Source organism: Larus michahellis, chromosome 1 (genome assembly GCF_964199755.1).
Source record: "Larus michahellis chromosome 1, bLarMic1.1, whole genome shotgun sequence".
NCBI classification, from domain to species: domain Eukaryota; kingdom Metazoa; phylum Chordata; class Aves; order Charadriiformes; family Laridae; genus Larus; species Larus michahellis.
Genome location: NC_133896.1, coordinates 84341630 through 84464762, shown reverse-complemented (window position 1 = coordinate 84464762; position 123133 = coordinate 84341630). Strand labels below are relative to the sequence as shown.

The window sequence follows — 123133 nt, the reverse complement described above, 5'->3', positions numbered from 1 at the left end:
TCAGAGAAATTGCAGGGAAGTTTCTTTGGGCATGAAACTAGAATATTCATCTGCAGTTGTAGCACTCTTCTAAGCAACTATATGAATAAGAGTCACTAGGAGAAAGTAATCTGAAATTATTACCCAAAACATTTTCTTTTCTGTTTCCTGAGCACCTTTTTGAAAGTGCTGTTGTCAAACCCCTCATTTGAAGGGAAGTGTCCGATTTGCCTTCAAACATGTGATGTAGGTACCTAAGTCATTAAGGTAGTCCTGATAATGTCACCCCAGGTCTAAAGCCGTCTCCACAGTTACCCACTGAATGATTTCTTCCCCTAGTTCAGCACATTTCCATTTATCTTTGCATGTAATTCATATTCCTTCCCCCAGCTCCCCATCCAGGTGACTGCATTCACATCCAAGTGTATTTGAATTACTTTTTCAAATAAGAATTTATGAAGTACTGCCAAATGCTTTACTGCACTCTAGATATTACTTTATCTGCTAATTTTGTTCTTTGATTTAAAAAAACAAATAATGAGTTTTATTTGGTGCGTTCTTTTCTTGATCCTATACATCCATGGCATTTTATTGATCATGGTTCAATTATTAAGCACATAATTCAAGACCCACTGGAAAAGTTATGGAGCTTTTTACAAACTTTCATGGACCTTGGATCAGGTCTTAAATGTTTACAGATTACCTGTTGTGCTTTTTTTCTCTAGGAATTTTGAGCAGAATTTATGGGATGGGAACTACTAGGTTTGCTCATATTCTTCTTCTGTTTGTTTTTTTTTTTTTTTTTTGGTTGGTTGGTTGGGGTTTTTTTTTAGTGAATTGCTATTATTTATAGTAATAAAATCACTAAGGAACCTTATTATTACCCTGGTCCATAAAAACATTTAACCATGTGTTTAACTTTAAGCACAGGATTAATCTTACCAGCTTCAAGACAGCTATTCTCTTTAAAATTGGGCATATGCTTAAGGGCTATTTTGGATCAAGACCTGTGCAAGCAGGTTGAGTGAACTATATCCACTTAAATGCAGCCTGAGCTATGGAACTGGCCCTCAGTAAATCCTGACTGTGTATTTTTTTGAAGAATGAATCAATAAACCACTCCCACAACCAGATGGACAGAGTGGGATTACAGGTTTAAGCAAGGAATTTGTTAGGAGTGGTCACCCTGATTATTAGCAGAGACCCAGTAGATGTTTTAAGCATGAAAATCTCCCTGACTGCAGAATTTCAGCTCAAGCTATTATATTTTACTTTCATGGGAAAGGAATGAATTTTACAAGGCAGTAATCAGAGAGGGATGAATCCTATAAGAAAAAAAAAAAGAATTATTGCTGTTATCAAAGGCCAGCTGATCTTTTTTTCTTAAGATTACAACCTTTCAGATTTTTTTTCTTAGCTTCTGCTTCTCTCTTCGCCTGTTGTCCTTCTTAAACTCCAGTTTTGGTTTTCCAGTGAATTTATTGGTATCAGCTTCTGTATTATTTGATGTATTCACACCTCCTGAGATGTAGTTCTTCACTTCTGGACCCTACACTGTTCCTACTGAATGGTTCATTGCTTGGGCCAATGGAATAGTTAGTAAACATTTCATGGAATAATGAATGACCTTAGGGCTGACAGAAGCGGACGCTTTAGATTATGTTTAGACACTGTAAAATCTTTGGCATTTATGAAGGCTTTAGGGAAAAGCATATGAAGAGAAAAATCTCAAAGTTTTACAAGCCCACAAAGTCAGGCTGTATACCCTAGTTTGCAAATCGAGTCACTACTGAAGGCTGGCAAAGGCTACAAAATTCAGTATGTGATGTTTACCCAGAATGAATCGTTTCAGTTTATTTCAGATTGTGGTTTTGGAACGCTTCTAATGTAGTAAAAGTTATGTTGATTATACTCAATATTCGTTTACTGGAAAATGCTTGGGAAAGCCAAAATGTGAAGTTTCCACTGAATTAAAAAGAAACTCATGTGGGCACCTGTGTTCAGCAGGACTGGGTTCTTTGTTTTAGCTGAGATTAGATCGCTGTTGTCTAAAACAGTTTTGTTTCTGAACAAAAGCAACTTCACCGAGCTTGTCACGTGCACATGATTTTTCCAGTGTTTCTTATGTTGAAAATAATTGCGGATTCTGGAATTTAATTCTGAATGTCAGTGCCTGCAAATCTAGCTTTTACTTCTTTCTCGTTTCTTCAAGCAAAACAAGGCCCAATGAAGTTACATCTGAAGAAAGAAGTAAAGTTAATTTTGAATGCTATGCATGGTGGTTGTTGGGGGGGACTATTTAGCTGGTGCCGTGGAAAGCCCCTGGTTTTATTTGGTGAGCTTCATTGAATCACTCTGAGATCTGACAACAATATCCCTCCATGCACGGCAAATGTAGTTTAAAGCTGTTACAGTATAGAAGTGTAGCACATTAAATAATTCGATTGGTATTCATCATGTAGCTACGCAGCCAGCAGCTACATGGTATACAGAAATTGAGTCTGGTCAAGTACAGAGCTCACCACCTGCTTTAAAATGTCACAGGCATAATTCCAAGCTTTATTTTATCAGTAAAAACTAGGACTTATCCTACTGAAGTCAGACATTAAACCTGCGTGAGATCAGAATAAAGTTATGTATTTATTTATTAGTTGTTTGTGTGGTGGTTCCCCCTAAATCTATATGGATAACTTAAACACTTTCCACTGTTCAGATTGGCTTTTTCTGTACGTTCTGGATGCAAGTGAAACTGTTCGAGAGTAAATATTGCTAAAAAAAAACCTACCCACTTTTGCCTTCCTCTTTAGTCTTTCTCTTTGTATGACCCAGTTCCAAACCATTGCAAGATTGCCTTGATATTTCTTAAACTTGATTTATGAAATGGCAGTGTGGATCCTTCAGAGATTCCATGGGAGAAGATGAAGGACCTGTCCCAGGATCAGCATGTGAGATAATGGAGTTGACCTCATGCTCTCTTTGCCTGGCAGTTGTGAATGGGGAAGTGTATTGTGCAGCTATACCGTTATTGCTCTCTGTTTTTCTGCCACTGACACATACCAGTCTCCACGACATTTAGAAAAAGAGGGGAAGAAGCCACAGAGACTGCTAAGCCCCTGCGTTCAATCCAGTCATGGTACTGTGGTGCTCTTCTTTTCCACTCATGTATAAATGCTTCCCGCAGCAGGATCTATGTCAGAAGACTTCACCACGTATTTTTGTAGTGAACCACCAACATGATAAGAGGAAACCTGAAGTGAAAATAGATCACTGAATGACTCTAATAAAGCAGAATTTCCCTCTTTCCGTCTGACTTCTATTCTCCAGCATCCTCATATTCCTCTGAGAGAACTACATGCAGCAGGCCTTTCTCAGGAATCTAATTTCTGTGGAAAAAAATGACGGCAAAAAGACATGGGAGTTCGAGACAAAACTTTTCCCATGAGAACTCCCTTTTGCGTAATTGTCGTTATCTGATTATGGTGGGAGAAGGGTTTTTTCACCTTTACCCTCGCCTAGGAAAAGTACCATGTCCTCATGCCAAGTCTCAGGAATCCAAGATGGTCAAGATTATTGACCTAGGGAATATGTGCCTCTGAGTCAGATCGAGATGAGGAGGATCATGATGGCTGTACAGTCTATTTTACGTGTTTGAGGGGTCTAATTTTCAAGGAACCAATGTGATAGTTATGGCCCCACCCATCCCACTCCCTTTACCCTTCAGCTCTCCAGTTGGACAGTTTTTACCTCCTCTAGACTTCAAACATAGGTCCTTGTGATATCATGACATAGACATTGTGACTGTGGCAGCTGAGCTCTCACTCTCTGAAGAATAGAAAAGTTTCCTTCCTCGAAGTTTTTTTCCTCAGGACATAAACTTGTGCTGTGACCTGTGATTTTGCTTATGTATTGGGGTTATGGTGTATGCTCTGTCAGCGGTGTGGAAATTAACAAATTTCTGTCCTCTGAACTTAATGGGAATCACATTTAGTAGCTTTATGCAATAACAAAGATTTTTAAAAAAGATGCACTCCATATGAGCAGTGGGTTGTGTCACATATGTATCTGACTCAAGGTATTTGTAATAACTTGACAAAAGCTGCCATTCAATATTTTAAAACATATTTAATCTCTGAGCCTGAGAACCAGATTCTGTCACTGTCACATGTTTGGTTTAACTATCTACTGTACAAATGTGAGACTTAAAATTTTTACATTGCCCAGCAACTTTAAAGACATATTTCTGCTCCATTATCCACAAAGATTGCACACTGCAAACATCTACAAGGAGTAAGTTGAGGTGCTTATTATACAAAATATCATGTGTAAAAAAAAATCAAGATTCGTATTAAAATTCCTTTCTCAGACACTGAGAACATAAATGGGAATCAACAGAAGTTATTTACAGTGCTAGACACAGTATTTTACTGCATACTTCCATTTACAGTTTTTTATTTTCCTTTTGTAAATTGCTACTAAATATATGTGCACTGGTCATATCAGACAGTTCAAAAGATTTTAAAACTTAAATCCCTGGAACTAGACAAAGTAGTGAGCAATTTTTATGCCACCAATGTTAAAACCTGGGATTGTTTTGTGTGGTGGATAATGCTTTCAACTTAGCCTCCCCCTGTGTGTTCAATTTGGATTTAATATCTTCTGAGTCAAATTCCGCCCTCACTTAACAGCTTCGTAGTCCCAAGTGCTGACAACAGAGGCTGCATAGGTCTAACCAAGAGCAAGACTTCATCATCTGTGCTCAGTGAGCATAGTTAATTCCTAATCAACTCAGTGGGATTGACCCCAGTTAACAGAGGTTCATTTTCCTTTTGAATTCCTGTTTCAGATGATCCAATGGTATTCCATTAACCCTTATCATAGCAGGAAAGAGTCTTTCATCTGAGGTTATAGTTGAACAATCTCTCTCCCTTGCTTTCCTAAATCTCTGTAAGACGTTTGCCACCCAACAGCTATGACTCTCTGGTTTTTTGCAGCACTTACTTTCCTTTTCTCGCACCCTCCATGGAAATATTTTTGCTTAGAGAAAAGGATTATCCTACCTTCTTCCTTAGTAACCTCCCTTGGACACATTACTGTTTTCTGTCAAATGGTCTCAAAGTAATTTACAAATAACGGAGCTGGTCTATCAATGATGGTCTCTCCTCCCTGTGACACAGATAAATAATAACAACATGCTGTGTTTTAGAGAGGGGACAATGGACATGCTGCAACCACAGCACCATTTTACAGAAGGTCCATCCAGATTCTCATAAGGCATGCTTCTGGGCAGGCAAAAAATGTGAACTGAGAAACTGTCCTTCTGAGAAAGGTCTACTTGGCATCTCAACCCTTGGACACGCAGGAAGCAGCCCTTGATTACGCAATCCTTGATCACCCAACTTGCAGCTCAAGACTAAAAGACTACCTTCCCAGGAGATGTGGGAAGGCAGACGTAAAGATGGCATAGGGCTGCCTCACTCTCTTTTTGCTCCTTGGCTGCCGTGCACACAGCCGCTTCTCAAGCCTGATTTACAGCAGCCTGGTCATGATCTCACCTAATTGCGTGGCTCACATCTCCAAAATAGGACCCTGTGATCAGAATGTTCGGAAACATGAGGTCATGGCATCAAAAGGCCAGTTTCGTACTGAACGTATGGCTTTCAGGTGCCTCTGTCTTCAAAGACCAGCAGTAAAACAAAGGATAAATCTATATTTGGGGACCTTCATGGAAAGCATTACCATTTGCTGTTCATCAGAGGTACAAAAGCAATTAACAATTACCAAAAAAACCCCAAAAAGATAATTATTCAGCTCATGAATGTAATAAGTTTCAGGAAAAAATACATTTTTTGACACAGAGGTTAGTTAAATAATTTAACTGGGAATGTCATTGATGAGCTCTGCAATAACCTGCAGAGAACTGCCTGGACCTACAGCGGTAGTGAATGGCCGACTGTCCCAGGAAAGGTTTTCTTATCCTTATATTGCTTGACTTTTTTACACCACATCTGTGCTTGCTTCGTCATTCTGCCATCTGCTGTAACAAAATACAGGCAAAGCGTTTCAGAAAACAACCCCTCCGCATTTCAAAATGCTCCAACCCGGAGCACAGCCCTTTACTTCTCACAAGATGTAGCGCTTATTATCCTCTCCTCCTCCTCCCTCGGCCCCCCCACCACATGCATGATGAATTACATACGCGTACCAGGCGTGGAGAACACAGGATCCCATTGATTTTGCCACAATGTTTCTATTAAACGAAATGAATGGTTATGCGCTTTACTTCGTTGTGCAAATGCATTTGCTGAAAGGTCAGAAATAGCAGATCATTGTCATTAAATTTTTAATTTTGGAACGCCCAATCAGACTTGTTTCCTGTTTGGTATTGTCTGCAGATACACAATGTATAGCCGAGCAAAAGCTCTGATGGCTAAAGCATCAAAATAGCAGAGTATGAGCGCAGTGTTTTCGAGCACACACTCTGCATAGTCCAGTCAAAGTTTCTTCCTGGTGCAGCCGCACAAATCTCTTGGTAGCAGTAAACTTGCTGCACAGACTTCATTCCTGAACACATGTTCAAAGGTGATAAAATAAATGCAGATGGTTTCCCAAAACCTCAGTGGAGCGTTTTTTACTGTTACTAAATGGACTGTAAAAAAACTAGGGAAAAAAATAGAGAAAATACAGTTTGACACAGACAGGCAATTTCAGAATAGCATTCGGTCGTTTGGGAGAAAAGCTAAATAAAATGTGTGTTTATAATGATCTATTGGCAAAACAATATTGACAGAGCATCTGAGCTGCCTAATGGGAATGAGTTTTAGAATACTGAAGCTAAACTAGCATTACGAGCTGAATATTTTGCTTAATTATATAACACACATACAAAAAGTTGGATAGGAACTTTGGATTCATTGTGCCATGACCAAAGGTGACAATAAAACCATTCCCAGCTACAGTGAAAACAGGATTAGGCCTTAACAAATTTATTACAGGCTTTGTTTACAAACTTGTTACAAAATTATACAGCATCTTTTGTGTACACAGGATTTACAAGAACGCGTAACTGATGTGTGCGATTGCTCTGCTCTCTGGTTGAGATCTGCAGGTTTTTCTTCGCTCGCGGCCTGATCCAGCTTCCACTGGAGAAGGTGAGAATTTTTCCATTGACTTTAGTGGAAACTGGATCAGATCCAGAGGGTAACACTTCCGTTCATTGTTATACTGGGGTGGGAAAGAGGCAGCCGATCTAATAACCTTACGCACCATGCTTCTTTCTCGTTTAATGTGTTTCAGATGACGGACGTTGCGTTTGCTCTGATACACTTTTGCTGGATGCTTGTGAAATACTTGTTGCATTGGTAAAGTTAAGAGTCAAAGACCAGTTCCTGTTACTGGATTTGCAGTGGAAAATGACAAATTTTTTTCTTGGAACCTATTAAGAATGAACCTCCCTTGATTTTCAGTGAGCAGAAATAAAGACATTAGGATTGACTCTGATGTTGTTTACATTGATATAAATCTACATTTTCTCTCCCATCTTCAGTAGAATTTCTCTGGATTTACAGTGATGTAAATTGGCAAGGCATCCAGCCTGTAGGAACAAGCTGGTCTCCAATTAATGGGATATAGGGGCTGTAAGCAACAGTGACTAACCAAGCTCAGTTACTTTTCTTACTTCCTCTTCTTGTATGGAGATAGACCTATCCAGCACACTGAAGCATGGAGATCTCTAACGTTAATGATCCATGACAATATTGGCTCTCAATTACTCACAGCATCTGAAAATGGTCTTTATTTGGGGAAATCAAGGGTATAAAATTAGGCTTTTAACTTGCAAAAAATTTCAGTGGGGCAGGACTCTGAAAAATATGTTTCTCCCTCCAAGCATAAAAATTTAGTTGAAACTTAAACTTTCCTACTAGTAAATCTTGCAAAAGCTCTGTAGAGGATATTTTTTTTTTTTTAATGTTTGCCAAAGAAGGAGAACACTGGAAAAATTCTATTCAGATCTATCAGATACCGAGTTCCTTGTTATATTATGTCCTCTCTTTCCTTTTAATGATTGCCTTGGAATTCAACCTCTGAAGTTATTATTTCTTGAAGCAAAGTTAGGATTTAGTACTGTGAGGTGATGATATTTCCTGTGAGGCAAATACCCTGGCCTCATGTTGAAAATTGAGATGGTTCTCAAAACCTTTGTTTATGGCCTCCCCTGCAGAATTATACCTATATGCTCCAACCTGGCTTTCAGAGGCACTGCTATTGCAGTGCTTGGCCTCAGGAGCGACCTGTCTGGTTCTCCGGTGGTTTTATGGTGCGTAACACTCTCTGTAAGGGATTAGGGGAGACCACACAATCTGCTGACCTGCTGCAGATTTGAAGTTGGTTCTGCAGTACTGAAAGCTGTATGAAAAAAGGCATCCTGCAACCTCGGTTTTGAGTGCTCTGATCTCATTTTCATGTGTGATGCAGAACACACTACAACAGTGAAAGCTGTAGTGTAAAAACCTAATACCACTACAGCTGTAATGCTTTTTGAACGGCTGGCATTTTTCAGCCCTGACTGGGTGTTAAGATCTAGCTAGACGCAGATAACATATGCAGTCCAATCTTAATTCTGCTGGTAGCCGTGACAAGACTCTCATTTACTTTTATGGGAGTGGGATCCCATCCAGGGATCCAAATACTAATGAATAATAGACCATCTCTTCAAGTAGCGTAATTATTACTGTCCCCCGTGGAGCTACATGGCAATACAAAGAAGAGTTTGAGGTATATATATGCTAGTACATTTACCTGCCCTAAGTAACAACTCAGCTGTATAATTGAAGAACTTCGTTATAACTGCGGACTACTTGTATTTTAGTCACCATACTGCTCAAAAAGATCTATTATTTCACATTCCTGTGAAAGGTACCAGATTTGTTGAGCATTTCTACATATTCTTCCCTCTGTGAAAAATGGAGACTGGATTGCTGAGGAGAAGAACTGCTTCGTACGGGTGTGTGGCTTTGATATCCATGCCAGCATATCATATCTTTCTTTACTAAAATTTGCAAGACACGGGCTCTTTTAAGGTTATGACACCACCAGCTTTGTTTCTAATGTAAAAACTCAGAGAGAGGAATGATCCAACAATGCAAGCAGAAGATAATTGACTCAGGCGAGGAGGAAGAGGCTAATCACAACAAATAGTGAATTCTGAAGAAATCATCTTTTATGTATTATATTAATGATCCATTTAGATTGGTTCTTGGCTTCAGTAAGCTTCCTCTGCAAATATTTTACATTTTTTTCATATTTTTTCTATGATGAACTGGCAGCACTAGAAACAGTTGCAGAACAAATGTGTTTCAAAAACATAAATGAAAGTCGCTAGATTATTAGCAGCCATTCTGAAATGCTAACAGAGGGAAAACGGTCATTTCACTGACAAAACTGGCATAATACACAGAAATGGCTGCTTGATGCCTGTAACGTTGACATAATCTTCAGGCTACAACACATATTTTGGTCCATTTTTGTTTTGGTGTTGAAGAGTCAATACTGCATCCAATTAAATGTGAATGTATAGAGCAGGGAATATAAATATGTACACAACTCTTGACATTGATCTGATTTTTAACAAGTTTACTAAATGACAGTCACTGGCTTGACAATACTGAATGAAAAATACTGATTTTACACAGATTTTACAGTAAGGTTACGGTATGCTGCCAACAAGCAGTGTCACAAACATAGTCTAAAAAAACCCGGAGTTGCCCACAGCAGAGGCACACACACTTTGCTCTTGTTTATTGAGAGAGAAAGCTTATATACTGTAGATTTGCTGAAGTTTAATAAATAAGGTCAACTTATAATATATAAAACAATATAAACATTTATATGCTACATGCATATCATATAATTTAAAGTAATAATTTATATAGCAAAGAGATGCAGATTTATGTTCTTCCTATTTTCCTTGACAGCGCACACACACAGGAGGTGTCTATTCTTATCCATCTCCAGCCTACCAGTTTATTGTTTTCTGAAGTCAGTGCTCTAACGTATGTTTGGGACGTCTTGCATTGGGAGTTCCAGTGCTTGTCATCTATGCCGCGGCAGCCATTTTTTACAGGCTTGGCTTCTTTACACCTTGTTTCATAAAAGTATTGCTTAACTGGAGAGTTGCCTGTTTTAATTTCTCCCAGAACAGTTACCTGGTGTCCTCTAATGTCGATCGCAGACGATTTGTCCGTGACCCATAAACTTTCACTGTCGCAAACAGAATATTCCCCTCGGTGACTCTTGTGCTCCGCGTACCTTTTCCGCCGGGAGGTTCTGTTCACCACCACTGAATTTCCAATATAATCCTCCATGAGGTACAGTGGCGGTGGTTCCAGTGGCGTGTTGTCACTCAAGAGGACTCGGGGTGAGTTGTAGCGTCTCTGCTGCCTTAAGAGGTCTGTATCCATTGAGATAACTGGCTGGAAGTCCGATTTCACATTTTCATCTCCATCCGTGTCTTGCTGAGTGTCTGCTTTCTGCACTGTGTTTTGATAGTTTTCCTTAATATCTACCATCTGCTTAGAAAGCTTGTTTTTCAAAATGTCTGCCTGAATGAGTTTAATAATAAGAGAATTTATTGAATCTTCTGGCAAACTCCTTTGATCCATGTTGGTAGACTGGATGCCACGAAGATAAGCGAGAAATATCACATAAAACAAGATGGACATCACCTTGTTCACCTGTAAGATCTGCAGGAAGAGAAAGTCAACATAAAAACAATTAAATAGGGAATTTTACTAGAGGCTGTGAATACGAAAATTTGGATTTGTTTTTATAACATCTGTACTTTATAGATAGAGGTAGGCTATGTGCTTATTTGAAGATAGTATTTTGTTATACTCTGTAATGAGTGCAACTGTTTTCTGATATTTTTTTTCAGTGTTTCATCTATATTTCATGCACTTTTCAGGATGACCTTACTTTTACTCTTTCCGTGCACATCACAAAACCACAGAACCACAGAATGATAGGGGTTGGAAGGGACCTTTGGAGATCATCTAGTCCAACCCCCCTGCCAGAGCAGGGTCACCTACAGCAGGTTGCACAGGAACGCATCCAGGAGGGTTTTGAATGTCTCCAGAGACGGAGACTCCACCACCTCTCTGGGCAGCCTGTTCCAGTGCTCTGCCACCCTCAAAGTAAAGAAGCTCCTCCTCATATTTACATGGAACTTCCTACGTTCAGGCTTGTGCCCATTACCTCTTGTCCTGTCCCTGGGCACCACTGAAAAGAGCCTGGCCCCATCCTCCTGACACCCACCCTTTAAGTATTTATAAGCATTTATAAGATTCCCTCTCAGTCTATATACCACCACCTCAGCGTAGTGATATCTATGTCAGTTAGGTCCTTTCTCTACAGAGATAGGTAGCGCTTGGTATGGTATGTCCAGGTCTTGGCAGTGGAGAGGCCAAGTTACTTTCACTGTCTATTCTACAGAGTGGTTTAGTTTCAAAATTGCCAGACTACGCAGAGCAGCAGGCTATCTAATGGTGTAAAATGAACAAGTTCTGACTTTTCTAAGTGTTGTCTGGTTTTGTGTGTTAAGATCTCTTGGATCCATCAAATCCTTATTCATCAAATGGTTTGTGTTTAACTTAACCCTAAGAGCATCATCATCATACACTGGCAAATAAATACCATATTTCAATAGCTCTTTCTTTCTCTTTCTCTCTCCAGTTCTGTAAGGGAAAGTATTCTTGAGAGAAAAGGATGCAGTCAAGCACCAAAGCGGGGTTTCTTATATTTTGAACTTCAGAAAACAGTGGTTAGGCTTGTGTAATACAAGTAGAAAATTCTAATGGATCCACAGGCTGTTTTGTACTGGTTGGTTGGTGAGTTGCAGTCCGTTTTTTTTTTGTGGCTTTTAATGAAGTTCCTTCATTACATTTGTAAAAAGTGTAACAAAACTGACAGTTCAATGAATTCCGACCCCACCCCCCCCAAAAAAAACAAAAAAAAAGAAGAATCCTGTTCGAAAAGATCAAAAAGAACTCAAGATCAAGATTTTGAAAACTGGACCTAAAAGGGTGCTTTGTCTCTATGCTGTACTTTGCCATGCACTGCTCTATATGGATTCCTGTAATGTCCTTGCAGTTTTAGCTTCTGAGCATCTTCTAGAGGGTCATTTGTCATTTCTTTTTAAATCTTTCTGTCTTTCTGTTTGTGTAGTTGAGAACTATGAGCCTCTGTCTAAGAAGGTGTTTTTTTCCTTGTGGATACCTGTATATTTTGTATTTGCACTTATATTTAAATTATATGATATTTAAAATAATTTTCAATGTAAAACACTAGATCATGGAAGGAAACCATTCACTTCAAAGCACACCTATTTGAGAAAATTGTTGCACGAGTAGTGGATTGAAGGAAAAAATATTGAACTCATGTTAGAGCACTCTTATACCATGTGATAAGTCCCGGCTGTAGTACTGCTTCAAGTGACTCAGAACAGTCTTGCACTTCATCCTCCTGCACTGAAAACATGTCAACCATGTGTCAGACTGCTAGCACTCTGGGATGAAGGCACAGAGTCACAGAACACGGAACAGATGGAGTTGGAAGGATCCCCAGGAGATCATCCAGTCCAATCTCACTGCTCAAAGCAGGGTCAGCTAGAGCAGCTTGCACAGGGCTGTGCCCAGTCAGGTTTTGAGTACCTCCATGGATGGAGACTCCACAACCCCTCTAGACAACCTGTTCCAGTGTTTGACCACCGTCACAGTAAAAAATAAATAAATAAAAATCTCATGTTTTGATAGTATTTCCTATATCTCAGTTTGTGACCATTGCCTCTTGTCTTTTCATGGGACACCCCTGAGAAGACCCTGTCTCCATCCTTTTACTCCCTCCAATCAGGTATTTCTACACTTTGATAAGATCTCCCTGAGAGTTGTTTTCTCCAGGTTGAACAGCCCCAGCTCTCTCAGCCTATCCTCATATGACAGATGCCCTAGTCCCTTAATCGTCTTCCTGGACTCACTCCTATATGTCTATGTCTCTCCTGTACTGGGGAGCCAGAACTGGACACAGCACTCCAGATATGGCCTCACCAGTGCTGAGTTGACTGAGGAAGGATCTGCTCCCTCAACCTGCTGGTGAGACTCTGGGTAGCCTGTGTTTTTCCCAGAAGAAATTTCAGAAATGTCAGACCTCTTGAACAGAAAATTTTCCACTTCAGAAAATCACCATTTGCTGTTTAAGAAGGCAAACGATTTTCTGTTTAAGAAAGCATAGTAAAAAAGAAAAAAGTTTTACTGGAGAATCCTCTATCCATTCTGAGTAAATCTCCTTTAGCAACAGTGAGTCCCCACTTCATAGTTTGGAACTGCAGCAAAATCAGAGCTACCCTCCGTGGATGTGTGATCTGTCCTTTTATGGACAAGAAATGTGTTTTCTCCATTCTCAGTTTGTCACAGTATGAGTTCACCTAAATCTAGACTGTTGCTTGCAGCAATGTTATGCTTTGGGAAAAAAAAAAAAATCTAAGATTTTCAGTTACCATACAATTAACTGTCATACCTAAATAAATACTAACTTAATGTAGATGGATCTCAGAGCCCAGACGGTGCTGTATAAAAAAATCTCTTCCTGTGCTATTTGGTCTTCCCTCAGTAAATTGTTTGGTTTTAAAAACAGTAAAAATATTATAAAACAGATGTCATTCAGCAGATTTCTCACAGTGCTCAGAAGAGCTAACCCACATGCAGTACGACACTCAAGTCCATAGGATGGTGAGCAAAGCTCTGACAACGCTCGAGCTCAAGAGCTGAAAGCATTATTCATGCCAACATGCAGCTGCATGTAATCACTGGTCTGCTTAGTTTCAAAACTAAGTGGCACTAGCAAAATACACAAGTTGGAGCAGGTGATGAGGTGGGAAAAGTAAGACTGGAGTTCCTGCAGACTCTCTTTAATGTCATCCTGCATACAGAAAGGAAGGGATAGGGGCCTCAGCATTACAGCAGTTCGAACAAGCTATTTTTCTTGTCCATGGAGGAACCCTGTTAATGGAAAAAAATGTTTTAAAGTATTTTTCTGAACCTAAAGTAAAATGTCTTGTGGATTTGGTGGGAGGGGTATTAAACTACTCTGAAATTTGACTTTTAGTTTGATTTGTGCCTGACAAATTATTTGCTGCGAAAGTAAAAATGTTTCGGAACCAGTCTTTACATTTTTCTGAAATGTTTTCAGGGTGCAAACTTTGGAAAGAAAATGCAAGCACTTGCCGAGATTACAGTTTTCAGGGAGTTCTTCCAAGACAGTTTACCTAGGATGTTCATAACTGGCATGTTCAGAAATTCCAGTCCATGGCTCGAAATTGCCAGGCTGTCCATGAAGTCCAGCACATCAGAACATGCCTAAGGCACTATTCTAGCTAGGAGAAATGGACGTTACTGGGAAACTGCAACTGGTTTATGGCCTCGGCTCTATTTTGAGTATAAGACACCTTAAAAGTGTATTGGCTTGTACAGCTGGTCAATATTGCTTTTGATAAATGGCTCTTTGCCCAAAATGGAACTTTGTGCCTGTATAAATTGAGGATGATTTGCAATTTGTACCTTTTTTTTCTGTGTGTTGTTATACTGATAAAAAGGAGAGGAAAATGTAAAACATAAAATGTTTATGTTTTCCTATTTTCAAAGCAAATCATTCTAGCGTTTCTGGACATGCGTCAAAAGTTGCACAATGGAATGCACAAAACAGAAAGAGTGCTTACTCAGTATAGCCCAGTGAGTAAGTTATCTATAGAGGAGACTGCCATTCAGAGGCAAGATTTCAACAGAGGCATCCTGTCTTAGGCCGACTTAACTTCCAGGCTCCTGGGGCACAGGCTTGTATGGACCTTAGCAGAAGCTACTCCAGCACAAGTAGCAATAGCTCCTTCTTCAGCCTTTTGGACAATGGTATAAAAATCCCCCAATAATTTAATTCTTCACATGAATTTTTCTGTTCTCTCATTAAAAATGCTTAAAATTAAAATTATTCATTTCAGGTAGACAGATTTTGTTCAGGACAAACTTTTTCCAGTTAGCTGATGATTGTGCGATATTTTTGTTGTTCTTCAAGGTTCTTTTTGAAATTTTCCACATGTAAATCCCTGAAAGGGTTCCTTTTAGCTGTCTTTGTGGACTGTTTGAAGTGAAGTAAGTGTGATGAATGGTCCTAGAAAGGGACACAGTACTGTTTACACTCCTACAGGAAGTACAGACTAGATTACTATATTTGGGGCCTGAGTCTGGGTCCCAAATAGGCATGGGCAAACATTCCCATGGTGACCTCAGAATAAGAGCACAGCCCAGCAGCATGCTCCCTAGTCCGGTATCAGCTGAAGTAATGTTATTAGATGCAAATAGAGAAGACCGTAATTGGTGACTGCTTCTACTTCATTCCTACCTGATATCTGCTTGTGCTAGAGTATTAACCCTGGTACTTGAGCTCAGTTTCTGTTTCCACAGGCTGTCAGGTCAGCTGTGACATACAGCCTAGTCATCATTAAGGTGTATGACAGCACATGACTTAAATGGATGTTCAGTATATATTGGATATAACGACACATCCATTTGAACCAGCATAATCATCTTACTGTGCAGTGCCTACTACATACCTCTCCTAGAAGCCACGTGGTTGCAGAACAATTACGTGGTTGCAGACAGTGTGAATCCAGAATTGATCCAGCACCTTCTCTGGATTCACATCAAAAGGTATCCCTTGTTGACCTATCAGTTTATGGTGAACTCATCATTTGACTGGGGGCTCAGTAGTGGCTGGACATAATGGTAGACTACTCGTCTCACTCTGCCCGTGCCACAAAGAGAGCAGGCAAGCTAGTGAGGGTGGGCATTTGCAGCCTGGCGTGGTCTTGCTGCTGCAATATCCACCCTGTTTTCTATCTCTCTCCTCCTGTATCACCCAATTCCTTTTCTATTCCATATCTTGGGAGTTCAGCAAGGGCTGCTGACATATTATGGAAAACTGTTTTTCCTGAGCCGCTGAGAAGCTTTGGACCAGCTCTGCTATTGTGCTGTGCTATACTGTGAGACCTTCCAGATGTCAGAACGTATCTTTGATGCTTTGAACTCTTGCTAGAGGTAATTAAAAAAGGGGTGGTGAACACATGGCTCTCAAATCAGTCTTTAAATGTACTTGGAAAACACTCTGCTTTGTGCGATTTGGAAAAGCACCGGACATCAAGGTAGGAAGACATATTAGTCTCTTTCAGTTGGTCCCTTGGCATAGTGCTAGTGCCCGCCTTATTCCGAGATACTACTCTGGCTTTCAAAAGGGATTACAAACATGAAAACAGAAGCAAAGAAGATCCTTAAAGGAACAAGGAGTAGAACTAAGTGACAATTAGGCATTACGAATGGTCCAGAGGTTTTGTGGGAGCACATATCACAGCATGGCAGGAAAAAATTTGTGGCACAGTTGGTAAAAGCAAAAAAAAAAGAAAGAAAAGCTCATGCATTGCAAAGTTGTTTGGTCTTTCAACTGTAGCTAAGTTTTACCCTATTTTAATGGTTTGTATTCCTGCCTGTCACTGTGGTCTTAGTAGGGCATTAATGCTGTTTAATACAGATGTCTCAGGGAAGGCCTAAATTTAGGAGAAGTAAATAAGATTACGTATTGTTTCCATCAATAAATTAAATCCCCAATAAACTCTGGTAAATCACTTCCTGCTCTTTTCAGTTTCAGCACTTTACATAGAGTTGGAAAACCTTGTTTAGCTTTGTTTTGTTTGTGTTGATTTAAAAAGAAGATCTGTATTGCTTTATTTTGATCAGTCTTTGAACAGTCTACACAGGTGAAGAGCGAAGTGTCATTTCATATGTTCTGTGAAAATAATGAAATCCTAGTACTGTGAGATACTGCCCAAGTATTTACTTTTAAGTCATTGCTAAGAGAAACTGGAATAGAAGGAAAAGTGACTGGTGAATTTTACATTCAGCGTTGTAATACCAGACTTGATTTATGTAAGTCAGCTTGAAATATTTGGCACTTTCTGAAAAATTTAGGAGCAGCTTTTGTTCTTCAGACCGAGCAACTAATGATCATTTGCGGTGGCTGACAGCTTATTCAGGCTTTTGCCAAAGACGACAGTGTAATTATTCTCATTGCTTGCTAAGCACTGTTTTCACAAACTCACAGAAACCAACAAGTAGCAGAATGCCCTGTTGATTCCCTCATACTAATAACTATGTTGAGAAGAAATGCAGCCCTTCTCCTGCTTAGGGGAGACAGCGAAAAGGTACATATCAAGAAAAATATCACTGCATCCTGAATATTCGGAAAGATGGGACTGTGAAATAATTGCATATGAAAATTTGCACTCTATTTCAGTATAGTAATCGACTATTTGTACAATATGTGCCTGCAGAAGCATTTATTAAAGTAGATTGCTGTAGAGTGCTGAATACCCCTAGAGATGCTATGACCCCCCTGAACATTTCCACTTCTCAAGGTATGGAAATTTCAACACATACAGATTGAAGTTAAAGCTTTCACAAGAGCCAGACCCACTAAGAAGTCGAAGAATTCAGAGACAAAATCAAGTGGGACTGAGTTATGGCAGATTTAAGCGTTAACCCTCCCATCCTCAGGGCCAACCAAAATGTAAGTTAGAGTGAAGGAATTTGAAACTTCTTGCAGATGGGCTGGGGAGCGTGTCTACACACTGTATCTGAGGATAAGGCCACCAAAGTTTCTAAATCTCTGCAGCAGGTCAGTTGCTTTTAATCATGCATTACTCAAGGTCATTTTCAAAAGAGAAGACACATCTGAGCACTGAGCTCCGATAGCCTCCAGTGAATCGTATATACCTAATCTCTTATGGAAATGGAGCTCAGCCTACTGAGTCACTGACATTTCCTTTTCCTCTTTAAATGACTGTCTGAGCAAAGCACAGCAAGACAGCTGTTCACCCAAGTATGAAAAACTCATCTGCACTTCGAACCAATCTACAATACTATTTATGATTACCATTGTGACCATGACCCTACTAGTCTTTGAGGAACGCTTTCCTGACTGGTGACATCTTTCTGAGGGACAGTTTTGTGATAACACATCTGCTGTGAGGAGCAATCTGTTTTCTGAGCAGTTAAATGCGCTGTGTAGAACCACAGTAATATTGGTTCATTTCAGACACAGCTGATTGCAACGGCATGTGTGTCTACATTTGATCTTTCCACAAATATATCTTTTTGTGATCGCCTTATGCATACCTGCCCGTTTCCAAGAGAAAGGTCAGGACCAGTTCCTCGGTGCTTACCTCACTACTTGGAACGGCAGCTGCTTCTCACACCTTGTGCAAAGTTAATTCTGTTAGGTTTTGGCCCTGCACCTTCCTCCCCCGCCACCGACATTGTCTGGCGTTCAGGGCACTCGAGACCCCCCTGGAGGCATTTGACACTCCCCAGCATCCTCTAGCAATCCCACCGAGAAACTTGACTATTAATAACGTCCGGTGCAATATCAACCATACTAGCTACATCCCCAGGTCTATAATCAACTACAGAAGTAGACAGGCTTTTCTCAGACACAACTAGGTCTTTTTCTGTTTTAATTCCTTCCTCACTGACATTTTTGTGACATGATATTTACATCTGTCTGTCTCTGTCCTGACTGTCATTTTGCATTAACCACTTGACTAATTAATCTGTGTATTGAGAAGGTCAGAACAAGGATTTGTGAGGCTGGGATCCTGACTTCTCTGAAGAGTTTGGTCAAGTGAAAATCTCTGTTCATTACTTTCGACGTCTGCAAAGTAAGGAACTTGATGGAATGGTGTTGGGGTTTTATTACCCTAGATATATACCCTCACTTCCTTAGCTTTCTCCCTCAAAGGACTGGCCGTTGTTGCCCTACTAAGAGAGCAAAAGTAAAAATTTCCTCTCTCCACACAAGGCACAATAGCATTGCAGTACGATGCCCTGCATGCTGCATGGGAGATGCCCATCTGTTTTGAGATTAATGAGGCATCTTAACAAATATATTTCCATAAATGTTCTCAGTGTAAATCATCCTCTGTTTTCTTTTACCATTCTCACATCACTGATGTTTGAGCACTCCGTAAGCATGTATCTTGGTTAATAGGAGGGCTGCCATTGTTCCCATTTTAAAGAGTAGAAACTGGAATATACAAAAGTCAGATGATGTTTGCAAGGTCATACAGGTATTCTGCTGCAAATTGGGTTTTTCATGTTGCACTGCCTGGATTAGGAAAGTCCATCTGTAATGCTGTGTGGAAGTTTGAATGATCAATGACAAGCATGCAAGGCAAGGAAATAAAACCAACGCCATCTGAGATGAGCAGTCAGCTGCATCTTAGTCACGACAAAGAATTAAAGCCACACTTGGATAAACAATTTCCACAAAAGCTGAAGTATTTCTGCATATTATTTACTGTGTGGCTCTGAAAACTGTCCAAAGTATCAAGAAATCTAAGGTTCATATGCTTAGCTAAATTAATAAACTCCAATGACTTGACTAGACCTGTGCTAAATTTACAAAACCCGAAGATTTGCTCAAAGATTTGCCCAAAGTTTTACACTTGCCTTTTTTTTTTCTTTTTTTTTTTTTTTGAGAAGTCGTTTGCAAACAGAATAATAGAAAGCACCAGAAATACATCATGGATATTTTAAGCTGATAAACTGTTTGTGTGTTGGTCAGTCTTTTCATTACTGTTTGTTAATAGCAGCAGGGCCAAGCAGCAAACAAATTAAATTTGCAGCTGAATTTGGAAAGGATGCAAACAGCAGTGAGCAAAGAGAAATACAATCTCTGCTGGGGAGATGGAGACATAAAATATTGGCAGAAAATTACAAAATGAAAGTCAAAGTAGAAATTACAAGCTAGCACGCTGGGGGAATAGTGGTATTGAGCAAGGATATGCAGAGGGGGAAAGAAATTTAGAAAGGAGCAGTACCTGATCAGACCCAGGAATGAACGAACACTTTGGAAAGGCACAGTATTTAAGAAATGCAAATACTGAGGCATTGCACTGCAGAGCTAGTAAGGAATTGCCACTTTTTGTAGCACAGCAGAAAAATCAGGAAAGCTGCTTGAAAGTTGGAAGGTATTGTTACATGAAAATAAAATTAGGAAAGAACAACAAAAATGACTCGAAGCGTTGTATAACTGACCTTTAAGGAAATTGCCTTGAACGTGCAAGCCTTTGCTATGAGCGAACAGAACGGGCATGACAGAAAACCCAGCGCAAAGATCTGGAAAGCGTAAGCATTGGTGAAAGAAAGCATTCACTTTAGGGTGGAGCAAAGAAGTGCAATCAGGAAAAATGGGATTAAACTAAGGAAAGGGAAGTTAAGCTGATCATCAAAAGTAGTTTTCAAGCTCTGCAAGATGTTTGTAACAAGCCCAAAGCCACACCAAAGAGGCCTGGTTTCATGTTTCGTTGCAGCCCTGAAACTCCATCTAAGTCTTTTTTTAAAACAGTTTGAAGATCCATTAACCTTTCAAGTCAACCTGGACCTACTTTGGCTCAACCAAGGCTGATTAATTGTTTTGTATTAAAGTCAGGCAATAGTTACAGTTCCTCTTATTTTTGTCAGAGAGAGATTTTGCGTGCTTAAGCTCTCCATAATTAAAGTTGAGGTCAGTCTTCCAGGTGAAACTCACTTCTTTTACCTCCCCACAGTTCTGGGGCATTCAAGCCTGGCCTCTGGATACATCAGAGGCGTGACTATATTTGGTGTATCCTTCTGGAAAGAGCAAGGGAAGCCATGGAAAGGGTTAAGGTGAAGTGATCCACATTTATAACAGATTGCTCTCGTTCTATTTTTAAATGCCAGAGGTGGGTTTTGACTAACTTGGTAACAGGAGGAGAAAGGGAAGCACCTCTCAGATTATCAGAATTTTTTCCCTCTCCTACTAGGCTATGAAAGAGAAGCCTTCTAGAGACCCTGTGATGTAGAATGGTCTGATGTGTTTTCATATTTACGTTTCCACTGGACAACTCATTTTGTAGGAAAAAAAAATTTGTAGAAACAAAAAATTTTTAAATGCTATTTTTTAGTTTTTCTGATGTTAGGAAACTCAAGAAGAAAACTGTTTCAAACTGTGAACTTCAGGATCATTATTTTGCTGTATTTTACATTGAAAACAAAAGGGTTTCTATTTTGTTTTTGTTTAGAAACTGAAAAAATCCGTATTTTTTAATACCTTCCAATTTCTTTTTTCTTTTATGAAGTAAAGAAAACAGTGAAATCAAGCAAGCAAACAGAAGAAAACAAGGGCTATAGCTTCAAAAATGTTAGAATCTCAGTATGAAAAATCTTGCATCCTTAAACCTAGTTTTAGGGTACAGACAGAACACACACCCACAAGGAAACTGAAATGCAGTACTAGGGAATGCTAGTTAGAAATGAAATGACCTTTGGTTTGGTTAGAATTTAAAAAATAAATAATCCTGAAGTTAACCTGGGATATTTCTGTTGGAAAAAAAAACCATTTCTTTGGTTTTCTGACAGCTCTACTCTAACCCTTGAATACAGACGTTTGCCTTGGGAGTAGGAGCAGTGTTAGGGCAACACTGCCTCTTACGAGGCCCAGTCAAATTTTTAAGGTACCATTTGCTTAGAAGGAACAGCCCTGCTGTACGAGAGTTTTGTCCAAGCACTAGGTATGAGCCTTGCTGTGCCTCCACACGCAATACACCTCCACCATGGTGTGCTCCATGGGGGTGGGATTGTGGCAAACCATGGTGCAAGAGGCTTGGTGGGGAAGCCCCACTTCATTTCATCCAAAACTGCACCTGTGTTTGCTTTGCAAAAAGCCCATGACTCTGTGTTTCTTCAAAGCGGTACAGAAATACATCCATGGCCACTTCGTGAATCAAAGTTTGCTTTCTGAATTGCCTCTCCCTGTTCCTCAGGGGTTCACAAACCTCCAAATAGAAGTGTCCTGTTAGACTTGCAGGTGCAAAATATCTGATGCAGAGTTCTCAAGAACAGGACTCCAGGCCTGATCCAAATACTTTAAACCACCAACAGGACCTCATTGAATTCAGCTTGAATTGGATAAAACTTTTGCACAGTAAGGAGTGTAGGGAAATGACAACGTGACTAGAGACAGTTGATGTTTGATCCATATTTTATCGTACATGTAGCATGGAACTGAATTGTTTGCATCAGGACCATAGTGAGAAATTAGCATTGCGGTATATAATTAATAACTTTTCCATGGTCTTTGCACAGGTGTAGTAGCTTGCTTCCAAGCAGCTTAAAAAGATATTTTTAAAGTCACTCTCAAAGAAAAGAAGTCTTGTATTTCTGATAAAATACAGGTGAGTGTTTTGGGGGACAAATGTAAGGTTAGAAGTTGGCTTCTTTGCAAAAAATGTAAGCCTTTAGGTTAAAAAGAGCCTGTATCCCTAAAACTTGTTTATTCGGACAAGCTAAATGAGCTGGCCAGATATGAGAGATCACCTCTCCCAACAGTCTTGCTCACTTTTACACTGTGAAATCATGACGGCTCTTCTAGAACTGCTCCCAGCTGCACAGTGAGACCCCTGAATCCTTCTTATGGAGTAGAGCTCACAAATATAATGTGTGCCCATGAAAGACTTGTGCTTTTTCCCATCGCATCTGAATCTTTAAAGAAGCCATTGCCCTTTTAGAGAAAAAAGTCATTCTACTAATTGGCATTACTTTATAGCAAATTGTTTACATGTAGGCCTGTCCTGAGGGTAAAGACTGTTCCGGTAAATCTTGCTACTCTGCATTTTTTTCCTTGTAAAAAATTGCCTGAAGTGGAGCTTTGCTTGTGAGTCCCCTAGTTCAACAATGTTCATGTGGATAAAATTTCCAGTATGCAGTTCTCCTTGAGACACGGAAGTTTTCTAATTTTAACTCTCAGTTAACACTTTGCTATGAGTTCTACTATATTTAGGGGTTAATGCTCAAGGATGGTGAGAGTATCCTAGTACCAGTCTAGCAGAGCTACAATTTTTAAGCTTGTGAGTTGCCCCACTGAAATGCAGATTGCTCACACGTTGAGCTCATGGTTGAATGCTCTGCTAAATTGCATCCAAAGTGTCTGCTAATTTGCAGAATTGAGCCCTCCCTTCCAAAGTCATAGCGTGATCTCTGTGTTCTCCTATTGCGCTAAATGCAGGCTGTGCACCTCTGCCAGGTCCAGAACTCATCTGAAAACTGCCTTGGGTTTTGGAAACCACAGTGCTTTTTCTTATCTTTTGATCCAGATGCCATTTTCCTGTTAATACACAATGCTTCCCGCCTCTTCCTTGCCAAAATTCTTTGAAAGAAGAATTTTAGAACTGGGAGTACTTTAACACATGCTGTCTCTTGCCAGGCATATGATCTCCAGATATTTGATAGAAAAGCAAGGTTTTATACCGGGCATGGGAAGGAGACAAATGAGATGTACAGCAGCTGGCCTTGCCTCTCCTTATACAGTCAATAACTAGTATGTCTTTTTAGAAACTTTCTTCTTACTGAAGAAATTTTGGTTATGAAAAATCTTATCTATAGAAGGGCAGGAATAAAGTAACTCTCAGGGTATGGGAACTAGGGATAGAAAGCAATTTTTTTAACAGTCTTTTTTTCACCTCTTGTTACGTGCACACTTTATACATTTCATGAAAGAATCCTACTGACATATGATCACCAGAAAGGTTAGTTTCCTTATTGGATAATTGACTCTCAGGTTAGAAACGAGCTAGATACGAGCTATGAAGATGCTGCTGCAGGAGTTTGCTCCCTTTGTAAGAGATCAGGTGTTCACTGCTGTTAGAGGCAAGAACTCATGCTTGAACACACAGCCCTCACTCCAAGAGCAGATGCTGTGAATGCACGAGAGCTAACAGAGGGTAAGAGAAGGCTACTGGCAGTCTTGCTACAGGCATGGCAATGCTGCAGCATGAAGCATTTTTTTTTGGAATTAAGAACAGCTTTGGTGACAAAGTGCTTTTGCTGTTGTTTTACAGTTTGGAAGCTGAAGCCCAGACAGGTTATGTGACTTTTCCATGGTTAAGCGAGCCCAGGGTCATATGAGAAGAAAATGGGAGAGTAGATATTCAGACCTTCCTCTTGTGAGGTCTAGGCTATGGTTGGTTTTACCCACTGGACCAGCCTCTTCCTTCAGGTTCTTCCCAACACTCCGCTGGGCCCAACCAAAGTCCATTGAGTCAGATGGCCAAAATCAAAAGTACTTCCATGCTATATTTCTTCCTATTGAAGTGATAGAAAAAGGAAACAGTCCTTACTTTAGTGAAGTCAGAAGTAACTAAGAAGCAAGCAGAGGGGGGAAAAGGATGTGGAAAACATTGCCAAAGGTGTACATGGCTGGCTCATGCAGAAGATCTCAGGTGCCTTGAGGAATTAAGAATAACTTGGAATCAGCCTTAAAAAAGGAGTAGGCCAATGTAAATCGGCTGCAACAGTTCAGTAGTTTTCCCCAGGAACCCACAAAGCAATCAAGGGAGAGATTTTTAATTCCGCACATAGGAAAAGCCTGGTCCTAGACTTCGATTTGCACAGTAGAAATCCCTGATTAAAAAGGAGCCAAATGCTGTTGTGCTTCAGGAAGTGGGAGAATTAGGGATGCTTACTTTGGACGACGGTGTAACTTTACAGTATAGCATATACAAGGGGAGATGCACAGCTGCATCTCCCCAGGAGCAGAGTACAGAATATATTGTGAGTCAAGAGTCACAGTTCCTCCCTATCTTCCCTCCACCACCACGCAGTCCCTTTGCTCTGCTACAAGAGTCAATTACTTCAACCTTCTTTTTTTTTCAAGTTTTTTTGTTTTGTTTTGTTTTGTTTTTCATGGAGAAGTTTACTCTCCCATGCTCCCAGCCAGCTACTTTGGCTAGCGAGGAAGCAGACTGGGGTGAAGCTTGGGCTCTCTGCACATTTGTCATCTTAACACCCGCTCTCCACCCCCTCCCTCTCAGCAGGGAGTATTGGGTGAGCAGCCCCTGTGGCTCCTTGCTGCAGGCAGAGTTGCACTGAGCAAACTGAACTTGAACAGTCATGGAGGGAAAGCCAGCGGGAGAGTGAGGGACACTCCGCCCTTCTTCTTATATTCCTGTCTAAGTAAGTACTGGCCCTGGCAATGTGTTGTGATTTTGAGCTAGCAAGTGCATTCTGTACGGATTCCAAGTTAAAGGCCCATGTTAAAATGACACACAATATTACCAGTGCTAGAAAATGGGGGAGCATGTTCACTGAAACCTGTGAAAAACCATCATCTTCCTAACCTGATCTCAGTCTGTTACTAGAAAATATGGAAGGGAGCCCATTACGAAAACAAAACAAAGCAGTCACATCCTTAGGAACTTTTGGGAGGCAAACATATGGGGAAACTCTTTACTAAAGGTGAGAGGTCAGCCAACATCTTGGGATAACTCAATGTAAAGGGGATAATAAGTTCTCAGGCCTTTTTGACAATGGGAACACAAAGAGCTTAGCTGAGCTACAAGCACGAGCAAGGGGCTTTTCCAGTGGAAGGCAACTTTTCCTGTGTCTGGCACTGATGGGAAGCCTACACATATCAGGAAATATCTCCTGTGCCCTCCCAGAAAAAGACGAATGCACACACATGCCTCTTTTCTGTCCCAGGCTCCCGTCATCTCATCCTAAACCTACATCTCTGGGTTGAACGCACATCAAGCCTCAGACATGTCTTCCTTGACCATGTCATGAAGGTCTCTTTCTTGTTAGCATACAAGCGAGCATTTGGGGGTAGAGTTTGTGATTTCAAACTTTCAGTATAGCTTTGATTAAGATATAGGTGAGTGGAAAGCAGAAGAGAACCTGGCAGGTCAAGACTGGGGGATTCAGATCATCTGGACTATGTGACTCAAGTGCATGTGCAGAGGCTGGATTTACAAGCAAAATACTGTGCTAGAGTTATTTCGAAAAGACAAGACATATTTTGGGACTGCTAGAAATTAAGGAAAATTGCAAAGAACATTTATTCCCATTTTAAATTCTTAAGTGGTATTATGCTTGGAGACAACTGTGTATATGCAACTCAAAAATTAAAGCTTGAGGCCAAATTCTGCTTTTGGTCACGCAGAAAGCAGGCGACTGTAGACTGAGTTGCATGTAACTGAGGTCATAATCTGGCATAGTGTCTGAGCTGGCTCAGTTTTCTGTTAAGCTAATGTCAGTACTGGTAAGCTGTTATGAGGAAATCCAATAGGGAACGGGTCAGGTGTTAATGCTCACAATCAACATGATTCCAAATAAATTGGAGGAATTTAAGAAACAATGCTGTGTCTTCTGATTAAGTTGCTTGTTTAGATTTAAAATAACTCTATTGGCTTGAGTGGTACTACTTCAGATTTACCTTGGTACAAGTTAGAAGAAACTGTGACTCTGTGTTTAGAAGATCTTTCTATGTCAGTTCTCTAACAAAAGTGAAGTAAGGAAGCATATGGAAATTTCTGAACAGCAAGGTGGTAAAACCAAACCTTGTCCTCTTTTCTGTGTTCTATGAACAAGATGAAACTAAGATAATATTTCTCCAAATTCTTTCCTTTCCCTTTCCCCTTAAATTTGGGGAAAATATGAGCCTATGCTGTGAAACTTGGAGTTCTCTGTTTTGCTGGTTCGGACGGTCTACAGCTATGTGAAAGGAAGAAAATAACATAACTGAAGAAAGGGGGCTAGTTTGTCTACATTCTAATGAAAGCAACACCTTAAAATGCAAGTATCTTTCCACAAAAAAAAAATAATTGTAGTTTCACTGCCTTCCTCCTAACCTGCAAATTTTGGCAGTGGAAAAGAAAGTTTTATTCACTGTATAAAGATGTCAGTCTCTCAAATTTCTTTTATTTGTTTCTAATTGAAGAGAGATTTTCATGCTACAATAAGATCTTAGGTTCAAGATTTGAAATTAAACTTCAGATTAATTTTCAATATTTTCCTTCCATTTCAGTTCAAAAACCCCACAGTTGCATTAAGGGATTTAAACCCTTCACATCACGGAGGGTTAACTTTAAATCCTTTCCAGTGAGCACACTGGAGGCAAATATCCATCCTGGCTATCTGTGCTGAGCTGTCTAAATGGTATGCTTTGTGTTAGGTGAGGTGAATTTGCACCACTGTGAATTAGCCATTCTGAGACTGTGACTGAAATCTGGTTTCTCCTACAGGCTGAAGGGGTTCAGATGAGAGGTTGTAATTTTGGCCTGTTTTTGGCTTTTCTCTTTTTCTACTTAGTTTAGTCCTTGCATCTATCTTAAAACATTACATTACAGTTTGGCGCTCCATATACAGTAACCAAAAAAGCACTGAACCTCTTTAGCCCAATGGGTAATGCAGGAGACAGTATCTGAGATATCTACCAGGGAGGTTGAGTAAGAAATTGTTCGAGGATCTCAAGTCCAGCATGACAAGACCAGCGGTACTATCACAAATTGTCCCATCGCTTGTTCTGGTGATTGTTGGCCAGTATCTACTTCTAGACAAACTAATGAGAACATTTTCAGGACATGAAGTTTTTATAGATATGTAAAAAGAAGTAAAGTGCCCATTTTGTACTAAAAAATGTTCACACTCATAAAGCTCCTAGTGAAAGCAAAAAAAGAAAACAAAAGAATGAAGATTTTAACTCATTACATAGTGGAAGAAAATACATAGCCATTAACATTTTATTAGGTCTTTTCCTTTGTGTTCTGGAAAGGCAAAATTGCAGCCCTTCTAATGAAAACAAAACAAACTAAATCCCACAAACACCACAGTTAGGAAGAGGGAAAGAAGAAGAAATAATGCTTATCATAATTTCCCTTCAGAACGCAGATAATGGTTGACTACCCTAAATAAATACATAAATAAATAGGAATTGTATTCCTTTTGAAGCTTCCATGGTTGGAAATTTCCTTATGCAGTTCCCTGTCGTTTTCTTTCTTGAAAACATTCATGCTTCTTGTTTAGTTACTTTTTAGGGTAACATGTTCCATATGTCACATAGCCTTTGTATGAAATAGTCTAGACTAAATTCTTCTTTCATCCCCATGACCTAATTTTAAGGTCTTACTGCTGTGGAGGACTAATCTGGATCAGTTTGATCAAACCCTCCTATTTTATAAATGTCATTTAACTCACCACAACTTTTTTCCCCTTTCCATAGCAATAAGCCCAATCAAGTCTGTCTTTCTAAGTGTCGCTATTATAAACTCCCTTAAATTCTACATCTAATTGAACAGTGCTCTCTGACTCAGTCCATTATTATACTACTTGCTTTCATTCAAGTGAATTTTTAAAGTAATGCAACACAGAATCTTATTATCTTCTTTTTTCTTGGTTGCTATTCTCTGGAGTAGATGCCAAACAGGATTATTTTTTTTTTTGTTAACAGTGGCTTTCCAAATATTTTTCTATGCTTTGTATACAACATAAATGTCTTCCTGGGCAAATAATTCTTTTGGTACTTTTTTCTTGGAATAAATTGCATTTAGCATCTTCACAAGCATTATTTTCTTTATGTCTTCCCATTTTCCCATCAGACTCCTGTGTAATAAATGTATGCACTTAAAAATTGTCCAGACTGTTCAGTTCACTGGCTAATTAAAAAATTTTTACTGTAGACTCTTGATGTTCCCTGTGCCTCACCTCTTTCCCTAACACTAGTTTAGACCGGGGCAAACTCCACTGCAGCTGATAAAATTAAATTTGTACAAACGAAGCACAAATCACTAAAGGGGGGCCCCCTCTCTTTCTGATTCTGTTCTCACAATATTCACATACTTCAAATATTCAAATCTATAATCCTGATGCAATGTCTTTTCAGCAGGTTAATCTGTTTGCTATCAATTTAGATTGTGTTTGTTCTGTTGGTGGAAAAAAGATCAAAGAAACTGTTTTAAAATGGACCGCAGAGAAAAGTTGCAGTTCAGCTATGAAATTTTGACCAAGCCTATGTAAAAGATGCACTGTTTTATAGCAGGATCAGTCAGGACTTCAGTCTTGCCTTCTGTCTACTTCTAGTCTACTTCTTCTTGCCTTCTATGTAACCATACGGGCAGAGGACTCTCTGAATCTGTGCTAGCAAAAATGTTTTTTTACTTCTTTAGCCTGCTTTCCTTGTGGAAGGTAGCTATATCTGTAAGTGATCATGCCTCTGGTGGCTGTTGCCCATGAGGAGTACTGGGCTGATGGAGTCAATCTAGCAAACACTCATCTGTAGGCCCAGGCCAGATCTACACTAGAGTTTTTCCTTTTGGTTTTTTTTTTTTTAAATAAAATTCTCTGTCAGACTAGTTCTGCTTGTACAGCACTGACACAGACGTGCTGCTGCAAAGTCCTTGTGTTGTATATCTTGTGCTTGGGAAAGGGCATGGTTCTGTTGGTAGCTAAATCCCTTTTCTTGTCATGTGCTGTCATCCCATTAGACAGCTTAGTTGGCAGAGGCAACTGGCAGAATTGTGGCTCTAGACAACCCCTTCTGTCCTCCTCAACTTGTGATTTGGTGTCTTTATAGTATTTACTTGCATGATATTCCCATGAAGCTGAACTGTGCTCCAATTATTCCTGTTTTGCAGGTGAATAACTGTCTGACAAAAAGAGACAAGTTGACCTGCCCAAGGCCCATGGAAGGACTATGGTGTGACAGAGAGTTGGACTGAAATGAGCCAATGTAGGCAGTAGCCAGAGCAGCTTCTGGGTTTGGGCCTGCTGAGATATTGCACATTGGTCTCTCGATGGCTAAAATCAGTCTGCAGTAGTACACTTGCTTGAGTAGTACCATTTTAATGTTAAACTGCAACTGAAATTCCTGCTGTGGTTTGGATGTTCTTAACCTTTCATCCTGTGTTGATTGTCTGGTACCAAGGTCTTCAAGTTTCTCTCTCTTGGTTGGACTTTCCTCAGTGGGAACACTAACATAGCACTCCCATCTTTTCTCTCTGGCCGTCTGTTTCCACGACCTTCATAAAAGACAAACACCTTAAGATCCTCTCTCAACAATGGCCAAGGTCAAAATTTATTGTGTGGGACTTGGGAACAGACACACAGATTGTATCACTACATAGGCCCCATGTATCACAAAGATTGCTGGAAATTGGGTGAGATGGGCTATATGTTGCTAAGACATGGAGAAACACTTCTGGTGTTTGCCCCATTATCATTGCTGTAGCCTCTGCACACAACTGTTATTTCATTCTTTCCACCACGGCATCAGCTCCTCCTGATGTCTACTCGACCAATAGTCCTGAGAAACAGTAGAAAATGTTCCTCTCTGTCATGCCTGCAGAACAGCTTCCAGAGGGAGGGATAGGAGCTGCAGAACATAGGCCCCTCTTCCCACGTGTTAAGAGGTACTTTCTGACTCTAGAGAAGTTCCTGAAAACTTTAGCCCAGGTGGGCAAAGGACGCCAGGCTTTGAATGCAGAAAATTAAGCAAATATCCAGGGAACAATCGAGGTTTATACCTCTACTGCAGTTCTTGAGCTGATGTATAGTCACTTAGACCTCTGGAAAGTTGATACGGTGTTATTCAAGGTGTACAGAAGAAACTGGTGTTAGGATTTAGTTACTTGTATTGGAATTTTTCTGGTACAGAGAGAGTGGCAATCTGATATCCCCTCAAACATGATTTCAGATCCACCACTTCTGTAATGTTCAGGAATAGTGCATATCTTGCATTTGAGAGCAAATTGTCTCTCTGGCATAAGTAAAGATCAAGAAGCCAAAGTTTGTGTCAGGATCTCAATTTTTGAACTGAGCATGCCATGGTACGGTGACCCTGTGATTTGGTTTAGCATTTTCATTTCAGCTTGAATTGTGTAATAATCAGAACCTGCACAAATTGCTTCTTGGGTATTTCTGTTCTTTATCATTATCTTAATTTGTTTCTATAGGACATTTGATTCCAAGACCTTCATGAAGGGCTGAGAAATCCTCTTGTCACACTCAAGAGAAATGTCTACTGCAATGCTAACTTTTCCGTGTAGATTGCAAGAGTCTGTCAGCCTGTTTAAGCCCAGAAAAAGGCTTACTTCACAGACCAGTCTTCTTAAAAATAAAGGAGACTAGAATATGGATTTGAAATACAAGAAAATTTTAAAAAATCCCACCAAATCAAAGTGCAGTCACATACTCTGCTGATGAGAAGAGTGTAGGAATCTATATTGAGTAGAGTTGTACATAGAGAAGGAAACAAGATTAAACACATAGTACAAATAAACAGCACAAGAGGCAACTTCTTCTTAAAGCTAAACCTTGGGATTGAAAAAGGTCAAAAATGCCTTAAATCACTGGAGCATGTTTCAGTTACAAAGTTGAAATGAAACAGGGTTTGAAGTAATCTTTAAAATTGAGAAGGGAATCCCAAAAGCTGAGGGAGTCTCATAGAGTTAAAAGTCATGATTTTGGCAAGAAAAAACATGAGTTAATGTCAAAAAGTTTACAAGATGACCATCTGAAAATATTTTGGGTTCAAGAGATCAAAACAGCTTGCTTGACTTGAACCTTGAAGGGAATAAACAAACAAAAAATATGTTTAGAAAAAAAAATTGTTTAATTGTTTGAAGTGAATAGGCTTTCCTTCCACACGGTTTGAATTTAATTGATTGGATTTTTCTGATTGAAAACCTTTTCAGGAGTTTGGGAAGACTGGGTTGTATGGTATGGTTGTTACAAAGTGAGAATCTCATCTGATTGCTAGATACTAGCAAGTCAGTGACCTGTAGGATAACATCATTCCAGTGGAATCATAAGAACTAATAATGTTGTCCAAAGGATGTGAGGGACAAGTATTTAAAAGACTTGGAAGTCCTTTTTGTTTGACAATACAGGCATCTGAATTTTGCCTAGATGGGCAGATCTTCTGTAGTATAGCACCATGGACTAGCGTTATTAGTCTGGTTTGCATCACCGTGAGGATCTGTTCCTTAACTGAAAATGTTCCAATGCTTTGTGAAATGATATCATTCAGTGAAAAAAACCAACAAAACTTGATTGTCAGCACGTGTCATGCAGGAACTGTTTAATGGTTTGATGCCAGTGCACTTTTTCACCCATTCTGAGATCGACAAATTTATTTCTTCATGAGAAATTTAAAAAAAATCTCTCCTCTCCTACCTCCTACCCATCTTTGCTCTTCTCCCAGCTGTCATCACTGTTTACAGTTTGAGTAAGCAAAAATATATATTTACAAGTACAGCTTACTGCTGTGTTTGCTGGTATAGACTGCCTGCGGGCACGTCTGTGAGTTGCGCACCCAGCTACATACATAAATATACCCCCTTCTCTTGTCAGCCTTTCCCCTCCCCTGCCTTGTTTTCTTAAGCCATGTGTTAAATCCTTTCTGTCGGATTCTGAGCTTTGTGGAATGGAGACTGACGTCTTACTTCATGCCTGTACGTGAGCTCTGACAGATCTCTAGCACTAAGCGTGAGGCTCCTATCACTCCTGAGCAGGAAAGGCCAAACCTCCTGTCTTTATCAAACACTGCTGTGGCCTCTCTCCTGCTCTGTGAACCTACACGCTGGATTAACTGAGGTCACAGAGCAGGAGAAATGTCATGTGCCTGCATTGCAGCTGACTATTTCACCTCATGGGGTTGCGTGTGAAAGCAGCTTTACGAGAAGATTTTATTTTCAGCTGCAGCCTCGTGCTATGGCCCTTCTCCTGACTGGACATGTGCCCATCGGACAATCCCAGAGCATCTTGGTTGCCTGCCAGCCCCAGATGCCAGAAGCATGTCCCCACTTCCTCTCTCCTTACATGATTAAGTCTGCGGGGTCTCATTCACTATAACTCAGAAAAGTTGCGTCTTACACAGTCTTGGGGCAGTGAGGCCAGATCCTGATGAAGGCCTCCAGATGTTATTGCAATAGCAATAATAATTAAAAATCGACTGCAACTAACTGAATAATGTACAATAAATTTAAAATCTGGCTTTTCATACAGTTTTAGAAAAATATTACAAATATCTACGGTCTTATCAGAACTAGGCTTTGGCATCATGCACATCATCTGTGGCTTTCTGAATGCGCATGACTTCAAGTACTACTGAGGCCAACTGAAAGGTGACAGTTCCCAGAAATTTTGCAGGACTTCTTATCAGTGTTCAACTAGTCAGAAAGGAGTGTCCGGTGGTTAAGGTCACTAACCTGTGTTCAGTTCCTAACTCCCCTGGGAATTGCCTTTATAAGTTTGTGAAAGACATTAAGGACTTGTTTACGCTGCTAAAATTAACTTCATTTTTTTACTGTAGCATTACTGATGAACATGTAGCTGCCACAAAGTTATACCAGTAAAGACAAGACATGTTAGCTTTAGTCAGAGATTTATTTGCTGAAGTTGGCTCTTAGTAGCACAGTTGAAGTCTTTTGTTTGTTTGTTGTTTTTTTTCACCTTCATTGTGGTTTTGACCTTGGGTAGCTGGAGTGCATTTAGTGATTCTGAAGTAAAAGAAGAATGCAGCTTTCTAAAACTACTTTCCCACCTGTGAAATGGGAATGATAGTACCAATTAGCTTTGTCTCAATGGTACTGTTGAGTACACTGTATAAACTGAGAGACAGTATTTGTTGTGGAAGCTGCTGTGAGAGATGAAGACAACTCTTGTACCCAAGGCTCCCTCAATTTATTCATGTAGGGGCAAAAATATATTTAGATATTTGTCTCAATTGCGCATTTCACTCATCTGTGTCACAAAAACTAAAAATAAAACCTAGGGGAAGCCAGGTTATTGGTTGCTACTATTTCCTGCAGAATATCTGTAATAAAGGTGTACATAAATATAGCTGTAAATTATATTGCTAGATGAGACCTGGTAGACTCAAGATTGATGTAAACAGTGATCTGCTGGTCTGTGGGCAGCCTGAACAGTGCTTGGGAAAGGTGTGAACATACTCACCTATCACCTCCAGAGGAATAATAACAGTGTTTTTTGCGGATGGTACGGTAGTTCATGTATTTGGGCTTAGGCAAACCATGGTACTGATTTTGCTAATAAAAGTTATCTGGTCACTACTGCTTGATCACAGATCCTTATTTGGTATATAAGGCCAGGTAGAATCAACTTCATCTAAATCAAAATACGACCATCTTAATTCTCAAGTAGTGTTTACATGACCATGTGTAAACACTGGAAACAATGTGTATTGACTGCTGCTTGTTATCAATGAGAAAATGCTTGTAGTGATCACAATAATGTCAGTGAAGTTTTCTTGTGGATCTGCACCTTCTACACATAGGGAAACCTCACAGTGATGACTTAGCCAAAATGTGAGTTCAGGAAAGAACTTAAAGGTGTTCAATTCCTTCCAATGAGTGATCACCTCTGGGAACAAAGACAAAAAACCAGCATCATGGGTAGAATTTTTAAACTTGTCTAAAGGTGCTCACTCCTTTTGTTGCCAAAAGTGTTTTGGTGCCTTTGCAGATCTCAGAATGGATTACCAAAGAGCTCTGTGTCCAGGAAGTGACAATAACTTTAGAGCCCCTATCCTTTGATGACCTTTGAAAATAGGCTCAACATTTTTAAACAGTATAAATATTTGAGGAATATTAATGAGCACTTTGCCTCTTCGCTCTGAATCTACCATCTGGAAAAGCCCTGCTACTGTGTTGTGTGACAAAGATGCAGCTTTCCTGGAATGCGGAATTGATAAAAACTGGAATCGGGTATGATGTTCTCTACACAGATAAACTGTAGCACTGTGAGATTTAGCATGTGAAGTTTGTGTAGAGCTACCTTCTGCTGATAATTTTGTTCTCCAAAAAACAAACATGTTTCTTGGTTAGTGTGTAGAATCACTGCAATATGTTTCAAAAAATCCTTTCCTCCAATTTTCACGCTAAATTCACATGAGAAAGCATAAAAGTGGCTTCCAATTGCTAAAATTAAAGTATATTAGTGAAAAAAAAGGTATCACCTTAAAAAAGGGACATACAAAAGTGAATTGCAAGTATGCATAGTGTTAAGTGGTCACAGTTTCACTTGTCCCAAAGGCAGACTGTCCTTGTTCTCCTTTCACACAAGATACGTGACATAATCAAAGACTGTGATCCTGTGCTTTTCTTAATCTTTTATGCCTTTTGTATTGGTGATTGGTTTGTAATCTGACAGCCAGACACATGAAACATAAAATGAATACAATTTATGCAAAAAGAACTCCAATTCATGAATATCCATGCACTTTGTTAATATGCTTTTAACTATTTTCGGGCTTCTAAGCTAATAGCTGTAATACTGTATGTAGCACGTTTCAGGACCAATCCAGCTCCAAAAGAAGTCAGTGGGAGTCTGTCTGTCTCCTTTTGGTGAGATGGAATTGGACTGATAAAGCTGTGAGAAACACTGGGTAAACCTTGGTGAATACTTACTCAAAATTACTTAATGAGTCAGGATGAAAATACATGATCCCTCTGGTATTCCTTAATCCTTCAAATTTTCAGTAATACAGTATGTCAAGATACTGGAGATCAGAGTTTACCCTCTAAATCCACTATACGCACAGCTATACCAGACAGTGGGGGCTGTCATCTCTTTACATCATTCATCTAAGTACTGTGTCGAAGAGATGTTAGTTCTGGGAGTTGAAGAGTGAGGTCACTCATGGCTCCTCCACCCTTTTGGTCCCTGATACTCCCAGAAATAACTATGTCCAAGATGGTGGATGACCAGTTTGTGAATAAGTTAACTGTCTGGTGTGGTCTTCTGCATACCACGTTCATCCAAATCCTTACTCTCTAGCTCTAACTTCTGGTTCTTTCAAATACACACACATTGCCTCACATCATTCCTACCTTGAAAGCCTGAGAAGCCTGGGGATCTATCTAAATATAAAATCTTGGTGGTCTGTCAATACATGAACACGCTCTTGATGTCTTTGCCTTCCCCCTTTAAAACACCACCTTTTTTTTCTTTTTCCAGAGTTAACATACTCGGACTGTAACTTTGTTTTCTAGTATTCTCCCATTAAAATGGCAACTTTATGACTGTCTTTCACTCCTATTGGAGCTTGACCGTCTGCTGCAATGTCTGACTGGTGGCTGACCCACTTTACATCCTTAAATCTTGCAGCAGAGACTTCTGAAATAACAAATCAGAGTCTCATTTTCTTGACAGCCATTAGTTGTGACTAAATCATCACAGCAGTGCAAGAAACAAGTGTGGCACGGCAAGAAAAATGCTGCTTTATAGTTGAACCATCTAGAAAACAAGGACCTCAACAGACACGAGTAAAAGTTTTCTTTAAAAAGAAACACACAAATCACTCCAAACGGTTATCTTTCAAAATAGTTCTCTGAGTAGGAAAAGACAGCCTTGCAAAGCTCAAAGAAAGTAAGAAGAGCTAAGTAAAAATGAAGTTAATTGAAGATGAGTACTGAAGAAACCCAGTACAAACAAAACAGAGATGTAATTCTGCCATAAATAGATCATGCTAATTACCTATGTATAATACTTTAGACTTAACAATAAAGGACATTCATCCAAATGCAAGCAGTCATAACAACTGGTAACATTTTCATTAAAAACAGACTAACTCTTGTCTTCATGTCAAGCCCATTATGCTGCAAAAGTGTAATTAAATGAATCTCAGCAACTCTATACCTCTTCATTTTTTTGGACTGGTGCTATTTAATAAGCCAGCATCATTGGAACTGTTTCATGTTTTTAAAAACACCAAGCCAAACTGCTAAAGGAGAAAATCTTTCTTAGAAACAATTCTTCAGTATTAATTTTTAGTTGCAAATTCAATTTTCCAGGATTTACTCTGTGTGTAGGGTCGTGGGCTGCTTTTTGCTGTTGTTATATAGAGTCTGGAAGAAGAGACTATTAACAGAGAGAGTCTGAGCATTTCCAAATTTCACATGCAGCTTCATCATTATGTATACTCAGAAAGAAGTGAGATGAAACAGATTTCGTTGCCTTAACTCCTATGTTTTCAAAGGGAATACAAATGCTCCTTGTGTTTTCTAAATTTATATTATTTTAATTATTTAAATTGTTTTTCAATTTATATTATCAACAACGATTATCAATCTTCTGTTTTATTTTTCATGAGAAGTGATTTTAAAAGGGTGGGTGAAATATCCCAGTGATCCTGTTCTCACATATCAGCTCTGGGATTGAGCACAGTTTGCACCTTCTAAAGTGATTCCATCTTGCAGCCGAAGGCTGCATTTTCTGGGAAGACCACAACACAAGTGACTGTAGAAGTTTCTCTCAATGTTGGCAAATCTTCAGATTTCTCATCTATTTTTTTTTTTTTTTTTTTTTTTACATTGCCTTCATTTGACTCCAGTTGGCACACCAAGAGATTACAGGCATCAAGTTTCGCCTCACAAATTGTAATAGACATAAGGACTGTATTTAATGAAGTGACTCCCACCTCAACAGAATGAGACTGCTTTTACTATATTATTATGATAATCAACAATTAAGTCGGCATTTGCCAGCCATAACCACAGATGTCTTCTTTGAAGTGTGGGAGAAACACTAATGTCAAATACCACAGTGTGGGAACACTTGGCATACACAACTAGCATAAGAAAATTGAGCATTTGGCCGTGCTCCTGGAAGATACTGTGATTGAAGTGACATAAATATATAATTAGGAGAATCCGTACATCAACAAGAACTGCACCCACGTTATTGTAAAAGTCATGGGGAATTTTTTGTCGTTCTCCACCTGTTCTGCCATGAAGGTATCGGAGACAAACATGTAGCTGACTCTGATTTTAAGAAGGCTTTTGAGGGGCCCTCCTTTAGCTTTGAGCTCTACGTGTACAATAAGCAGACCCTCCACAGCAATGCCTTTGGGCAATGAACCACCTTTAAATCACAGTCCAGTAGTAGTGTTCATATTTGGCTAGTGTATGTCTTGCTCAGTTCCAGTACAGTAAGTTCAATAGGCTTGGAGCTGAACTGCAGTACAGCCATTAATCAAAAGCCCCATAAAATTGAGTTCCAGGAATTTATAAATACATAATACAAATATGAGCTGTGGGATTTTTTCTGTAAACACTCCATCTCAGCAATGCTTCATGTCTCCCCAAGCACCATAACTTCACCAGCTAGTATAGCTTGTTCTACCTCTTGATTTCAGTCTGCCTCAAACAGTGTTGTCTTGCTTTGTACGCCTGCATTTCAGTTCACAGTCATTGTGAAGGGGAGAGAGGAAGAAAACTGTCACCACCACAGAGGCCTACATAATTTTTGACATGGGAGAAGCAGGGCATGACCCCATAGGTCTGTGATCAACTGCTTGCATTATTTCTGGAATAAGGTAGACAGGACTGGATCCCTCCTACCCACACGTCAGCAGCCTGTCCACGAAACATCAGAAGTTCAGTATGACTCCAAAGTCCACCACAATCCTTAGGAATCTCTCCGTTAACTTGATTTGTGTTGGTCTATGGGGTCCTAATGTTTTCACTTTAAGAGTGGGCAGAAAAAAATTGATTACTTTTTCTTTGCTTTGCTTTCTCTGAGGGAATGTTCTCTCTGTCTATGCTTTCCTTTTATAGGAAAAGTCCCGTACCTCTCCTTCACTGCTACTCTGCATTAAACCCCCCATTTTTAGCTGTCATAGAGAGAAGTATGACAAAGTATTTCTATTGGTTCCATCTCCTGCTGAGACCACTTGACCTGACCTTCTGAAATGCTGCTAAGTGATTATTTTGGAGAGGGCTGAAAATGGAGATCACTTTCTGTGCCTTCCAGGAGTCACCCGCAAAGGACTTTCCCAGTGAATTAATTTGCTTTCATGTACTCTGCAATGCTTTGTTTTGTCTTGTCTTGGGCCAGACTACACTGTGATGGCATAAGCACATGTCGGTCTCTGACTCAAAAACTCTTGTAAAGTGGAAAGACTTAAGTTTTCTTGTAGGTGTTTGAGTTTTTTGTTTTTTGCTTTTAGTTTGGCATGAAAGCACATCTCAGTAATTCATAAAGCACTGAAGATATTCCTTGTAGCCTAAGTAAATGGAAGCAACATTTAATTTTTCATTTTTAAGTGGTGATGCAGAACATAATACTGCATATTCAGTTTACAAGGCTCCCACCACTAGTATTTGGACTCCGTTTTAAACTTATAAATCATATGCTAAGTATAGTGCTTGTTTGCGTCTGTTAAATATTTCCTTCTCGTTTGTTCTTATCAACATCCAGTAATGATATATACATATGTCATGCAAGACAGTAAATATGCAGAAGTTCCAAGGAAAAGTTCAGTGCCGTATCTCTGCTGATTAATGCGTAAATGTTTGAAACTAGTATAAAAGCTAGAACAGTGATAACCTTTAGCATAGTCTGGAGGAATGAATACAGCAGATAAGTGTGCTCCTATGGAAAGTGCCGCAGCAAAAATTATATGCCACCCAGCCTCCATTTCAAGGACTCCGCACAACTGTGTTCCCTAGCCTTGTTCATTCCCAGGTGTATTCCACTCAGTCTGGGAGGCAGGAAATTGCATTTTCATCATTATTCTACTGCCAGCTGTAAGCTAAACCCATGCTTGAAGGCTGTAGCAACAAATCCATTAAGTACAGGAACCTCCTGCCACTGTGCTCGTCAGTCATTTTAACTCTGTGCCTCTATTTTCCACAGTTGTGGAAAACATGGATGAGGAGCCTCGCCTACATGATGCAACTGTGAGATATAGCAGGCAAGGCTTTGCACAGTGCTGTTGGTACTAATACTACCAAAGAATTAAGAAATGGAGAAGAACCTCAAATGCGTACCTGAGGATGAAGCTGAACTTTGCAATTGAGAATAAGAGATCATAAAATGCAGAAAAATATATTAATGACTTGTCCAGCAAACTTGTGTTATCTTTGCAGCCAAATCCTGTTACTAATATGGCCTGCCTGCAGACTAAGACCTGTATTTATACCTGTGTGTGGCTGTTTTATGAGGAAAAAAATAAGATATGAGCAAGAAAACATGAGAATCAGTGTAGATATTTTCAGAAGCCTCTCAACACAGGAGACAGTTTAGTAAAGACCATTTGCCTTGTAACTGTCACAGGGAGCTAGGGACTTTACTCAGGTGCTCACCCAGTGGCATCTATTTCCATTTCACATGTCCAAAGCAATTTTGCATAATCTCCAATAAGGCACACTGCTCTAGAAGGGCATGGACAAGCTTTGCGTGGATGTTTCAGGCATCTCAAAAGGCTCTTAAGACGTTCAGAAAGGTGAATTTGTCCCTGCCTGTTTATGAAAAGGAATCCCAGCGAGTTTGCAACAAGAAGTCTGTATCTAATCTTTGTGTTTTATGGTTCGATGGCATATGTGTATGGCATTGACAAGGTATTTTACATAAGAGAAGTCATCGTTCATGTTTTCCAGATCTTGCCATGTAGGTTTCCCCCACTGATGATGAGCTCAAATTGCCAGAACAGATTTTTGACCCTCTTACGTGACAGTGAAGCAAGATTAGTACTGCTTGGCTGAAGGATCAGGCAGGCACAGGATGTCCTTCTAACAGCTATGGACGCTACAGCACAGCAACAGATTGCTTAGAAAACATGTACGGTTTTCATCACTAGAGGCCATTGAGAACAGGATAAATAAACAGAAATTTATTTACAAGGAAGAGTCTGTGAGCAAGAGAATGGTGATCTCTTCATGTCCATTTATGAGTCTGTGTGATTTTCTCGACTGGATCTTTTTGAGAAATCTAGGGCTGCTGCAAGGGGAGAGAGAAGTGTGTCTCATGCATGAGAATGTGTTTGCGTATTTTGGGTAATAGATGACACAACTTGCACAGAGATGTTGTGATATGTTATTTCAAGTCATGCATAAATGTCTATTTCTGAATTCATTGTTTTTGTAAACTCACTGGGAAGAAAAAGATCCTAAAAAAAAAAACAAACTAGCAACCAAAACAACCAGTTTAAGTTTGATGGATTTCCTGAAGTGTAGGAAATGAAAACAGCATCTTAGGCTTCATTAGGCTACCAGGTATGCACTGATCTGCCATGTTAATGATATAATACATGCCTGTGTGCATCTCTTCATCGAGAAGAGGCTACTGAGACTGTGAAGGAATGCCCCTGTGTTGCCCCTTGCAGGTGTCAGCCTTAGGGTAAAGGTAAGTAGGAGGCAGGAAAGGTTATGTCCATGGTGTGTACAGCACTAAGGGGACACTGTACTTCAGCGTGCTCTGGCAAGGCTGGGGGAAACTAGTTCAGCATTTACATATTTATGCATCATTGTGTAAGAAAAGCCCAAGATAAGGTACTCATTCTGTGTATGGGCAGAAATCCAGGTTTGCTAGCCTGACAGAGAATAAGTTTAGCCCTGAATCTGTCTGTCTTATTAAAATAGTTATTGAGATCTGGTAAACAAAATATATAATGATCGTTTCAGAGCTTCCATGAAGAATTGTGTGCAACTGTGTATAATTACGATTATCAAAAATGTCCTCTGTTTACATAACGCCTCAGTAGATCTGACGAATTTTCTGCAGCTTCTATACATGCAGCGCCATGAAATCCAAATGCTTGCATCTTGCTAAACAGCCACTAACAAACACGCTGCGAAAGACTGGGTGTGGAAGGAGATATTGGCCAAGAAAATCATACCCTGGTTTTATAAGGAAGAGAGTAGAATCTTTTATGTCTGCATGAGATGTGGTTGTGTGGTTACATTGTAAGATCAACAAAAGTCAAGTAAGAATCCCAAACATACTTCAAAATTAATAGCAAACTGAAGTCATCTTGCAGGAAACGTGAAACTGGGGATGAGCATTAACCACTTTTTAACAATAGTCACTGTAAGTATCCCATCCTTGCAGAAAACTAGCTAGCCTTCTCATGGAAGTCTAGCACATAGCAGGTGTTGAAAATGGAAATGCAATTTCCCAGCTAGGCAGACATCCAATATTTATGAGCCAAGTCTGTGGAAATAACAAACTGATGATAGGGACAGAATAATTGAGTGGAAAATCGAGTAAGTTTTCCATTTCAAGAAAAACTGTCATTCACCTTGTGTCCAATCATATTCTTACTAGTGTCTGTGTAGTGCTGAAGCAATCATACATGCTATTAACACAAAGACATGAGTATCCTTACAACTAGAGTTTAGCACAGCTACTTAGTCATCTGGCAGAGCCAGTGATGCATGGATGAGAAAAAAGACCCAAAAAAACCCACAGATACCTTGGAGGGAAAACAGCCTACTGACTTCCAGCAGCACCTCTAATACTTCCTAGGCTGTGCTTTGAATCTAGACTAAATGTAGTCTAGTGTTGAATTTATATTCTGATTTGATAATGTCGCCAGCTTGTCAGATATGCTTTGAAATTTCTACCATGTTGGGTGGAAAACTTTCATGAGCAACAGATGCTGCTCTGAGATTTCTGGAGCATGGGAGTATGACCCTTGCACTTTTTCACCAGAGTCAGAACCAGAACTGCAGAACTAGATTTGCTGTGAAGAACCAAGTCTTGAACACACCTCCTGCACAGCCAAAATCTGAAGACACTCGGATTTGCTCTGCAACTATAAGGGGAAGAATTGATAATTGCCAGACAGAGGGATCTGTGCCTGTCAACACTCCTAACTCAAAAGTCAACTCCCACATTTGCTTGAGAATTTCCTGTCTCCTTCTGATAAGGCTCCTGTCTCATTTTGGCAGACTACCTATATTGAACTGCCAAACTATTCATAACAAGCCATGTTTCATGGGTATTCTCCCAAATTTGGATACTGCTGGCACCACCACATGTGGCCTAGATATCACTGGATTGATGCAGAACATTAAGGTGTGGAGAACTGAATTACTGCTTCCAAAAAAGGAATATGTTCAATGAATTTCCCTTCTTCTTTATGTCTGAACCTCACTCTGTTAGAAGCCTAGTAAGGAGGCTGGGCTTAGGCTAAGCTCTCGGAATAGTAGGCCATAAGTGCGATCAATGTAGTGGAAGTGTCCATTGCTGGGTCTCTGTAAGGGGTGAGCTTCAGCCTTTAAGAACTCATTTTCAGTGGATTATGACACCCTTGTCCACACCCCAGAGTATTTGTTATTCAGGCAGGGATGCCAAATAATCTCCACTAAGTGACTGCTTTTTTTTTTTTTTGCACTGGAGCTCATTCCTGGACAGATTTTTGTAAGCACTCGGTCTGAGTCACAACAAGACACTTTGGAGCCTGTTTTGGCAACCCTTCTCCCTCTCTTCCCTCTTCTTTGGGTTCCTTCCAGCTGCTGCCAGCAAATACTCCTGCATTCCCAGAGATCTGCAGGCCCTCCCTTTGGAGAAAGGAAACAACTCTAGCATGCATCCCTTTTGATGCCTCTCTGAAGTGATAGCCCTGCTCACCCTATCCCTTGCTTTGGCTCTATACGTACTGCGTAAATGTCAGGCTGGGCTGCTAGATGCATCACTCACATATGGAATGGGTTTGTCCCATCCTCTCCAAAAGAATCCCCTTTCAAGAAGTCCCCATGCACAGGCTCGTTTTTACAAATTTGCAGGAACTGCTCTGGGTTCAAAGTCCAAAATTCCTTTAAAAATGAATGAAGTTGAAAGAATGATTATGGAAAGTAAAACAGAGAGGAGTACTGAAAACTGACAAAATTATTTTAATAGGCAATTTTTTTTCTGTTCAAGAAAAAAATATTTCTCTATTTTCAGACTGTACTTGTTAATTTTTTTTTTAAAAATTTTTTTTTAAGTAGAGGCATAGCCTATAACCAGAAACTACACAGGTCAATATAAATGACAATTTTATATCTAAGATCAAGAAGCGTCATATCAATGAGTCCACAAAAATTATATTTGCAGAGCTTTAGAGATGGAGGCCAAAGAGAACTTTGCAACTGATACATGAAAGATGAAGTCTGTTCCAACTGAAGTCACTCAAAAATTTTCTATTCAACTGACTGAATCAAGTTATACCCCGAGAGTTGTGTATATAACGAATTAATGGAAAAGCATAAAGAAAAGAAATCAACCTACTCCAAAGAATAAAAGAAACAAGAATGAATGAGTGAATGAATGAATGAATAAAGGAAAGAATGACAGAAGGCTGTGCTAGGTTTTAGCAATGCATTACTAATAAGAGCCAATGGAAGAGTATTAAAACATGCAGTACCTAGGTTTTAGCAATGCATTGCTAATTACAGGTCATGGAATCTTCCTTAAAGCATCCATTCAACCTGGTTTGGATGTGAATGCATTTGCAGACCATCGCCTGACAAACCCCGCACCAAAATATTGGTAAGACAAGAGTTCAACATGAAAATACACATCCCAGTGAGTTGATACTAGTAGAACTTAGGAATTTAAAAACACATAAACAAGCTTATCCAATTCTTTTTAAAGAATCCGGGGCTGCTTCTGTGATGAACACTGACTGTCTATCAATTTGTATCTTCAGCTCATGACTCGTAAGACTCTTATCCAGTTATAAGGGATATTTAGCTGGCGTTTGTTTGACAGATAAAGTCCTATTACAAGATCTCACACTATAATACATTACAATGTGCTGCCTCTCAGGTAGTACCTTTTCCTTTGGGATGCATGCAATTGGGAAAAAATGCATACCCATGCTCAGTGAGAAGGATTGCTTTTTTCACATGCACACCCTTTTACAATCATATGACAAAAGGAATTTATGAACTTAAAGCTGTGTGCTAGTGTACGTTCCTACTTGTTGTGGGGGAAAGAGCCCGAAAGCTTTGGTCCCAGTTTTCTCCAATAGCAGGATTATGAGAATCATAATCCAGTACCTAAAGGGGGCCTACAGGAAGGATGGGGAGGGACTCTTTATCAGGGAGTGCAATGATAGGACACGGGTTAACTGCTTCAAACTGAAAGATTTAGATTGGATATAAGGAAGAAATTCTTTACTGTGAGGGTGGTGAGACACTGTAACAGGTTGCCCAGGGAAGTTGTGGATGCCCCGTCCCTGGAAGTGTTCAAGGCCAGGCTGGATGGGGCTTTGAGCAGCCTGGTCTAGTGGGAGGTGTCCCTGCCCATGGCAGGGGGGTTGGAACCAGATGATCTTTAAGGTCCCTTCCAACCCAAACCATTCTGTGATTCTGTGATAATCAGGTACTGCTGATCTCTCTGAAACAGCTGTATTGATCAGGAAGTCAGACAAGTACATTTCTTTTCCAGTACTAGGACCCAGAGCAATATTCATCACCACCATAAACCTCTGAATTGACTGGGTTTACAGAGGCACTAAATAACACCACTGTACAAACTGGGCTGTAAACACTGAAGCTTTTGGTCTAGGCTGTGAAAAACGGCTTCCAGTACTGTGATGTACAATAAATAAAATGAAACAGCAGAATAGATTGACCTTGTTTGTGAACTGGAGGGTAAAGCCATCTTTGAATTATTTTGGGGCAAGTAGCCATCAGAAATCAGAATTAAGACGTGACTTCTTTTCCAGAATTTCTAAATAGAGATACTGTCTGGACTGACCCCCAGTTGCTCTTAAATAATTTTTAAAAATTATGTTTGATCACAAAATAAACATAAAAAATATTTAGTGGAACAGGGATATTCTTTAGCAGTATAGGTATTGCTTTACCCTGCAACTCCCCCTTTGCACTCCCACTGTGACTTTTTAGCCTGTTTTATTAAGGAAAAAATTTTGCATGATCACATTGCCTGCTCATCTCTCCCAGTAATTTCTAAATCTGCAAGTTTATTTTAACCAAAACTACTAGAGGGGTAAAATTCTCAAGAATAGTAAGTTCCTACGAGTTTCGTGATAATTGGTGGAAGAGGACACTCAGGTTCGTGACCGTCTCACTCAAAGAGCAAAGTGTTGCAAGCTGAGTAGCTTTTAGGGTGTGCATTAGCATAGGCAGTGCCCTCGAATGGCTAAAGCACATGCTGACTCCTGCATGGAAAAGAGATAAAACACTGTGTAGGTGCTTATAGGACAGGGAGGTGAGAGCAGGACAGTAGGAGGAAGCTGAGGTATTGCAGAAGGAAAGGGAGGGAAGCTGAGGGAAGGAGCACAGGCACAGGATACAAGTTCTTAAGAAACCAGGCTTCATTCACTTAACTGCCAACAAACAACTTTTGGTTTAGTCTTTGTTACTTGGTAAATAATTTATGCTAAACTCAAACCCAGGCACTCTTATACCAGAATCAGATCATGCCCACATGGACATGCTGGTAAATTCATAGCTTTTTTTAAATCCACACTTTAGGCTTTACAATAAAGTTGTGTGGGTTTTTTTTGTTGGTGGTGCTTTGGGGTTTTTTGGGGGGTTGTTGTTTTTGTTGTCGTTTTTTTTGTGAACAAAAACTCTGACTCTATGGGAATTAGATATTTCCAAGAACAGGTTTGAAGAAAAGTTGACAAAATTTTGACTGTGGATAAATTATTATAATTCTGTAGCGAAGACATAGCCATTGTACTAAATTTGTATGAATGGTGACATCTAGGAAGGATCATCAGAGTCACTAAAAATATTTCATGAAATGGGAAGGCAAGTAAACAAAACAGTTATATCATCATCTGATGAAGTTCTACATGTCTTCTGTTTTGAAAGCTGTTGAATAACATCTAGGTCATGTATTATGAACACAGATCTAAATATAAATTAATCCAAGACGGCTAGAAGTATCAAGCCTGTGCTCCTGAGAGGTGTCTTTCCTTATAATTGGTTAGAATCATTTTGCAAAGGGTGTTTCTTTGTTTTTATCAGTGAGACATAGTCTAAATTTTGCAGCTTGTTTTCTTAATTGGAAATTCCATTTCTCTCTCACATGTTGTAGTGTAACACTGAGTTTGAAGCCTAGCAGTTTGAAGCCTTTCCCTTCCAGATGAGGAGGTGTTTGCATACATAAAATCTTTTACTTGTTTGCATTCTTAGATGGAATATGAAATTAGGGACATAAATGAAATGTGGCAATGGCTGAGAAGCAAAGAAAGATGGCAGTACCAGTAGGAACTGCATCTGCTAAAAAACCATCATTGCAATCACCCTTACAATGCAGGAGGGTGCACTTTAAAATTTGGTTCTGTAAAGAAATAAAGGAAGTTACAAATCAGTTAAAGAAAGAATCACAATTGGGAACACTCATTCAGTTGGAGAGGAATTGTGAAAGTGGCGTTTTTTATAGTAATTCTTAGAACGGTACTTTTAGGATTTCTGGTACAAATTGTGTTGTCACACCAGCGTGCTGTCGACACGAACCATTAATCTCATGACAACGTTCACAGCCTATCCCTCAAAAAAAAAAAAAAAAAGAAAAGAAGAAAAAAGAAAAAAAGAAATAATTTAAATAATCCTTCTGTTAACTGTTTCAATTTTAACTGAAAGCAAATTTTAAGGGTTGAAATTGGCGGACAGAAAAGTGACTCCAGAAACAGTTAAATCTTTTAGAAAGAAGCTGATTTTCTTGAAAAGCACAAAAGAGTCCTAAGGTAGGGGAGAGGGGAAGTGGTTCTAGCAGTGCCAACAATGAGGGAAACACTAATTCAGACCAGTCATTGCCGTTTTCACCACCAGATTGTCTCCACGTGTTATAAATATGGTGAGATAACACTGTGATGATATGGCTGATGCCAGTGTCACCTACAGCATCCTTCAATGCAAGAGCAACGAGAGGGGGGAATTTTCCATCTCCTCTCTTTTCTGACGCCCATCACCAAAGAAAATAGCACAGGTGATGAGTCTGACTTTGAGAAGCTCGTTGACTCTCCACAACTAGAGCAAAGATACTATTTGCAGCAATACAACCACGCTGCATGGCAATGATGTGGTATGGTTTTGCCTGTTTCTCTCAAATCAAATTGTGGATTAATACAGACTGAAAACTATGCATTAAGGGTTAAGCCAGGTGTGGTCAGCAATACTAGAAATGGAAATGGATGAAAATTTCTCCTTGTACTCATGTAAAACACGCTTTCAGTACAGTTTATGTTCTCCACCAGAAATTCATGATTTGGCAATATTTTTCTCCTTTTCACCATTGAATCTTAAATGTTAACAGTAGCAATTTCACCCTGTGTGATTTGCATCAAATAAAATATTTTCTTTATATTTTCTTAACAAACTCAACACATGTTTTTTCCACAAACTCAATAACACATTATGCAGCAATTCTCTATACGACATTCTATTGTAGAAATTTTATTCACAGACATGATTCTTCCTTCTGGGCAGAGCCAACATCACTCCAGTCTTCAAAAAAGGCAAGAAGGAGGAGCCGGGGAACTACAGGCTGGTCAGCCTCACCTCCATCCCTGGAAAGATGATGGAACAGCTCATTCTGGGTGTCATCTCAAGGCATGTGGAGGGAAAGAAAGCTATCAGAAGTACTCAACATGGAATCACCAAGGTGATTAATCTGATAGCCTTCTATGATGGCATGACTGGATGGATAGATGAGGGGAGGGCAATAGATGTGGTCTACCTTGACTTGAGCAAGGCATTCGACACGGTCTCCCACAGCATCCTCATAGGGAAGCTTAGGAAGAGTGGGCTTGATGAATGGACAGTAAGGTGGATAGATAACTGGTTGAAAGACAGAGCTCAGGGGGTAGTGATTAGGGGCACAGGGTCTAGTTGGAGGTCAGTGATGAGTGGTGTTCCCCAGGGGTCAGTACTGGGTCCAGTCCTCTTCAATATATGCATCAATGACCTGGATGAGGGGATAGAGTGGATCCTCAGCAAGTTTGCTGATGACACAAAGCTGGGGGGGTGGCTGACACACCGGAAGGCTCTGCCGCCATACAGAGAGACCTGGACAGGTTGGAGAGTTGGGCAAAGAGGAACCTTATGAAATTCAACAAGGCCAAGTGTAGGGTGCTGCACCTGGGGAGGAATAACCCCATGCACCAGTACAGGTTGGGGGCTGACCTGCTGGAGAGCAGCTCTGTGGAAAGAGACCTGGGAGTCCTGGTGGGCAGCAGGATGACCATGACCCAGCAATGTGCCCTTGTGGCCAAGAAGGCCAATGGCATCCTGGGATGCATCAAGAAGAGCGTGGCCAGCAGGTCGAGGGAGGTCATCCTCCCCCTCTACTCTGCCTTGGTGAGGCCGCACCTGGAGTACTGTGTCCAGTTCTGGGCTCCCCAGTTCAAGAGGGACAGGGAACTGCTGGAGAGGGTGCAGCAAAGGGCTACCAAGATGATGAGGGGACTGGAACACCTCTCTTATGAAGAAAGGCTGAGGGATTTGGGTCTCTTCAGTCTGGAAAAAAGATGGCTGAGGGGGGACCTTGTCAACACTTATTAATACTTAAAGGGTGGGTGTCAGGAGGATGGGGCCAGGCTCTTTTCAGTGGTGCCCAGGGACAGGACAAGAGGTAACGGGCACAAACATGAGCATAGGAAGTTCCACCTAAACATGAGGAGGAACTTCTTTACTTTGAGGGTGGCAGAGCACTGGAACAGGCTGCCCAGAGAGGTGGTGGAGTCTCCGTCTCTGGAGATATTCAAAACCTGGCTGGATGCGTTCCTGTGCAACTTGCTCTAGGTGACCCTGCTCTGGCAGGGGGGTTGGACTAGATGATCTCCAGAGGTCCCTTCCAACCCTATGATTCTATGATTCAATGATATTTGAAGGATAACATCTCCAACAACTGGTTTATTAACATCCCTCAGATCAAACTGTTGTGGTGAATCATGAGTGTAGGCTTATATGGTGCACTACTGGAGATGTAGTTTGGAACTTTCATGTAGCCATCCTTTTTCTGTGCTCCTGAACAGTTTCAAAAATGCTGATTTTTATGATTAAAATCTAGTTTCTGTCTTTCTGAAAGAGGGATGCAGAGATGCTTTTTCCCTTAATTCCTTTTTCTGTCTGAATTCTGTCTGACCATCATCAAGGCACAATGCATTATAGCAGGAGGGAAAATGAGAAAAAGAATAACATATGTATAATATCAAGAGCAGAAAGATGATGAGTGAGAAAATAGAGATGCCAAAGGTCTCCAAATAGCCTAACCTTTCCTGAAGTCAAGCAGAAGAGGTTCAATCAAGATTTTTTCTCCTCACAAAATAAGGAACGCTATTGAAAAAGAACATGAGCAATAATAATTATGTCTTTTATGTCTTTATGTCCAGAGGCCCTAGAGGCCCATGACATTAAGAGAGGAAGATCAAGGTAGTTACCAAACTGTGATAAAGAATGAAGGAAATTTTGAAAGGTATTAGCATCACATACATAAAGAAAAAAAAAACAGGTACAAAACTTTTTTACACAACATATTTGAGACTTTTTCAATCAAACAAGCATTTTCAGGGAAGCTTGTGGACCCTTTCTGTTCAGATTGGGATGGTACATAAAAGTCTCAAACTGAGAGAAAAAAATTTTACAAACAAAATTTTACATTTAGGGGGAAAAAAAAAAGCTATGAAAAATTGCATAGTTTGGAGGGAAAGCAAGAGAAGGCCACAGCTGACTGGGTTACCAAACCACAAAACCATAGGGACATGCAGACATAGGAGAAAATTGAGGACTACAGGCAAAAATTGACAAAAGGCAATCAGAGCCAACTTGTAAAAGACGCATAAAGGATTGCATTATGCATGGAAAAAAGTACCAGCTTATGCAGCTCCAGCTTTTGGAAAGAATTGTTTTGCAAATAAGAAGCAAAACTGTTTTGCAAAAGATGGCAAAGCAGGGCTGAGGGGATTTACCAAGAATCTCAGTGTGTATGCATTCTGCATGGTTGAAGAGAAGAAGTAGTATTGGTTGGAACTGTTGAATAGCTTTTCACATATATTATCTGGATCATTACTTTGAATTCAAATTAAAACTTTTTGACTTGTACCTTTTGCTTTTGTGCCCAAGTTAAAGTGAAACTTGAAATGATGGGAAAGCATCGAGAAATGTTATGGTGTTACATGACAGTGTTTTATTCCAAGGTTGTCCCTAAATTGAAGTTAAATGATACTGTTTGTCGGGTTTTTTTAAGAGAAGTAGGTACACACAAATGGAAAATGTGAGACAGAGATGCAATTTGTGTACCTCAAAGGAGTTTAGGAAGATCAAAACACAAACAAAAAATTGAATTCACACCAGCAATGATGGTGATTTTCCAGAACTTAGATACATGGTCCAAGGCTGACACAGGTTGTTTATTTGTGTATTCTAGGGGAAAATGTATTTTTGGGGGTCTGTATTACCAGTCTCATTAGTATGGAGAAGTTATATTATTTACTCAAATGTCCTTCAGTGGGAAGTTTAAAGCAAGAATACTTGCTTATGTAATCATAAGATTAAAACCAAAGGCATTGTGAATTCTCATAATTGTAATGTAAAAAAAAAACACCAAATAGAAAATCTATTCAGATAAGGAACAGGACATCTTCAGTCTTGTTCTATGTACAGTCAGTGCATATATATATGCACATATACACATATATACTTGTACATCTACACTTATATATGTATAATACATATATCTAGGTATTACATATACACATGTGATTTCCAATATCTAAAGCAGAAAAATCAGTGGATTGGACAACATCGAGAGACTGAATAGACCTATGATGGATTTTAGGCTTCTGATTTCCCACTGAAAGAAGATTTATAGGTGCTATATTTCCATTTCAAATTGTTATAAGAACAAGGTCCAAATTACCCATAAATAAATTCTAATTAACATAATATTAAAAGATTATGACACGATGAATGGATGTTAACTGGAATCCAGACTGCAGTGTTAAATGTAATGTAGGAAAGACCAAGGCAGAGAATTTCCTGTGATATAAGAGATAAAAACTCAAATGAGTTTCTTTTGTATTTCTGTGCATAACTCCGTAGTCTTCAAGACAATTGAACAATTAGGTGACAAAAAGATGCTGAAAAAATGGCTTTCCAAAAATCATTTATCTTTAGTGTAATTTAGCCCTTGTTGAGATTAGGTTTTGATGTCGATAATTGGCCAAGATGGGCTGGTGCTGAAAAAACTTGACACCTGGCCCTTTTCATACTAATCTTTCAGTCTTTCCAGATGGCAGAATTTACTTTGTTCCCATCTGTTGCTTTCCAGTAAGAGAAAGGAAGAAAAAAAATGAAATTCCTAAAACATTTCATGGCTTTTAGAAGGATCTTTGAGATTCTTTTCAAATCACACAGAATCACAGAATGATTCGGGTTGGAAGGGACCTTAAAGATCACCTAGTTCCAACACCCCTTTGCCATGGGCAGGGACACCTCCCACTAGACCAGGCTGCTCGAAGCCCCATCCAGCCTGGCCTTGAACACTTCCAGGGATGGGGCCTCCACAACTTCCCTGGGCAACCTGTTCCAGTGTCTCACCACCCTCACAGTAAAGAATTTCTTCCTGATATCCAATCTAAATGTACCCTCTTTTAGTTTGAAACTGTTACCCTGTGTCCTATCATTGCACTCCCTGATAAAGAGTCCCTCCCCATCCTTCCTGTAGGCCCCCTTTAGGCACTGGAAGGCTGCTATAAGGTCTCCCCCGAGCCTTCTCTTCTCCAACCTGAACAACCCCAACTCTCTCAGCCTGTCCTCATAGGAGAGGTGCTCCAGCCCTCTGATCATCTTTGCGGCCCTCCGCTGGACCCACTCCAACAGGTCCATGTCCTTCTTGTGTTGGGGACTCCAGAGCTGGACGCAGTACTCCAGGTGGGGTCTCACCAGAGTGGAGTAGAGAGGCAGAATCACCTCCCTCGACCTGCTGGCCACGTCCTTTATTCTGGACCATGATCCTGTGGAGGGCTGGTGATGGCACCTACTATTATTTGCCTCAATCAAAGGTAAAATGCCAGGTTTCATTTTTCAGGTTTTGCCTGAGGTAATTCATCTGGATAAAATTCATGAATGGAAAAATTGAAAGAGCCAGAGTCATCAGATCAGCACGTACTTGCAAAAAGAGTAAACAAAACAAGCAAGCAAGCAAACAAACAAGAGTGATATCAGACTTGTGATTAGATAACATTTGATGCCATCTAGCAGTGGAGAGGTCAGAGCAGAATTTCAGATGAAATTTAGCTAGTTCAGATTTGGAAATCTGTTTCTACACTAAGAAGACTTTTTGTGCAGAAACAACCACTCTCATTTCCCTGGTTGTTTGCAATAGTTTTTCTGTTGAGTTCTCAGGTCTTGACTCTGGTCTAAATTTTCACCGCCTCAGGATGAACTTATTCCCCGGGGTTCCATTAGGCTTCTTCCATGTAAGTGAGGTCAGAATTAGGCCTCTATTAAGCCGGTTATCTCCAGAGCTAGCAACAGACTATTCAAGAAAATTCAGCAGGAGGATAATAGAAGCTGATGGATGAGAAAAGACAGAAAAAAACAAAGTGAAATCCATCAGTGGAAATCTGCCAGGTAAGCAGGAAATAATTTTGGATGCTACTTTGTAAGTTTCCATGTGTTACTTAAAAAAGTTAATTTGGAGAAAATTCAGAAAGCAATTAGAATAAAAAAGTCTCTAGGGGTATTTATGAATAAAAATTAAAATAATCAGATTTATGGATGTGTCTGAAGGAAGGCTGTGGTAGCCATGTGTGCACACATTTGAATATCTTAAATAGCAAAAAGCTGTCCCTACCTTTCTCTTGCCAATGATTTGGCACATTTCCCTTAGAGGACCAAGAAGATTTCTGACTCCAGTCATCTTAAAAGAGCATTTTGTCCTGAGGGAACTGGAAACAATGGTTGTGTCTTAGTTCACGTGCCTCACCAAACACTCTGAATAACTGAGAGGAATTTGCAGGGACATGGCAGAGCAAGCAGTTGTCTTCTGCATGGCACAGCCTGTGCTTGCGCTGCAGGAACTGCAGGTTGCTGGCTTATAATGCGTTGTCTCTTCCACCCCACCTGAGCATCTTTACACATGGGAATGTCTTAACACCAATCTACAGAGTGTCTTCAGGCAATTTGTTTATGAAGAGCTTTGCAATGCCACCCAAGCAGAAATAAGGAAATAAGGCTAGTTATCCTGGTGCAGTTTTGCTAATTGACTGGAGGATCAGGATACTTTCCTTGAGTAAGGTGCTGTATTGTGTAGGCATGCCGATTTGTTTAAAGTTACTTTCTGGATCTCTGTCCAGGTTGCCGCCAGGCTACAGACATACCTCAGTTGTCTTTGGGAGGTGCTGTTAAGCCCTTCTCTTGAAAAAGAGCTGTTCTTTGATTATTTATTAGTATATTTCTGTTATTTTCAACAACGATACCCTTTGTTTTCACTTTTTCCTGAAAGAATGCCATCATAAAAAATGATCACTAGAAGTTAACTAATGAGAAAATAAAAGCAAAAACAAAGCTCTACTCTGAAAACATGTTTTGCCAGGCTGTCCTACTGCCACCTAGGACTGTGTTGTTGCTAACAGCTTTTACATGGAAAAGCACTCAATACTGTAGTAACAAGTGGCACTCAAGTTGGATGTGGGTTGGTATGAAGATTTTAAGTGGAGTGATGGAAGCCCAGTCACTTGATGAATTTAAAATTAGACATGACAGCTTTGAAGAATATGCTATCTGGCTAGCTGAGATCTTAGGATCACATACCATATTAGGAGATATTAGACTGTACTAAGAGATGGATTTTGTTCGTTTTAATTCTCCAGTTCTGAGGAATTCCACTTGACCTCCCAAGCCCAGCAGTTTTCAGAGTCCCCTGTGAGGGGACAGTATCATGCTCTGGGTTGCTCCAGGTCAATAGGCTTCACTGGCTTTTTCCTCGTAGCTGCAATTACCAATATCCTGGTCTCTGGATGACTGATGTCTCTAGCAGACAACGGATGGGTCAACGAGGAGACAGGGTTTTGAGCAAGGGGGAAGCCTGCCAGGTTTTTAAACTTTGGTGTCCAGGGGAACTTAGTTGACATTTAGAAGAACAAATAGGGGAATTGTTTGTTTGTCTCTAACTGGCAAATTCCAGAAAAAAAAAAAAATCAATTTGCTACAATTTTTCCAATCAAGTATACCAGTTATCTAGTATAGGCATATTCTCTTCCCCTCTCTGATTTCTATGATTCAACATACTAAAATGCTTTGAATGTGCATCTGTGGTTTTAAAAAATCCAAACACCAAGGTTCAAATTTAAGGTTTGGTTAAAGTCTCACCAATTTTAGTAGGATTGCTTGGGCGCAAATGAGGTCAAAATTTGGCCTGCAATTGGGTGCATTTCCACATTTGCTCAGCTGGGATCTCCTGCTTCTGTGTAAATCAGAAATAAATGCATTGAGTTCAGTGGAGGTGCTGGTGTCAAACCTGTCATCAGAGGCTGAGTCAGTAAAGGCACAATCTGAACCAGAAACACAGAGAAAGACTAAGGTAAACAAATGAACTCACCAAAGAACAACTAAATCAATAAGATTTGCTTAATGGCAGTTCAAAGGACAGCAAACACTGAAAAGTCACCAGTTTTTCTTTCAGAGAAATGAGGCAAATGAGAACAAACAATGAGAAAAAAGCAAAATGAACAGGAATATTTCCTAGAGGAAAGACAGAAAAAAGAAAAACCCGTATATTTCCCTGGACATTAAAAACATATCTGTTTCCCCAAAATGTAAACTCTTCCAGGGGAGACCACTCCCTATTCTACCAGATGTGAAAAGCAGCTTTAACAACCCAGGGCAAGATTTAACTTCATGAATCTTTTGTTTGATTTTGTTTTGTTAAAAACAACAACAGCAACAAAACCCCAAACTCATCTTGTAGTAGTATTTAGAATGCTTTGCTTTCTCAGAGCCTGTAATTGTTACTCTTTCAACACAAAAGCTAAACATTGCTCCTGAGTGTTTCAAATTTATAAAGGCAGTTTGAATAGAGAAAATGCAACCTCCCAACAGAAAAATAAAGTCTCTGTCCAGATTGCTTCATGAATAGTTTTTGTATTAATAAATTGACTCAACATTTTTTCTAAGTGCACATAGATCCCATTCAGAAGGAAAGACATTCAAAGCCAATACTTCCTAAAAGCATTCTGGTATGGTGAGATATTTGCCGTCTCTCAGAAAGTTTCACTACGTAAAATTGTCTGTTGCAAATCACGCCAGAAGCAGCTGGACTATACCAGCCACTCTCTACCACCAGTGCACAGTCTCTCCAGAGCTGAATTTCAGGTGGTACTTATACTAATAAATAAAGCAGGGCCACGATATGGTGTCAAGCACTAACATGCAAAGCCTGCTTCATACAGGCTGCTTTATGTGCAGGTGCCACACAGAAGAACGGAGGGATGTGTTTGGCAGATGATAGTACTCACCACACATGCCCAAGCAGAAAGGGTGACTCTTCCTTAACACAAGGTATTCATATTTATTTACAATGCAAGAATATTTAAAGCGTTCTAGTTTGTAGGACTTTCAGATCCTTATAGTATTGGATTAATTGTGCTTCTATTACTATTGATGCTAAAACTTCCATTTGCTTCTGAAAAGAAGTGTCAACTCTGTTTTTGAAAATCTTGCTTTCTGGGCCTTAGGGAGATCAGGTTCAAAAATTTGATAGGCTTCATTGGTACTAATGCCAAGGAGTTTTTAGGTACAGCTGCTTTCAACTTTGTATATGTCTGAAGAAGCTGCTAGGTAGTCCCTGTGAACAGGACATGTTTTAATAGCATGCATTCTTCATCACATTAAAATTTCTTTTCCTCTTTTTTTTTTGAAAAAGAAGTATGTTTTGTCCAAAGTCTTGAGGGATCTCACTTCTTCCGGCCTAAGTCAGCTGTTTCACCTGTTTTACAAAAGAAATCGTTGCTTAACGGAAAACTGAAAACAGAGGTCAAGTGGGTGAGGTCCATGGCGATCAGGAAGGACTAGGTGGGACCACCGTGAGGGAGCCTGGCCTGAGAACATATACTGCTGTATGAGTGGCAGAGCTGAGGTGGAGAAGGAGTTACTCAGTACGCTGATATGATGACAAGATGCCTGACTCCCTGGCAGGAAAGCAGGCAGAAGTTTGTAGAAAAATTCCAAGAGGGGCAATGAATTGGTCAATGCAACAAAGAGCGATTATATCACAGTCTTACATGGCAAGGGCAGTGCTAGGAAGACCAGAAAGATGAGGACAAAGAAATAGAATGCAGTGTTCTCGCAGCGCAGTCACATATTGACCCCTCCTCTTCCTTTCACACACACACATACCTGCGTTATCCCCACACATATGTACATTCAGCTTATATACGTCTCACATCTACTCTGCAAAACAAACCTGGCCTGAAAAATGGTTGTAAACCATAAAACAGGATGCTAGTAAATGATGACTATCAAGTCTGGGGTAGTGTCTGGCGACCTAGTACTCTTTTCAGTTGTGTTATTAAGCAATCTGAAAGCATTAGGGGTACAGCTTCAGAAAAATAAAACAGGAGAGAAGGAATGGACTACAAATGGACAGATAGGATGGAAAGGATAGAATAAAAATCATTGTATAGAATTAGAGAGAGTGGTTAGAAAAATGGGCAGAAAATAAGAGACTCGGTGGAAAAGCCCAAGATAATAGTTATAGGGAAAATCAATTCAAAGCACCTATATTAAATGTCATGGCGGAAGTTGGAAAGTCATAATATGGAAAATTAGCTAGCCATGATTTAAACAATAAATTATTACTGGATTTATTACGTAGAAGAGAGAAGAAGAAGAACTAGAGAGTGCAAGTCAGTATAATTACAAAAGGGACGTACAAATGCAAGGTGGTATCAGACAGAGATGAAAGAGGTCTTTCTGGTTTTGGAATGTCACCTTTAGTCCTGGACCTTCTAGTGCCACAAAGATGTGGATGAAATTGAGCGAAGTCAGAAAATTGAAAAAAGCATGAATAAAAAAAAAAAAGAAGAAAAGACTTAAAGAAAAAAAAAAACCTTACGCACTCTGTAAGACAAAGAATGGGACTAAACAAAGAAAAGCAGCTGGTGTCAAGTATTTGAGGAATATATTTAGTAAACAGCAAAAAAAGAAGTAAAGTTGCTCAAGATAGTGGGGGGCCTAAGTGAGTTAACATGCAAATATCAGTAAACAGCAAAGAAAACATATCCCATGGAGTTATACGCATGATCAGCGTCATAGCAAGTCAGTCATGTAAAATAAGACTATGCAAATTTTTTGAGAAATAAGTGGAGGAAATAATTTTGTACTTATCACAGGAGCTGAAAACAATGAACTGAATAAATATTTTCTAACTTTTAAATGTACAAATCCAGGAAAGATCCCCAGCACATGAAATGGCATGTCCCTCTTAATGACCATGTTTTTGTTACCTAATCCAGAACAGGGTAAAGTTTCTCTTTTGTTAAGATGGTGTCACGGACTTTATTTTTGCTGCTACCTTGCAGTTTGGTTTTGTTGATAGGAGTGGGTAGAAAACTGTGGGGAATGGTAGAGAGAGGACACACACAGACATGTTTCCACATTCTTCCAACAAATTTCTTAGATATTTTTGCCGTAGCCTTTACACCTAAGGATAAGGATTTTTTTGACTCAGCTGACTATATGTTACCTATTTGATTCCCCTAAGGCATTGGTTTTATCATTATCATTAGTATTTCTGAAACCAGACTCATCACAGATATCAGCGTCTAGCGGTATGACATGTTTACCTCAAATACAGCATGCTAGGAAAACTGGTTAAATGTCTTTATTGGGTATATGAGGTCTACGTTTGATAGCTTAAAGCCATAACATCTGATCCTGGTTTGGAGCAGAAACCGAATACTGTCCAAATCCCATCTCTCAAGAGGACAAAAGGTGCTTTCATCTTGGAAGCGTGCTTGTTCACCTCCTGGCTGAGGTAGAAGCCACAGGAGAGGATGCTATCTCAGAACTTGTCTAACCACAGAGTTATTCAGAAGCAGCTGTTGGGCTTAAATTTCACGCTCACAACCTGAATTCACTTCTGAGTGTAGACGAGCCTTTAAACATTCACATAGATTACAATGGACTTCTTCCTCCTGTAACCCCCCAGATAACTGCCAGTTACTTCTGACAATATCGATTTAGACTTCTCGCAAATGTGGGTGAGTTTTTGTAGGGAATAGCCTGAAAAAATATATTTCTGAGTTAACGAGATTAACACTTTCTCACATGCTAAATTAGCTAATGTAACATAAAACATGTAAAATCTATAGCAGGGACAAACCCAAAATAAAGGAATTTATTGCTGGAAGGCATAAAAGAGCAACTGAGAAGAATCACAGTTACTGCTGTGGTACCATTATGGGCAACACATGCAGCTGAAGCACAGAGAATGTTGGAGGAGTGCCGCAAATCTTACCCTGTAGGATGCAATCCTACAAGAATATTTTCATCACCTCTGGTATGGGTTTGTAATAGATAACACCAATGGACCTTAGTATACGGAATCTGTATATTTACGTGGCTAGGCGGGCGGTGACTCCCTCTAAAGTACAAGCAGAGTGGCAATGAGTCATGCACACTGGTTTCCTGACACTGCCTGATGGAAACGTGGAATTACCTGCTATCCTTTCCATGAGTATTGAAATGCAACCAACAGATTACTTCTCTGAGCTCCAGATGACTACCAGTGAACTTTGTTTCAACATGTACAGACGCACAACCTTCCCCAACACACCAGTGTCCTCATACACACAAATCTTTATCGTACATTTCCGCAGAGGGGAATTTCAAACCCAAACTTAGAAGCCGAATTGGGAAAGACCCTTTTGTGTGTGTGTGAAGAGGTGGAGAGGAGAAAGAGCCAGAGGAAGATAAGAGAAGGATGAGTATATAGTCTTTCTCTGATCTTTCCAAATGCTTGCTGCCCTGAAGGAAAGGGTCACCTTGCTTAGCTTGCTCACCCAGCAAGATGCTTGTACCACGTGAAGGAGAGAAGGAGAGTCTTAACTGAACTGGATGCTTGTGTGTGTTTTTCTTTTAATTCCTCAGGAAGTATAACCTTCCTTGAGGCTTTCTGCGGGGGAGTCCCCTTCCTCTATGGACTTAGGGCTCATGATACAATCAGGAACATCGCTCTATATATTCCCTCTAGCACTCATTTCACAACCTTGAAACTACTCCATATCCACCCTTACTTACCACTTCTCTCTTCACACGCACATCCCATCTGTCCCCTCAGAAAGCAACTTATCCCTACATCCCCCCCAACCTCGACAGATGTACAAACAGGGATGGCTGTCTCCCACACAGAAACAGCTGCCATCCACCTCTGTCATCCCTACCCACATGCCGCTTCTTTCCACTGTCCGCTCCTAGCCACCATGAGGAGACACACACATGGCCCCGCACCAGTAAACATCTGCAGGGACGCCCAGATGTCCCAGCCCTCACAAACACATTTCTGTGGCTGTGTCATGGCTACAAAGGAGTTCAGGCGGGCACACTTACCCGGTGTTCTTTGCATTTGAACACAGCTCCTTCCCTCATGCTTTGATCTCTTTCCTGCAACAAGCCGGCCCTAATTGTACCCATCAATCCCTTTCTCTTTTTCCAGCCAGCTGGCAGGTTGATGCCACCGTTTGCTTTTTATTTTCTCAGCGGTTCGGCGGGGAGGATGGGGAGCAGCGGGAGGCCAGGGCACTGCCCTGGGCCGTGCTGGTGGCAGCGGGCCGAGCAGGCTGCCCTCCGTGGTTTCAGCCCAGCTGGATGCTGGTGGCCGGGACCGATGGCTGGCTGCGGTCACGCGTCTCCCCCTCATGGACAGCCGCTTCACTGTCCCCGCAGCCTGCCACGGTGGGAAGTTCACCGCCACCAGAGGAGAAAGGGGCTTTCCCCTGACCACGACCAGCTCCAAACACAGCCATGAAAAATTATCCATCTGGAGAGCCTGAACTGGACTCCGCAGTGGGAAACCAGTGTGTAAAGTAGGACAACAGGTTCCTAACACAGCCCACGTCTACACAAGCACTAACTGCTTGTTTGCTAAGTATTTTACAGGATACCTATTTATTTTTTTTGGCAGAAATTGATGCCTGGAATAAACCAGGAAGGGATCCATGAACTTTCATGTGACTGATGCAACATAAGGTCTGGGCCCAGAGGCTTCAGCTTTCAAGCCCAGCCGTTTGGTGTGATCAGGCTGTCTTCTCCCAGTGCAAGTCTGGCAGGAACACTCACAATCTTCTGATCAGCTATGGGTGGAAATGAGCACTTTCCTACTCACTGTAGGACAGTGCTTAAAAAGACACCGAAGCCTTAGGCAAACTGGACAATTTGAAGATGTTTGTAGAACAGATTGGAAGAACAGATGTTGTCAATATATGAGGTTGTTTTGAAGGGAAAGACATCCTTACCATTTCTCTCTCTCACCCAATATGTATCCTATGTTTCCAACCTTCAACTAGCTGCACGTTGCTCCAGTACTGCTTCAAGCCATGGAGAAAGCTAGTACTTTCTTGTTTCCTTTGACTGACATCTGTACTCCCTATGTCTACCTCAACCCAATGGTTGTTCGTCCAACAGCACTGTGAAATACCTAGAAGCCTTGTTAACTGGTCCTAGAGAAATGTCTCTGCCATTGTGTGCCAGCAGTAGCATACTGAAGTTTTAAGGCATGAAAATAAGGTGCATCGATATGCCTCCAAATGAAGCTGGTGTAAATATTTTAGTTAGACATCCTGGGATTTTCTCAGGATTATTCAGTAGTTCTTTAGAAAAAGCCTGCAAAGTGTCTAAAGCAGAGCCTGCCTGCTGCACACGTCATGCAGAAGGCAAGCACATCTAGCGCACGTTCGGTCTTATTGCTAACCACGCACCAAGCCATTTTCTCAGTTAGTCATCTTTCCCTACCCTCCTTCTCAATGCAAACATTGCTTCTTAGCACTCACAAAACTCACCTCTGCTGTGTCTCTTGCATAACTTATTTCGACACGGAGAGTTGTGCCACAAATGCAGTGGACACGTGATTCTCCAGTCGGCCTCTGACAGTCATCTTACACGTCAGCACGGCATCCTGGGTGCATGTTTGTAACTTCCACACAGACATACATCCCTTACAGCAGCCCAGTACTCTTACATGCCCCTCATCGATTTCAGCTTCTCGCTGCAGACCAACTGGATCCTTCTTACCACTTGCCTCCCTCTACAACCCTGCCAGTCATGTAAGAACAACACTGACTAAACACATCTGTCCCTGACCCGCACGCAAAACCAGCATCTCATATATCCATGCACCTTTCATGACTCACTATATGCATTTACCTGTGCCTCCTCCTTGCTCTCCCCTTGCACTTAACCCCCACCCTGCTTGCATGCTGCTATGCATGCATGTACAGCCCCTTGCACACTTAAACAGCCTCCCTTAAACTAAGAGGCAGATAACGACAGATCACTTAAGCTGTCATAAACTGTTTCCCACTCCTCACCACTCTTCCCTCCCCCATAAGCTGTTTTCTTTCTCCCAGGCCCCACACCCAGGTCTGCAATCCTTACCTGTACTTCCCTCATTTACTTTGAGCATGCTGTGTGCACAAGTCTCTCTTATCAGACACAACTTTTGACTCCTTTCACCTTTCCTTCCACGGCCCTGACAAGCAGGCACTAACTGGCAGGTACTTTCCTCACCTGCACACCATTGTGTGTCAATCTACGCTAAGCTTCTCACCCCTCGTAACACGAACTGTCATTCCCACTCACTTCCACTTCGTGCCCTACAGCCCCTAACTCCACTCATGTCCTGACACACTTCACACTTTATTTTTAACCTTAGTACATCCATGTGGGTTATACATCCCTCCAGGTAGTTATCCCTCCCATCCATTCTCCTCCCACCCCTTTATATCTTAGTAATTTCTCCACTAGCACATTTGTTCCATTCTCTCTTGATGCTTCACTTAGCCAGTACCCACCACAGAGATGTAACAGAAAATCACTCTTTTTTATTTGACTGTGTGTTCTTCTCCTCCCATCCCCCTCACATTATTCCTAACTTTCCATTATTTCCCTCAACTGCTTCCCCTGTAACATATTGCCTGTTCTTTCCCTGTGTTATTGCAGCTTCTCAGTAAGGTGGCATCCTCTGTTTCTGCTGGCCAAGCCACTCCTGCCCTTTGCATTACTTTCTCTGTCTGCCTACAGTGATACATAACCAAATTTCGTCCCACCCTCTGCTCTCTTTCCCTATACCTCCTCTAAGCCACCTTTTGCCCAGGCATCTTTAAAGAAAACCCAGCCCTTAATTTCATCCTTATGCCTCCTACATTGCTTCTCAAGGCCTGTCACTTCTTTATATTCTTGTCACCGTTCACTCTGTCCCCATGATTTCCATTATCTAGCATTTCCTCACAGCACCTTCACATGGCTTTCTCTCCAGCTCTGTCTCTCCCTTGCAACCAGGCAGCACATATTTATAGATCTACTCCAGCAGGCTTCCAACCTCCTCTGAAATTTCTCTAAGCAACTACCTCCTCACATGCCTTTATGGGTCCCTATACCCTTTTCCCATCACCACACCCTATCTCCATCCAGCTCATTTTTTCCTCTGCATTCCTCTTCTCGGCATATGTTTCCATCACCATGCAAGCCTTCCCTTTCATACTGTAACACCTTCCTCACAAAAACATCCTCATATCTATTTCTTCACAGAATCAAAGGTGTCCCCTTTAGACGCCCCTCACAAGCATCATGTATCTGATTATTTTCCATACCTTTCTCCAAATAGATAATAGTTCACATTTTTCTTCCTCCTCCAAACATCCTTTGTGCCCTGTGCTTTCACCTTTCTCCCTCCACTCCCACTCCATACCCTAGCTCCCCCTTGCAGATCGTAGCATCCTTGTGTGTCCCTTTCATATCTTCAGCCAGCCTCCAGTCTGCACCTTTTCCCATCCCTCCCAAGCGTTACTTCCCCTTCTGAGCTCCTAAACTTTTTTCCACCCACAAAGATCCTCTATTTCCAGTTGACCTGAGCAGTTTCCCTTCTAAGCTGATCACCTTTGCATGGCTCACCTGCCCTCATTACCCCAGTACACATCACTTACTTAATATGTAGCAGTTTATTTTCAATATCTTGCACTTCCCTCTAAACTCCTTACATCTATCTTTCTGTGCACCATTTAGTTCTCCTTTCCCTGGAAAAAAAAAATAACAAAAAAACCAAACAACACCTAAACCTACATGTATTGCAAGACTCAACATGGCATAGCCTTCTGCACAAAGCACTCCCCTCCTGGCTCTGTTGATGCATCGTCTTCTCCCCATATTTTGGGTCCACCACCTGCAATCAGGTCTAGTTTTCCTCCCCCCCAGCCATGCTCACACACAGAGCTCCTGGTACTGACACGTGTATCTCAGACCAGTCTTTTTACTACTAGCAGCTGGAACCATGCCGAATGCTCTTCCATTCTCTACTGCTTTTGTCTGCCTTGCCACAAAGTGAGTTTTTCTTTTTTTTATTATTAGATTTTCCTTCTTATACCTTATTTATAGGTGTTTCTTGCACCACTCCTCTACTTACAGGCTTGCACAGACCAGGTATTTCTGTGCTTGAGAATGTCTCTCCTAGTGTCTGGGTATTTTCCTGAAGGCACAATGTAAAGGCAAACTTTACATACCATTTGCACTCCTCATGCAACAAATCACATGAGCCTAAGAGCAAAGAGTGCTTTCTGAAAGGTTGTAGCTCATAACAATTGACTGGACCATATAGCACACATCCCTGTCTATTTAAAAAGGTGGGGGGAGCAACCCCCCTCACACACACGGAGTCATCTCTAAATAACTGGTTTTGCAATATAGGAACCAGAGAATGTGCGCATAGCAGCCCTATTCAATCCAAAATATCCATCTCTCCGGATACTGCATATTTATAGTTCGAGAGATAGGACCAACGCAGAGCTTTCCCGTTTATTTTAATGAAGGATTAAGAACTGATCAGAAAACTATCTAAACCATTCAAGGACTTTTTCCCCTCTTGGCTAATAGCAGTTTGGTGTCTCCATAAGGACTCGCCAGTAACTGACGCTTTAGGCTGCATTTCAGCTGTTTAGATGAGAAACAGCTTTCTATTTTGCTCTCTGTATGTGTGTCTGTGTTGATTAGTTGTGTGCTGCATTCCTAGAAGGCACTTACCAAACGCTGGAAATTGCAGCGTAAGAATAGTTTTCCTGCCATCCTAGCACAAAGTGAGTGTATCTTTTTCACCTAGACACAGATGTGCAGGGAATCCTTTGATCTCCAGTTCCTCCCGGAGAATTTAGTGTTTGGGTTTGAGGAGAACGGGGATTGATTCAAAGGTCATGAATAGGGTTTCCAGTGTCTGGCACACACAAAAAAAGAAAGCTCCAGTGAAGTTAGTTACCTGAGACAGGCGAGGTGCAGAAATTGGTAATTTTGACTCTGCTTGTCATGGGCTCTAACTTTCCCTGAGGGCAAGCATGCTACATATTCTGAGGCTGGTTCTTGCAATCCACGCTCAAGATTTGCAACCCCTTTTGTTATATCTGAAGTTGCTGGTTTCCCTCTTAAAACAAAACGAAGAGTCTCCTTTGCTTTTGCCTCTTAAATCAGATTCCTTTAGCACCTCATATTTCTCCCCTGCTGTTTTCTTGCCAGGGACCTGAACAACAGCGTGTAGAGCAGGAGGAGAGAGGAACCTCAGGACTAAGGCAAGCTATAGGGCAAGTAGGGGTGGGGGAAGGAGGAGGCACAATGGGGAAGGCAGCAACATTTGGGACAGATCTACTGCTTACAAGACCCCCCCCTCCTCCCCATTATACTTCTTTAAAGGACCCCTCTCCCCCCCCTCCCCTCCCCGCCCTCTTAGGACCCTATTAGAAAACGTCAAATTTCCCTTACCGTGGTAGGAGTAACCATGGCATCCGTGTGAATGTTTCCAGAAAAGTCGACATGAAGAGAAAGGTGAATGTAAATATGTTCATTCAAAGTCCCAAAGTTGGTCTGCTTGGGTTGTGCAGAGTTGCTCTATGGGAGAGGAGCCTTAAACTCTGAGTCCCGTGAACATAATCTGCTCGATTATAACAAACCAGCTCAGCCAGATGGCTCTGTGCTCTGCAGATTAACCCTTTTATTGCCACGCTCTGCTTTCCCTACCTACCATTTATAATAACCTTGCCTGGTTGGGGAATTTCAGAGAATGAGGCATTTTTTTGAAAATGACAAAACCGTCGTAAAGGTCATTTTTTTCCCCTGTATGCTCTAAAAAAACCATCATGTGCCTATTTTCTTTTTTTTAATCCGATTGATGGTTTTATTCCTCTTCCTGGCAAAATCTTTTCATATTATTAAGAACAGTATTAGCACCAGGGAACATTTTAGAGAATTCTTTTGTTAAATCATAACCATCTCTTCCAGACTGCGATTCTCAGAAGACAAGTATTTTATTGCAGGAATGTCTCTGTGTTTGCACTCTAATGGTCCATCCACTCCCCCTCCTTCTCCCCATACTCTGTGTGTCTCCCACATGCACACTCACACACATGCACACGCACACCCTTTGGTCAAACTGCCAGCATGTGTTGCTATTCTTACCCATATTCAGAAGTCATTATAGGACATGTAAAACAGGTGAAATAGAGACACAGAGCTAGAATGCCATAAGCCTCTGCTCTCTCCCTCTGGCTCCTCTTTTTTTTTTATTTTATTATTACTTCAAGATCTTAGACAAATTTATTTCTTTGGTCAACACTTCTGTCAACCAAGCCACCCCCCGTTACACAAAAATAAGTGTTGGGAGAAATATCCACTGTTAAGAAGAGATTTGTGTCCAGATATTCCTCCTGTTTTGATTTGCAGATTAGTCCATTAAGTAAAGGATGGCGAGTGCCAAAAGCATGGAAAGTTCATCAGCAACCAGCAGCGACTGGTTTCCAAACTTTTTATTTAGAGTGATCGCTCACAGAGATGGCTGATAAATTTAGCTGCATGCCTCTAAGTCTCCCTCTAAATTTACATGCTTAAGTCATCTTTCTTTTCTATTTGATTCAAGTGTAATTGAGCAAGTCATAACCATAAGAACATGGTCATATAAGATACGATACACTTCAAATCTTACGAGTCACCAGACTGTTTCCTTAAAGAATACTTCTTTTACTTGCTCAAGAAATTTTTTCTTTTGTTATTTAACCAGGGACTTTTTCCTCTTTCCCCTCCCTGCGTAAGGATGATTAGCCTTCTCATGCCGTGAAAACATTGTACCATCTTCTTTAAGACATTTTAATCTACCTAGGTAGTTGTCACAGTTTTATTGAAATATTTTCCACTGTGGATTGAAATACGGTCAGTGGTGTTTGTTGTGGTTGTCCTTTATCTGACTTTTTTCAACCATAAAATAACCCTATTTAGGGTTCTCTGAACTCTACAAATTGTATCTGTCTCATCAGTTCTGCCTGCATCCTTTTCCCCTCTAACTGCCCAGATGCAGAAGGAAAGAGTCATCTTCTGCTGTTGCTTCTTAAGTTTTTCTACTAAAACTTGCTGCTTTGACAATCAAAAAAGCACTCAAAACCTTGAATAACTCTAGAGACTTTTTGTCTTCCCATTTGGCTGAATGCAGTTTCCACCCTTTTTAGAGCTTTTTCGGCTAAGAGGAGGGAATCAGAATTAAATCCTGTCCCCCCAGCCCCAGCACTGTAGCGAGATCTGAGAAATGCCTAAAATATGAATCAACTTTTAATCTCCTGAAGCAGACAAATAGTGCTAGGAATAGAAAATTTTCCTGTGGCTGGTGAATGCTCCCCAAGAGGTATGCAAAGGGTTAAGCATCTGTAGGCAGCCCTAGCCCGGGAACTTCGCATTTGCAGCTAGCCCAGCAAAAAAAGACTGAAAATAAGTCGGCTACAAGTAAATGTCCTAGGCAGAGGGGCTGCCTACCTCTGATGGGAGGCAAACCTATAGGAGCCAGGCAGTTTGCAGAAGTTGAGGGGTTTTGCCCTGTACTTGTGTCTGGGTCTGTGGGCAATCAGACGCCTTGTAATTTGAGATGTGACACCTTAATCTTGCCAAATATGTGTGCACTGTAAAAAGCACTGTAGACAGGGTGTTTTCGCAACTATAGAAAATGGAGACATTTTTGGTCCTTGCAGTTTCCCAATCCTTTTTCTAAAGATGCTTCTGTTGTTTAAAGCCATTATTTTTCTAGATATTTTTACATCTTCCTCCGTTATTCTGGGTGTGCCTTTTTTTTTTTTTAATACTAACCCTTAACACAAGTGGATTTTTTTACACTTTGAATATGTTTCTGAATTTTTTATGAGAAACAATAAAGCTCCCAAATGGTCACCTTATTCTACGTGTAGTCCTTGGATCTAAGGTTCTGACACGGAAAAAAAAAAAAAAAGTTACTTTGAACAAGTCTCTGTTCTGTCTTGAGGAATTTGAAATATTGCTCAAAGCACGCTGTAGAAAGTCATCTTTACATTCTGGGCATTTTAATTGGAATAATTACTAGGCATTGATCTGATTAATTAGGCCCTTGATCAGACTTCAAAATCGGTAACATTTTATATACTTTGAAGACATGCATTTTTCTCTACATATTAACAGATACCACTGTAATTGCGTTTGATGTTAAAAAAATGAATATCTTTGGAGAATTTATGCATGTTGTTATGTAAATGGATGAAAATTTTATTGGGTTTAATGCATGCCTTGGGTCATTATGAAAGCAGGGAGTTTGTTTTCCCCATTAACTGTTAGCTTTTGCAACAGCACCACTTTGTGGTTGAAGTCCCGAATAGATACCGAAAGGGGAAATGTCCGTAGGGACACCACAAGCTCTTCAGCGAGTTCGTGCTGTTCCCATGGCAGTTTTGACATGCCTCAACAAGCACTCTTACCTGCAAGGGAAATGCCTTCCAACCATATGGTCCTCTGCTTACGAGGTGGTAGTTTCAAAGAAAAGACAAAGAAGGAGTGGTGGAAGCAGAAGATTAGCTCTGAACACTTTGTCTAACTAAGAACTTCAATTCAGGAGGCTGTTCACCACCTTTCAAATGTCAAAATCACTTTTGTCGAATTTCCAGAATTTAATAAAGGGTCTGACACCATCTCTAGAAAAGATTTTTCCTTGGCATGTGCTGGAAATGTTTTACTAAAAGTAAAAATGAATCCCAGCATGGTTTCCTTTAATTGGTGGAAATGGTGGTGGGAAATAATAGGTTATTTTAGAAATTATTTCTTTAAACATTATTTAGATATTATTTTAAGAATACCAATGGTACCATTTCAGAGCTGAAAGAATTTCTGAAACCTCATTGACATTGGCGTTCCATACACTTGCGCTAGTGCTGAACTTCAGCCATCATGTATGCTCACATTTGAGTTTTCCTTACGCTCTTGCACCCAGGCTAGAGAAATCAGACGTATTAAAGAGAAATTCTAAGTAAGATTCACATACGAAGTCAAGTTTGGTTCTGATACACATTTCTTGGAAAGTTGTCTTCTGCGGTTGTTCCTCTTCTATTAAAAAGTAATCTGATAAATCCTTATAATAATTAGAGCAGCTCGTAACAATTAACATGGTAAATCAAAGATGACACAGTGAAAAACATTTACCCCAAGCTGTAGACATGCCAAGAGGCAGGGTGGAAAAAATGCAGGGCAAGAACGATGAATTAGGGTCACACCCTGAAAGCCATTGCTCTTCAGAGCTATTCCTAAAAGCAATACACTCTGCAGAGTTACCTTTTATATAGTTCAGCTGTAAACATATTTTCTTGAGTGAGAATTACCAAAGTGAGATTAAATGAGGTTCTAAATATAGTATTAATTAAAATAACAAGTAACAAGTTTCCACCTAATAAATACAACTACTGGCACTTCCTCACGTGAAATATTTTACACACACACGACATAGCAGTATTCAGCCAAAAACTGTGGTTTAGAAATACTTTTCATTTCAAAATTTCCCTGTTTAACCTAATATAGGGATCTGTACTCCTATATCAAAACAAAGCTACATATTAAGTAATATACAAAAGGGCACTTCCATTTGCCAATATATAGCTATGTTTTGGCAATAGGGTTATGGTTCATTACAAATCTCTCTATTATATTGATGTGATACATTACTTATTTGTTTAGCACATATTTTGGACTTAAGTAATATTTGTCTTTTTCTGATGGTATCTGATTTTTCCAGAGACAGTCTTCATTGCAGGAATAATTAAGAATTGTTGCAGCAGAACAAGTTGAGTTGATGATAGGCACCATTTCAGGAAACAGAAAAAGTCTTCCTTGGAACAATAGGCATACTTTTAGCCTCTAGTCATTTGTTATGATTACCATATTAGTTTGAGAGAACTCACATGGCTATCTGTAAAAAAGTCATTTCTTACTTACATAAATGGTAAGAAGAAAATGCAAATTAAAGCTAAATGAAGAAGTTAGGTTCTAGTACTTGTGCTGGAACTAGGAAGAGGTACCTTCATTTTTTAATGATCCTAGATGAGGAAGAAATTTGGAATCACAGCACCATTCTTTTGCAAGGAAGAAAAATTCCACACTGGGACATATGAAGAGGTGCCTAGCCTGCAAGATACATAAAGTACTCTGGTAAGACATCAGCTGAGATGCAGGATCAAGTTCTGACCAAGTTCAAGTCAGAGAATACCTGGAAAATGACAGAAACAATGATCAAATGTGTAATATCATTTAAAACATAATATATGATGAAAAAAGAAAAATTGGAATTGCTTACCAAAGAAGAGAGAACTTGTGAGGTGTTATGATTGAGTACTTTAAGCTCATAAAAACCTCTTTCAGAGAGGAAGAGACCAGCTCACAACCTGAATGACTGGGACAAGAATTGATAAGTTGCAGAAAGACAGGTTCAAGTTAGACATGAGGAAAAAATGGAGAGAATAAGCTCCAGAATTGGTTGCCTGGGGCTGCCGCGATATCTGCCTCATTGAAGGTCCTCACCAACAGGGTAAAGAAATCTGTCAGGACGCACACAGCTTAATGATCCTGCAGTGCGGCAAGGGAAGTTCTAGGCAGTCTTTCTCAGCCCATCTATCCCATGACTGTATAACTTACATCATCCTTGAAAACAAACACTTTCTGGAACATCATGTACTTAGTACTCTGACCTAGCTTTTGAAGAAAACTCCCCAGCGAAATCCTTCAGGAAGCTTCTTTTAGATATTTGTATCCCTTGGTTTGGGGTACTGAGGGACTTTAGCATTGGAGAATTGACTGGCACACACAGCAGACCTGCTTCCTAAAACATTAATACACACTAAAATTTCCCCAGCAGGGAGGTAAAACTCAGTACTGGTTTTTTTCTCCTTGACTGATGCTTCTGTATCTGTGAGGTCTGGTGGAACTACAATATCTGAAGCAAGTTGAAAGAGAATGAAGGGAAAGGAGGAGACAAATACCTTTTTTCAAAAATAAAAATAAAAAATTAAAAATATTTACCACTAAGTCAAGCAGTTCCAAAGTGAAGGGCCTCAGAGCATTGCTGGTTTGCCAGCATAGCATCAACTGTGTCTGTTATGAAAGGCACAGTTCCACACAATACATCTGATAATACTGATACTGATACTTTCCAGCCACAGGGAAATGTGTCCTGACTTTTGTGTTTACATTTCTAATTTTAGGGTCAAAAATAGGTGCCCTTCTCATTTGCCTGTTTTGCCTACTGGAAGAACTGAAAAATAAAGCAAATCAAAGAAAGGAAGGTAAAACAGTAAAACAGGGAAAAAAATGCTTCCCAGCCTTGCTTGCTTGCAAGCAGCAACAAAAGTTAGTGTAATGATGGAAATACAGTTGGGCAATGACATTTTTCTTAAAGTATTTCAGTTAAAGTTCTAATTTTTTTCTGAGATTACGTTTGCTAGAACAGGTCTTGATTCAAAGTATAGCTAACAAGGTGTGTTTAATAGCAGAAGTCAGCTTTTGAAGTCAGTGGGACATTTCTCAGCACTAGTTTGTATGCTCTGTAGTTAATATTTGTGTGTTTTGACCTTACAAGGCACATTTATTTGAACCAAAGCAATTTTTATTCAAACTTTTTATCTGATGAATACTGATGCCCATTTGGCTGAGCTTCTACATTTTAATTCTCTAAAAGCTCAGTGTGAAATCTCATCTGCTGGAGGAGGGGCAGGGCAGCAAACATGGCATGGATCGACTTTCAGGCAGCCTAAAACTGAAAGTCCCGTTTGAGCTAATGCAGATGCACAGGCAAGGGTTTTTAAACAATTCTGGGCCAAATTATCTCTGTCAATCCTGGCCTATGTTTTTAAAAAAATAGGATGTTTCCCAAACTTAGGCTGTATGCTCACCTATCTACCTAAATACTCCGTTAGCGTCGATAGACAAAATGTTTAACGTATCTATCTATAATATTAAGTTTAAGCTCACTGTGATTGTCTGCACCTGTGAAGTGTTAGGAAGTCCCCACATTGAACTGGGACTGTTTCTAACCATGGTCTCCCCAGCAGCTGCCAGGCAGGTCTGGCAGCTGGGCCGTTCCATGCCCATCCCCAGCAGGCAATCTGCATGTCCCTACCCTCTTGCAGGCAGGTCGTTAGCACAGACATGGGCTGCTCCATGCCCGTTGGCATCAGGGCCCAGGAACACTTAGCTTATTAGTATTAGATGCAAGCAGTGATTTCAAAAGGTTCTCCATGAACTGCAGGAGCAGGACCCCAGCTTGAATTCATTAAGGTGCAGTATTGGAAGAGTCCCGATTGAGCAAGTGTCATAAGCTTAAATGCAAACACTCAAGTCCAGAGCCTGCTCTCAAGCTCAGATTGAAAAGCAAGCTTGCAAAGGTAACGTCTAGCACAGCCGCAGACTGTCCCCTGGAATATGTAGGGCTCCAAGGACATCATGCAATGCTGAGCTCAGGCAAGGTGTGTGCTGGTGGTCTGCACCCAGCATGAGAGACACCCACGAAGACAGCTGATCAAGGATGCACTACACTTGCAGTCAAGACCACTGCTGAGGATGCACTGCATGGACAGGCAACAGGGTTTTTTGCCCGTTCAGAGCCTTTTTTGATCTCAGTTCAAAGAAAGTGAATACTTTTTTTTCATTGCCACCACTTAAACAGATAAATGTTTTTCACTCAGAATCCATCCTTCACTACTTCTATTTGGAAGGAGTGGAAGGAAAAATTCAGCCTATAAGGAATCAGGAGGAATAAAGGAAAGAAGCAAAGGCATAGAGGATTTTAAAATTATAATTTCTTCTCAATCTGAAGACTTTACGGCATGGTATTGCTAGGCTTTTGACCCCAACTCTCATCATAGGAGGAGGGGGAAAAAAAAGAGGCTGAATGGAAAAATTCAGCATGTTCTTTTGATTGAATAGTACTACTGACTGTTTGTGCTTCAGGCTGTCCATGCCTGAAGTTCAGTGAAGTTCTTAGTTTATAACTAGCTTCGGTCTGCCATCTAAGGCAGCTCATGCCAAATGCTCTTCTGCTAAATGGTCATGGCAAATCTCTCTTCCCAAATATCCTCAATGTGTAACGCATGCCGGAAATTGTATAAAGGTTCCCACTCACATGTTTTGTTCTCTGTCATGTGTCTTATTCCAGTTCTGTAGTTGAGCTATTTCTTTATCAAGCACGAAGACGACCAGAATAGAAACTGAGGTTAATGCCCTGCAAGGAAGGAAAATGAAGAAATCACGTGTTGAGCAGAGGACAACAGAGAGCGTTTATTACAGCAAGATGGGCATGGTCACACAATTGTCCATGACTGGCAAAGCCTAATGCATGAGTCATGCAAGCTTGGTCACACAAGCAACAATAGGAAACTTTATGAGGTTTTATAGCCGTTACGAGGTTACTGCATGTGTGTTCTCCCTAATACACATGCTGTGTTTGATTTTCATCTTTGCTTTGGTGTTTAATTCAATGCTTTTTCTCCTTGCTTAGAAGTTCCTTCTGAAGGTAATTCCCCAGTATGAATGGCTTCTCTCGCTAGCCAGCGGTGTTTGTTAAACACAGGCTCTATCCCTGCAGGCTTTGCTTTTAATATAAAGCAAGACATCATTATGTTGTATAATGGCTTGAAATGCGTGTAAGTAGTTGCAATCTAAAGGTATTAAGAACAGTTTTCATGACACTATTTATAGCCTAAGTATGCATCTTGGCTTTCCCTTAATTATCATGGTCTCTGCCTGAACATTATGAAGTGAATAAGATTAATTTTTTGTCCTGAGAGCAAATTAAACTTTTTTGCATAGCTAGTTCTTCTGAAATTAGAAATTATTCTTGCAGCAAGGCACCATTCAGTGTTGTAGTCATAATGCAGTTGATAAAGAAAAATATTTTGGCTCCCATCAACCCCAAATAAAGCAAAACTTCAGGAGTCGCTGATTTCTCTATGGAAACATGACTATATTAGGCTAGGCCCAGAATGTTAAACAAATATAATCACAGGTTTAAATTTTTCTATACCAAACTCCACATCCTCAATGATTAGCTCACTTTCTTCATCAAATTCTGATACCTTCTCTGTATCTTCCCTTAATTTCTTGCAATCTTCTCCTTTCTTCCATGCAAGATTTCTATTTTTCAAAATATCTCTGGAAAAGAATGGGTGTTGTGCTGTACGTAAAACGATAACAGACCTGGGTTCTGACTGAGCAAGTGAGTAAATTTCAGAAAATCCTCCTACAAATGCCCAGCTAGAACCAACACATTTCCCAGCATGCAACACAGTTCTAAGCCCTACCCCCACACACAGGCTTTTGTCCTGTGATGTGATACCTACAGCAAGTTGTAATTGTTTCACTTGGAAAAAAATAACCATGCAACATGCCTTACTCCGTACCGAGTGAAATGCCACATGTCATTTCTGTTGCAGTCCCGTCTCAAGTTCTTTAAGGCAATTTCCATGCTTCACTGTGTTTTTCCCAGGGATGGTATTCTGAATCAGCTTAATAAAATGAAGAACATTCAAAACTTCTATGGAATTATCCTTGGGTTACTTATTAAAAGGCAGTAGATATGTCCCTGCTCACACATAAATGGCTTGTGCTGTTAAAACACCCCCTACTGTTGTGGAGCTTGGTTAGCGATTAATGCTTGTGTCACAGTCTCATGTATGGCTGTGTGGGATGCACAGATTGATGAGAGGGCAGGAACAGAGGAGGGTAGTCATGCTGTCTCTGTGAAAGGAAGATATAAAAACCATTCATAGACTGTGGTTTGCATTTAACTTTGAATTTATTAAGAAGTTGTACTACTGCATGACAACAGATGCCTGGGGGGGTTGTATGGTTCGTGTTTTTAGGGTGTCTGTATGGTGCAGACTTATGAATTTCAGCTTGCATGTAATTGGTGCCTTGGGCTAAAATTTCCTGCTTGTTTTTCAGTTCATGGCTCTTTTTCATCTCCCAGCAGAGATGAGCTGAATATGCCAATGCTATGTAATCTGCAGTGGCTTCTTTCTGAAGTGCTGGTCTACCATGGCAACTGCTGTTCACTGTGCAGGCTGCTATCACTGACCTCTATTTATAGACAATTTCACTTCCTTGTCCTCTGCATGCGTGGGATTGTGTGTATAACACACATTCTGTGGGCCCAATCAAGTCCTTAACACATCACCTACCCTTTCATAATACCGATTATGTGTTTTGTGTGGAAAAAGTGAAGTACAGTCATAGTGTGTGTACGAAGTGGGAGGCAAACAAGAAGACGAGTGAATGGAATAGCTTGTTGGATAAGTAAATAGTACTGAAAAGCACAAGAATAACTTCAGTTAGAGGAATTTAGAGAAACAAAGGTAATACTTTGTGCACACTGAGGCTACAAAATCATGTCAACAGGCAGAGGAAGGTGGTAAGACATGACTTTGCTTCTTCTACAATGGCCTGAGGCACAATCACTTTTGCAATTATTTCACACTACCACCTACTCAGGCCAGTTGTCAAAAGCTATGATTGAATAGTCATCCTCTATACTCAAAAATGCACCCAGAGTCGCTCTGACACGAAAACATAGTCCTTTGCCACTAATCCCAGATTACTGTGAATCTTTGGTGGGGCCACTGAATGTTTCCAAGATCTCAAATGAGATGTTCACTTTGCTAGTGTATTTTAACAAAAATACACAACAATTTTGTTTCTGTGGAAAAAAACCACAACCAACCGAACAAAAAAACCCCCCAAACCATTTTATTAACATTTTACCAGAGGAAAAAATGTAGTTTTAGGTCTGATTTTAAAAAAATCACTGAAATCTCTACTTAAAAGATTATTTTGGCTTTGAAATGTTTGTACTTGAAAGGATTCAGTTCTGAGTCCACTTAAAAACCAAGTTATCAGTATGATCAATCTGGATCAGATATTCAAAAAAAGTTCAGTGAGCATTTTGAGCTAAAGAACTGGAAAACTTACATGAGACTGACATGTTACTGTGATACTTACCTTATATTTATGTATTTATTGCAAAAATTGTATTTTGATTAATAGCTTTCCACTCAGCTTGCATTAAAATATTAACACCCTCTGATGACTTTGTTCTGGCATAGCTCAGTACAAATAGCCAGGATGCGGCTGGCTTTCTGGGCCGCGAGTGCACGTTATCAGCTGATGTCCAGCTTTTCAGCCACCATCCCCAAGTCCTTCTCGGCAGAGTTACTCTCAATCCGTTCATCCCCCAGCCTGTGTTGTTACCAGGGATTGGCCCAGTGCAGGACCCTGCACTTAGCCTTGTTGAACCTTATGAGGTTCACACAGACACACTTTTTGAGCCTGTCCAGGTCCCTCTGGATAGCATCCCATCCCTCAGGTGTGTCAACTGCACCACTCAGCTTGGTGTTGTCCGCAAACTTGCTGAGATTGCACTTGATCCCAGTGTCTATGTCATCGATAAAGATATTGCATGGTACTGGTCCCCGTACAGACCCCTGAGGGACAGCAATTGTGACCGATCTCCATTTGGACATCAAGCTGTTGATCACTACCCTCTAGATGCAACCATCCAACCAATTCTTCATCCACCGAACAATCCACCCATCAAATCCATATCTCTCCCATTTAGAGAGAAGAATGTCCCTGCTTATTGCAGGGGATGTTGGACTAGATGACCTTTAAAGTTCCCTTCCAACCCAAACTATTCTATAATTCTATGACATCTGATCCTGAATATTTTGTTAATAACTTCTAGTGAAGTGTTTATACAATGGTTGTTCTGACTTCACCTCCTTGTAAGCAAGCAGAATGGTAATGACAGGTCTCCTTCTGGACACTCCGTATCTAAAATTCAAACAAAACATCCACAACTTTGCAAACGCAGATTGAGTACTGAACCTCCTGTTTTATGGTTGGATATGACTGAGACAACACCGTCAGAAAACATTCAGCGACCACAGGTCAGCATCTGAAAGTATGCACAAATGATCCATCTACCCTGTTTTGCTGTGAAGAGACATATTTTTTTTTTATTTTTTTTTTTAACTCTTCTGTGCCTGCTAATGTCATACACAAGGCAGACAAGACTGACATTTGGTATTAGGGGTTAACATAACAAGAACGGAAAAGTGTACTTCAGCCGCAAGGAAAGTGGATAAACATTTCAATTCCTTGCTGGTGACTGCCTGTTCTGCTGAGAAATGGGCTTGTTTTCGGTCCAGGTTGTTGGAGGAAGGACAAGAAGCAAAAAGGCCTTTTACTTTCACTAGATATGATTATGAAAGTCTTCTAGCTTTGTGAGCATTGAGTATATATACTAATCCTTTAACTGCTTTGTGAACAGCAAATAGGTAAAATGGGCCCTTTGTCAGGTTTTAGGCAGTTCAGAAGCTCTCTTTATCCTCCAAAGTTAGTGCCAAAGTGTTTAAAACCCACTGAGAACAAAATTGCTTCACATCCAGATGAAGAGAAAATGAATAAAACTGGTGAACCCAAGGTAATTTCTTGCTCATGTTATAGCTCCTCTTCATTAGCAGAATGGTATAGAAGTGAGGCAGTGTAAATCGGACTCCTGTCTTGAACTACCTGTTCTGGTTTTCTGTGAAACCCATGGTATTTCTTCTTAGGAAGGAAGTTAGAGTTTTCCTCAAACTCAGTGTAGGGGGGAAAAAATGTAAGAAACTCCTTTTGGGTTGATATTGGTTATGCTAAAATATTTTTTCAATCAGAATTGTTTCTTTTGGGGTGCTTTCACGCTTATCAGGCTTTTCCTTTCTTCTGCAGTATTCCTGGGAGTTGCAGTTGAGGTACACATAATGGATCGCATTTAAACCCAAGGTATAAAAAATGTCAGTCACACGTGTCAGAGGACCAAAGTGCATCTCAGGAAACAGTGTTTAATCCAAGACTGCAAAAGAACAGTGACAGGAAGAATTTAAAATACAGCTCCTATGAATCCTAAGGGGATCTTCAGTGAAGGGAGAATGTGTTGAACAAAGCTGAAAAGCAATATATTCCCAAATGGTTTGCTCGTGACTGTTTCTATTTGGTCAGAAAGTTAAAGGAAAAATATATGATATTTTGTCTTTGCACCTCAATGTAGGTAGGAGAAACATTTTTCACAATATTAGCACATGAATTTCAGTTTTGAACAGTCTTTAAAGCATAATAAATGCTACTTATCTGCCTCTAGTTTCTAGTTATGTGTATGAGACATGGTAAATAATATTTTGTCTCAGCAAAAATGTAAAGCAAATCTTACAATGTTACAAATTGTAGCAGTTCAGATTAATTTCTCCATATATATTTATTTTATCCCTTTTTGGATCAGATTCAAAATTTAGGGAGTTTTACACTTCAGGTGTTTCACAATTTCTGAATAGCTATAATATATTAAGAAGCTAAATTTTAGTATTTTCCCTTTTTTGGCCTTTGTCTAAAACTCATTTTCATTTGTTTTTTCTCCTATTAGCTCACAGATCTTTGCATTCCATCCCTTTAAGCCTTTCCCTTTACCTTTCCAGAAGATCTTTTTCCCCTAGCTAATTAAAACAAAATGACAAATCTTCAAGTGAGTGCTTGGAGACATTAGAAGATGTTTTAGAAAGGTGCTTATCTGTGTTAGATATACAGCAGGTGTAAGCAGCTGTTTCTTTATCTTCAGCGGAACTACAAGAATTTATAACACTAGAATTTACACCTTTTTTTTGTGTTATCTAAATAAAAAACTGCCAACCTTTTCCCTCCCTAAATGCATGGGGAAATTTTTACAAAGAAACACTTAATTATTTCATGGGAAGAGCATGGAATTAAAGAAGCTCTGTTGGTTCAATCAAAGGCATATTGATTTATTGCAGGCAAGGATCCGGCCTTTATCATCTTTGCTTTTCCAGTGTGCTGGCCTCTGAACTCCTTTTCATTGTTACTGTAATCACTTCTGTCTTCTTTTAGTGGTGAGCTTATAAATTACCCTGTGATTTTTAGAGGTTCATTTCCATTTCCATCACATCTTTCAGCAACGAAGAACTAAGTGTTGTTATGGCCCTTGACAAGCATTTATGTATTTTAAAACATTCATTTCTCCAGACAATACTTGCAGGCAGCTTATATATGTATACATATCTCTGTCTCTCATTATTACAGCAAATATATAGTTATTAAAGGTAACGATGTTTAGTTCTGTCTATCTGTACAATCTATACAATCGGTATTCCTCACTCTGCCCCCCCCAATAACTGTACTTTACTGCATCTCAAATTCATTAATCAATATAGGTAAGGAAATGCAAGCATTCCAATTTTAAAAGTGAGGATGTGAGTCAAATAAACCGCAGTACATTATTCAGTAGTAAACTTAAATTAGGAGCTGGGAGGAGCTGGAAGACCTCGTGGGGGTGAACAAAGGAAGGAGATAGCACTGAGTGGATGGTTTCTGCTGCCAGTGGGGATGGTGCCAAAGCTCTGAAAATGTTCTTGTTGGTTTCCTTAGGCAACTCTGAATTGCACCCAATACCAGAGACAAGCATAATCTGGCTACTGAGGGAATTAAAAAGGAAAAAAAACCCGCCCCTGCTGGCTGGAAGCTGGCAGGAGTCCTGCTCATTGACTGCTGCCTCAGTGTGTCCCCAGCTTTCACGTGCAGGTTTGATTCCGAAACTGCGTTACACTGTTGTTGTTGGCACACGGGACAGAGCTAAAGCAGGCGAGTGGTTTGTGTAATCACCACTCCAGCTTCTCAGACCCATATCGGTTTCTCATAAACAAACCGCAGGCCCAGTCCTCCAAGGAGGTCACTTCATTCAGCTGCTCCAAGGAGGTCACTTCATTCACCCCTCGCAGGTGTAAATCAGTAGCAAGCCCAATTAAACCAGTGGGTTTGCAGTAGTGAAAAAGTAGCATGCATAAAATCACAACCAAGACCTTTAATTTTAATAGCAGTATTCAGCATTTTATGGGATCAGCTCCCTTGATAGGCAAAGCCAAACAAAGATTAAAACCCAGGATACTTCCAAAACAGTCTCTGGATTTTCACCAGCATAACCGAGAAGAGGGCTCAGCCTTCTCTGAAGGGACTGAGAGATGTCTATGATGCTAAAGACAGTGTAGGAACAAAGAAATCGTGTGGGAAATGGACTGAGAGTTTCTCTGTGGATGCTCTAAGGAACGTGTTCCTCTCACTTAAAAAGAAAAGACAAGACTGTCCCAGCCCCATCTGCAGGGATCCTAAATCCTGAGACTGCGTTATGTTTGAGGGGTGAGACCCCACCAGTTTCTTCCTTAGGAAGACAGAGAAGTCAAGTTAGCCATTAGGGAAGACCTTTTCTCTCTAAGCAAAGACTGCTAATTGACAACGCATACTTTTTGTCGGTTTTATTACTTGATCACAAATTATGCCTGAGGAAGTTTGACAAAAGACACTCCAACGTTGTTCATGGTCAGCTTGCTTTGCCCACGTGGGTTTCCAAATTTTGGTCTGTGTTGTTCTAGATAGCTTCTCCCAGCTATAAAGTTAGCCTAAATTCCATTTTTTTAAACTTGTAAAAACCCCAGCAAATAAGCAATTTTCTTGATGCAAATACATTAATTATGAACATTATTAAACTTGATTATTATTAATAAATAAATTCAAATATTAATAAATGCAAATGTATTAATATTTCATTGGGGTTATGATTTTTAACATTTATTTTAAATAAATACATTTATTCTATATAGATTACATGTAAATCATATATATATATATGTACTCTTTCTTAGAGATATATATGTATTCTTTCTTAGCCTAAGCCATTATCTTTCTGTGAGGTTAAGCAGTTGAAGCACTCTAGTTGTGTTAATTTACCCCATAGCCAGCTAAAAGCAAACACATACCCTAATCACTAAATCCTAAATCAGTCTCAAAAGACTGTCTGTTTAAATCACTGGCGCTATTCCGATTTGCAGCATAGAGGATGTCCTTTACTACATCTCTGAATTAAAAAAAAAAAAAAAAAAATCCCTTGAAAGATCTAAGAGGGGGAAAAGCTGATATTTCCATGTTAATGGTAAAGGAAAAGTGATTGACCGAATAACAAAACAAAAAAGAAAAACCCAGTGCAAGGTACCTGGATTTCACAGCTCTTTGAACAGAAGTAGTAAAAATGCTGTGAGTTCTGTGACTATGTGAGCTATGTGACAGCGTGTATATGGTATGTGTGTGTTTAAATGAGATTTAGAATTGTTATTCATTTACATAACACCTGAAATCAATTCTTCTGGGCTGTATGTGCAAAACCCAGTATAGCATTAGGTTTTGTCACCATATTATAAAAAATAGACCCGAGGAGAAAAATGACTGATTAGATATACAAAGACCCCTTTTCCCCAGCACAGCATTTCTAGGTGGGACTTAGCTGATCAGGATTCAAAGGTTGGAACTTGGGAACTAAGCAAGAACTGTGTCTTTCCTCATCTTGCTTAAATAACCTCTGGCTTTATGATGTGCATCTATAATGGTATAGGAGCTCCGGGGTACTTAATTCTTTCTCTCTCTAAACATTTTTTTAAAGCAAAAGCAAAATACCCAAACCACTAAAGAACAAGGCATGTCAGTTGTAAGTGATCATAATCCCTTGGGGATGATGCTAAAGTGATGGTGTAGTATGGGGTAAAATATCACCGTGTTGAGCGTGGTGGGTCTCACCTTTCAGACCTCAGAACACATACACTCAAGCTGAAAATAAGCACTCTGTGTCACAGTGTGTATGCGGGCCTCCAGAGGGGAGAAATGGGTCATTAAACTGTTACTTTTTACCAGATTAGGATTATGAGTCCCGTTTTCCGAGACCTATTTAATAGCTTCACACCAACATGAAGTTCCTGTGAATTTCCCATTGCTATTAAATTGTGATATCCCGGTTGTTTGGTTTTTTTTTTCAAATCTATGGTGTTCTGGTGGTAAGACTGATGAAACTGCCTAATGAAACATGAGTTGTTTCTCTATGCGTGCTAGAAACCTTGATCCTACAACTGTATGCTCTAGTTTCTAACAGGAGTTCTTTACAATATCATTGCCAAAGCCTAGAACGTCAAGATATGATGAACATTTCAATTTTTATAGTTAAAAAACCAGCTTGCTGGTGGCTATCTTTAAGGCTATAACAGGGATGCAATCAAAACAATCAAAACATGCAATACAGCCCATAGCCTAATAGTGAGGGGACCCTTCTGGAGTGTGGGAGGTTCACAGGTCTCCAGTTTTTCATGTGAGTATCCTAAATTTAAGTTGGTGAGTAAAGCAGAAATCACCTTAATCAAGAAAAATCTCTGAACAACTTCTCCCCCAATACGAAGTAAGGTTTGGGCCTTCTTTTTTTTTTTTTTTTGGTTTAGCTATTTTTTTACACCGATGTGTAGGGATGGAAAAATAATTTCCTGCCCAAATCTGTTTTAAAAAAAATCTAGATATGAAAATGATCAAGATTTTCTTCTCTTCTATATTACTGACCTTGCAACACTGTCAAAGAAAAATACTGAGAATCTTCCTCTCTAAATTGCAAACTGAGTTAAAATGTATAATTTTAAAAGCCTATTGGTTTTAGTTGTCTTATAATTCTTTAGTCTGGTTTGGTTTTTTCCCACTCTAGTGCTATAGGAAGTTACTTAAAATTAATTGTGAATGAAGACATTCTCTAATTAATCTTTTTACTGTAGCAAACATGCAGAATGTCAGGGAAATTGAAATCAAGGAAATCAGCAGTGCCTGTAATGACAGTAGCCAAGGATCAACTCGGGTATTGGGAGACTATAGAACAATCAGTTGTGACAGTGCTTAGATTTGGTTGCTTTTGCTTCTTTTCTTTGTGCCTTTCCGCCTTTATATCTCTGTGATCTGGAAGGGCAATTGCCATTCCCCTTTTTACAGAAAAAGTGTAAAAGCTTCTTGCTGTGTACTTGGAAGGAGATGTTTCCTTTGTGCTTTCTTTCCTTTTATTCTGCCACACACATGCACCTTGGTTCCAATGTTTTTGGAAAAAATGGAAAATAATTGAGGGCCAAAGAAGTCAAGATGTAAACTAATATCTCGCTGCATTTAAAAAATTATACAAAATAGATTAAATTTCTTTATCTCCAAATCAGGAATTGTTGGAATTTTTGGGAGTTTGACCTCATAAAAATTTCAGTTTAATTTGAAAATATATCTAATTACATTCTTCTACGGACTCAAGTCAGGCCTTAAAATGGGCTGCTCTTTTCTTTCCGTGAAGCTACAAATGCATGATGATTAGCTGGATTTCTAAATACCTGATGTGTCAATGGAAGTAACAGAAGTATGAAGATACTCTTGTGGATGGAGATATTCTGTCTCAGAAAGTCTTTGTGAAACAAGCTGTACCCAGACCAAACTGCTGCTGATTTCCATGGGGACAGTTCAAACGTTTTGCATAGTCATGAACGCTTCTGCAGGGCTGGGTCCTTAGACACCTACAAATTGTAAGCTGTACTGATGAGTACAGTCTGCATACGCTCAACAGCATCCAGGTTATGAAAAAAATGTGGCATTAAAATTCCCCACGCAGGATGGCCTTGTTCTTTCGTGTTCAACAGCCAGCCATGAGAATTTTTCATTTCGCATTTACATGTAAAAGGAGGACAGGGGATGTTTCCACGGCATTTTTTTTCCACGGGGCTGAGAAACGGGATATAGGAATGAAGGTTAAAGCTGAGACTCCAGGGCTGGGGAGGGAGCGGAGGGCCAGCCCAGGGATGACACGCTTAATGCGAGGCATTCTTCTCGGTGGAAAGACTTTGGCACACATTCCAGAAGGGCTTGAGCTGGCGTTGTGACTTGGAAATATCACAGTCCCTCGCACTTTAAGAGGCTACTTAAATTGACACATTGGCTCCCTTCCAGAAATATTACAGCGTATTAGTAGAAAGGCAAGGCTTTCCTTTCTAAGAAGTCATTGTAATTTTTGTAATTCAAGATGTAGCCAAAAATGGGCACAAAGTTGCACTTTATAGCTTCAGTCCTTTATGACTCAGTTTTTCTTGTTATATCCAGTGGGACAGGCTGCTGTCAGAACGTGCTGGACTTTTTATCCAAGTCTCCATATTTCACTTGTCATAGCATCCTGGACTCAAGGAGATGCTTGCTTGCAAGCCATTGCTGACAGCCTTTTCTGTTGCTGGTACATCCTTAGCCCTGTCCCCCCTGCCCCCCAGAGTCACAGAAAGCCTGCAGGTATACACCTTCTTCCTTATATCTTTGCTGCTGCCACAACATTAACTCCCACCACTAATTCCTGTCAACGTGTGAGGTGATCTCAGGGAGCCCATAAATTCATGCTTTGGTGATTTCCTCCGCTTTATAATTAGACTTCCATTCATTAAATGAATCAAATACATACGCTGTCTGATGGCTCAGAAGTAGCAAAACAGGTACATGGAGAGCTTACAGCTGTCTCTCACCTGCTCATACACATACTCATAGCTGAGTGCGGTCAGGCTGCAGGGTCCCAACAGAAAGGAGGCCACCAGGGACTCACTGTGTGGGGGACGGCTCTGACAGTTCAATGCAAGACATCAGTCTTGCAGACACATTACCGGCGTGATGCTTTCCCCATGTAAAACACTTCCATTGAACTGCTGTTTGTTTAGGTACTCACACTCGAAAAGACATAGCCATCTCCGTCTAGCTGTAGGAACTACATTTAAAAATGTGGGTGAATAGGAGGGACAGTATTTATCTTCTGGTACAAAGCCTGCTTGGTAAAGAAATGGCAATATATTGGAGAGAGAAAAGCAGGAGGTTCTTGTATACACTAAGAGATCCAAGTGTATATTTATTTATATAAATGTTTAAATAGTTGCAGGAATATTATCAATAATATATTTTTTTATTGCTGAGAGTATCTGTTGAAAGCTAACACTTTACTTAGACCCTAGTCATATTTGAATAATATCCCTAACCATTTGAACAGTGTCCAATTATTCCTTGGACTAAGAAGTAGTTCAGTTGCTCTAAATTGGAAAATGCCTTAGCATCGTTTTGATGGGACCCCATAGACTCCAATGAGTCTGCATTCTGAATTTTCGCAGCTGTAAGTGGGACCGGGTTCTGGTTACCAAAATATTCTTGGTTTAGTAACCTGGTCCAAGCAGTGACACCATGAGAGTGCTGTTTGTAATCACCTCAAAACCAGCCCTGATAGAGGAATGGCTCACGGGATTAAGAATAATCGGAGAATTATGACAACAGAAAGCCCCTGCCAAACCCCTTGGGGCATTGTACGGTCTAGTTAGAAACAAACCAAAAGACAGTTAAAACCACTTCATAACAAGCTCTTAAATCAAGTAGATAAAAGCAATTAAGTAAACACCAGGGAGGGAGGAGAGTGATTAAACTAAAGGAAAACATTGGCACAAGAACAAATGGGTATAACCAAGACAGGAATACATCTAGGCTGGAAATTTGATAAACATTCCTGTTTGCAAGGACAGAGGTTCTTGCAACAGCCATTCAGCAGGAGCAAAAGGGAAGTGAGGCAATAATCCAAGCTGGTTTTAAGGTAGAGTTCCATGGGTTTGTTACAGCGATTGTATGATGTTCCCTGAGACTGCAGTAGTTAGGGCTCAATGACCCTGGAAAAACCTCTGTCCCGTGGTTCTAAAGAAAGGGAATTCAGTGTTAAAAAACCAAACCAAAACCAACCTGACAAAAAACTAGTCCAGAAGTTAGCTTTCAATATCTGAGGTCTTTTTTCTTGTAGGATAGGTCATTTGTGCCAGCAGCCAGTGGACTGCAGGCAGGCATATATGCTACTGGAAGAACTGCTCAGTAAAGAGACTGAGTGCTGACTCTGAATCTGCCGTTATCATTGTATCTCGGTCCAGCAGGTTGGAAACTGTTCACCTCTGGGAGGACTAAGCCCTGTTCAGAAGGGCCACCCTGTCCATCAAGCATCACCTTTCTCTTTACTTAGCTCTAGTGCTGCAAATCTAGCTATTTGGATTTAATGGCTGCTCTGTGCATCACGCTTCCCTTCCACATCACTCTCCAGAGCTCTTCTTTTCAGCTCCTCCACCTGAGTCATTTTATCTCTGTTGAAGGTCTCCTCTAAGAGACTTTTTTATTAATACTGCTTAGTCTGCTAACTGCCCAGGATGATCATCTATCTTCTTCTGTTGGTGTGTTCAATTAGTATGAATCTTAAGAACACATTTTTTTCCCACATGTTACCCCTCCTCCTTTGTCCTTCTGTGCTCTCCTCTTCTCCTCCCTTCTACCCCATGTCACCTTTCAGGAAGCAATATATTGTGCCCTCCATTTACATCTCTGGCTTCAAGCCCATCTTGAAACTGAAATCCACATTAGTAACAGAGACACAAATGATTAAACAAATCTTAAAACAGGGACAGGGTGTTGGAAAGTAATTAAATACTCTGTAAATGCTGCAAAGCTGTAATGAAACTGCCATACCATCGAGGTAGTTGCTTGTGGAAGGTGCTACCCAGGGAAGAGTTCAACACTGACATTCAACCACAGGGAGGAATTCCTACTGGTTGGAATTGCTTGTCTGCGACTGGAGGAACTTTTTGGCCAGCGTCACTCCTGTACCCTCTGGGCACGCATCAGGCTTTGATTTTTCCATTAACCTTATCACCTACCACATAACAGCCAAAGTTCTTAGAGAGCTGTAAAGATCCACTTAGCCATGGAGAGGGGAGGCTGAGGGGGGAGAGAGGCTGAGAATACTGTATTGGAGATACATTGGGTTACTTCGCATAAATTGCGTTTTAAAGAAGAGGCTTTACGTGCTTCAAAGCAATAAAATCACTGCTTGACAACCCCGATTCTAAGGAAAAGGCAGACACCTCTGTTAATAAAATATTTTTAGTTTTTAGCTCTAAATTGCCTTTTCTGTTTTTAATTTTGCTGTGCATGCTGTTGTCTGAGTTATTACTGGACCACAGGTTTCTCAGGGAACAAACCATTTTCAAAAATATTGAACGGTGAATTGACCTTACAGGCCTGCACCTCGTAACAGAATCAAATCATGGTTTCCTGTGGCGGTCTGAGACACTCTGCTTGCTCGGATTGCAGCTTCTGCTGATGGTCAGGAGCAAATACAGCACTGGTCTGCATAAACCAAGTCAGATATCGATATCAGACACACACTAAGTGTGATGACTACAGTCTCCTTGTATTTTACACTTTCCTCACTGCTTGCTGGGCAGTGGTAGTGTGGGAAAGAAAATAGTTCCAGCTGACCTACTATATCACTTCCTGGATATCAGGCTTCATGTGGAATATGGTACAGGCAAAGTTTTGCTTCTCTTTCCCTAACACATTGGGAAGAAAGTATATATAGCTCAGTGTGCAGGGTAATCGAATGATGTGACGAGTCCTTTTCCCATCATAGCTGATGGAGACCTGGGAGCAGATTTTGACTAAAAAGCCCAAACCTGTTCTCGGCCTGCTCCAGTAGCATCACAGCTGTGCAACTCTGCTTGCAACAGGTCAGGAGTAGAGCAAAAATTGAATCCACAAACACTGGAAAGAGAAAATCTCATTGAAATCGAAAGTATTACACTGAAAGGAGTAAGAAAATGGTTTTGTTATACAATTTGTGGTGCTTTCCTATACTTCCTTTTTTTCTTTGTGTGTGAATGTGTATGTTTAAATTGACTTTTTTACTAATTTCTGTTTAACCTGAAGAAAAAACCTTTTGAATTTTCTGCTTGTTTTATTTTGTTGTCTCCCCAAATGCAATTTTTTGATTCAGACTGCAAGTGGAAAAATATAACAGAGAAAAAAAAGAGACAATTATCTGAAAATCAGTTGTTAAAACAGGTTTTTCAATAGCCACAAAGAAAATAACAGGCTTCACTTCTTAATTAAATGATACATCATTACAAGTTTGTTTGTAAGGAAATTTCACCAAAGCATGTATTTATCCAAAGTGTATCTCTGGAAGACCTTGGATATCTCTGGATAACACAGTCAAAGCAATAGAAAACCCGATTGACTTCTGTTTCTGTGGAATTCTTCGCTCAATTATAGCATCCTGAATTGCGCTTCATTCACTGTTTGGTATATTCTGTTTTTTCAGACAGACATTCCCTCTGCCTTAGTCAACTTTTACTTAAGCTATCTCTCTCTTCGCTATGTGTCAGTTCCTCCAGCCCCTTGATCAATGTTGTTTTTTCCCTCTGAACTCCATTCAGTTTGTCTCCAGTACATTTGTATACTGAGGTTCCAGCAGTCAACAAAGGAACCTAACTGCAGCTTTGTAAATATATCTAAATGCTGTGCAGCTGGAATACATTAAGAAAAAAAAGATTGAAATGACTAATTTTCCTAAGGATTGCTATAAGCAATGGTATCTTACCTTACGTGCAGGATGTTTAAAAATTTCCTCTCCATCCAAACACAGAGGGCTTAACTTTACTCCCTAAAGTAATTCCCTCAAACTCCTTAGGATTACTTGTATGAGTAAAGATAAATCATTGTGCAAGTGCTCACAAGGCTTTGTACATTTTGCATGTGTGAAATGGACATACCTGCTAGATTTCACATATTATGTTTTGGTGTGTCTTTCAGAAACTAAAGAATAAATGTTAATGGAAGTGACATTCCCTTAATCATTACCAGAGCCTGGAAACTAGTTTACAACACTAATTATATTCAAATCATTTAAAATCTTAAAATTCCTTTTTCTTTTCGCATATTGCTTCTTGGTGTGTTTTTATTTTCTTGTGAGTTCCAGTTACATTTCAAGCACTTTACAAAGGGGCTTGTTTTGGCTTGAAAGCTGAATCAGTTTTTACATAAGCTTCTTCTGTTGCCTTTTTTATTATTCCTAGCTCATTTGGCCAGCTCTAACTCACCCTGACTTAAAGGTCATCTGGGGGAATTGTTGCTAAACCATGTCATGTAACCTAGAATGTGACATGCAACCAAATTCTTCCTATGCCTGTCCTCTCCCTCAGACTTCTATTTTCTTTCTGGCATAGCTGCAAGATGCTGGTTTCACACCAGCAAAGATTCTCAGTACTAATATGGACCTTGTTCAAAATGATTTGTTCAATGCTAGGAGCATCAAACGGCCCGAGTCAGTCTCAGCATCTTTCTTTTTATTGTTAAAGGCTTCTTAATTTTCCCTCCATTTGTGCACATGCAGTTTTGTGCCTGCAGCTGTTTAGAGCTGCATTTTTGCAGGCACATAATGAACCTGCCGATGAGCTTCCTTACATCCCAATTTTCAGGAGACCTAGTTCTAGTTCTGTTTAGGCAAGCCCGGGCTGTCTGCTTTCCTGGACAGATTTATTATCTTTAACTGTGTGGTGGCCCCATTTGTGTACAGTGATACCGAAAATACGAGATCATATATCTCTAGATCAGAAGGTGCAATGCTTTTACCAGATTCCTTACTTTTACCTCTATCTTGGGTCTTTTAAAAGAAAGTGGTGCTGAGCATCAGCCACATAACAAAGTATCATCATGCAGAAAACTGAGTTCCTGTTCAGTCTGAAATACAATTATTTTCTTTTTTTTTTTTTCAGATGATAATACTAGACAATTTCTCTGAACTGTCTTCAGGACTTTCAGTTTACAATCTAATTGTTTAATATATTCCTGGATAATGTTATTTTAATAGTTTGTCATGGCAATGACTTTTCTTTTTCTTACTGTCTGAGGTGTAGCCCATAAAACAATAGACTTAATTTCTGGTGTATCACTGTTAATAGTAACTTTATCTGTTGAGGAAACAATTTCCTGAATCACGACTTTATCTTGCATTAAAAATATATTAGTGGTCCTTCTATTACGTTATGATTTAACCTACTCTAAAAATCTTCTAATGACAGATAACATGTTCAGAAAGGAGGATTTACCTGATAAGATATTTTCATGCAAGTTTTCATGGAATTTTTGAAAGATTAATTAATTAAATCTAGAAAAAGGTATCAGTTATTCCTGAACAAATAAAATATACTGTCTAAAACCAGGGAATCAGTCTTCAAGCATCAGTTAAGCCCAGAAGTCGTATTTGGCCAATGGACATTAGATGATAGATATTAATGAAACATGAGGTATGATGTGCTAGGGGAGACCATCTGGCCCAATATAAAGGGAAAGAGTTTAAGTACAGGGATGTGTACAGTACCCTGTACTCTGAAATGCTTTATTATTTTACAATCATAAACAAAAACTTCCATCTCTGGAGGTTGTATCTGTAAGATAGTGTTTAATATCTGCCTAGCATCCAGGAATTTCTTTTCTATATTTTTAGGTGTGTCTAAATATTTGGTGTACCTAATCTGTTATGTTGAGTTCTGTAATTTGATTGCATGTTGTGTGCAAAAGCATTTCCTATTTTTCATTTGAATTCTGCCTCTGGTATTCACAAGTTCTTGTTCTTTAAGAAATGATGAATGATCATTCCCCAGTCACCTTGTTCACATCATTCATTACTCTCTAGATCTCAATCATAGCTCCCTCCTGACGTCTGTTTTCCAAGCTGAAGAGTTGTAGTCTGTCCAGTCTTTACACATGTGGGAGCCATTTTGTTTCTCTGATCATCCTTGCCAGCCTTCTCCAGATCTGTCCTAGTCCTTGTGGAGTTCCTCCTGAGGTGCAGTGACCGGAACTGTGCACAGTGTATCAGATGCATATATAGTGGCATAATAAATATTTCTCTTTCATTTCTCAGTGCTTTCTGATGCTTTCAAGATAATGCCCTCCATGTCACCCAGATGTCTTACCTGGAGTCAGGAGCAGGGGATGCCAGTCACACCGAGTAAAAACCCACCTTGATTTATGAATCCTGAGTATAATTTTTCTCAAGTACATTATATTGCATTTACCAAAATTTCATTTCAACATTTCACCCAGTCATCCTCATTTCTGGATCACTTGTGAACCTACTGCAAAGCCCAGGTGCTAGTGACTCTGACGGTAACTTCCTGTACCCACATGCCTCTTGACTCTTTCATGAAACTATAAAAGGTTCAACACGCAACTGAAGTATGCAATGCAACTACAGGACTTGATACAAAATCTAAAAAGCAACTGACAAATAAAGTGAGTTTCTATTCATATCTCCACATATTCCCTTGCATATTGTACCCCTATGTGTGTGCATGTATGCATGCACATGATACAGAGCAAGATGTAGACAGTTTTATACAATACAATAAGGATTCCTGTAATTATTTGACTATGGAGAATGATTTGGGGCACAGCAATGCATACGTTCAATATCTACATCGATGACATAGATAGTGGGATTGAGTGCACCCTCAGCAAGTCTGCAGATGATGCCAAGCTGAGTGGTGTGGTTGATACACTTGAGGGAAGGGTCCCCAGAGGGACCTGGACAGGCTTGAGGAGTGGGCCCATGTGAACCTCATGGCGTTCAACATGACCAAGTACAAGGTCCTGCATCTTGTCCTTCTATGATGGTGTTACAGCGTTGGTAGATAAGGGGAGAGAAACCGACGTCATCTACCTGGACTTATGCAAAGCATTCAACACTGTCGCACATGACATCCTGGTCTCTAAATTGGAAAAGCATGGATTTGATGGAGGGACCACTTGGTGAATAAGGAACAGACTATATGGCTGCACTCAAAGGGTTGTGGTGAATGTTTCAATGTCCAAGTGGAAACCAGTGACAAGTAGTGTTCCTCAGGGGTCAGTACTGGGACCAGTGCTGTTTAACATCTTTGTCAGTGACATGGACAGTGGGATTGAGTGCATCCTCAGCAAGTTTGCCAACGACACCAAGCTGTGTAGTGCGGTGCACGCACTGGAGGGAAGGGATGCCATCCAGAGGGCCCTGGACAGGCTTGAGAAGTGGGCCTGTGCAAACCTCGTGAAGTTCAACCAGGCCAAGTGCAAGTTCCTGTACCTGGGTCACAGCAATCCCAAGCACAGATACAGGTTGGGCAGAGAATGGCTTGAGAGCAGCCCTGAGGAGAAGGACTTGGGGGTGTTGGTGGATGAGAAGCTCAACATGAGCAGGCAATGTGTGCTCGCAGCCCTGAAAGCCAACCGCATCCTGGGCTGCATCAAAAGAAGTATGGCCAGCAGGTTGAGGGAGGTGATTCTGCCCCTCTACTCCACTCTGGTGAGACCCCACCTGGAGTACTGCGTCCAGCTCTGGAGTCCTCAGCACAAGAAGGACATGGACCTGTTGGAACAGGCCCAGCGGAGGGCCACAAAGATGATCAGAGGGCTGGAACACCTCTGCTATGAGGACAGGCTGAGAGAGTTGGGATTGTTCAGCCTTGGAGAAGGCTCCGGGGAGACCTTGTAGCATCCTACCAGTACATAAATGAGGCTTACAGGAGAGATGGGAAGGGACTCTTTGTCAGGAAGTGTAGCAATAGGATGAGGGGTAACAGTTTTAAACTGAAAGAGGGGAAATTTAGATTAGATATTAGGAAGAAATTCTTTACTGTGAGGGTGGTGAGACACTGGAACAGGTTGCCCAGAGAAGCTGTTGATGCTCCACCCCTGGAAGTGTTCAAGGCCAGGTTGGATGGAGCTTTGAGCAGCCTGGTCTAGTGGGAGGTGTCCCTGCCCATGTCAGGGGGGCTGGAACTAGATGATCTTTAAGGTCCCTTCCAACCCAAACCATTCTATGATTCTATATCAATACAGACTGGGGGATGCAGGGATTCAGAGCAGCCCTGTGGAGAAGGACATGGGGATGGTGGATGAAAAATTGGACATAAGCTGGCAATGTTCACTTGCAGCCTTGAAAGCCGACCGTAACCTGGGCTTCAGATAAAGTGGCATGGCCAGCAGGTTGAGGGAGATGACTGTCCTGATCTACTCTGCTCTATTGAGATCCCACCTGGAGTACTGCGTCCAGTTCTGGGCTCCTCTGTACAAGAAAGATATGGAGCTGTTAAAGCGGGTCTAGAGGAGGACCACAAAAATTGTCAGAGGGATGGAACACCTGTCCTAGGAAGAGCGGCTAAGAAAGTTGGGGTTGTTCAGCTTGGAGAAGGCTCCAGGGAGAACTTATTGCAGCCTTTCAGTACTTAAAGGGGGCTTATAAGAAAGACAGGACCAGTGGCAACAGTTTTAAACTGAAAGAAGGTAGATTCAGATTGGACATAAGGAAGAAATTTTTTATGATTAAGGTGGTGAGATACTGGAAAAGGTTGCCCAGAGAAGCTGTGGGTGCCCCATCATTGGAATTGTTCAAGGTCAGGTTGGACGGGGCTTTGAGCAAGAGCAACCTGATCCAGTTAAAGACATCCCTGCCCATGGACTAGGTGGTCTTTAAAGGTCCCCTCCAACCCAAACCATTCTATGTTTCTGAGTCTATTTTTTCACAACTTTATTTTCAGCAGAGTATGACAGAACTAGAAAAACAAAACCAACCAAAATTTAAAGAAATTTTCAAAAGCCTTGTTTTATCATGTCTTTTATAGAAAACTGCATTTTAAATATCACGGATAAAAATGTACTTAAACACTGGACAAACTAGACTTCCTAAAGCATGCACTAATATTTGTTCAGTTTAAAATGAAAGCCAGTGGTTTTACAAACTCTGACAAACAGGGATAAGACATTGAAAAATTCTTTATTTTTTAGAAATTATTCAACCCCTTGTCCTGTCAATGTTACTGCATAAGAAATTCTGTATCTGTTAATTTACATTGAAATTATCTAATTCATTGCTACTAGAGGAAAACTATGGAAGCCATGATCACTATTTTTAGGCATTGCCTAAAAACTCTAATAGATCATCCTTATTACTAGTGTTCCCCTTGTCAAATAACCTCTCTAGTTCTTTGCGTTAATATATCATTTTATATATGCCTTACACATAAAAGCCAGGTGCTGTGAATTTTCTTTTTTTTGCGCATAGTCCCTTTTAACTCCAGTGAGATCACTTGAGTGAGAAAAAAATGATAAAACTTGCCCTTTATCTGTAGTGCTAATGGCAATTTGCAGACTGAGTGATTCTATAGTTTGAAAAATGCCACTGTAAATTCATAAGAAGACAATTCTAATCTGAATGTCCATGAATGACAGGTAATAATCTCACAGTAATTATACAAAAAAAGGGGTTTAATTTTATTACAGAAACTAAATTTGTTGATGGAATCCTAAAAGCCATCCAAACAGTAACAAAAGGAAAACCATAAAAAGAAAGCCTCTGTTTTTGTAAATATGTACATGTATGGGGAAAAATATTTGTTTATATGGAATTTAAATGACATTAAAGAAATTCTTAGTTCTTAGAATGAGGACTACACACAAAAACAGTGCAAAGAAGGCATTTTTTTTCCTTGAAATATAGTGCATAGTAACACATAAATAATGTAATACATAATAATTGATTCCCAGTGAAGAAAATCAAATACATTTTTTAAAATGTTTGTTGCTGAGATTTTTTTAGTAGAAAACATTTTTGCTTTTGGAGAGGCTTAGTTCATTTAGTTCAGAGCAGATTAACAGAGCAGCTTAGGTTAACTAAAGTAAACAAGTTTCAGGGCTTTTCGGGAGGAAGGAGAAAATTTAAAAAAATCTTTTGTGGTTGAGGAAAATAAAATTTATTTTTTAAATTTATTTTCTTTTCCCTCAGCACAAAACCAGGAAGTCAGCTAGTTATACAGGACCATTTGTGACCCATAAAACGAACTTGGAGAAATTATTCACGGACGCCATGATTTATTTATGAAGCTTTCTACTTTTGCTACCGTGGAAAAGAAGATATTTGTATGCTGTATTCCCCACCAGTTCAGAACATCATTTTGTGAGCTCTTGAAATGCTTCAGAGGAATTAAGTGCCAATCCAGCAAAGTACTCAACCATGTGCATAGTGTTAAGCACCTGAATAATCCCAGTGAAGTCAATGGAATCAAGCCCTAAATTTGCTGGCATGCTTCAGTGCTTTGCTGATTAAAAGCCTTAAAGAAGATTTGGAGGGGAGGTAAAATGTCTTTTTATCTTTAGTCAATTCAAGATCCTGGCTGTCCGGGTGATGTTAAGGCTGTCTTTCAATGACAGCTATCTTGTACTCAACATATTCTACTTTAAATCTGACCTCTGTTCGCTGCTTGAGGGACAGATGAGCAAAGCTTCCTGATTAGCACGCTTTGGTACTCTTGGGAATAAATAAAGAAACCAAACACATCTTATTGATGGCAGAATGAAATTATCTTTGTATGGCATGAGGAGTGTTTTTGGGACACAGAGCCAGAAGGAGGAATAAAACTGATAGAAAATACCACTGACTTATTCTGTGCTTACGGAGGTGATATCAACAGGGATACGTTTGTGTGTTTGTCTAACCTCGTCTGGCTGTGAGGAAACACAACTCCCCTAAGCTTAGGGTGCAGGAGTCTGGATGCCAAATTGTGTGAATCTCCTAAACACCCCCAACAAATACGGCGGGTCTGTACGGAGCTGGAGTTGCCACAAACTGGACCCGGTCCCTATTAGAGCACTACTAAGGTCCAGTTAACATGCAGTGCGGATCCCACACCCCGCATTTCCAAACCTTGACAGGAGTGGGTGTCCACTTCTCAAAATGTTATGTAGGCCAAAGGCAGTGGTATGAGGGTTGCTTTTTATGGACAAGTGAGTAGCACATTGCCCCAGGAAGCCAAAGACTTGTCTCCAAGATCCACTTTGGCATAAGAGACTCAAACCCACAGAAGCTCAGAAAAGGGCACTATTTAGGTTATAAGCAATGGCAGGAAGGTGTTCTTCCTGTTCTCTTAAATCTCTGTAATTGTACAGAGATTCATAGGGTTTGAAATGTGCAATTACAGGAGGGAACAAGACCCTAGAGACTCGTGGTTATACATGTGTCTGGCTAATGGGTGGTTTCTATCCACACTAAACACACATTTCGTAAAAGACAAGGATAGTTCTGAAAATGGGACAGAATGCACCCTTAAACTGATGACTGAGAAACATTTGTGAGAAATACAAATTGAAAGCAGAGAACTCCACTCCCCTACTTTGTGGAGGAATGCTCTTATGTCAACAGAAGCTGCCCCCCATGTAGCTGAAAGTTGAATAGAACAAACATCATTCTGCTCATCTGTAAGAAAACAGTGCCAGAAAAAAACTTCAGTACAGACTAATTACAGTACCAATGGACAAGTCTTGCTCAGGTGTGTTGACCCTTGGGTCGTGGGTGACATTTCAGACATATGACTATAGTCATGTATTGACTTTTTCTGGGGGGTTCACAGTGAGTCTGAAGGCTTTTTCACTGCCCTTCTCGGGATGATCCTTTCTCACCACAAACAGGTAAAATATCAAGCTCTGCACATTTCATCCTTTGGAAATAGCCCATATTACTCATAAAGCAAACTAATTCTCCATCCTGCCTTTTGAACAAATTCAACTGGGTTGACTTTTATGTTCAAAAAGTATCTAAACCTCCCCTCCCCACCAGCATTAATTAAATGTAGATCTTTTGTTGGATGACTATTTTTTGCGATATTCAACACTACATTCAATTCCCATTTCATTTCCATTTCCATTACTTAGCGAACATTTTCAAAAACGTGTCACAACCTGTTTGGGTCCTCAGCCATTCCCACCTTTGTACCACAATGACAGGGAACTGAGTGCTTTTAACTGCGACTAGCAGGATGTGCTGGGATGCATGCATTGGAAATAAAAGGTAAGAGAAATCACAATCAAGTATTTCTTAGAATCACTCAAAAGAAAAAAAACTATGTGCTGAGTAACTACATAAAATGGAAATTATTTAGGTAAAATGCATGCAATCTGTTGTTGAATGGGAATGTTTCATTAGCATTTCACAGTCTATGGGATGTCAGTGTCTAACAGGTTCTTCTTTAGCTGATATATCAGGAACTAGTGTACTTGAGTGAGACAATCAGCGCCTTACTCCTCATGTGTGAGCAGAAAAAACACTATAGCACTGAGGTTTGCACCTGGAGTTTCCCGAATGTCTGTGTATGGCAAGCAGCATAACACAAAGTCACAAATAAGAAAGCACAGGGTAAAAGATTTTGAAAATGCAGCTTTAAATTCCTCTTGCGTTTATGAGCTGATAAAAGACTCCAAAAGGAGCAGGCCTGATCTCAGGACTGGAAACCCCCTAAAACACAAGTACATTATCATAGTCCTGGTTCCATGCGTTGCAAGCAGCTTGGTGTCCCAAGCTTGCAGAGGCAAAAAAAATTCTTATCAAATCTGGGAGCAAAAACTCATGTTTGTATCCAGCTAATTCTTTTAATTATATGGTAGAAAATTTGTTTGTGAAATTTCATGCTTACAGCCACAAAGACAAGTTTTCATACTTAGGGCATTTCCCTTATTCAGGTGTTTAAAATAGGAAGCTAGCCACCTCAGGCTTCTTCCATAATCACTGAAAAGAAAAAGACTCCCCCAGGGGATGATTCAGATCAACTATCTGTCTTATATTCTCCAAACTGTTCTTTGTTAAAAGTGTTATTCTGTTCCCTAGTTAGGCAGATAGCTTCGGGGAAAATGAGAGATACTTAAATAAACACCTTGCTCTTTGCAGGGCACACAAGGCATTTGACTCTTTCGGTCCCTGACAGATTAAGCACACACAAACTCTGAATCGACAAATTTAAGTTGATCTCTTGCCACATTGCCCTTCTCTAAGTAGACTGGAGGAAAAGGACTGAAGCCCGTCAGTAGATTGAATCCTGTATATTTATCTGAGTAGCGTAATATCATGTCCTACCTCTTTCCCATTTAGCTAAACAGTAAAAGCTTTTTTCCGATGTCCAATATCTCCCATCCTATTTTCCCTCCCTGTACTGTTCCCTTTGTTCTTCTTTTCTAAATTGTGCGGTATATCTAACAAAGGTCAGACACAATGAAAAGACAGTATATCCACCACCACCCCTCCGACTTCATCAGAGTCTAAATGGCTTATTAGGCGTAATTTAGATATTTGTTTTCAAGAGAACCACCTGAGAAAACTGTAACAATATGGTTAGCTGCCTGCAACGCTTTACGTATATATTGTCTCAAGCGAAAACTACACCTAAAGTTTCACTATCTAGCATTACCCAGATGATCATTGTCTACCCATACAAGAGCCTCACTAGATATGGAGGGCATAAGCAAGCAAAACTCATTTGACTTTCACTGAACTAAGAGCAATGAAGTCACACTTCTGTGACACTGGTGGATTTGTTTCCATTTGTTTTCAAGAAGGAAGCATCATTGTGTGAGTCTGGTGCATCCCCAAAATTTAACTCCTTTGTCTTTGCCAGGATACTGGACAAAACATGCTGAATACACTATTGACTGACTATTTCTTGGAAGGTGCTTAGACACAATATTTTAAAGATTCTTTCTATTAAACTATCAGTTGAAAACTCTGTTTCAAAAAACTTAGGCAGTGCTCTACTTTATAGTTAAATATAACCTCATTCAACGTTTTAAAAAATGCTTCTGTTTTTTTAAGCACTTTCATAAGGAAAAGGTGCATATCTCCCCAAATCCCCATCTAATGACTTAGCATCTAATTCTTGTCCACTTTACTTCAGCACTGTGAAATTGGAGGATTACGACCTCTAGAGTTCTTGTGTTGAATCTGACCCTGGAAGCAAAACTCACTGTTGTCCTAAAAGCTGGTTCATAGAAAGTAGGCCATAGATGGGTCTTCAAGAGGTCACCTGAGCCATTTACCTGCTCAAAGGCGAGATTATTAAGCCGTTAACACCACATGAGAGATATTTGTCTAATCCGAAGAACTTTCCGTAATGGAGACTTCACAGCAAATGCAGCCTATTCCAGGGCTTAGCTGTCATACAGCTCATCACTGTTTTGACAGTGTTCCACCTTTGCAGTATTTGAAGTTCATTATTTTTCATCCTAGTTACAATGGCCAGGGAGAACAGGTTGTCTTTTTTTTCACAGTAACCTTTTTACACTTGAAGGCTGCTGCCATGATTGCTCTTACACCTCACTAGGATGAACACCTCCAGCTCTTTCGATCTTTGCTTACAGGTCATGTCTTTTAGGCATCCAGTTGTTCTTATTGCTCTACTCTGGACTGTCTTCAACTTTCCCTCTTACTTTCATGAGCATGAAATGGTTATTTTCACCCATGTGCAACTAAGAGAAAAAAGGAGCAAACCCGTAACAAATCAATGCATCAGTGATTTGTATCTCCTTCCCTGGTATTTGATGGCACAGTAGAAAAACTAGCAAAAGAAAATTACAGAGGCCCAACATTTACTTGAACTTGTCCCACCACGTGGCTCCTTGCATACGGAGAGATTTTGTGTGGAGGAACAGTATGATCCAGGTTTCCAGAAGTGCTAAGAGATAAGCACTAAAAAGCAGTATAATTTTCACTCACAGAATTATTGCCTTTGTGGAGTTCAGGAGGTGGCAGGGAGTAGAGCGATGGTTTCTTGTTTCACTTTTTTGCCTGTGGCAAAACATTCCCCTATTAATTCATTGCTGTTTATAAAGTGGTTTGACTTCCTCAGATGAAAGGCATGACATAAGTGCTTGGTATTAGATGATTATTAATTATTTTTATTCCTCACTATTTTTCAGGCCAAGGACCTATTATAAGCCTCATAAAGTTTAGCACTTCAGCCTTTGTACTTTGAATTTAAAAAAAAAAGAAGAAAAGAAAAAGAAGTTCAATCTCTGTAACATAACAGAATTCTCTACCGCGCAGTCCTAAGATAATTTAGATTTAAAGGAAGTAGACACAGAAAACAAAGAGATCTCTCAATGGAAAAAAAAGGAGCATTTTTAAGAAAAAGGTCACTGCTTGTCAGATTTTTCACTGCTCTAAAATGATGTAGTTCTACTGATTTTGTTTGGGTAGTCTGTGGTTAACATTTTCAAATTCAAGCTCTAAGTTAATAAACCTTTCCATGGTACTCTCAATAAACATTTATTTGGGGACTTGAAAGCTATTGGGTATGTAACACTGACAGGCAGACAAAAACTGGAGATGTGCAGGAATAGAGTTATGTGAACACATTAAAAAAGTCTAGGCCAGCACCTTGGTTCATGTAAATCAACTTTACTGCACGGAAGTTAGTAAGGCTATGCTGACTTATGTCAAATGAGTTTATAAAGCTATCAATATTAGAAACTTAACTTACACAATCAATCCAAACTGAAGTGACAAAATAAAGAATCAGAGAAGTCATTAAGGTGTATTATTACTTCAAACTCCATGTGCATTATTGTCACCTCCAAGTAGCAGAAATGTTGTCATTCAATCTAATTGCCCTTTTTTAGCTGATGAAAGTAATCTTTCCCCCCAGGCGTACTGTATTTGTTGTGATTGACACACAGCTTTCCTTATTGCCATAAATCACTGAATTGATATTTGCTGCGATTGTCCCTGGAATATATTCATTTTGATGCTGAGTGGAATTTTTCACATACAACTAGAGAAACTAATTCTCTCTTCAGGTGGAATGTGCTTGCATTTACAGACATCAGTGGCATTTTTCCATTGACTTCTGCATCAGAATCCAGCCTCTGAACTTTGGAGAAGAGAAGTAATAGACACACAATGCAACGCACACCACTATTAGTCCTATTTGTTTGGCAATGCCTAAACTTATTTTACATCCCACAGGGAAAACTGCAGTCAGGCTTGTCTGAGGAAGCTGCGAGGGAATGCTCTTCTTAGAAATCTTTATTCCTAGGCAAGCTTTCTAGGTAAGGTTTTCAGCTCTTCTCAATTGCAAAATGCGAGTACAGGATAAACTGACCTCACAAAGACCTTGTTGTTAGCTTTGGCTGCATTCTTGAACCTGTTTTTATTTTGACCAACAAAAGAAAGAAAACTTTTACTGAAAACTTTAACAAGCAACTCAAACATCACTGCGCTAGGGAACACGGAAAATGGTTACTAGCAGCTCTTACAATGTGATGCTTCTGTACTTTATACATTTATGGTGTGTAATTGGCTGTTTTGCACTTGTTTATACACTGGCAGTTGGATTTGAGAAGCAAGCAAAGGTTGTAGCTACTTTTACAGAAAGGCAAGGGTATTGGTTCACAGAAGCACCCTCTGCAGCAGATTGCCCAAACTCAGCGTGTCCTCAGCGTCATTCTGAACACAAACAAGCACTGGAGCAGCTAGAGGAAACATCAAGAGCTTCCAGCTTTTCCACACAAGAAAGAGTGGACCAGTCAACCTGTTGTGTAGTATGTCAGCTCTTAAGCTACACTTTGAGACTATGGACTAGTATGTCCTTTATCTCAAAGCTCTGGTAGGTAAGGCTTGGTCCTTTGTTAAATGCCCAGTTTCAGTTCCCAAAGTGGATCAAGAAACAGCTTTCCTTCGCTAGTGCCTTGGGTGAATTCTGGAGCAGTACAGGCTTTCAAGATATTGAAAAGTTTTTCTTTGGGATCTGCCCATGAGTATCTGGATTCCTCCCCTCTCACCTCCCTGTCCCCGATTATTCATTAAAGTTGGCAGATTATTCCACCATGGGAAAGAATTCTTGGTTCTTGTTGGGTATAATGTGCATGACACTTTATGAGTGTCAAGTTTAATTCTGGATATACACTCTGGCCCCTAAACTCTGCTTTCCAATGCTAGGTCCTCACATATGCAACCCAAAGAAGGTCTTACTCAGACCATCTCGAAGTCTTTCACTCAGCTAAATGGAAATGCCTCTTGTTAGTGGCCTTTCCAATAAAAATTCTCAAACTTAACAGTTCCTGCTGCCACTACCTGGTACATAGCTCTTAAATAGTCAGAATTTTATAAACCCTAGTCAGTGTTTTTTTTTCCAGTTTGGTTACAAATACGTACCACCCCTCTGAGAATTGCAAAAAGCTCAGTTCCATATTTCCACACTCAATGTTATTGTAGTTCTCAGAATAAAAATTTGTCAGGCTATGTAAAATGTTGCAGCCAAAGTTTTTCTTTTCACACAATAAACTCAGAATTGGTTATGCTTGAACTACACACAGAGATTTTCCAAAAAGAGTTAACCCTAAGCAGGTTTCCCCAGGAAGAAGTGAAAACATGAAAACAAGAGTTTGTAACAAAACGGTTTTAATCTGGCCAATTGTGCAAATTGAAGCGTACACTTTGTAGTCAAGGAAACATTTTAATCTCAATATATTATGTTAAAGCATTCAAGCTAAGAGTACAATGATCCTATTTGTAGACTGCAATCTGCTGAGACCAGTCTAGATACTTGGAGGCTGAGGACAATACTTACGGGAATCCCACAAGCCTGTCCCCTTTCTTGCTGCTACACACTGTGAGCTGACTCAGTCCCTGCTTTGCCATTGTCCTGGAGGCATCTGTCTTCACAGAGAAACAGAGCTTCTTTTCCTCATGCACATCTTCATGTAGCTTCTTGTGCACATGAGGTTGGTTTTGTAAGAGTTAGAAGAAATGTCCAAGTTGTGTCTCTGTGTAGATTAAAAAACCACAGTTTTTCAGATCTTACTATCTAATAGATTCTTCTTATTTTCTTTCCTATGTTTTGTAAATAATTTATAGACTATATGCTGCAGCCTATACTCATGCAAGTACTCCTTCTGCCCTTCACCAGACGAACGAGGTTTACTGAAGACAATTTTCTATGCCTACGGAGTCAGCATCGCATTCTCTTTCTGCATTTAACAGCCTCCAGACAAATACTCAGGCTGAGCAGGGCTCATGGCTCATTTCTGAATGAACAGTAGTCCACTTATAGGTACAACAGCTGCAGCACTAGGTTTGAAAGTACGTTTTTTTCCCTTTTTAAATACCAACAGCAAATCTGACTGCAAGCCATAAGAAACTACTGAGGGGAAAAAAAAAGAAAAGGGGGGGAGCGGGGGCGCTCTATTTTTTTCTAATTTTCTTAGGAAAAAAAGAATAAAGGATACTTGGACTTCCTGCCTATGTCAGCAAGCAAAATTTACTTCAGGGCAAGGCTGCAGGACATTCACAGTAGAACAGATTATGGTCAAACCACAAGTCAAGTTAATGTGAGAGAACAGTAATCTCATTGACTATAGTTGGTGATTTGTAAAGACAGTTAAATAACACATGTTTATGTTTCATGACCAATTTCATATAAAGCTCCAGGTTAAACTTAGTTAATAAACACAGTAGCCTTCAGCTGCAGATTATCTGGGTTTTGTTGCCTTTAAATAAAGTAATAATTAAAACCAGGAGGACTATATGAAAGGAAAGGTGAACAAATGAAAAAAACTTACGATGTGAAAAGTTTTCCTTGTTTCTTCATCTCTCTTGCCATCATGATGCTTCCCTTAATATGAAACAGTATCACACATTTTTCTTAAACGCACTCAACAACATTTAACTCAGTAAGGACCTCTTTGACTATTGTTCTACTTAAGTCAGTAGCCACTCTGCCAACAGAACAGGCAGATTGCAGAATAATGCATTATGACTCACCACAGGTGAGTCATTGCACACAGAGATCTGACTTTGTTTTCTCATTATTTTAAATTAAAAGTAGTGCCATTGAAGTTAATCCAATGCCTATCCTGGACTACAGAGAGTGATCAGTGTTAAAATTTAACATAAGTTAAAGAATCCATCCCATCCTATGAGTTTGTCTGAATTCAGTTTTTTTTACAGATATTATTGTTTCTTGATTATATTTATAAGAAGGAACATGGACATACTATATTCAAATTCAGAATAGAAACCTTAGACAAGAAAACAGTATGAAAGAAGGCCTTTACACAGAGTCTGTTTGAGTGTTAAAGCTAAATCTGACACCCCAGCCTCTAGGTTACGTACAACTCAACATACGGCACACAGGGTTTAAATACACAAGTGTGCCTGGCTGAAAAGTACACCTCAAATCAAAATTTTGACAGACTCAGACATTTCTATGTAGAAATTTTAAGAGACTTTTAGAAGTATTTTAAATTCAAAATTTTATTTCTACAATTTTATGTCTTTTTATTATTATTATTATTACTTTGGAGAGGCACATAAAAATGTTGAGGCCTTCATAAGAAAATTCTGAAATATGAAAACAGGTTTTAAAAGATTTTCAGAGAGAAAGATTTAAAATATTCCCTTCATTGAATAGTAGCATAGAGGAAAGGAGTAGCATTTCTTTTTTCCAAAACTTTTAGCTGAAAAATGAGCTTTCTCTTTTTTCTTTTTTTTTTTCAGTAAGCAGGAAAATTATGTCTATCTTGATTTTCTTTATGGTTGCTTATGAAGTATTTATGAAGTATTTACATCAGTAAATATATGCTTCATTAATAAATATTCACCAAAATAGTTCCATGGAATAAGAGGCAGATCAAAGGTGTTACTTATCTGTATTGTTTTTACCTGAAATATATTAATTCATGCAACATTTGAGAGACACATCAGAAGAATGTTTTTCAGCTAATTTTTTTAATAAAAAGTAGTAGTGCACCTCACAGTTTCAAACAATTCTTTGGAACTCAAGGTATTTTTTATCCTTTCTGTGCTCCCCTCTTCTGAAGAACACATGGAAATCGCCAGTGATGCAAGAAATTTCCAAGGTTCTTCTAACAATATTAATTGTTGTCATGACCAGAGACAAGAGGAAGTCTTCTTTCCTTTATCTTTTTTCTCACTGGGAATCACTTTGTCTGTTGATTAAAAGAGATATTCTGAGAATTTGGGCTCCAAAGATTTAAAACCTGCAAAAACCATCTAGCCTTCATTCACTCAAAGTTCCCGGTTCCATGGTTATGACAGACTGTTTGTGGTTTAGCTGTTCTGAAGCTTGAGGCTGGCTGGTAACTGCAGAATCCACACTAACGTCTGTCATCGCTTTGCTCTAGGATACTAAACACTTATAAACTGAACAAAAATTCTTTGCAAATCCAACCTATCCACTGCATTGAATGGAGCTTTGGAGTGCACAACAAACACAAGACAAGACCCTAAAAATGATGCATGGAATAAAAGCGAATCTCACCCAAAATAATACAGTTCCTCAAAAGTCCCAAGTGTAGTCAGAACATAATTGTTCTGACACTCATGAAGTGAATGCAGAAATAGGAGGGAATACAAGGGATCTCCCTACTTCCACATCTTTTTTTCTGTTCACTTTGGTAATCACAAAAAGATAATCCAGGATAAAAAGTATGAATATGTGGCCAAAAGGGTGCAAACTGTACAGTTTCAATAACCACAATGTTATTTTCCTCTCTATCCTTTCTGTGAATGCAAAGCGGAACAGTTCTTATTTTATATTCCTATTTCATTTCCCAATTAAGAAGAGTATCTACAAGGAAAGGTGCAGAAGTCAAAATTTTACAGAACTATACAAGCTTAAAATAATTAAGAGAAAGTCTTTGATGGACATGTTAAATTTTTTCAAGCTGAAGTGAAAAAATATGACCGGAGAATTTTTTTAAAACATCATAAATAATTAAACAGTGTGTTTTTAAGAAATAAATTATGTTCCCATCAAAAAATCTTGCTTGAAATAAAGTAGAGTTGTTTGGTTTAGATTCTTCTTTCTGATACATTTTCTATTCATTCCTGATGAATCCAACAGACTGAAGTGTCACATTTCTCCAAATCCCACTGAATGATGGGATTTAAAATAGTTCTGCACATTCAGGACTTCAAGGAAAATTGAAGTTGAAATGGCATGCCAAAAAGGATGAGTACAGGAAGGTATTCAGAAAAGGCAAGGGCAGAAAGAGATAGAGGTAAGGACACGTGGAGGGGAAAGGTGAAGTAGTAAAATGTGAACAAGCCAACAGGCTGTGGGTAGTACAGTAGTACCATACATTATATCCCATTGTATAGAATTAATCTTTATTCTCTCTGAGGTTTGCTATATTGCAAATTTCAGTTTTCATTTTCCTTCTCCTGGGTTACTAGAGAGAGTTTCTTAGAGTTTTTACTTTTTGAGGGCTTCTTCTAAGTGTTGCCTGTCAGTTTGTTCATTTGTTCCTGTCCATGTTGCAACTGTGGAGTGACTCTTAAAATTAGAGGGACTGACAACTTTTCTAGCATGGCTTAGACTTGAGGCTCTACTCAGAAGACAGGTTAAAGTGTATGGGGATTTCTCTAACGGCTCTTCTAAATCAGCTAGACTAACAAGGCCTATTAGGTAATAGTGATCAATGAGGAATATCATTATCTAGATGTCTGACACTGAATAGATACAGTGGTGAAGGTGAAGGTGAAGGTTGAGCCATGCTTCGGGGTCAAGTCACCTTCCAAGATCCCAACACTGAGACCAGTCAGAGGAAGTGTCACATTTTCCCCAGGCTTGACAGTGCAATCTCACTGGAGCAGCCACTGGGGAGGGTCTTGGTTAACTGTAACTGTGTGTGCCTTTGTGTTTCTATGTGTTTGTGTGTAGGAAAACTTTTCCTGATGCAGCCTATCCCTCTGTTGGCCCACTTAGGAAATGGAGTTGCCTGATGCTCCTTTTTGTCCCTTGACATTAAGAAAAAACAACCTCTGTTTGGAGAGACTATACAGTGATATGTCTGGTTCTGCTAGGAGCACCTGGAAGATGCTATCCAACTTAAAGAAATATTTGCTATTGGATACTCCTCCCAGAGCTACGTCTCTCAGAAGTAATAAATGTTCCCCTCTCTATATTCATTTGGTTAAGGCAAAAACAGGCCTTTGTATTGCACTAACCACTGAGCACACGTACTCTGCTGGGTTATTTCTTGACCTGTGTCTCGCAGCAACAAGCTGCTTGGATTTCTTTGGGGAATGACTTGTAGGAAAGCTGGGCTTTGTTCTTTTCTGGAGCTTTTCAATCCCCAAAAGATGTTTTCGGAATGTTGTTTCTTTTTTTCATCTCCTATCTTCCTAAATAAGGTGCTGATTTTATTTTTTTCAGTGCATCTTGTGCCCTACTCCCATTCAGACTCTCTTTTCTTATTTGCTTGTAGATGTTGACTCTTCCATCTCTCCGTTATGCCAGTCTCCACAAATCATTAGTCAGATTTGGCTGACAGTCATCCCTAACCCTTCTCTCAAACTTTCCTCCCTTTTGGTGGACTTCCCTCTAGCAAAACATTGCCACTTTTCTTTACATCCCTCTATCCTCTCCTTCACTGTGATGCTTACAGGGAGTCTAGTGAACACACTAGTCTGCCTGCTACGCTAATCAGCATTGCTTCATTGCTTCATTGTAGCACCTTGTTTTTCTTGAGTGATGTTTTCTCTTGTATTATACAGAAACTATAGGAGTAGGGTAGGTCTGCATTTACACAGTGTGGTCTGGTCCATAATATGAACTCCCATCTGGTGCCATAATACAAATAGTAAGGACATTGATAAGAGTACTGGTGAATGCTGGTAAAATGTTTCCAACTATCTACATTTAAACTGAATTTCCAAGTTCAGAAAACTAAATGGAAGAAACCATTTCTAACCAGTTGCAGCATTGATTGTGTTTAGTGTATTGTTTTTTGTTTTGTTTTTTTTTTTTTAAATTGAAGAAATGCCTGGAAAATTATTGCAAAGCTCTGCCATTGCTTGAAGCTCCCTGCCATTATGTTATCCTTTGTTCTCTGTTAAGACGTGTTAGCATTTCAAAAATATAGAATTGCTCTGGCCTCAACACAATTTCCCTTACTTGCCGTATCTAATTTCTATTCTCACCATCTCTTCTCTTCAGTCTTCAGGATCTTTCTCAAGGGTTTAAGAATGGGAGCACTCAGCCTTTACCGGGCTTGTGGAAGATGGGTGTTTTGTTACAATCCAGTTGGTAGGGTAAAATGAAAGGACAGTATCATTCATGCAAAAGATAGAACAAACAATATAGGCCAAAACACAATAGCAGCTCTCTGCAATGGCTGTGACTTCAGCCATCTGACAAAGTTTCAGCTGAAAAGCCCACAGTCATAGCATATTCTATGTGCAGTTCATGCACAGCTGCCACTCATGGCTGGCAGCCCAATCATCTATAAAACACAAATGTGGCTACCTCAGAACCAGTAATTCAGTGGATCGCTTCCTACACAGGCATGGACTTCTCTATTCCTGTTGTGCCCCTACCCTAGTTTTCTTCCTCTCTGTTATCAAAGAAATTTAATTATACTATTTTGGAGCTGTAAAGAAGTATCCACAAAAGTAGTGACCTGTAGGGTTTTTATTGTCTATGCTTCTGGCAGGATTCTGCCACTTACAGAATCATTATCTGAATAAATTCCATGGGTACTTTTAACTCCAGGTTCTGTCCCTAGCTGTCTGAATTGACATGCTACTACCAACACTTTTTTTTATTCACTAAGAGTCAAAGGTCTGTCTTTTCTGTATTGTACTTGGCTGACCATGTTGTCAGAACCTATCAAATGTTAATAGTTAACAACAAATGCAAAAGCTAGGTTCTGTTTGCAGATATCTCCATGCAGCTTAAGTGTAATGTATTTCCACTTAAGGATGTAGTTGTGGCTTGTATTAAAGTGGAAATTTACTACAGCAACACATGAGGAAGATGAAAGTCATCTTGCAAACAAAATTGTTAATGATTCATAGCACATTGGTGCTAGATAGATTTATGAAATAGTTGTTCAAAACAGTAATACAGCTGGCACCGCAAAGAGAAGCAGACCACATTAAACCTCAGCTACAGTCTAATATGAGAGTGAGTCAGACAAGTTTGCACAATGTGGGCTTTTTTTTCTGAAATTTCTGGTCATCTGCCTCCCTGGCTCATTACCAGCAGCATCCCAAAATTGCTTCAGTAGTATTTTAAAGCTATAGACATTTTCTCTGACAAATGAAAGGCACTTTTTGAAATTTATTGGCAAATTAAGAAGTAAAATTTGTATCCCATTGTGGAACACTAAATATTATTAGACACTTAGAGAGAAAGAGGAGATGAAAATAATATGGATATAATAATATGTGTCCTTAAGTGCTTAAGAAGTCCAGTATGTTGCATTTTAGCTGTAAAAAAAAATAAATAAATCCCGTGATAGGGTCCATACTGAGCATAAGAAGCGGTTTCTTCAGTGCTTGTAAGCTTCTGCATGTTGTAAAACCTTGTTCTTACAGAACTTATAAATTTTGTATATCCACATCTTATAAATTAGTTGTCATTGTCTGGCTGACCAGAGTGCCTTACAAACCCTGCTGGACACTAACCTCTCCTGGGACTAGGCATTCTTCAAATGCTCAGCATGAAAAGACCAGAGAACTTTATCAAACCAGAACACATGGCTATAACTAGAACTGGCTAAAATACGATGTCAAACCCTTTTCTGGCAGCCTGACTGAAGTAGCATTTATTTTTCAAAAAATAAGCACGTCCATAGCATTTTGAATCTATAAAAAAACCCTCAATTTTTCCTGTTCCTTTCCAGAACATCAAAATTTGGGGGTTTCATTTCCCATTTATGTTTCATTTCATGAGGTTTTTAAGGTCTCTTGGTGTAGATTGTACATTATTTCACATTGAAGTCTTGCAGGTATCCACTCAGTGCTAGATATCTAGGCACCTCTAGTGGCTAAAGAAGCAGCACAGCCAGGAATGTATTCATTCATCCTAGGAAAATGGGATGAGCTGCATCTTTAGGTATCCTATCCATCAGCCACAGAGCCAGTCATGGCAGCCAGTCTGCCCTAAATGCCATACTTACATGTCTGAAGTTATGTGAGATGAATGCAGCTCTTAATGTGATTCTAACGATTATTTTTGGAAACAAGCATTTGGCATTAACCACGTGAAACTTTGGACTGTTCTTACATGATAGTTTTCAGAGTTTTTGTTTGGTCAGATTAAAATTTCACTGAGATTCTAAAACAAGTTTTGAACACTGAACTAACTGGAGGGATGGAAATTACATTTTCTTGTCAGCAGCAGACATAAGAAACAGGCAGAAGATAGGTCACGGTGACCCTGAAGGTCTCAGTGACTTGATGAAGGTAAATGATGCAATCTTCAAAAAGACTACAGCAAAACCAAACATTAACCTACTTTCTCCTGAATCATGGTGTCTTCTCCTAAATCCTAGTGTCTCTTCCACAGTCTTTCTTACTCTTAAGAATTTTTTTCTCCTAAGAAGTAAATAAACTCCCTCCTTCCTTCCTTTTGCATTAATTTAAGGACTTAACAGCTAGAGTAATTCAAATTGGAGTTTCTGAAAACAGGGAAGTGCAATATTATATCCATGAACCATTCCATGAACCATAACTCTGTTCTTCCAACTTAGAAGGTATCAATTCCTACCAAAACCTGCCTACTATAACCCAGTTGCATACACTACGTGTAAATGGAGTGATGGATGGTGAAGTCAGGCATTAGTTGCAAAACCTTGACAGTGCTTGGATTGTGATGGAAGGTTATTTGGGGTCATGGCTAGCAGCCCTTCACTGCTACTGAATGAAAAGAAACAGGTGCATGGGTACTTCAAGAGGTTCAGCTTACTGCATTTTGATGCTATATTGTTGTCCATTTCAGTAATGATGCCTGAGGTTATTTTACCAGGGAGACTGACAGCTGTGAGGCAGCAGGATGTAAAGAGCAAGATGGAAACCTCCATGAAAAGGTGTTAAAATGGAGTAGTTAAAGAGCTCTTTGAGCACGTGCTCAAAGTTTACAGCAAATCCAGCTCTTTCTTTGCATTTCTTTCAAACACCAGCTTTGCTTTAGCATGGTGAAGGCCTGCTCTTTGTGGTCATATGCCCAGCTGGTCTGGGCAATACAAAGAATGCATTTAGGGCATTTTAGGAAATTATCTGGGAACTGCAAAATTGTAGCCATATACCATCAGTCTTAATTTCCCAGCTTTTGCGAGCTTGAGTTTTGCTGAACTGTGTGATTTTAACTGACAAACAGGCTTAACTGTGCATTTATAAAGGGTTGGGGGTTTTGTTGCTGATCAGTTTGTTCAATCTCTCTCTTTCTCTCTCTCTCCTTTTTCTTTTTTTCTTTTTTTTTTTTTTTTTTTTTTTTTTAGTTCTTCAAACCTAGCAATAATTTGGGCATCAGAAACAGGAATTTCTGTCACTTCCTGTCGCTAGGAAGACAGGAATTTTCTGATTCCTAGGTGCGCCTGCCTTTTGCCTCTCTTCGGCAGATTATGGTCAGTGGTTCCCGAGAAACTTGGTCTCAGTAAGTTTAATACCATGCTGTGGTTTGTATCCCAAGGTTTTCTCAGACCACATGGATGAATAGCTAGCAGCCTCCTTGCTAGAGTAAACCTGATGGACGGAAGGATTAGCTAAAAGTGGTAAGTAATGTTACCAAAGTCTAATTTAGCTAACTCTGAAAAGAATATGTCATTGTATTAAAGCATTGTGGACGATATGTGCCCAAACACCTATAAGAATCTGTTAACTGGTTAAAGTCAAGTTATAGCTGCTATCTGTTTTTCAGAGCAATATACAGTGATTGGTGGATAACTGCAAATTTGAACAATTGCATTTTTTCCAGCTTCCATCTGTCTGGTCATATTATGTAAGGATTGGTTCTGATCTTATACAGGTATTGAACCAATGTAATTCTACTGATGTTAGCTAATACATGTCATTTTTTGTGGAACTTATGAAGCAAAATGAGAATAATTGTTCCAAACAATATGATTTATATTGCTGTGGTCACTTCCTCCAGTTTTACGATGTTTCCATATCAGCACAATTTTACTGAAGTCTGTAGAGCTACACTGTGTTAAGACTCATTGTCAGAGTGGAGAATCAGTATTAATGAAGAAGCTCATTAGGAAAAATTATCTTTCAGGTTCACAGATTTAGCATGTTGAAGACAGAAAATTTTCAGGTAAGAGTCCTTCAAAGGAGGGTGATCAGAATCCAGTTAATTCTTTGAAGATAGGCAGAATTAATAAACACAGTGGAAATTATAGAATTTTAGGGCAGATGAGTGTAAATTCAGGAGACACGCAATAAGTGTAAGAAAGATTTTTCTGATGTAACTTTAATGAGAAGTGATGAATAGGAACAAATACAATTTGAAATCCTTGGGAAGAAGAAATTATCATACAGCTGTAAAAACATAAGATCAGCTCTCTGTTTAGCCCAGTTATATTTAATTGAAGATGCTTGAATATACATGAGTGTCAAAGGGTCAAAAATAAAGCAGTTACGTGAGAGTAGATCATATTTGCCAAGGTAAAGGGAAAGGAAATTCCTACAGGAAAGGGAGCACTAAACCAGCCATAATAAAAAAAATCAAATATGATCTAGTCCAAACATGAGTAAGGGGGAGTAATTTATCACTAATAATCTAGTTATAATTTAAAGTTAAGAACCATGGGTGGTGGAATCAGGGGTCCTGGGGAAAGACTGAAGAAACGGATTAATTTAGTATTAAGAAATATTTTCTGGCTTTTCAGAGTTAAAATGCAAGGAAAGGGAAGTATTTAAGTATGGTTGGGTTTACAACACTAAAAGGGAGCAGACTGAAAAAAAAATATCTCTCTTTTCTGCCACTTCACATATTATCTAAGGACCTGATCGACCAGATACCTGCAGCCATGAATATGAGATACTACTATGGATGAGCATGTTTAAGTCATCAATGAAATTGCCTCTAGTACTAAAATCCATATTGAAGATAAATGTAAGACTGGACCCTTGGGTCATAGCTTCACAGAGATTTATGAGTGCATTTAACTTTATGTACATGAACAATCCCATTGATTTCTTTGAGACCGCCTACATGTGTAAAATGAAGCACAGCTTTAATTTTTTTGGATTATAATCTTCTCAATCTATGCACCAATTTGCAAAAGTGACCTGGTCCTCATCCACATAAGTCCTTACTAATTTGACAACTGTTGGAGTAAGGCCTGTATTTCTGTAGGATTCTTGGCTCACTTTTGAGACCTGAATTAGTGAAGATACACATCGCTTGGAGATTAACACACGAAGTGGATAAACATTATCTGATCAAGCACCTTTAGTCATCTGGTGTGTGAAACTGGTGCTTGAGATATATGGTTGAGAAAGTATAATCCCAACAAAGCACTAACTGTGCCACAAGCATGAAGCAGGAGGTAGGGAAATGATGGAGGACAGACAGCAGCCACCAACCAGTTTCCTTTCACCATGCTAAATGCTTCTTAATTTTCATGCAGATCTGTGTGAGTGAGGAGATCCCACAAAACAGGCAGCCCACATTAAAGTCAAAGTGGTAAGTCTTAGGAGTCCATGCAGTATTTGCTTTATTCCTTTATGATTTTTTATTGAAAAAGGAGAGAGGGAATGGTGAGAGTCCTCTATGGACCAGTCAAGAGAAGGTAGCAGCCATTATATGTGAAGTTGATCCTTTGATTTACATGTGAAGCAGTGAGACAGATTGAGGAGAAAGCCACAGTGAATGCAGATATAAGAACTGATCTGAGAACTCGTATACTTCAATGTGTGTGTCCGTGAAGGAAAAGAGATCTAGCAGAGGGTTAAGAATAGGCCCAGGCATGCTCTACCTTTCTTTAAAAAAAGAGGAAGCCTCCAAAACTAAATAATCATGGAACCACGGAATCACAGAATTTCAGAGTTGGAAGGGACCTCTAGAGATCGTCTAGTCCAACTCTCCTGCTAAAGCAGGATTGCCTAGAGCACATTACTCAGGACTGCATCCAGGCGGGTCTTGAAAGTCTCCAGAGAAGCAGAATCTGAAGGATACCCAAACCCTATTACCCCAGAAGGATGCCTACTGAAATTCAAACTTATTTCAACAGGCCTTACCCATCTGGTAAAAAGTCCTGAGCTACCGGCATTGTCCTAATACTATTTGGGGTTTTTTAGGCAATAAACATCCTGAGTAATTGATAAACCACTTAACAAAGCATTTTTTACCTGGGGTATTAACTAAACTGAATAACAAACAAGTAACACTTCAATCTAGAAAACACATATATTCCTCACTATGCAGCAGACTGAAAATCTCAAAGGCTTTTCTTGGTTCTTGTGATAACGAGCGTTCTCCAGATATACCTATATGTATAAATCGATGCACTGTTTTAGGCTGATACAGGTGTTGATGACACAGAAACCACCCTCAAAGGAGTTCAAAATTTTAGTATCGCTGGAGAGTTTTATCTGACATCCTAGAATTTTATTCTTTTCCTGTTGGTTTTCCAGATGAAGCCCAAAGGTAAAGCTCCTTTACTTAAACCCGTTATACATCTCAATGCATAGCTAGGTATCATGGGAAACCTTCAAGCAAAGCCATAAAAGCATGTACAAGTAGGTATGAGCACAGGAACACCAAAAGCTATCTCAATCTTTAACACTTTCTGGATATGTTTACGGGTATTTCATTATCATTTGAATTTCTATCACCCTGTTTCTACTGATGATAAAGCTGCATTCTGCATCTCCAGGAAAGGTGCCAGATTTGTTTCCTATCAAAACCAGAAGTAGAAATTCTGACCGCTGCCTCATGTATTTGTAGGACTAGCTGACTCTTATTTCAAAGCCATTAGTCATTCAAAATCTTAGACACTGGATAGCTTAAGTCTAAATTATTCTCATCTCAGCCATCGTATCGATTCACTAATGACAGTCTTTAGTTAAAGCATGCAGTGTATATCAGCTCTGCTTTTATAGTTACATCAGTACCTTAAGTGAAGCAAACCTTACAGGGACAGATAATATTTTTGTTAGACCAAGCGACAAAGCTGGAGAAACAAGAAATCTTAGTACTCACAAGTTGTCATTACCACATTTCCAAAGGACTTTCCTGCCACCCAAGCAATTTGACTCAGGTGTATTCTTTTTCCAAAGTTCTTTCTTGCAGAAAATGCTGTCCATAAGGTCGTGCCTCGTATTCAAAAGGTTTGGTCTGAAATGCTTTTAAAAAGAAATAGATTACTCAATACTACCATCAATTCTCTAGCATTCTTATATTGTATACAAGAAAGAAACTTCATTATAAAAAATCTGAAGGTAAAACTTGCATATCCTGTTAGATAAAACTGTTCTAGAGCAAAAGAATCTCACCAAACTGGTGCCCCAGACTCGGTTCACAGGCGAGGTGCCATGGCCTGGCCCTGTGTCCACGTGCCTAAACTTTCTTCCTCCCTGAAACAGGGTGGCTGCATCTAAATTGCCTATTGGATGCAGTTTTTGGGCTATGACCTTCCCTGAACCACACCAGGTGTAACTGGCCTGAGCCAAAAGCCTGCTAAGGAGTATACTTATCACTAAACACTCACCACAGAGGCCTGCGAACTAGTGTTTGAGACTGTTTACTTAAACAAGTGTGTGTGTGTGTGTGTATATATATATATATGTATGTTGTAAATCAGGGTGCATGCGTTTTTGGCACAGAAAAATGTGTAAAACAGAATGTTTCTTTTAAAAATGTATCCTCAAGATTCAGACACCGTACTATTTATTTCAGCACAAGGCATTTTTTTTTTTATAGTTCTTAAGTTGATGGTCATAATGTACTATTAAACACTGCGTTCAAACAAAAGTGCTGACGAATGGCAAGAAGAAATGAAAGTGCTTTCTAATAAGAACTAACTGGGCTAAAAGCAAACATTTCAAAGTCAGATTAAGCTGTGGTCCATCCTAAGGCTCCTGCTCTGGCACAGTCTTAGCGCTTTCAAAAGAGCAACTGAAGATTTTCCCTGCCAACATCTTTACGTCACAGCGAGTGAGTTCACTCACAGTTTTGCACGTAGCAGGACACATCCACAGAGCAGCTCTGGTGTGGAAGAGCAGCCAGATGGAGGTTTGAGGTGCTCTGACGCTGCTGGCTGTGAGGATCTTAATGCAGAAAGTGGGACACGAGGCAATTTCTTACAGCAAAATCCATTGTCAGCTCAGACATGACGATCCATCCTGAAAGAGGTATGGTGTCAACACCAGGTCAAGCCTCTTCAGAAGTGTTACTGAAGAGGTGAACAGCAGCCTGGAAAAAAAGGCCTCAAGGCAAGGCTGGTTACACATTAGAATTGGCATGCAGAATCAGCTAGGGTAACATCTCCTACCTGAAGTGTCACCTTTGACACCCCATTTAACATGTCTCCTGATTCCCCTTCAGAAAGCTGCTTTGGAAGGACTCCTGTTTCTCTCTCTAGGTTAGCTACAGGAGGTGCAAGCTTTCAACTTCCATCCAGCTTCATCTCACCAATGATAAGAGATGGATAATAGAACAAATATTTACTGTACTTTTCACACCATAAAAGTCAGGATATGACTAATTTGCCAGAAACTTTTGCAAGCCCATTACAAACACTGTGATCAGTTTTACAGGGGAGTTTAGAATCCACATATAATGCAGCTATATAGATCTGTACATAATCAGAATCTTAAAGGTTGCAGTTAGAGAACTATGAATGTGGGAGCGGCAACACCTGAGTGTATTTTTCCAAGGGAAAAGGATGGGGACTATTACAAGTAAAATGTTGAGCGATGTTCATACAAAAACACCAATGTCTGCAGATCAATTTCATGTGGAAGGTGAACTGTTACAGTTTTAAGCCTCACTGATGCAAGGATGTGTCAACTGAGGAACCAAGGGGGTTTCTAGAAACGATGAAGTAATGTAAAACTAGGGATAATGCTGATTTTCCTGTATTTCCTCCGTCGAGGCAGAACACCCTCCCCCCCCATTTTTCCATATCTGTGCTGCCTCTGCAACTCTCCTCTTTGCTGTTTGTTCTCCCTTGGGATAGCAGCAAGGAATCAACTGAAATGGGCATAGAGCTGAAATGGTCCACAGAGGAAGAGGTGACATAGATGAGGGATCTGACAGGAATCGCAGCATTTTTCAGCCTATGCATATGCAGGGTATATATGAACTTAGAAACATAAGGCAGAGTATGTGCACTCTTACTACTCCTATTGCCTCTACGTATGAATTTCAGTCAAAAGAAAGAACAGAAAGAATTTGGATTTGTAAGGTAAAAGGCCTAGTGAAACAGCTCTGACAGCAAATATGCGGGGAAGGAGATTTGCTGTGTGAAAGAGGAAATCTTTAATTCTTGCCAAGGGGGAGGGGAACAAGAAATCTTGGGAGCTTTCAGCCCACAAGGATTAGCTGGTAACTATTTTACGGTCTGTCAGTTTATCAGAACAGGAGCGTATTTCCAAAGCAGAGAGAGCAAATTAGTACTTGTAATAGATCGGCTATTGTGAGAAATCAGTTATTTTTATTTTAGGGTATTACTCTACATAAAAAAAAAAATCATGTTGTAAGTATTTAGTGCTGCTGTGATGTAAATACTAATCAAGTTATGTTTTTTAACAGAATATAACACCCTGGGTTTATTATGGTGTCCCATATGTTGTATTTAGATGATCAAATAATATGTAAATGACTTAATTTGAAAGGGCAGCTTTTGGGAGTTGTTCCCCAAAGTAACATTGCAAACGATGATTTTCATTTTGTTTCAGACATGCAGGTAAATGAAAGATCTTCACTTTCACTATAATAACCTTGATTCTTCAGTCGAATTTCCGAACACCTAGTCTCTTTAACTTGTATGAACTTGCCTGAACTGATTTTCATATAATTACATTAGTAACATAAAAACATTTTAAAATGTTTAGCGGGCTGAACCTAATAAATCCAACAAGCAAATCACTTAAATAGAACACTTGGAAATTCACAAATTACTTACAGTTGAGGTATCACGATAGGAACTACTACTATTTTCAAACAGAGCATCTCCAAAAGGTTTGAGGAGCTTTACCACGCGCGCACACACGCGCGCGCACACACACAGAGGCACGCACAAACACTACTTTGCTCATCACTGAGGCAAGAGAACAGCAATGTGTCCTTTTTCTGTGGTTTGGAAGCAAGAGAGGCAGGTGTGTACAGCAGGAATCATCTCTCCGGCATGCCATGGGAAGGCAGGTGATGTAACAGTGGGAAGCATTTACCTTCTCCAGCTCAATAAAGGAGGATGGGGCAGCCTATGTTGTCTGCACAATGCGAAGGTCTTAAGCCTGTCTCTCTCCGAAACCAGTGAGGGAGGGGAAGGCTTTTGTTTCCTGTCTAATGTACAGAAGCGAGGGAGGTCGGATTCTCCCACTTCCTAGCCTACCAACCAGCCAAAAACTAGAGCCCCACAGGAAGACTGGTTTGACACGTCGAGCTGTTAGCAGAGGCTTGCAAGGCAGCCCATCTGCTGCCACTGTCATGCTGGTGCTGTTACACGGAAGAGCTGCCAGAGAAGACACCTCGCTTCTGGGCTGTTTATTGAGTCCTTGGGAATAAGAAACATGGTGTGTTCAGAGGGGCCAGAGTAGACTGTGGGAATGGGAAACCCAATGGATTTGGGGGCAGGGAGAATGTGAAGCTGCTGGATTTTCTGGGAAAGTGCGCATGAAATCAATGGGCTGTTGTAGGGGGGGTGGAAGAAGGAAGAATTTGTAATTCATATATTTGTTCTCTGATAGGGAAATATAATACTGGTGGATTTGCTTTTGAGAGAAAAAAAAATACTATTTGAGAAGAAGGTTACTTGCATGACCAAAAAATGATTGAGGAAACCCTGTTTTAAAAGAACTGGATGCCTAAGCCTGAATTAATGAACTAGGAACTGCTGTTGAAACAATGCAAGGAATTTCTGAAGGAAAGACAGAGGGGACCTTGGAAAAGCAAGAAGGTAGGAAAAATTATCAATTTAATGATCAAGTCCAAAACAGAAGAGAGATACGCTTGCTAGTTTATTTCCTCTCTCTCCCTTTTATAAAATCCTTTTCCTCAGAAATAAACGTTTAAGTGGAAATACATGTAATTATGACCCTGTCAGTTCTTTGGTTTGGAAGGGAGGGGAGGAGGAATGGTTTTTATTTACTTTTTGAAAAAGAAAACACATCAGAACAGAAAACTGACAAGCAGGCTATTGCTTCACTTTTCAGATACATGAGCATAGAAAACACGTAGGCTGAGATCTTATAAATTTTTGTAGTGTTTCCCACAGCTTTTCTACAGTTTGCTTTTAACACCTGAGGGTTCTCAACAGCTCTAAATGAAGAGGGGGAACGTAACAGAATCATGTAAATCATTTAAAATGGAAAACCTAAAAGCTTTGGCCATCTCAAATTCTGATGTGACTGTTTTTCGGCGTTGTTGTCACTGGTATTTAAATGACAGTGTCTTTATAATGTCTTTGCTGTTGCTGCAGAGTGAATTAGGAGAGGGGATTTCACTGATGCCAGCTGCAATTAAGCATGAAATTTGAGTTTTCATTTTACCCCTTGTCTCAGTGTTTGCACAAGTTTTACCCAAACTCTCTCTGCCAATGGAGCCTTTTCCTTGATTTTGTTTCACACAGAGATCCTCAGAAAGTTTCTTTTATAGCAAGACCTTCTTTTTGGTCCCATTTATTTCTAGAAAGCCTGAACGAAGCAGTTTGTATTTTGTAGGAAGACACGTGCTAGTGCAGAAATAGCAGAAGGCTTTCTATCTTGATTTCCTATGGAAATAAGATTGATGTTAACAACGGGTTTTGATGTCTGTTATTGTCCACTCTAGTCACAAACTTGAAACCCTTTCCCAATTTCAGCTAGATCTGACGGGTAATTTCAGGTTTCAGAGACACTGAACTGCAAATTTTAATAAATTGGTGGTTGGGACAGAAGAAGATCCAAAGCAGTCTTTACTAAGAGAAAACTTGGAGCAGAAGATCAAATATAATATCAGAAACCAGAGCAGCAAGGCAATGTTAGTGCTCTGGTCATGAAACAAGCTTTGGCCAGAATTTGCTTTTCAGGAGAGAGCTCAATGACAAAACCTGGAGCTCCAGGGAATCAGGCTTCAGGCGTTCTGCTGATCATGGAACACTTCATGTTCCTAGTAAAAGAATTTGAATTGTGACTGAAGTATTTCTTTGTAGATACTGATTTTTTCTCATTGTTTCAATTGAAGGGAATGAAAACTGCTACTCTAAAAACTTAACAGGAAGTGAAGAAAATGCAGTTCTGAATTTTCTAGACAAGACTGTAAATTCCCCACACCCATTCACTTCTCTCTGAAGTTCTTCTATTCATTCATTTGCTTAATGATCACATACTTTTTTCTTTTTATTTACAAATGGCAAATAAGAAGCTATTGATTCCTTTTATTAAGTCAAAATTCAAATGTTGCCCGACTGAAGTAATTTATACCAGAGGTCATTTTACTGTCATCGTTTATAATAAGATATTAGAGACTGTATTAGTGATAACTGTGGAGTAGTGAAACTGCATCGAATTTTGCATGGCAACATATTTTTCCCTTTCTTTCCATCATTATAAACTGATGTACAATTCCTGTTTTGGGTTGGAGCATCTCATCTTTTGAACTCAGAAATTGCCCCTTTTTTTTTTTTTTTTTAATTCAAAAGTTCAAAAAATGCCCCAACGAGAAGAAAAATATGAGGCAAAATAAGCTGAACCTTGATAGGAACAGTCAAGGGGAAAAAACACAAGGTGTGGAACAACTGCGTAGGTGGCAGATCTACAAAAGGGAATTTGAATGTGAGTCAGCAGATTTATCCTGCTGCAAAAAAGGAATCCTCGTACAGGCTGTATAAATGGGGGTGTGCTATATAAGGTATGGGAAGTAGTACGTCTTCACCATATGAATAAAGCCTCATCTGGGATACTGTGTCCAGCGAAGGGCAGATAACAGTTCAAGAAATGTCTGTAATAATTGGCAAGAATCCAGAGGTGAACCAGAAGAATTATTAGAGGTCCAGAAAACACAACTCGTGAGAAAAGATTGAAAGAGTTTGGTTTGTTTAGTCTAGGGAAGGGAAGAATGTGGAGAGACATGATAATAGCCACTACGAACAGGACAAGACATGATGTGTTTGAATTGTCTCAACAGAATTAGGGTTGGCATTAGCAAAAAAAGCTTTTTAATGGCAAGAGAGTGAAGAGCTGGATTAGCTTGCTTCAGGAAGCTGTGGAGTCTTTCACTGGAGATTTGAAGAGCAATTTAGACAAACATTTGCCAGGTGAGTTATGAGACTGAAGTTTGCTTATATGTAACCCTGCTAGGGTAGGAGAATGCACTGGATCACCTCCTAAAGTCTATGGCAGCCTACTTTTTTATCTCAATTATACTAGAGATCAAGTGATTTTTTTTTTAACAATTGTTTAAAACCATAATTTTTAATCTTTTAAAATATATTTAAAGTGAATGGGGCCTAATCCTCTGTTTCCTCACACACAGTACTCCCACTTACATGCACATAAGTGCATGCAAACCATCATTATCTTGACCGATTATTATCCTGACTGTTCATTATTCTGAACATTTTGTGTCCAGAAACAAGTGACTTTAAAAGCTGTATTAGATTTAGAGTTTTCCCTTCATAGTAACTATAAACTGTGCAATTTGTATTTTTAAATATGTATTCATTAGTACTTTTAAAATTGAACTATTCTATTAATAATTGGCTTAGTAAGCTTTAGTAAGCTTTAAAGTAGCTTTATTAAGTAAGTCTGATACATTTTTACTTGAGATAGCTTTTTCTGGGATATATTCAGTTATACTTTCTAACATGAAAAGAATGTAGTATTCTGTTAGTGGTTTTTACTCTCTTTAGCTGTGCAAAGTAGAAACAGATAGAAGGCAGCTGAACTGGACTTTGGCTGAAATATCCTTTCCATTTTATCAGTTCTACATCTACTGACTTTTAATTCTATTGTGTTCCGTCTGCTCCTGAACTATAGGTCAAAATAAACAAAAGTGCATGGTTTGCATTCCTTATGCTAGTCCTTGCAGGTGCATCCCTTCTCAATCACCTCTCTAAAATCCACAGATCTACTATTTCCAGTCTGTCTTGCAGATGTCCCTTTATCTCTGTAAGTGTCAAAATAGAGTGTTGACTGGGTGCCTTCCAAGCAATGCAGGGAGAGGAGGAGAGACATCTGAGAACAGCATCTTTGGAACACCAGCAAATGGCAGATGGCTTTAATTTGATTTTTTGGACCATTTTAGTTAGCCAAGTACAGAGGAATTACATAGAACGTAGGTTACGTGGCATATTCTGCTCTCTTAAACGTGACAGCAATTACAGTGATGGAAAAGCTTTGTAAAACCCTTTCAGGAGGGTGATCCAGCATAATCTGCTTCGAACACTAGATTTCACCTTTGCTGCTAACAGTCAGAAACTGAAATGAAACTTGAAGAATACAACTTAATAGTAGGAATGTGGTGACTAATAATTTGAGGAGAAACAGAAGCAAGTGTAATAAGGAAATATAGTACCTTAATCCAGCAGGCATGTCTAGAAAAGAGAAATAAGCTACAGAAAAAAAAATAATCATACAATTGGGTCTGTCAAAGCATGAAACTTAAAGCTAAATATGGGGTTTAAAAGGTCTTAAATTATTCCATTTGGACTGATAAATTAGTTGAATTGAAATGAAAAAGAGAAGTTAAAATTTTTGGAGGAGAGCGTTCTTTTGCTATGTGTGTGACATAGAGAGAAATCAGCATGTGGACGACAAGGTTGTAATGAGCTGTAAGACCAGTATCTGTATCAGGTCAGTGTGTTTTATTATCTAATAGAATAGCAAATACCAGCTTTCCAGATGCACATTTTAAAGATGTGCTTCCCTGCAAAATCATCTCTGTCAGCTCAGAAATAGAACTATTATTTAATGAAAAATGTTCTGTCAATAATGGATGTTCCTGTCCTTTATCTGTTGTTGAAAAGTTCACCCTGGTGAAAAAGAGTTGTTGACTTTTTTAACTAGCCTTTAGTGCATTGGAGAAAGTTTGTCTTATTTTACATGCACAGATACAAGGTTCATGGATTCTGTGTTTCTGTTGTGAGCAACTATGAATTGTTGTGGTTATGGGGGGATTTCAGTAGGTTTGGAAATTACTACTTCAACAAAGGCTGTTTGCTTCAGTTGGCATTGGTTTTGCTAGTATATAAATAATTTAAAGTCTATTAATGAGGACAACAGGCTGATTTTGTAGCCCAGGGGCCACAGCAGTCATCCAGGGTGGCCAAAGGAGACAAAACAGGAGTCTGAACCTTAGTCGCTCTTGGTGGCACAGTTGTGCTGTCTGTCCCTCAATACATTTTGCAATGGTAGGGCCGGTC

The 123133-nt window shown here is 39.8% G+C and overlaps 1 protein-coding gene across 2 annotated transcripts; it reads right to left on the bottom strand.

Moving 5' to 3' along the window:
- Positions 1-9843: 9843 nt before the first annotated feature.
- NTF3 (neurotrophin 3) lies at positions 9844-65804 on the bottom strand. Of its 2 annotated transcripts, none has more exons than XM_074589512.1 (2): positions 65645-65804; positions 9844-10718 (listed from the first exon to the last, which is right to left on the bottom strand). In XM_074589512.1, exons 1-2 carry the CDS (start codon positions 65660-65662, stop codon positions 9924-9926), a joined length of 813 nt encoding a protein of 270 aa, XP_074445613.1. In that variant the 5' UTR covers positions 65663-65804; the 3' UTR covers positions 9844-9923. The 2 variants fall into 2 exon arrangements, with proteins under 2 accessions (XP_074445613.1, XP_074445622.1); XM_074589521.1 differs by lacking the exon at positions 65645-65804 and adding an exon at positions 24083-24192.
- Between the last annotated feature and the right edge of the window lie 57329 nt (positions 65805-123133).